The following is a 125,629-nucleotide window of genomic DNA, read 5'->3' as shown; positions in this document are numbered from 1 at the left end:
AGTCAAATAAAGAGGACAAAGAACAAAAAAGGCAAAACAACAAAATATTACTCTAACAAATAGTTGTGACCTTGTAATGTTACGGAGATGTATTACCTTCTCTACCCTTTTTCACCAATAAAAGCAAAATTATAAACGAATTAGCAATCTAAATATAATTCTCATGGAACATATATACCAAAAAAAACATTTTAGTTGCAAACATTAGTTCGAGGATCAGAATAAAATCCATGGATTTCAAATAGCATACCTTTGTTGGGGTGATTGTTAATCTTAGAAGCTATTTGATTGGTCAAATAACTCCTACAACATATAGAAAAGGATTACATGCATATTCACTCATTATTAGGCTTACTGATTCTTTTTCCAGTTCAAGAAAGAACAAACTTTGGCCGGGGCTTAAACTTCCAAGCTATAAACACTCGACGCTACTCTCATCTTCCAATAGAAAAGGCAAACGCAGATCAACATCTAAAATTGCAATTTTTAAACCAAAGAATTAACTGAAATTGAAAAATTATTGTACATGTGGTACACACCAAAGTCCTTTTTACTTTCATAAACATAAAATAGAATAAAATACAGGACAAAAGTTCATTGAATATTCAATGGTATGTTACTCAAACTATTGAAAGGCTCGAGACATTCCATAGTGTTTGGATCGACACACATGCACGATTTACGAGTATGAAATAGTAAAGAAATCAACACAGAGATATACGTGGTTCCCCAATACAGGATACGTCTACGGGAGCTAGAGCGGCTGATGTTCTTATTATCACAATACGGAATAGGATTTACAATATAGAGTATTTATACATACTCTACTCTAACCCTAACCTGGTCTTTGGCTTGTATTCCAAAAATACCCTTGTACGATACTGTACCATATCGTGGGGGCGTAGGCCCCCGCACCCGCCAAATTACAGAACGCCTGGGCCGAAGCCCAATCTACTTTCACTGGATCATCGATGATGGGCCAGCACCGCTACGCTCCACTCGTTCCGTTTCACTCCGATATCTGGCATTCTTTCTAGAACTCCTTAGTATCTCTTCATACTTAACATATGAGTCACAGTTCTAACACATAGTATTGTCAACAACTGTCAAGTATTGTATACAGACAAACCCTACCGTTCTAAATATCTTTCAACATACTTTTTCACAACACCACCATGAATCTATTGGTATAGTAGTGTACGATTAGAAACCTGCGTACAACAAGAAATTCAAGAGCAGGAAAATTTAAATGTGAGAGGGAGATTAAGGTGGTGTGAGATAATGAGATTAGTTGGTGTAGTGAGATTAAGGTGGTGTGAGGTCATTTACATATACTGTTAAATCATTCAAAATGCCGGAGATGATATTATGGGGATAAAGTAATTTTTTGAAATTTAAACTACAAATAACAATGTTTCAGATTCTCTTCCGAGTCTCTCTCTTTTAAATGTGGTTGTAGCGTGCGGGATTAAAGAACAATGTTTTGGATTCTTTCTTTTTAACTTTTTATTTTTTATTTTTACCTGCCGTTCGAATTGTTTTGCAAAAATGTGCTAAGATATTATATCAATTAGTAGCAATTACAAAATCAAACTCAGTACCAGCGAACAACCCATCTTCGTCCTCTACCCTATAAAAACACAGTCAATCGTAATAAATTTCAAACCCCAATTTATCATGACTTACAGTCGGATCCTCCTTCAGATTCTCACCCATTCTAACCCACTTCAACTCATTCGTATCCCTATCCACTTCTTACCATAATCAAATCATCTATTCTTATCTCACTCTAGAAATAGTAGGAGGACCTCATGTCTCGCAATATTTCTGCACAGAAACTGGAACCCATTGCATGTGATCCTTGTGCATCAGCCCACCTCAATCAACATATTTTCCCATAGCTCTCTCATGCAGTTTCTACCAACTGCGTGTGATCCTTGTGCAATGAATTAGTTACGTAAACTTTGTAATCCTACAAACTTACATAATGAAAAGAAGAAAAACAACTTTACATATAGAGTTTCTAAAAATAAGTTGAAATAGATACATTATGATTCAACACATCCTCAAATTTTCATTGTTATTTATGATAGTACTTCAACCTTCTTAGCAGTGCGAAAAATTCAAAAGTCACACAAAGAAATGAGTTTCTCTTTAACAAAGAACTCTTGGTACAAAATGGAGCAATTTATTGTTGTGTCCATGCTTTTGATGGATGAAAAGAGATGTAGATAGCTTTATATAGCAAATTTCAGATTTTTTTTATATATATACAAAAAGAATGACAGTAGGAGAAAATTAATCACAAATTAATTAAAATGACTAACTGCAAAGACTTTCTTTGTTGTCATTGGCATCTTGTCTGCGTCAATAAGAAAATTGGTCATGTCAAAGCAAATGAAGCATGTCAACTTAGAAGTATAAATTGAGATTGAAAGAGATCCTACCTACATTCCCAGAAAAAAGAGACCATATACCTAATTTTTCTCCACTTTGAGAGTCAATATTGATACCCATGACTTGCACCTTTAGCCCTTCTTGATCCACATAAAAACTTGCAAAAGAAAAAAAATAATTGTAAGACATAAAAACGCAATCTCAAGAGAAGAGATCATACAGCTAATCCATCAAAAGATACTAGAGACAATATTCTTGAATTATATTAATCTCATTGGACTCATAGTTCTTTGTTTGTCGTCGTTAAACTCTTATTAAGTTCAGCAACCAAACATGGTCTTATATTGTTGAAACCCGTTGAACTCTTGTCCAACCTATTTTGAAATGATTTCGTACTATGTATCAAATGATTTCGCACCGTGTATCAAAATTTGTTATAAAATTTTTGCCTTTTGTATCAAAAGACCATCCATTGAGGGCATGTCAAGAAAAAGGAAGCATGATCCCGTCCCTTTCTTAGAGCTTCAGGCCTCGTGTACCAAATTTTGGCCTTTTGCTTGATTGACTGAAATCATTTTGCCAACATCTTGATTTTGGGTTGCAAATTTGCTGAGGAGAAAAAACAAAAAACAAAAAGATGAGTAAAGAAAAGAAAGTAGGAACGAATGTACTCACTAAGACATAATTTATGTAGCATTATTTAAAAAATCCTAGGGTCTAGGTCATATACCCATGTTTCTCTTATGGCTGCTACATTGTCCTTTTTGTTGAGAGAATAGAGGAAAAATAGACATAGACCAATGGTCACAAAAATATTAGTGGGCAGAGAAGTTTCATGATCAAAGAGGATAGAAAATTATGCTTGCTGTTAGAGTGTAAGGATATTTAAATTGTGAATGTTTTAAGGTTTTCCTTTTTTCATTTCTATTTTGGCATTGTGAGAATGAGAATTTCCTTTTCAAAAACCTAAAACATTGATAAATCTTGACCATTTTGAATTTGAAAATCAATTAGCCATAACTCTATAGATGGGGCTGATTTTGTAGAACTTTAGTGCATTTTCTAGGTAACAGGAAAATTATTATTATTATTTTTTTGGAAAGGCTAACTACATGCATTTCCAACTATAGTAATAGGTCCGAACCAATCTAGACCATCCATTCATCTATTTTAATGTCAGTAACATAGTTAAAAATTAGGAAAGTCTATAATAAATACATCAATTACGTTAGGAATGTCTGTAAATATACCAACAGAAATGATCCGCACACCGCCCACCTATTGGGGCTCATTCCAGGCCCCACAAAATACAGAAAATACCTATAAATTTTAAAATAATTATTTATGGTGGGCTGTAAAAAATCAACTCTAACGAAAATCGGTAGGTATGTTTTCTGATTTCATAGGGGCAAAAGTGTATTTATGAGTATTTTTTTTGTATTTTTGTGAGGCCCGAGTGGACTCGACATGACGTGCGGTGGGCGTATCATTTTTAATATATCAATTACGTTCTATAATAAATTAGGAAAGTCTCTAAGAGCATCAGCAGTGGAATAAGCAAATGTAAATAATCAAAACATGTTACATTAGATTTTGATTATCCATTTAGAGGTTGCTAAAGTTAACAACGTCAAATCTCACATTGGTTATTTTTTGCCCATAATCAAAACCAGTGGGCCCTTCAAACTTTTTCCCTTCATTTCACACATATTTTTTGAAAAAACTGTTTTTGAAGGAAAAAAAACAGTTTATGTTAGAAACAATTCAAAAAAATAAATAGTTTTTTGAAACAAAAAACAGTTTTTCAAAAAACACACACTTTGTTCACTTAAAAACTATAAATACAATTTTGGGAAATTTTGAAAGAATTGTATTTACACAAATAATTTTGAAATTTTAAAAACTATAAATACAGTTTTTTTAAAACAGATTTGTGTAAAAAACAGTTTTCTATAAAAGAGTTTTGAAATTTCAAAAACAGTTTTTTGAAAAACACACTTTATTTGCTTAAAGTTTTTAAATTTTTGAAAAAATTATTTTTTGTAAAAAAAAAAGTTTCTGAAAAAAAAGACAGGAAAAAAAGGAATATTTAAATATCCATCCTTTTTTTTCATGCTATGTAAGAATTCATCCCCCCCTTTTTTCATGCTTATATTTTCATCATTGCAATATGTAAATTACGGCGATAAAAAAAAATGTAAATTACCTTTATTACCCTTTATTCTATTTTATATACATATATTAAATATACATACATTTACACATTTATAGGGGGGATAAAAACTATTTTCTAAATCTATGGAAAACAGATGGGTTGAATATGGAAGCATCTATGGAATTAGGTGAGATATAATAGGGGAAGAGATAAGGATTTTCAAAATTTCAAATTTCCAACAAAGAAAATCCCACTGATTTCTCGTTCCATTTATATTCCACAAACCAGATGGCCAAAGCCCTGTTCATCATGAATCGTTCTGGTGATTCCACCGTGCAACATGTATCGAATATGTACATAAACATTTCAGCATTACCAATCATTGCACAATATTGTTAACTATGTTACCTACATGGTAAGTTAACTACAAGTTTTGGTGGCATATTAACCATGAAACGTTGGCCAATACATGCCCAAATCTCAAATGCCCACAATCAAATTAATACATTTTGAATGCCAATCAAAATAGTTGTGAAACAACTACACAAAACCACATGCACATATTATATTATACCAATTGAAAAGTATCCATCCATAAGTTAATGGACACTCCAGTTAGGTACATGCAAAATATCAAAATAACATCCAGACTTGCCTGATACGTTGTCTCACATATTTCTCTTTTATTTTCATCTCGAGGTTTCCTCGAACGAGGATGTTTTGCCTTAACCCCTCGTGCTACACTCTCAGATCTTGTGTGTCTTTTGAAGGACCCTTCCACGTCAAGATTTTCTTGTGTTCTTGTACCTTTACTACTTCTCTAAACTATCTTCGAAGAAGGCATATCCTCAACTATTGCATTATCTAGAGCCACTTTTCTTTGTTCCAATATAGCTAGCTCCATTTTCCACATCACGAAAAAGCCACTTTTCTTTGTTTCATCCTAGCTCCATTTTCCACATTACGAGGCGTAACTCCTGCGATGATGTAAATAAACCATTATTTCAGAAGAAGCATGAAATATTCTGTGACTGATCATGACCATTTCATGACCTCTTAATACTGGATAATTTATAAAACATGAATAATTTACCATTAAAACTAGTATTAGCTATTGTTTCATGTTCAGTTGACAACATTTTGCACGATTTGAATAAGTTAAATTGTTCATGGAAGTATTCGGTTCATGTAAAATGATCAAATCAGAACCGTTCTTGCTGAAAACGCCTTATGATTTCATCAATTATTTTGCAACAAAAATGTTCTGCCAATATTTTATCAATAATTGATTACTTTGGCTAACCAGACATGATACGCTGACCATGATAAAATGACCATGTTTAAGTAAACACTAACAAATAATTATTGGCTAGTTTCAAATAGACAAGTCTTGGCTAATGGCAAATTTATCACCTACTAGCATCACTGGACAATGAATTCAGGTTGTCAAATTTACTTCACGGTTGACCATTATAACATGATAACTTGACCCCATATTTGCATGCCTTATTCATTACCAAGTTAGCCAACCAAATGACAAAAATTCATATTTCCCACTAATCTTGTTTCAACATACATGGCTGAATTACCATCAAAACAAGAAATAACATTACGTAATCAAACCGTTACATGGTTAAATACCATGGTATTACATGGTTAAATTACCATAACGATTACAACGTTACATTAACATTCCTAAAATAACTTCGATCTGATTTTAAAAACACATGGCATAAACAATTTTAGGATATATTACCGCTCCTAATCTAGCTTCGATCCGAGTTTTCTTCATTATTCAAATTGGCCAAACAGACAACAAAAAGTCATTTCTTCCATGTAGTTTGTTTCACGGAACATGGTTAAATTACCATAAAAAAAAACACATACTCAAACCTTTAAATGGTTAAATTACCACGACAATACATTGTAACATTACCATGCCGATTAGGACAATAGATTACTGTTAATAATGAAATCATGGAATGCAATACGCACACTAAAGGATAAAGAATATATCATAGTAGGTTGTTTTTTTTATATTGGCTTCAATCTTAATTAGGAACACGAAATCATGAAATTATGAATATCAGCTTCAAGCTTAATTAGGAACATGAAATCATGAATTGATGAATATTGGCTTCAATCTCACTGAACACAGCCAATTAGCCAACTGATTCATGCCTTATTGTGACAAACAACAACAAATTTAGCACAATAGGCATAAACAAATCAGTTCTATAAGCGTAACCTAGCTCCAACTAGGCAAACCAAACAAAACAACTGAAGAACAAAAGGGGATTTGAGGGATATACTTACGAAATCTGGTCATGTTGGTTTCGTCACCTTCTTCTCCGCCGGTTTCTTCAACCATGTACGACTTGATTGATTTTTTCCGTCGTGAATTTTTTCGGTTAAAACCCCGTTCGGAAAGGACGGGGGAGTTCATTCGCCGTTGGGACACCGCCGTTATTCAGAAAAAATGGAGGGCAGACGAGATTGGGTTCTCCGACTGGTTTGGATTTATACCGACTAGGGTTTTTCAAAAACTTGCAGCCCCAAATTTGAATGGATTGTTTTCGTTTAGGATGGATATTTCGATTGATATCAATCACGACAATCTCGGGACGAGGACGCGAGGATTTCGCAGAACTGCTTCCCAGAAGAAACGAAAATCTCGCGAGGACGAAAAGATTTAGGATCTCGTCCCCAAATTCAAGTCTCGCTATATATAATATATATATAATAGGTAAAACAACTAAAAAAGTGCAGAAGCGACATAATAACTAAGAGGAGGATGGAATCATAAATAGCTGTAAATGGGACGACGAAATCATAAATCTGTTAGGCTTCTAGGATGAATAATTAAGCCTCCCAAAAAAAAATCTGAAAGTTACAGTTTTTTAAAATTATGTTTTGAAAACATTGTTGTGTGTGTGAGAGAGAGAGAGAGAGAGAGAGAGAGAGAGAGAGAGAATGTTTTTGTGTAATGTTGGTGTACTTGATTGAGAGATAAAATTTGGTTATTGACAAAATATTGCTAGTTTTGATTATTGAAGAGCCAAAATTTGATGAGTTGTTAAGAGGTTGCTAGGTTTGGTTATTCCAATGTAAGCACTTTTTTGATCCAACATTGCTAACTTTAACAATTTTTTGTTTTGCTTATTCCATTGTGGATGCTCTAATATACTAAATGAGGTGGTAGTAATTGATTTCATCTTGATAATTGTGAGAGTTATTCGTTTGTAATCCGTGGTGTTATTCATGGAACTTTTCGTTCTATCCATGAAGTCGTTCGTGGAGTATTCATCCATGAGTTTATTCATGGAGTTTATCCGTATCATCTGTGGAGTATTCGCTAAGAGGTGGGTACTCGTTGAATCAAACAGAGTCTGTAATCAAGTGGAGATCTAGAGGTTTTTTTTTCCATAAAGATAAATACCTCTAGATCTTCACTTGATTACAAACTCTGTTTGATTCAACGAATACTCACCTGTTAGCGAATACTCCACAGATGAAATGGATAAACTCTGTGAATAAACCCAAGGATGAATACTCCGCGAACGACTTCATGGATTGAACAAAAAGTTTCGTGAATAACACCACGGATTACAAACAAATAACTCTTACTTAGCAATCCACTAAAGCATATTGCCTCCTTGGGTATTTCACCTTACTCTATCCATTATAACTGTCTCTCAAATATTCAAATAATTCTGATGTCCAACTATGAATATCATAACCACATATTTATAGATAACATTAGTTTTGGAGAGAACAGTGGTGGGAACCCTTAAGGTTCTCATTCAGTTAGTTGTGGGAAAAACTCATGACTTATCATAGACCACTTTCTCAGGGAACCACTTTCCCCTCTTCCTGATCAATCTGTTATATAGATATTTATCAAATTCACATATTACAATCATGTCCATCAACATATTGTAATTACATTGTAACTAAAGAGAATTATTAGTGAGGCCATTTCCTACGAATTTATTTATATCCTTCCATCATACTATATTCCACATGAATCACAACCTTATGTATCTATCTGAAAATCTTAATTTTCACTTTCTAATTGGACCCCAAAAGTTTTAGAAAATTTTTTAGTATATTATACTTCTATAATAATAAATAAACATTTTTTAAAAAAATGTCACCAGCCGGTTTTATTTTGGTTCAATGTTATTGTGAAAATTGCTCAAATATACTTTCTCTTAAATAGAGAATGGCGGATTCCATGTTGAGCACTAATATAATATACCTACTACCATATAACCCAACATGTCTGTATATAGCCTTTTACATCAGCATCACCGATTGACAATATTAAAGTTACACGAATAAGCAATTAATATTATACAAGCCTCTCTGGTCTAAGGACAACAAATAAACTATAGTAGAACTACCCTTCTAAATTTACAGTTATCATATACATATATAAGGTGTTCATTATCTAGATCATGTTCAATACATATGACAATCACATTATATCCACTTATTTGCTTAAGGTCACTACCTCAATGACGGAGTTAAACATTCTATCATATAGAAGCATAATAAGCGTAGGCCTTCGTAGTGTGATGCCTAATCACACTCATGACCTAGAACTATTTTGGGGTTTACAAGGTATCGAAAAATCATAACTCTCTGCTATTGATTCATTAATAATAACATGATTTTTCTACAATGTTGCCCGTTGGATTTTATGTTCACATCTCATGTAGCAACGAATAATAAAAGTTGTTACCCAATAAACACATATCTATGAATGAAAATAAAAGTGCTAAACAATTAACTTAACCAAAAGAAAAACAAGTTCAACAATTGGTTTTCAGGGCATTAAAATTAACATTCTCCCACTTGCACTTAAAACCAATCACATATGTACTTCACGCCCATTGACTCAAGATGCTTCTCAAACACCCTCTGAGGTAAAGCTTTTGTCAAATGATCTGCAACATTTTCCGCTGAAGCAATCTTTGTTATTGCCACATCGCCTCGGTTAATGATGTCACATATCTAGTGAAATTTACGCTCAATGTGCTTTGTCTTTTGATGAGCCCTGGGCTCTATAGCATGTGCAATTGCACTAGTGTTGTCACAAAAAAATGTTATAGGAGATTCAATTGTAAGAACAACACCCAGTTCTTGAGTGAATTTTCAAATCTAAACAGCTTCACTTACAGCTACATACTCTATTTCAGTAGTCGAGTCTGCGGTGGTATCTTGCTTGTAACTTCTCCAACTTACAACTCCCTTTCCAAGAGTGAACACAAAACCAGAGGTTGATTTTCTATCATCTCTATCAGATTGAAAATCTGAATCTGTATAACCTTCAACAACCAATGTGTCACTACCAAACACTAAATAATAGTGTTTTGTCCTCTTCAAATATTTGAAGATGTGTCACTACTATCCAGTGGTCCGAACCTAGATTGGATTGGTATCTACTCACAACGCTCACAGAATGATTGATAAGGGCAATTTCTCATTCTCTCTCTCTCTCCTTGTGTCTTTGGAGCCATACTTTTAGGGAGGTGGATTCCATCCCGAAAAGGTACAAAACCCTTTTTAGAATCTTGCATGCTAAATCTAGCCAAAATTTTCTCAATATAATTTATCTGCGAAAGACCTATTAATCTTTTCTTTCGGTCTCGAAACAATATGATCCCTAGTATATAATTGGCTTCACCAAGGTCTTTCATTTCAAAGTGATTAAACAACCATACTTTAACTGATGTCATTGCTCCCACATCATTTCCAATGAGTAGTATGTTGTCAACATAAAGAACCAAGAATAAAATGGCACTCCCACTAACCTTCTTGTAATGACAAGGTTCATCCATGTTTTGTGTTTTGTGAGAAATCAAACGATTTGATTGCCTCGTCAAAAAAAATTTTCCAGCTTCGAGATGCTTGTTTGAGCTCATAGATTGGCCTCATTAATTTGCACACTTGTTATTCTTGACCACAGGATGTAAAACCTTCAGGTTGATCCATATAAATTTCTTCTTGAATGTAACCATTCAAGAAAGCGGTTTTGATATCCATTTGCCATATCTCATAATCATAGTGTGCAGCAATAGACAAAAGAATTCTAATAGGTTTTATCATTGCTACTAGCGAAAAAGTTTCCTCGTAATCAATACCAACCTTTTGATTATACCCTTTTGCCACTAACCTTGTTTTATAGGTCTCTACCTTACTGGTAGCCCCTAATTTTCTTTTGTAAACCCGTTTACAACCTATGGGTTTGATACCCTCGGGTTTATCCACTAAGGTCCAAACCTCATTAGAATACATTGAGTCCATTTCTGACTCAATGGCCTTTTGCCAATGCCCAACATCTATATTATTAATAGCCTCTAAGTAAGAAATACGATCATCATTAGACAACTTTGACTCCATACGGTAAATCTCATTTAACCATGTTAACTTAACAGGTGCTCTAATGACCCTTTTACTTCGCCGAGGCTCTTGTATCGTAATATGTTCAGTGGGCCTTTCCACTTGTTCTTCATTGTTTGTGCTTGCACTTCCTCAAGAACAATTCTTGATCTATTTTCATTAAAAATAAAATCCTAGCCTCTTCAAGAAAAGTAGCATTTCTGCTTACAAAAACTTTTTGCTCCTTGGGATTATAAAAATAGTTACCAAACGACGTCTTGGGGTATCCAAGAAAAATGCATCTATCAGTTCTTGATTCCAATTTGTCAACATTTTGTTTCTTAACATGTGCTGGACAACCCCATATTTTAATATGCTTCAGACTATGCTTTAGTGGATTGCTAAGTGAGAGTTATTCATTTGTAATCCGTGGTGTTAATCACGGAATTTTTCGTTCTATCCGTGAAGTCGTTCGCGGAGTATTCATTCGTGGGTTTATTTGCGGAGTTTATCCGTTTCATCTGTGGAGTATTCGCTAAGAGGTGGGTATTTGTTGAATCAAACAAAGGCTGTAATCAAGTGGAGATCTAGAGGTATTTATCTTCTTCTTTTTTCCATAAAGTTTCTAACCAAATATATCGTTAGCTTTACTACCCGTAGATCTTAGCCATGAAACAAATATGTATTGATCTTAGGGTCCAAAATGTACGAATTTAAAAACAGCTCTCCCATATTATATAGAAGATATAGATAGATATAGATATAGATATGAGGAGATGACTTTCAAACTGCAATTCTACCCCACGTTTCAGTTAGTTGTTTGTTAAATAGGTCTCGTTGGCTTTGTAATCCCATTACCTTTTTCAAAGTGGTTAGAACCTATTTTTGGTCTTGTAAACCTTAAATCATGGGATAATTCCATTTTCTTACCCTCTACGAAATACTTGAGATCATCTTGATCTAGTATGATCTCTTTACAGATTATAGAATTATAATTTGGATGAGGCACTCTATTTGTCCTTAAATAAATTTTCAAAGCACAAATTTAAGACTTTAAAAAGATGCATTTTTTGTAAAAACTAAAAAGAATTAATTTTTTTTCACAAATCAGTAGATATCAATAAGTTTTGTTAGGTGGTGAATTTTTTTTGAATTTTTTAACAAAAAATGCTTCTTTTTAAAGCTTTAAATTTGAGCATCGGACATTTATTTAGGAACAAAGAGGGTAATAAATGACCATAAGTAAAATTGCTACTTTCCATTATCTATTCAAAGTTGCTTATGGTATTTAATTCATAGATAGGTTTGGATTTTATTTTTATTGAAAAACTAATAGTTGTATAACTTTGAAATAACCTTCAAATACTGTCCGGGCACGGTCGAGGACACCTTCCATGTCATTCGTGACTGTCCCAAAGCACAATCTATATGGGCTTCTTCCCTCCCTAACCTTTTAATTCCCAATTTTTTGGGTCCAATTTTGTTTGGTTGAGCTTTTAGAAAGTTATTTTTGAGAGTTGGAGTGGTAATGAGTTGAGAGAGATAGAGAAAAAAATTTATTGAAAACTGTGCCGAGAGTTGAAAGTTATATACTCTCAAAAAAGGCAACCAAACACAACTGAATCCTTCCTGGCTCAAGTCAAAATGTGGCTCTAATTTTCTACACTCTTCTGGTGTGCCTTGGTCCATCATTTTCCCTTTAGGTTGTTGGTGTATCTGGATCAATCGGAACAGACTTCACTTCGGTTCGAACTCTTCTATTAGTCCTCTCGATTCTAGATTTTTCACCCACCTGGATGTTTTGGTTCGGAGAACTGAATGGTACTTCACAGTATTCAACACCTTGCCGGTCAAGACCTCCTCGGAAATCTTGGTAGGTTGGAAGCCCCCCATGCGGGCTCAGTAAAAATCAACACCGACGGAGCTCTCGATTGTCATGGTAAAGTAGCCACTGGTGGCATTATTAGAGACGAACAAGGTAATTTGTTGGTGGGTTTTCAAATCCATATAGGCTCTTGTTCAGTTCTTGCAGCAGAACTTTGAGCTCCCTACAATGGGCTATCTTTAGCTTTACATCACAATTGGAACCGAGTCGAAGTTTATTTGGATGCAACTCAAATTCCAAAAATACTCGATAAGATTTTAGATTTTCACTCTTTGTGTAATTTAATCTGAGTACCTTTTGGAGAAGTTCACATATGTGAAGATTAGCCACGTCTATCAAGTGAAAAACACAAATGTGCGGATATTCTTACCAAGGAAACTCTCACCCATGCTTTAGGATTTACTTCTTTTTATGTTGCACTGCCTATGGTATTATTCCAATTGCAAGAAGACAATGTAAGAATTAAATACCCCAGACTTATCTTTTCTGTTTAATCTTATTTCACGCTTTCACTACCAAAAAGAAGAAGAAATGACCTTCAAATGGCCGAATTAAAATATTTGATCTTCCAGGTGTGCTGACTCCGAGCAAGTTTATCAGCTACTTCAAAGTAGCTTTATAGTTATTTTGGCTTACAAAAAGGGGAAAAATACCTCTGAAGCAGAGAAGGAAAACAAAGAGGTATTTTGCCTTCATCTACAGTTGTAAGCTAAAAATAACTTACAACTGTTCATAAGCAATTCATTTTTTTATTTGTTTTCTCTCCCTCTCTCACTTTCTCTCTCTCTTTATTAATATTATTTTAATAAAAAATAGGTAAAATAAATTGTATTGATATAATGTTAAAAAAATTTGTGTAAATAAAATGAAAAACATACATTGTTTAAGAATTTTTTTTAGCAAATGACCGATAAACTTGCTCTAATACTACAAAATGAAAGTTGATACCCAGGTGGTAAATTTAACGGGTTCTGGATTATACTCCTACTTTTGTATCCAAATGGGCCCCACAAATCTCTACTTTTGAGATTTCCCATCTTTTAAGATAAAATAATGAATTAATTAGCCCATCAATTGAGATTTGGCCACCGTGTCCCTACGACATGACTTTCCCCTTCCTTCGTCTTGTTCAGAAATTGCTTTGACTTTTTTTATCATTCTCTGGGTTGCTTTCGTATTTCACAATTGGGTTGGAAAGCAGTGTTTCACCAACTGGGTCGGCTTTGGAGTTCTGTAATTTTCAGGAAAGGGATTGATTTTGGCGTCTAGATCTGCGAAATCGGAGCATTTGCAACTGGGTTTTGGTTTTGGAGGGATAGTTTCGTGCAAGTTCTGAGTTTGTGTTGTTGCAGAGAGAAGATATGATGAAGAGGGGGAAAGATGATGAGAAGACTATGGAACCGATGTTCCCTAGGCTTCATGTCAACGATAAAGATAAAGGAGGACCAAGAGGGCCCCCAAGGAACAAGATGGCCCTTTATGAACAGTTCAGTATTCCATCCCAGAGGTCCATAAGCAAGGTTAGTTGGAATTTACATAGGTGTGCTGTTCTAAATTCACCAATTTGTTTTTGTGAATGAAGGAGGTAAGGTAATGATCTTAGAAATTGAATTGGTTCTCCACGCGTGTCCTCTCTGATGCCTTTCTACTTTGATTTGCATAGATGGTTTCATGGCACAACGTTCTTTGAGTTCTTCGAATTTTTAGGTCTAAGATAGCACTATCTTATTTTTAGTGTTTAAATTTGTTAATTTGTGCATATATTGTCGCAGGTTGGGTCCGTCTCCGGTCCTCCCCACCCATACCCCCATTGATTGAGGATCACATGGGTACTGTTATTGTTATTGTTATTGTATTTGATGCAGGCATCATCAATCATCATAGTTTAGTGCTGTTCTTTGCTGTTCCGTTTGAAATAATTTAACAATTGGTTCATGAATACATAGTTTGATGTGTGATTTCTTTTTTCTGTTTCTTTATTTTTTCAATGAGGAAACTGTTATAGCTAGCAGGATGTTTGCCTTTCACCTGGGCGATCGGTTGGTTGTAGGCAAGAGTTCTGTTAGTTTTAATAGTTGGTATAACAATCGATTGTTTGTTGCTTTGTTATTTACCGGTAGATTTCCGATTGTGATGGAATCATCTCTCGTGGAAAATTTAAAATACCCACTATCCTCTTAAGTCTTAGCAATAAAGAAGAACCCATTACTCAGCCCTAGGTCCCAGAAGGACAATGCTTGGGCTGGCAGTATTATGCTCCATGGGGTTTTGAAACATCAACTTCTTTAAAATAAGGTATCTATACGCCAATCTGTAAATATGGCTTTATTTAGCTTCTTCGGAAAACTCACTGTGATTGAACAATGAGTTTTAGTGTCTTTTTTTAGCGTTCTTTTTCGGTAAGGCAAATTCATTAAGAGCAAGGATCAAGGGGATTTGCCTTGAGAATCCACAGACAAAACCTCCTGTTAAGAACAGTCCAAACACAACTACACAAGCCCAAGCACTAAAATAACACAGAGCACAACCAACAAAGATAACTAACTAACAACACTACAAATTTCATCAAGAGTTGAAATATAGTCAGCAACGCTCCAAATCTTCAACTATCATTTTTAGTGTTGTTTTCATTCTTTTAATTCTACAGCAACGAAATATTGCTTCTTGAAGTTACCAACTCTCCTTGGGGTCTTCATTTTTCCCTTTCAAGTTTCCACTCATTATTGTGGTCGTATTTTTGTCATTCTTTCTTACATTTGAAACCTAAGCCTTTTTGCTATCTACACGCAGGAATTGGTTTTGTGCCTAATTGTTGGAATAACCTTTTGTTGCAGGGAGACGACCATCAAAAGAGTCCTGTGTATCCCCCACTTCACCTAAATCATTCCACACATCGAGCTGAAGAGTCGTATTCCGGCTATTCTAACTACAAGTCCTCATCAACTCAAGTTGAGCAAAAAAGGAAGTTGGTTGAAGAGGACTTTACTGTTCCTATCTTTTTTCAGTCAGAAATAGGTCAGGATCATCGGAAACATTCTAATGGCATGGATAGGGAAAAACTCTCTTCTTTCAGTCCAACTTATTCGAGTTCCATGAAAGTTCAAAATTCCAGCCATAGAGAGCCAAAACGAGCCAGGTCACCGTTACACAACAGTATGTGTGAGAACGATGTGTCAAATGAGCATGTAAGGGGTGTTGATAATGGACTTCAGTCCAACCCAGGAAAAGATTCTTTTCCAGAAGAGCTGGGAAGTCCTAATAGCTCCACTTCTGATAGTGTCAGTCATGAAGATGAGACATGTGGGTCATTGATTAGAGGAAATGGGGATAGAAGTGATGATGCTTCTGAGATTTCCATGGTGGATTCTATTACAGGCTTGGATATATGCCCTGATGATGTTGTGGGGGTTATAGGTCAGAAACATTTTTGGAAAGCGAGAAGAGAAATTGTCAAGTAAGTTCCTTTGCTCATGATGTTTCAGCATGTTATGTTTCACCTTCCATTGTAATTGATAATCTGGTATGGTGGTGAGTTACACAGTCATTGCAAGCCATTGACAACTAACAAGTTAGAAAGTTTCTCCTTTTGTTTTGGATAAGAAAAGCACCTTGTAATAAAAACAAGAGAAAATCTTAAGATATTTCGCTTCATTTATTCATTGTTTAGCATTGCGGGGAAGTGTACCTATGTAGAAGGCAGAGCTATATATCATGATCGCCTTAGGTAGCAACATTCTCTACATGGTCCACAAATATCATTAAGTACTGGTAGCTTAAGACTCATGGGCCCATGGCCAACCTGAGCATTAAATGGCTGAAAGTCAGGTTGATCATTACCATTTACCAATGAAGCACAGGTATGTACACGGTATTGGTGCGGCTACAGAATAAGATACAAACCAAAAAATTTAGGGTACGGGTACGGCTAGGGTACGCCAATGTTTTAATATTTCTAGCATGCCATAGAAAAATGTCGCCTTAGTTATTCATGGACTTCCCACCTCTACTCATTAACTTATACTTTCCATACTGAACTTTTTCTCTCTCTTGTGTGTGGGTACTTCATGTTAGTTCCTTTGCAAATAAGAAAGTATATTAAAGACAACTAGAAAATAAGAAACAAGAATGAGAGGGAAAATTAGTTATTAACGTTAACAATTAAGTATCTAGTACATGAAATCAAAAAAGAAAAGAAAAGAAATGAGAACATGAGTACCCATCCCGCAGTACCCATGGCATTCTAACGCCATACCCGGATACCAAAACGTACCCGACATGTTTTTGGCGTACTGGGTATGTAGTTTGCCGTACCCATACCCGGTACTCATACGGCAACATGGAGTACCCGTGCTTCATAGATCATTACCATTATCAAAGGACCAGGCTTGCATTCTACCATATTAACCTCATCACAGAGCTTCTTGGTTGGATACTTGAAAAATACTTGAACTTTTCCTCCCCATCTGGGTCATTTTTCCAATTTGTGGCTGTTTATGTGTGGACAATGTGCATATGTGTGTATGATAAACAATGAATCTACTGATATTTATAGTTTTAAGATCGTGCGAGTTTGAGTGCTTTTTCCGCTCAAGCAGATGAGTTCAACATAAGAAGTGACAGACGAGAACAAGATCTTGAAGAACGCCATTGGATAATCTTCTTGTCGATGAAATTGAATAGAATGGTGTAGAATTAATGTTTCCTGATTATCTTCTGAGCATTAGTGCTTTTTTCATGCGGTCTTCTGCGTCTCAGTTCATCTCTTTGCTGTCGAGTACTTAGAAAGGAGGAACTGCTTTAAGACTGTTTTTAGTAGTCTTGTACTTGCCGATTCTATGTCACTAGTAATAGTATTGGAAGATGACTGCAAATGATACTGGAGACTTTGGGTTATCTCAATTCATTTCTTGCAGATTTTCTTCTTTTTTCCCTTTTTGGAGAAGATTGGTGATCTTTGTATTGGGACATCGCGTAGTCATCTAATGTAGAATTTAGAAGCTGTGATTACTTTTATTTTCGGATTATCTCTTCTGCGTCTTCTAACAATTCAAAATTAATTTGATTGTTGAAGGCGATTTTGATATTAAAACTCTTGGGTGGGAATATTTTGTCCAATTTGAGCTAAAAGGTTGGAAGTAAGGCCTTAAGCGAGGGAAAGTCTCAGGTGCACGGTTTAGCTGTCCCTCCAAACTGGCACCTGTGTTCAGTGGCCGTCGAACGTATTTGGCGGTACATCATAGTATGTTCTGCAAGGTAAGTTCACTTATCTGGTAGTTCTGAGCTTGGAGTAAGAAGAGTTTTGGTGCTTAGATCTGGATAGAGAGGTATACAGTGACCAGCAATCTGGAACTTGTGAAGATGATGTTGAAGGATGTTATTTTCTTGTAGTATGTTGGTGTAAATGATATCCTTTTGCGGGTGTCAAATTTTCGTTCATGCCTTTTGTTCTCCCATTATTGCCTTTTGTTCTTTAACCATTCTTCACCCATTATGTGGATCATGATTTTATGTCCTGCAGTGTCTATTGTACTCATGCCATCATATAGATTAATTGTATGTTCTGTGCAGCTTATGGCAATCAATAAAGTGAGTTTCCTTTTAACCCCATGTATAAGAAAAATGATGCGTCTTTGTCTATGCTTTTCGTGTGTGACGTGCAACATTTCTTCTCTAGGAGAACATGTCTACGAATTTACTGTTTCATAAGTTTTTAATTACTCCACCTTTCATGGGTGTGTATTTTTTTTCTGAAAAATCTCTTTTTCAAAAAGATGGTTTTATCTAAACTGAAGACCAACTGACACCAGGTCTATACCTCGTGTCAGTTGCATCTTTGTAAAAGCCGAGCACCATCAAATAGTATAGCTGTGTTTATTGGATCTGATCCCTCTTCCCCTTTTCAGTCAACAAAGAGTGTTTGCAGTTCAAGTATTTGAGTTGCATAGATTGATAAAGGTATGCAGGACTTCTATGTTAACTAACTTGAGTGATAACTCGAACATGATGAACTATTTCCATTTAAGTTGATTTGAATTGTGTTCTTGATATTCAAACAGGTTCAGAGATCATTTGCTGGATCACCACATCTTTTGGTCGAAGATGGTGCTTATTTGGGAAAGCCCTCAAAAGGTTCCTTTGCAAAGAAACTTTCATTGGAGTTCATCATTAAACCATCGCCAAATACTGTGAAACATAAAGATGATTCTAATAAACCAAGTCATAATATGGAATGCTCCGCTGCAAATGCTGATGGAAAGACCCCTTTTTCTTCGGTCCAAAATGAATGTCAAGCTTCAAGTTACAAACCACTATCGACGCCGTTTGTTTCTGATGCCAAAACTAGTCCTTGGGGTTTCCATCAACCACCTGGCCGACAATGGCTAATTCCCGTAATGTCCCCATCCGAAGGACTAATATACAAGCCATATAATCCTGGACAGGGATTCATGAGCCCTCTTTGCGGAGGTTGTGGTCTTCCTCCGGGAACAAATCCGATGATGGGTAATTTTGTAAATCCTGCATATTGTGTCCCGTCTTCTCACCATCCTTATCAAGGTTTTGGGGTTCCTCCATATGGCATGCCTTTTGTCGACGGTGCAATTTCAAATGTTGTAAAGCCGCATGCAAATGTTGTAAAGCCGCATGCAACTAAAGAAAGAAGTGAGTTGCAAGGCATTAGCACGGCAAGTAGTCCTACTGTTGGAGGAAGAGGAATTACGGTGAGTCCCACCACAGGAGGAAGAAATGCGCTGCCTCATTTCCTTACTTCTCAAGCAGTTCATGTCCCTGCGGAAGCCCCTCAACTCCACGTTACTGATAAGCCGGCAAGAGTGATAAAAGTTGTGCCTCGCAATGCTATGTCTGCGACTGAATCAGTGGCTCGAATTTTTCAGTCTATACAAGAAGGAAGGAAACAGGGTGATTCTGTTTAGATCGGGTAAAGCAGAACCGTCCCCCAGGTGTTCACGAGATCATCCAAATTGGTGTGATGCTTCCTTTTTTTCCAAATAAACTTTTTTGGTGTAATGTTTTACAACTGCTTTCTGCTTACTGATTACTGATTACTGAACTTCTCATGTGATAATAGAGTCTATAATGTTTCAGGTCGTCTTGTTTTAGTTTAGCTATAGGCTTAGAGCCTTCTCAGCTTGTGGTTAGACTTCAGTTTGATTATCAGGCAAATGGTTACTTTAAGAGAGGTGGGGGGTGTTCAAAATACAGATTGTGGACGGTTGCAGTGTTTTAAAAAGTGCTCTTCGAAGCAAGGCGTGGGTGGCAAAGCGCTGGTGAGGTGCAAAAAGTGCCCGTCTTGGGACTAAGCCCAATGTGCATGAAGCGCACGCTTAACCAGTAACTCTAAGAAATCTTTGTCTTTAATCAGAGCCGTCCATTTTTTGAAGTCAATCTAAAGCTGAATAAGATCCGACACACCAGATTAGACACTTAAATGAGATCGAACTTTAATGAGATCGAAGGACCTGAGCACAACTCTAATAAACTGCCCTAAATCCTAATACGTTTTCCATTGTCGCTTCTTCTACAAAACTATGACACTACATATTAGACGCTATTAGCCTACTATTACTTCTCATCTTATTGCTAAACATTCAAATACTAGTTTTTGATGGATGCGTAGCATGTTCTTTTGCTGTCGTTTCATATAACGACATTTCAATGTTATGTATGATCATTGACGTTCAACCTTTTGGACTTAAGAATATGGTACTTGGCTTATTATGTAGCTTTCAATAACAGATGTCATATTTGATGTATTGGGTCATTTTACCACTTGGTAAGGTACCTTCTTTTTCACTATGCGCTTCACTTCATTAAGGCGTGCGCAATGTTTCGCGCCTTGGCGCTTCGATTTGCCTCGGGCTTTTTAGGACACTGGACGGTTGGTAACTAACAAGGATCCCCGCTAGTGAACGGTTGAATTTTAGTTCCAAAGAATTAGTTGAGATTCGGTTAAGCTAGCTGGACACGTGAGTTATGAAAAGAAAAAAAACCCAAATGGTATACAGTGTCCTTGCTATTGGAGTTATGTTTTGCTATATCAATTTGGTTTTTGGTTTTTTGCCTTCAATATACCTTTTGTTTATAGAAATTGGAAGACACTTTGGAGTTGGGACGTTTTTCACGTGAATGAACTTTTTTTTTCCGGTCATCTTTAAATATCAACGGGATATCAGCGGGATCTGGGAGAGTTAGTAGTTAGTATGTTAGTACAGAAGGGGTCTAGAGGCTATCTAGGACTTGGGGATGCAGCGGCTCTGCCAGCACTGCAGGAACTATAGGACGCCAAAACGACGTCGTTTTGGCGCCAAATGAGGATACTAAAGCCATCAAAACTACGTCGTTTTGAGCCAAGGAAATAAACCAGTTAAACTGTGCCCCAAAACTGAGAAAAAAAATTAAGTGTTTCAAATTTTAATCCGTTTGAATCCGTGAGAAAATTTTATTCTAAATGGAAATCGTGGGATGCTTACTTATATATGTATAATCCATATATATATATATATATATATATATTATGGATCCCATCCCGTCCCACGATTTCCGTTCAATCCCTAAAATTATGGATCCCAAAAATTCTGGTGGGATATATATATATTAGGGGCACTTTTGGTATAAAAAAACAGGAATGAAATCATAACTGTTCAAAAAATGAATGATGAATACTTAAGTTGGATGAGATTTGAAGATGGATAATTAAGCCTCCCTATAATTAGCTCAAGAAAGAATTAAACATATTAAAATTAATGGTCCGATTAAACTATAGGTAGAGTTCCCTTCTGAGTCCATTTGGACAATTAATAAAATAGTATCTCATCAGTTTGGCTAATCTACAAATTTATTTACAAATAAAAAGCTTTAATCAGCCAAATTGTTGAAAAACCGCCCGCCAATCACCTTAACTGACGTTAACGGGAAATGGGAGGAACCGCAAGTTATCCACGGTCTTGACGTACAGCAGGGCTGGTTCCAAGATTGGAGTTTAGCGGCGGTGACAGTATCGTATAGAGAATTTTTGTAACATAAAATTCGAAAGAAATCAAAGTTTTTTTTTTTTTTTTTGTATCATAGTTAGAAATTTTTTGGGACTGATTTGTGTTATTTATTGAGCTAAATTATCTAATTACTCACAAACGTACGTCAATTTTATTCATTTTGACTTCGTACTATTGATCCAATACAAACAATATACTAAAGAAAAACTAACATCCATCTCAGAAATTATAGAAAAAAATAGCACATTAGATAGCGAAAAAGAGACAACCCGGTGGCAAATAACCTTCTCTTGAAGTTTCTTTAAAAAATCATGACATAAACATAAGGTACAAGAATATAAAATCTATAAAACAGAGCGGTATTTTAAGGGAATATTCTAAAATTTATGTACACATACAAACAAAAGCACATTTTAAGCCGTTAGATTGAGTTTTCAATATATTACAGCCATTGGATCTTACAACATGACATTTTGGTAAATACATTACGTTTGAATAGCATTTTAGTGAGGGAGGGAGGAATCTTAAAACAAAATTCTCTCCCAAACCCCCCCCCCCCCCCCCCCCCCCCTTCTCTCTCTCTCTCTCTCTCTCGCCCTCCACGCGAGCAGTAGAAATGGGTTGAGTGTAATCCGACGAAGTAGACCACGGCCATGAAGTCACTGCAAAATCATTGATACTGCTCTGTTTAAACCAGTGGTTCCCATCTCTAGCTTCCTTCCTTCTCATGTACTCACTACCTTTTTTATGTAGCCAATAAGGTATTTGATAGAATGCCCAACACATGTTCGGTGAATCTGCAGTAGTGAATTGATTTTTATAGTAAGTAGATTACTTTTTATTCAATTGTATGTGTTTTGGAAAATCTCTGGAAGCAGGTAATGGCTATTGGCCATCCATTTAAGTTGGAAAATGTGTAAGCGTATGCAGTGTGTAAACAAATATTTCATGACTGAGTGTTTCATCATTTTTTTCTCAAGTATAAGGCTGCATAAATCTAAAACACCAAATTAGAAGGATGATAATTTTCGTCCCCTACTTTTATTGCTCTCTCATTTTTATAAATTAAACCAAAAGGCCAAAACCAGTACCAAAAAGAGTTTCCATTATTATTTTTCATCCCCTACTGATTTAGTTGATGTAGAGCATTGGTTGGTATGTTTAAATTTTAAAAAAACCAGTACCAAAAAGAGTTCTCATTATTATTTTTCATCCCCTACTGATTTAGTTGATGTAGAGCATTGGTTAGTATGTTTAAATTTTAAGATGTTAGTTCTTATAATCTTAGGGGCTGTTTGATAAAACTGAAAACTGAAACTGAAAGCTGAAAAATTAAGTACTGGAAACTGAATGCTGAAATTTTTAAGCTGAAAAGCTGTTTGATAAATATATTAAGTACTAAATTAAAAAAATGATGAATTAATTTTGTTCCAATTCTATCTTAATTTACTAACGGTCACAATATACTTTTGGTAATGGTAGTGTTGTGGTGGTGGGGGAGTGGTGGAGGTAGTAGGAGTGCTGGTAGTGGTGGTGGTGGAGTGGTGGTGGTGGTGTAGTGGTGGTCGTGGTGGTGGAGTGGCGGTGGTGGTGATGGTGGTGGAGTGGTGGTAGGAGCGGTGGTGGAGTGGTGGTAGGAGCGGTGGTGCAATGATGGTAGTGGTGGTGGTGGTGGTGATGTGGTGGTGGTGGAGTGGTGGAGCTGGTGGTGGTAGTGGAGGAAGTGGTGGTGGTGGTGGTGTAGTGATGGTAGTGGTGGGGGAGTGGCGGTGGTGGTGATGGTGGTGGAGTGGTGGAGCGGTGGTGGTGGTGGTAGGAGCGGTGGTGGTGGTGGTGTAGTGATGGTAGTGGTGGTGGTTGTGGTTGAGTTGTGGTGGTGGTGGAGTGGTGGTGGTGATGTGGTGGTGGTGGAGCTGGTGGTGGTGATGGTAGTGGAGGAAGTGGTGGTGGTGGAGTTGGTGGTGGTGATGTGGTGGTGGTGGTGGTAGTGGTAGTGGTGGTGGTTGTGGTTGAGTTGTGGTGGTGGTGGAGTGGTGGAGCTGGTGGTGGTGATGTGGTGGTGGTGGAGCTGGTGGTGGTGATGGTAGTGGAGGAAGTGGTGGTGGTGGAGTTGGTGGTGGTGATGTGGTGGTGGTGGTGGTAGTGGAGGGAGTGGTGGTGGTGGTGATGTGGTGGAGGAGTGGTGGTGATGTGGTGGAGGAGTGGTGGTAGTGGAGGTGGTGGTGGTAGTGGTGGTGGTGGAGTGGTGGAGGTGTTGGTGGAAGTGGTTGTGGTGGTGGTATGACGGTTGAATGTAAGTACACAAAAATTCAGCCAGAATTAAGTAGCTCAAAGCTACTTAATTTTTTCCAACTTTTTAGCCTATATTTTAAGTGGTACTTAATTTGTTAAGTAATATGAAATGTGGTTATCAAACCTACTGAATCACTTATTACTTAATTGATTCAGTATTAAGTGCTGAATTTAGGTTATCAAACAAGCCCTTACTCTTGGACAGGGATTGATATATTGGGTTCAATATCCAGTATTTATTTACAGTGTGCTGATCATGGAGTCGTGTCTTCATGCATGCACTAGCAACGTGCCTATAGATACGTTGTACCGTGCCTTCAGGCACGGACATACACTAATTATAATATGTAGCGTGAACTCTATCTAATTGGGCTCACATTCCCCGTACATGAATTGTAACAAGTATTTGTTGGTACTTGCAAGAGGGTGTTATTAAGGGTAAATTACACTCACCTCCCCTATTTTTTTTCATGGTCTTATATGATTTTTTTTTTTTCAACTTTGACCTCTGTTTTAATATATACTTCCCGTACTTCTTTCATCGAGCCGAAAAATAGGATGTAAAATAATTGACAAATCAATTTTGATGATTACCGGTCAACAATACCAAAAGATGGACATAATTAAAGATGTGGTGTCACTCCAATGAGGAAATCAATTTCTGGCTTGTTCGGTTTGGAATTTGAGAGGTTTTAAAGTGTAATGAGTGGATAGAGATAGATAGAGAAAATTTATTTGAAATCGTGCGCAGAAATTTTAAATATCCCAAGCGAACAAGCTCAGTATCCAATTACTTGAGCTGAGATGCACATAGTTGGTCAATAAGCTTGGTAAGGCTAAGATAAGATGAACCCCCTTTTTGTACTGCTTGCCTTGCAACTTCTCCTAAAGCTTGGGACTTTTCCCTTGCGATCCTTCCTTTGCGCCCTTCCATCAACTCCTTAACTCCTCTACAAATTGCCTCTCGTGATACACGAACAACTTCAGCTTCTGAGCTCTGCATTTTTTTCAATTCGACCCCGGCATGGAGCCCTTCCACCAAAAATTTAGCATTCAAAGTCTGCTCAGCAAGCATAGGCCAGGCCAAAATCGGCACACCAGCCGATAAACTCTCCAGCACTGAATTCCACCCACAGTGACTTAGAAACCCTCCTATTGTAGGGTGTTGTAGTATGGCCGGCTGGTCAACCCATTGTCTTGTGATTAATCCTTTCCCCTTCAACCTTTCCTCCATTCCATCAGGTAAAGACCAAGAGTTTGATCTCACCACCCACAAAAATGGCACCCCTGCCTCCTCCAAGCCATAGATCACCTGTTGAGAATATGGACAATATTCTGCTAATTAAATTTGTTTTACTACAAGCGACAAATACAAGCATTTGAATTACATTCAACGGGATATAAGTCCAAAATTACAGTAATCCCATCTGATAGCTCATTAAGGGTACGTATAACTAAACAAATAGCTCACATTTAATTGTTGCTTTTGGCAAAGAATAACCCCTTAATCTACCCTATGAAACCAACTGGGGTTAGCTTAGTTGGCCAGAACTCTTGCATCTCACAAGGAGGTCAGGAGTTTAAGTATTCTCACTTGCGTATGGGTGTTCTTTCATTTATATTTGTTGGGATTATTTTCTCCCCTTAATGGGGCTTATAGTTGAGTTGGGCTTATTTTGTTGGTTTAGTTGTTGGACTTGGTTATCTTATGAACTCTCATACAATAAATATAGTGTCCGTCATTTATACTTCGTACTTGGTAGATGATCTAATGATCTCTGTCCTAGCTACCGATTGGGAAAAACATATCTACCATATGAAAGTTTACAATGGTAGCCAATTAAGCTAATCACAATCACTTGTATTGATTAAGATATTATGCAAAAGAAATTTGAAACTTGAAATCGTACAAATAAGTAAACCAATAAGAAATCTAACTAACTGAATCATGATGCCAACCAATTTTTATATAATGATATGCTAAGGACTATATGTGGAAAGCTGATTTACCAACGAAAAAAAGAGAGAGACTATTTGGAAGGACAGATTATGTACCCAATCTATTATGAATTGTAACAATTTCATGAAGAAAATGATGAACAAAACATGACCAATTAACCAACCAACAAAATTATATGTTACAAATCAATTTTTAGTTGTTTATAGGCAAAAATTAATCCTATACGATAACAAAACATATTTTTCCAACATAGAAAATATAAATCCTTCATGTATGGTAAAAGCAACCTGGATCAAAATATGTTTAAACAAGGGGCTAAATTAATAGTTTTACAAAAATTCAATAAGAAAAGCCCAAAATGCAACTATGAACCATGTTTTGCATGGTAAAAGCAAAAGCCCTTCTTGGTTATGGGACCTTTTAACGAGTCGGTCAGAGGAAGATACACTCTCTGAATAATAAGGGGTGCGTTCTATTTTCCCCAATTTGAACAAGAAAAAGCCCAAACATCATCCTTCCTGAAAATAAAATCGAATCTTTGGTCACCACAACAAATTAGTTTTTTGAAAAATAATAGTCTGAAGTTGTACCTTTTCTTCTAGTCTCTTTTCCTATTTGATTTAATATGTTGTCCAGATAGAAAACCAACTTTTGTCGATTATAAAATATAATTGTATTCCTGTAAGTTTTTAGATAAAAAAAAAAGAAGAAGTTTCATCTGGGCAGAAAAGTTCTAGCTCCGCTCTATGCTTCCTTTGGAACACAATTGACCCTGTTCCGCTTAACTTTTAGCACTTTTTGAAGGTTTTGTCGTTATTCAAAAAAAATCGCGTTTTTTAGTTTTGCGCCAAACTTTTATGGATTATTGATTCGTCTCGACAAGAGGAATCAGAAAAGTAAAACTTTTGTACTTTTACCTATATATTTATGAAAATATCCAATATTAAGCAAAAAAACTACTAATTTTTTGACTTTTGTTTTGCTGAAAAGTGGTTATTTTTCAAAAATATATGAATAAAAGTCATGCCAATTTTTTATTTTTCTGATTTGTCTTGATGAGACGAATCGAAAAACCAAAAAATTAAGGTGCAAAACTAACAAACGCAAATTTTTTTTAAACAAGGACAAAACCAAAAAAAAGATCCTAAAAGTTCTTAGTGGAACAACACCTTGCTTTTTCTTTTACTAGTCAGACCTGCGGCAGGCTACATGAGGGATCAATTACTCATAGGCTTCCATCGAACAACCTAGGGCGGGTGAGTCGTTACAGCCATGCATGCTAAAAGGGTGGCAAGGTACAAGAGAGAGCTTCCTATATATGCATGCCTCGAAACCAATAATTAACCACCTCATGAACCCAAACATTAATTACCTGGTAAAACAAAACCTAATCTACAAAGTACTGCAACAAACCTCGTCAAGTTGTGCGGTGGAGATGTGGGATTGGGTGCCGAAGGAAACAAATATCACAGAGGCTGGCACACTATGCTTGGCCAACCAGTTCAGGAGGATCACCTCATGTTGGTGTTGATCGAGAGAGCTACGAAAACACTCCCCCGAGTTGTCATATAGACAGAGAGGACCTGCACACCAAACCTTAGCACCATTTTGATAAAAGGGTTCCAGGGAGGAAACGTAATTCCCTTCCAACTCGAGAAAAGAATTCACAACGCTGCCCCAGCTGTGGAACTCAGCCTCGGCTGCTTCCGACATAAACTCAGAATACGGGTCGTCATGATGCGGGATATTCACTCCCTCGGGCAAGTCCGCACAGGTCAAAACAAAGGGAATTTCGATCCCTGGCAAGTACGGGGTATCGGATTCGGAGTTGGAATACGTTTCACAATTTTCTGCCTGGACCCAAGCGATTTTTACGACAGCCATCGAGAAAACGCCCATTCCGTGGAAAACAAGCCTCGGGATTCCAAATGCTTTGCACGAGGCCAAAGTCCAGCCCAGGAAGAAATCCGAGATTACGCAAATGGGAAGGGAGTTGGATTCCGACATTTGGCGAAGGACTCGTTCGAAGGGCTCTTGGAGGTGTTTGGTCGCTAGGAGAAAGCTTAGGTAAAAATCCATGGAGGGGAGGTTGGCGGTGTTTTCGCAGCCGTCGGGGAGGCCGGGGATGGGAGGGAATGGGATTTGGACAAGGTTTATGAATGGGTAATTTAGTATGTACTTGGAAATGGAAATGGAGTTTGATGGGGTGGTGATTATGGTAACTTTTATGTGTCTTTGGGAAAGGGCTTTGGAGAGGTGTAGCAGTGGAAGGGTGTGGCCATGAGCCATGAAAGGGAAGATGACTACATGGGTTTTTTCCAATTGTGAAGCCATAGCAAGAGAGCAGGGGATAAACTAGAGGACAACAAGATACAATGGCTCTTTTTCTTGTTCTTCTCAGTAATCAGAGAAGATTAGATACAAATGAGATTTTTAAGAGAAGAATAACACACAAGATACCCTTGCCCATGATATGTTATGATTCCTTGTTTTTCAATTTTTGAGTAGTTTTTGTTTGCCTGTGGAAGGGGAAGTTGGCAGGAGATGAAAAAGCCACAACCAATGGGGAAAATTTCCAATGCCGGGTGGGTGGGTACCACGTGGTGCCCACTCGGCGCATTCAAATCATTTATTGTATTTTTTGACGGCTCGAATTTGTAGAGAGAAAAAGGAGAGAGAAAGTGTTGAGGTGAAAAGAAATAGATGGTTTCAATCCGAGTCATCTAAAATTATATTGAACAACTCGGATATACCGAGCGGGTACTACGTGGGATATATCCACCTAGCACCGAAAAATTTCTCCAACCAATGAGAGAAAAAGTCAACTACACCCCAGTGGTTGAACTCTGAATACCCAACCTGTCATGTGGATTCCTTTTATAAAAATATTTAAAAAAAAAAAAAAAAACAACATGTCATATGATTGATATGAATCGATGTGGGACGGACAGCCAACATTTCCTTCATCGGATTAATTAAATAAAAAATTAGTTTTTTTTTATTAATATTTTTATCTCCTAAACTATGTTCTGTTTGTCTATTTTATCCTTAATCTACAAAAATCACATATTTTATCCCTCAACGTTAATAGATTCCTTTTTTTGGACCTAAAAGTTAATGGATTCCCCAATTTAGTCTAAATATTTCATCCGTAAACTATGCTCCATTTGTCTACTTTGTTCCTAAATTATGCTCCGTTTGTCTATTTTATCCTTAATCTACAAAAATCACATATTTTATCCCTCAACGTTAATGGATTCCCTTTTTTGGACCTAAAAGTTAATTGATTCCCCAATTTAGTCTAAATATTTCATCCGTAAGCTATACTCCATTTGTCTACTTTGTCCTTAAACTATGCTCCGTTTGTGTATTCCGTCAATGGTTCCAATAAGGAAGTTGAGGGATGACATAGGTGTTTTTGTAGTTTGAGGACGAAGTAGAAAAACGGAGTATAGTTTAAGGGATAAAAACATTAAAAAAAAACTCTAAATAAATTATTGGGCACATAAGCTTACATTGTGGTCACTTGGATAGATTATGTTTTCATCTTTTTTTACTTGTGAAATACATTGTCTACCCTTTTATGATGATATACATACACGTAAATATCTTTGCATCATCCTACCCTTTTATTATGATACGTAAATCTATTTGTATCCTAACTTAATGGGATTGTATTAATCATGATGACCAACAATTATAGATTTTTTGAAATAGTGCATGAGAGAATTCAAAGGCGGGACGGAGAGTTAGTTTCCTTATATATATAACGGCTATCATCTTAAATTCAAATGACATTTCACATCACGAAATTGTATTCAACCCCACCTACTCATTGTAATATCCCGTATTTTCCTTAATATTAATTTTACTTTAGACAAAATTAAAAAAAAAGAGTAAAAGAAGGCATTCGGTTGTGGTGAGAGCAGCTTGGTGTGAGTGTCATACACGTGGTGATTGTATAGAATCCATGGACAGGTGGCACACCTTTGTGGCTTTATATGTTTATATGTGCATAATTTATAAGGTGAAGAATCTTTGTCCTCTTAGATAGTAAATTGATTTTTTCCCATTTTCACATAGAGTTCTTTTGTACACATGCAATGCGTGAGTTATCCATCATTTGGAGCAAGAAAATCATTGGTGATTTGGTGATTTGAGGTCCAGTAGTCGTACAACTTATGGAGTCGATTCTTGAGGTGGTGTTCATATATCATACGACACTCATTTTGAGGTACCGGGTAGTGTGCAATACATTCCTAGCTAAATCTCTTTACAAAGAGTATTTTTTGATTCTCTCATATTTGTACTCATTTGATGTCTAAGCTTGTTGATTCAGTTATTGTCACTTCTTGTTTCGTGACACAGAAAGTATTTGGCTGAAAGCCATGGAACAGATTGGTACATGTTCATAGAGTTATGAAAGATGTATGATGGACTGCCCCACGGGGAGTCCAGTATGTTTATGGGGCCCATGTGCCCAATACAGAGTTTTGACCTGGGTGGTGCTTGGCATGTTATCGAGATGAGCCGGGTATGAGGCTACAAATGAAAAACGTTCAGAACAATCCAACTTGACTTACTATCCTCGTTTATTGAGCATATTCTTAATGCTAGCCATGTTTATTGTCCTCGTATTGCATAAACTACCCGGGCGTTTTATATTTTTCAGGTGCAAAAAAAAGTTAATGGGGACCTAAGTTGGAGTATTTGAGGATTAAGTTTTATAGAGATTGTTTAGAAAATCTGTATTATTTTGGAGGTTTTTAGGCCCACCATGTATATTTATCTTGAAGACTTGTAATTATTAGATATGTACTTATTTTGAGGCAATGTAAAAATTCGGGTCGTTACACTCATCCTCTTCAGCCTTCTCCAAATTTTTTCTGATTTCCCACCTTCTCCATTTTGGGAGATGGATGTGATCGCTCCATCATTTTCACACAACACAGTACATGATTGTATTCGTTGTTATCAGTGTGTCCTATATATGTTAATGATTTGATCCTTGTACTCGTCCCCCTTAGCTGTGGTTATTCAATTGTGGTAGATATCCACCACGATTGTTTAATACTTTTAGCATTATACATGTAGGAATGCCGACAAACCACAAAATAGCATTGGGGTCTAAATTAATTTTGTCAATCTTATTTGTTAGGTTAATTTTCAAAGTTTTTCTGTTAAATAATTTCTTTTTCTTTTTTTTTTTATTCTGGGCAATATGGTGAATCATGATTTATGAACTCGCGAATTTATTCATCTTAAGTCTGTGCACACAAATTTGTCCCGTGCAATGTGCATGCATAGCGCGGATTTTTCGCTAGTAATACCAGTAAGCAAAAGCACCAACCATTCACAAATAAGCTTTCATTGTGTATCAGTGGCGAAACCTAATTAATTATTTTAAATAATAATTCCAATGCCTAACAAGTAACTATATATTCTCCAATTAATAAAACAGCATAAGGATAATATACGTTCAACTAATGTCATTAGTTGAATATATGATTGCCACCTATACAAATGATCGGAAAACCCCCACATTGATTTCCATCAAAGAATCCCGAATAAGCATTCATGGCGAAACCTAATTAATTAGTAGTATTTTAAAGAATAATTCAAATGCCTAACTATTCTACAGTTTAAAGGATATTTATGTCAATGAATATTATATCACAAACGGGTGAAATACGGATTTAAAACTTTACTCCTTCCATCCCAAATTTTTGCTCTCAGGTAACACTTTTTAGTGTCCTAAAAAGATTGTCCCAAATGAAAAGTAATGGGCAAAAAGTGATAAATTTACTCTTTTACCCCTACTTTTTGAAAATAAGTACTCCATATGCAATAATGATGTTTTGAAGGATAAAAAGAAAAAAAAAAAAAAACAAGTGCAATGATTATATTTTTTTAATAGATTTGAATCCCTAAAAGCGACCAATAAATTAGAACGCAGAGAGAATGCAGTAACAATACCTACCCGGTTAAATACCACCAAAAGCTTCAAACTAACTGAAATGCAATCAATTTTGTATTCAATAGGATTAAAACTATTCTATATAAACCCATCACAACTCCTATTTCTTTCTTTTATGAGTATTTATTCTCCGGTTCATTATTTCTATTTTGAAAATCCATTAGGTCCTCCCAACTATTTTCAAAAATATTTACTCCACCTTGACAAAAATACCCTTACTTCTATCTACACCCTCCCTCCAACACTCCTGGTGACCATCTCCGGTGATCGGTCACCAGAGCCGAAAAACCGATCACTGTACATGACAGGGCCAAAAAGTATGCCGGAAAGTTGGTCTTCTCCGAAAAGTTTGCTGGAAAAGTCGCCGTTGTCCTAATTTGTTCGGAGTTCCCCTGTCGTGCTTCTTCTGCATGTAGGAGAAATCATTTTACATTTTCAGGTTCCATTCTACAGCTTTTGTATTTTGGAATTTTGTTTGGTTTCTCTGCTTCATTTTAAGGTGATATTTCCAGTAGCAAATAAGTTGTGAGAAATTTTTTGTAGCAATCAAAATTGTTAGGTGTTTCCTGTAGTGAATAAGTTGTTGAGAAATGTTAAGTAGTTATAATGAATAAATTGTAGATGAATTTGTGAATAGAGTTACTGTACCAAAATTTTTTTTTTTTTGACAAGTTGTTAGTTATCGTAAACGAAATAATAAAATGCCAAAACTTGTTGATATACATGAACGACATACTAAAAATACCTACGGTTTTTCCGCAAATTACCACTGGAAACATAGCCGACACATAATTTAGAGAAAATGACGGCTAAGGATGTGTTTTGATAATTAATACCTGCCAAGGATATTTTCAGCATTAACAAATGTTCTTAACTTGTCCTTAACGGGTATTAATTATCAAAACACCTCATGGACCGTCATTTTCCCCATAATTTATGCTTGTGTATCTGACTTGGATGTGGGGATAAAGCCTCTGACTTCAATGTGGCCCTATATATCTAGTCCAGTAGGGGTCCTGATGCAATATTAAATCCTTCTATGTGCCCTTTTTCTTTAGTCAATGTTGCAAGTCTAGATCATGTGGCCCAATCCTCAAAGCATAAATTATGGGGAAAATGACCGTGTTTGGGAGGTCCAAAAAGTCAATCCATTATTAAATATATTTTTTTAATTTTTTTTCCCTAACTTATTAGAGGAATTGAAAGATTAACAGAAGTACGTGGAAGAGTTCACAAAGATACATCCGCTGATGTGTGCCTTAAGAGCATCCCCAATGAGGATGTATTTTAGAAGGGGATGGATAGTTATTTTAGATGTAAAAAGAGGTTAAAAGTTAGTTGGATGTAAAATAAAACTTTCTTCTATCCAATGGTGAGATGTAAAAAAAGAATGGATAATTAACTAATTTTCTCTTCTCCTTAATTTTTCTCAACTTTCTTATCCCTAATTCAAGTACTACTTTCGTTGAAAAATAATTTTGGTATCCGCTTAATCGAGGACCTTATAAAAAAATTATTCCGCAAAAAAAAAATTACTTCCATCCCATTTTTTTTTTTTTTATACTTCTCATCCACTTCAATTACACCATTTACTTCATTCATTTACTCCCATCCATTTATTCCGATTTTTTTTTTTTTGTGTAAAATCCTATTTGAAACACACATTTATAGGCATGAACAAAAAAATTTGCAAAAAAAATTACTGTTGCAAATTTTTTTCATCAAAACAACGGTCGGATCCTAATAACAAAAAAATAAAAAAACCAATGGTCGGATGAATGGGCTGGGATAAACCCAACCCAACTTTACCTTTCATCTATTCTCTCTCTCTCCTTCTACGAACACAACCAGACCCACCCCCGCCCCTCCTGAACCAGACGACCTCCCTCCCTCTCCCTCTCTCTCTCTCTCTCCGAAGATTGGTTCTCTCTCTCTCCAAAGATTGGGGTAATCTTGGCTGGGGAAATCAACGAGGGTTTCTGAAGGAGCACAGCAGGTGGAGATGGTGATCTCCGGACCTGCATCGTCCATGGATCGTCAAGAATCGGGGTCATCGGGGTCGGAGACGGTGATCTCCAGACCTGGAATCAGTTTTCGAGCTTCCAGCGTGTTCTTACAAATTCCGACTGACTTTCCGACGAGATTAGGTAACTCCGGCTCTCTAAAAATCTGGTACAATCAGTTGGTGATGACATGTCCATTTATAGCTGCAGCCAAAAGGGGATGCAAATATACATCTCCCTTTCCATTTGTGCTATTTTATATCCGAAATTTTTATTTTACATCTCCATTGGAGCAATTTTTTATACATCTGAGTGCTATTATAACTATAGCACCTAGTTTTACATCCCAATGGGGATGCTCTAATAACATATATACACCCTCTCCCGTATGAGAATTGACTCTAAATCCAACGTGATTTCTATGTATATATATTTCACCGATACCCGGTCAACAATTGTTGATCATGATAGAATAAGCCAAAGTATAATATATTGATAGATTCAATTGGCGGGAATTCCAATCTGATTCAGCATTCTTGCAACAAATTCCAAAAGCAAGCTCGAGAGAGCCCAACCCCCGATGGGCCTTCAAGTCCCATGCTCGCAAGCAAGGATGGGATCGGGGGGGTTTAGTGGCGGCGGTCGCCACGACAAAAATTTTAGAAAATGCAATTATTATATGTAAAAAAAAAATTTATCCCCAACTTATATAGTCTCGCTACTGCTAGATTTTTTTTCTTATTTTTTATTATATACTAGTCATAAATCTTCTATTTTTTTTCAAGAAAGAAGATCCAAAAAGGTATTCTAAACTAAATTCAATGGGCCAATAACTATTAATATTATAATGCATCTTTTTATTTTTTTAACATACATTTCGCCACTGCTAGGGTAAAATCCTGGTTCCGTCCTTGCTTGCAAGGAATTCGAATTCATCGATAGTAGGGCATAATTCCTCCAAGCCAAACCGGAAGACATGATGTGTAGCATCCCAAAATCGTTCTTGTTCATCCTTGTTTTCCCTTCCTTCGAGGAGAGAACGAATTACAGTATAAAAAAAAACAACAATAACAAGCTCTCAATTTTTTATTTATGACTTGAAAGTACAAATTTGTTACAGTATAGTCATCAATAAATTTTGGCAAGCAATAATGCCACGACTATAAATTTTAGTACCACAAACCTTGTTGGTAGTCTCCCAATTATACCCTTTCTCTCTCTCTTCCCCACTTCAACAGTTCGACTTCTCTGCATTTTTCTCTCTCTAAACCCAGTTCACTCCCCTCTCATTTGCTCCACATTTTTATTCTCACTTAAATTTGCCCCATCCCTGGACATCATCGAGGAGAACGGTACTAGAGTTCTCAGATTGAAACCCAGCAAATGTGATGTGTTTGCATGAATGATTGTTAGTTCAAAGAGGAAATTTTCTACATGGGTTATCACTGAGAGAAGAATTGCATGAGATTTGGTGGGGTTGGAAGAGGGAGAGAAAGGAGATGGATCTGAGAGGCAAGGTTTTTTCTTCTTCTTGTTAATGGATATGATGATTGATTGCAAGAAGGAGAGAGAGAGAGAGAGAGAGAGAGAGAGAGCGGGGGGGGGGGGGGGATATGGGTTGCTCTGGATCTGACGGAAAAATTAATTTGGATTTTGATTTGTTTGGTGTGGAAGAGTAGAGTGGTCAGTCACATTAAAACATCGTCGCCCTAACAAAACTGTTCGTGGCATTATCGTCAGCCTAAATTTTATTCTTTTTTTTTTTTTTATCAATACAGCTTCTCCAATGAGTAAAAAAGAGTCACTTCAAAATAAACTAAGGGAGAGCTCATAGTTTTTTATTTCTTTTTGCTGTCAAAAAAAGGTCATTTTTTAGATATAAGCCACTTTTTGCTCATTCCATCACATGTTTGGACAGACAATTGTCAATTAGGGGTGTCGGTGCCAAGCCGATCAAAAAAAAATTTGCGGGTGTCGGTGATATGCACATAGAAATTACTAGGGTTTATTGTTATTTCTCATACGTGCAAGAGGTATCTTTCATTAAAGCAAAACTGGGGGGTGTCTTGTGAAAAGTATTTTTTTTGACGAAATGGTAAAAAAAAAAAATAACGAAACACATAGCAGCAGTTCATCAAAAGCCGGTTTTCTAGCTAGGACCCAAACAAAACCTTTTCTACACATTTTTTTTCCTTTTTTATGATTGAGAAAAGTACCTCTTCAAATTAAATGGCCATGGTTAAGAAAAAACGACATTGTGGCCGGGATTAGCATTAACCAACAACAAACTTGGTTGCTCTAAAAAAAATATTTCAAGAGTAGTAGTAAAAATGGGAGAATTTTTTTCAGGTCCACTATACCACTTTCCAAACCCATTAAGTCCATTTCTAAATTCTATAACCCCCTAAGTCCACTAACCTATTAGTAAAGATATAATAACCCCTGGTTAGTCTAATATACCCCTGCTTTCAAAAAATCTTTTATCCCATTTTTTCCTCCATTCCCGTTTTTTTCTCCCTTTTTTCCTTCATTCCCGTTTTTTCCTCCCTTTTTTCCTCCATTTACGTTTTTTTCTCAGACTCATCCATTATAAAACCCATCCTCCCTCCCCCCCCGCCCCCCTTTTTCCAGAAACTCCTTTTATCCAGAAGAAGAAAACTCGGCAGAAACCCAGACGAACGAACTTTTTTGTCGTCACTTCTTAGTAGTCGCCAATCTTCGTCCTCGTCGGGCTTCTTCGGCGTCAGCCCTTCTTCGTCGTCGGCCTTCTCCCACGTACGTCTCTGTTCACCCACATTCGTCTCCGTCGCCTTTGATTCGCCCTCGCTTCAGTCGGAAGCCGTCGCCGTTGCCGTTCTTCGCCTTCGTTTCTCCATTGCTTTCGTCAGATCCTACATCGCAATCGAAGGGAAAGAAGTTACGAGATCTCCTCTTTTTTTTCTTTTTTTTTTTTGAGTTAGAAAGGACAGAATCTCAAGTATAAAGTTATAAGGTTATATGTTTATTTTTTGTCACACGTATTACGTTTTTTTGTGTGTATTTATTTATGTGGCAAAGTAATCGAAACACATATAAGGTTCTTTGTTTGTTTTTTCATTGTAAACATATATAAGATTATTTATATGTTCTTGCATTGTAATAAAAAAGATTTCAGAAGCTCATACATATACGGTTATCAGAAGCAAATCAATGAGGCCGCTGCGCGGACCAATTCAATAAAGTATATAACGTTATACATGTACAATGACGTTATATTGACATTATATAAGGTTAAACCTAAACAACCAAAATCATTTTAGGTTTGCATCCTTAATATCGTTATATGTGGTCTTCTGTCATGAGTGAATGAGTATATAACGTTAAATGCGAGCTGATAAATGAGTATATAACATAAAATGTAAGTATTTCACATTAAATGTGAACCGATGAACGAGTATATAACGTTATATACAGTGTATCAGAAAAAGAGAATCTTCTGTCGCTCTATTGAGGCCGCTGCGCGGACTAATTCAATAAATTATATAACGTTATATATGTACAATGACGTTATATTGACATTATATAAGGTTATATCAAACTCTAGTCATTATATGTTCTACTTTATTGAATTGGACCGCGCAGCGGCCTTACTGACTTATTATTTGTGCAGTAAAAAGATTTCAAAAACTCATATAACGTTAAATGCGAGCCGATGAATGAGTATATAACGTAAAATGTAAGTATCGCACGTTAAATGAGAACTGATGAACGAGTATATAACGTTATATATGTACAATTACGTTATATACAGTGTATCATAAAAGGAGAATATATAACGTTATATACAGTGTATCAGAAAAGGAGAATCTTTTGTCGCTTTATTCCAACGTAACTGCTGGGATTTCAAACGTAGAACGGATAATGAGCTAAAAATATGAGATTTGAATGGAAAAGGTAATCTTCTCTCTCTCTCTCTCTCTCTCTCTCTCTCTCTCTCGTTTGGACTCTGTTTCCCTTCTGGATATGGGAACAACGTGAATATAGGAGATTTTATAGGAGTGGGATATGGGAGATTTTATAGGAGTGAGATATAGCAGATTAACAGTTTTTAAAGGTAAGGGTATTTTAGTCTTAAACTAATTCCTTTTTTAATTGAATTGGATTTAAGGCCTCACCAAAACCTAATTAGTGGACTAGAGGGGTTATGAAATTTAGAAGTGGATTTAGTGGGTTACAAATATGCTATAGTGGACTTCCCAACAATTTTTTATAAAAATTATGGCCTCATCATAATAGTCCAACCTTTTGGATGTCAATAATAAATATACTAATATCCGATCGAATAGACAATAGAATAAGAAAAAATAGATAATAGAACAAGGTACTCAAATTTTTAGAACTCATCGTGAACCTGTTGGAAAATTGTGGAACACAGATACAGGTCCCATAAAAATATTGAAAATTTCAAACTTTCTATAATTTAGATCAGTATCCAACTACTTGAGCTAAGATGCACATAGTTGGTCAATAAGTTTTCTGAGGCTAAGATAAGATGAACCCGCTTCTTTTACTGCTTGCCTGGCGACTTCTCCCAAAGTCTGCGACTCATCCCGTGCAATCCTTCCTTGGCATCCTTCCATCAACTCCTTCACTCCTCTACAAATCGCCTCTCGTGACACACCAATGACTTTAGCGTCCGCGCCCTGCATTTTTTCGATTCCCACCCCGACATGGAGCCCTTCCACCACAAGTCTAGCATTCAAAGCCTGCTCAGCTATCATTGGCCAGGCCAAAATTGGCACACCAACAGATAAACTCTCCAGTATTGAATTCCATCCGCAATGACTAAAAAACCCTCCTATTGCAGAGTGTTTTAGTATGGCAGGTTGGTCAACCCACTCCCTTATGATTAAGCCTTTCCCTTTCACTCTCTCCTCCATTCCATCAGGTAAAGACCATATGTCGGATCTTACCACCCATAAAAATGGCACCTTTGCATCCTCCAAGCCATAGGCCACCTATTGGGAATTTAGGCAATTGATCTACTAATTAAGATAACATAAGCAAAAGCAATGTGAAACTTGAAAATTGTACAAAACATTAAACAAATACGGTTATTCTAACGGGTGCCATGATGCGACTGGACAAAGACCGAACAAAAATTCTAACAACAGAGATGATTTGCAGAGAACTTTCGCCCCTACGAATCCAAAAGTAATACTTACCGGTATCTACTAGAGTTGCTTTTTTACAGGGCCTCATAAAATAATATTCAAAAATTTATGAATATTTTTCTAGATTTTTTCGGGACCCGAAATGGGGCCAAACGCGTTTTTCTCTGCGTGGTTCTCTGCAAATCGTCTCTACGGATAGCAGGGTTCTTAGAATAACCGAACAAATAAAAAAAAGGTAGTAAATGATTTTCACACCATCTTTTATATATATATATATATATATATATATATATATATATATATATGGGGCCGGTTCTAGGGACAATACATTTGACAACACTTTTGACAACACATTTTTCAAAATTCCACGTGGGACCTTCATACAATTGATCGGAGCCATTCAATATATTTAAAACATGTTTTTAAGGGGTTCCATAAAAAATCAACTCATTTGGATATCGGTAAGGGCTTGATCGGCTCATTTAATTGATTTTTATCAAATTTGACAGGATAAAATTGAATAAGCCGATCAAGCCCTTGTCGATATCTAAATGAGTTGATTTTTTATAAGAACCTTTAAAAACATGTTTTAAACAAATTGAATGGCTCCGATTATTCACGTGGAGCTCTGAAAAATGTGTTGTCAAAAGTGTTGTCAAATGTATTGTCCCTAAAACCGGCCCCTATATATATATATATATATATATATATATATATATATAAATGTAGCAATATATATTTAGTGTTTTTCCTTTTCGTGCATGATATGTAAAAACAAATTTAGAATCTCCTTAAAAAAAAAAATTAAATCTTCGATTAAGTGCTAAATTTCTAGAGAAGATGTTGCCTAAAGTTGTAGCTCCAGTTCTAGTTTTCCGGCTTTGACTTTATTTTTTTTTTGGGCCAAACTTACTATTTCTAGAATAGTTATAGAGTTCGGATCCCCTGTCCGACCCATCTGTTCCATCCCTCTCGACCGTTGATCTCGCAAATCAACGGTTGAGATGGGCCGAGCACTTTTTTCTCAGTCGATAGTTATATTAGCACTTTAGAAGAGTTGACTTCGTTACCCCTAGGACCTACGTGCAACACTTGATGCCGTCGGACCAAAGGCCTCGTGGCAGGCTTTGACTTAATATGTTGCCCCGTTTGAAAATCAACTTTCTTATAATGTAAACGTTTTTTGTGCAAGTTTTTAGATAAAATCCTGGTTCCGCTCCAAAATTCCTATCCTTCAGAACACAACAAGCATCACCCATTTTGGGAAACAAAACACAAACTGAAAGCTGCAACCAAACCTCGTCGAGTTGTGCGGGGGGGATGTGGGCTTGGGTGCCAAAACAAACAAATATCACAGAGGCTGGCAAGGTATGCTCATCCAGCCATTTCATGATCACTTCGTGTTGATGTCGATCGAGAGAGCCATGAAAGCACTCCTCCGAGTCGTCGTACAGGCAGAGAGGACCCAGACACCAAGCCTTGGCGCCATTTTGGTAAAACGATTCAAGAGGGGAAACAAAGTTCCCTTCCAACTCCAGAAAAGAATTCACGACGACGCCCCAGCTATTGATCTCGGCCTTGGCCGCTTCCGCCAGGAACTGCGAATATGGGTCATCGTGATGCGGGGTGTTTATTCCCTCGGGCAGGTCTGCACCGGTCAAAACAAAGGGGATTTCGATCCCCGGCAAGTACATAGGATCGGATTCGGTGATCGAATTCGTTTCGTGACTTTCAGCTTGGACCCAGGCAGTTTTCGCAACGGCCATCGAGAAAACGCCCATGCCGTGGAAAACAAGCCTCGGGATTCCGAGTGCTTTGCACGGCGCCAATGTCCAGCCCAGGAAGAAATCCGAGATGACGCAAATGGGAAGGGTATTGGATTCGGACATTTGGCGAAGGACTTGTTCAAAGGGCTTTTGGAGGTGTTTGGTTGCTTGGAGAAAGGTTAGGAAAAACTCCATGGAAGGGAGTTGGGTGGTGTTTTCGCAGCCTTTGGGGAGGCCCGGGATGGAAGGGAATGGGATTTGGGCAAGACTTATGGAGGGGTAATTTGGTATGTAGTTGGAAATGGAGATGGAGTTTGATGGGGTGGTGATTATGGTTACTTTGATGTGTCTTTGGGAGAGGGCTTTCGAGAGGTCTAGTAATGGAAGGGTGTGACCCTGAGCCATGAAAGGGAAGATGACTACGTGGGGTTCTTTCAATTTTGAAGCCATGGCAAAAGAGCAGGGGGACAAGGGGATAAACTTAACTCGCTCTCTATTTTCCTTGGTCTAATTTCCAATTAAGGGAAGGTTTAGATATATATTGAGATGGTAACCCCGGCCCAAGGGCTGGCCCATCGGTCAAGGCTTGCGACTAAGGAGTTTATTTCTTCCTAAGATTTCATGTTCGAAACCTCTCAGATGCTGTCAACTTTTTGGAACCCTGCAAGTGGGCGGTGAAAATGGTCTTTCAAAATTATTCAAGTGCACGTAAGCCAACCTAGTCAACTAAGATAGTATGTAAGAGAACCATGTCATTTTGCCATTGTCATTCTCATTTTTTTAGCAATGAATAGTATTATTTTGTCAAAAAATGATACAGGTGTTGCATCTATGCGTTTCATTTTGCCATTGCCATTCTCCTCTCTCTCTCTCTCTCTCTCTCTCTCTCTCAAATGGAAACTTTGCCATAAATTTTCACATATATAGCAAAGATTTTTTTTTTTTTTTTGTCACTCGAGAGATGTCTAGCCTACTCCTAAGAAGTTAGGAAAAGAGTCAGGGGTGGATTCAGCTAAGGTACATGAGGGTCACGTGACCCTCTTGAAATGTGACTCCTCTTTCCGAAATTTCTGGATCCACCACTGGAAGGGGTACCATTAAGCGACAAACCCCAAAGAGTCACCATCACACCAAACATTTGTATTCCTGACGAGAATTAAACCCTCACCTTCCATGTGGAAGAAGAGAGGAAGTGACATTGGGCTACAAGCATACTAGCTATAACAAAGGAATTCACGTTAGTCAAATTTGAGAGAGGCAATGTAGGTGTGGCATTCAATTTGCCATTTTTACGAAATGGCATGGAAGTTTGCCAACAATATTTAGCGGTGCGGATGAGTGTGATATAAGACAAAGGAGGCACATGTTCCCCGTTTACCATACTAGTATAATATTTGTTCGGGGTGCCTTATATTTTGCACGGGGATGGGGAAAGTGACAGGAAGAGACGCCTTCTAAAGTAGACAAATTCAACACCACCTATGTATTGAATTTGTCAACCACTTGAATTCCCATCCAACTTCTTGTTATGATCTGGATAAAAAATAATAATCGAATGTTTGGGTCAGTTTGCGCGCGCCTCGACTAATTTTAAAATCCTGGATTGAATTTGTCAATCGGTTGAATCTCCATCCAACTTCTTGTCATGCATGATCCGGATCAAAAATAAAAATCAGATATCCGGACTAACTTGCGTACGTCAATTAACTCCAGAGTCCTAGATTGAATTTGTCAACCAGTTGAATTCCCATCCAACTTGTTGTCATGATCCGGATCAAAAATAAAATAAAAAGTTTCTTGTCATGATCCAGGCTTATATGGGACTACTAGCCAACGGGTTTTTTCCATTGGTTTCTTTGAATGGGGAAAAATATGTTGAAAAAATATGTTTACTATTTGTGACGAAAATCAATAATATGAGTGCAATAAAGGCGGAATTCAAAACTTGGAAATCGATGGGAACAAATTGGTGATCAAGACGAGTGAGTGTGAATAACACTTTGTAATTAAGACATATTCGTCCCTGCTACAGTGCTTACGGTTTGCATGAACGTCTATCTCCCAGCACTACTAGATCGGTGATAAGCACCTAATAATGCATATTCTTAGTACTTAAGTCCTTAGTTTTATTGTATTTATGTTTATAAAGTTAGTATTTTATGCGATATTGCACGTAAGGTAGTTTTTTGTTTGTTTCAGGTAATTCGTATAAATAAGGCGCGTTTAAACACCAATGAATGCTCCGGGTGCAACCAAGTACTCAAGGCCACATGCTTAGACACTAAAAGATTGTCTTTTTTTGTTTTTTCCGAACTTTTTTCGGTTTTGATGAACTCTTTTGAACCTTGGTATGTATTTTTATACTTTTACAGCTTCTCTCGTCAAGACAAACGATTGATCACAAAAAATTGACCTGAATGTAGTAAAAATTTAGAGAAAGCTACTCAAAATACTCGATCAAAAAGACTAAAAATTTAGTCTAAAGAGTCCCTTTGCATATGTATATATAAATAAATAGTGAAGTGGAGTGTTAAGTTTTCGTTTATACATATAGATTTTTAATTCATTTTCCAGCGCCCAAGCGAAGACTGAAGGTTTATATATACAGATTTTTAATTCATTTTCCAGCGCCCAAGCGAAGACTGAAGTGGGCAATTAGCGTGCACTTCTCATGCAAGAAACAGGACCGTTTGGGTTTGATTGTGATGCTTTTGGTTGGTGTCTTGTCTTTCGTTTGAGTTTGGTTCTCGGGTAGCGTTGTGCTCATATGTCCGTGATTTGTTAAGTCTTTATAATATTTTTCAAAAAATTTATAAAATCTTTTTTACTGATAAAAGAGAGAGAGAGAGAGAGAGAGAGAGAGAGAGAGAGAGAGAGGGGAGGGGGGGCGGGGGGGGGAGACCGTTTCAAGTCACAGCCCACCATGCTAGCCGCCGGGTCCTAAGGGGCAGCAAGCTAGTCTATAAGGTGGTGATGAGGGTATGGGACTGTGGGCGTACCCTAAAAATTGTGTCTATAGCTTTAAGCAATTTAAACAAGTTGTTTCCGTTAGAATAAACAATTAATATCAGTATAGGAAAAGAGTGACCCGTCTCAAATTTTCTATTTATGTGGGCTTTTAACAAATACGAATTTTTTTCGAATAAGGATGAAATAAAAAAAAAATTGTAGTCCACAACTTTTAATTAGTTCAGTGGAACAATAATTATAGAACTACATACACTCACACAAACACTTTACACATACACTAAAGCCTGAAGGTGTAGTGTGTATAGATCCAATGTGAATGCGAGTGAATTTGTGTAAACGGATGCGGGGGCTCTGCTGTGCCTCATGGCACAGCACCCCCTACCCACACCCAATAACGGTTACCCACACCAAAAAACGGGGCCGTTTTGCAGGAAAATTTTTTTAACCTTCCTATTTTCAATCTTATAGAGCAGAAACGTGATTATAAGAGCTTTAGAGATAAAATTTAATTATGTCTCTTTAAAATAATATAATCATAATAATAAGATCTTCACACTGATTCAAATAGATTGAAAATTGGAGCAGATAATTTTTTAACTGTATTTTTAATATATAAACAGCCTACAAAAATTAAGTGGTCCAATTTTTAATCCATTTGAACAAGTGTGAATATCTTATTATTCTAAACATATTATTCTAAAAAGACATAATTAACTTTTGTCTTTAAGGCTCTAATAATCATGTTTCTACTCCACAAGATCTTAAATAAAGAGCAGATACTTAATTATGAGAGTTTTAGATACAAAAGTTAATTATGATCCTTTACAATAATATGTTCAGAATAATAAGATATTTGCACTTGTTCAAACGGATTAAAATTGAAGCACTTAAGTTTTGTAGGCTGTTTATATATTAAAAATACAATTAAAAAATTATCTGCTTCAATTTTCAATCTGTTTGAACCAATGTGAAGATCTTATTATTCTGATCATGTTATTCTAAAGAGACATAATTAAATTTTATCTCTAAAGCTCTTATAATTACGTTTCTGCTCCATAGAATTGCAAATAGGAAGATTAAAAAAAAAATCCTGCAAAACGACCCCCTTTTTTGGTGTGGGTAGGGGGTGCTGTACGTGCCTTGACATGAGGCACAGCAGAGCCCCCGCGTCCTGTGTAAACGTTTGTGGTTGTAGAATGATTGTTAGTGGAAACACCATTGAATGCATCTTGTGTATGTGTTTGTGTAATTATTTGTGGTGCTAACATTTTTTTTTTTCACTTTTGAGTTCTTTTTTAACAATCTAAGAAAGAAATAGAAGATGAAAAGAACAGGTGGTGAACCAAAATCTCTGGCCACTCCTTCGAGAGAAGTACTGTTGTGAATTTTACATACGAAAGTTTTTTCAAAAGTAATGACAAATATAACGTAAATTGCAATTATAGGAGCTTTCTTTGGCTCGAAGTGAGGACAAGAGACAATTCATATCCATAAATAAGACATCGTGAAATTCTATGGAGACCCCCTCATCTATACATGTTTTCCACGAAGACTCTCTAATGGTTAAAGACGCCCAAATTAACCCCCTCGTCTACTTCTGTTACCCAAGTTGTCACGCCCTCGATTTTCAACGTAAATAAATAATCATTTTCAACAAAAGATCATCACATAACATATACAATACCCAAAAAAGTTCTCACCTGTTTAACTTTACAAACGAATCTCCAAGTTTAAGGAATTACAATATTGACACACTGGCCCCAAAATAAACTTAAATGCGATTACGAACAAGTTATTAAGTTACAAACGATTTAGTCAAAGGAATTTCTAGAATAATTAATTACAAACACATCTTTGTCAAAAGAAAGCTATTACAAGATGTTTAAGAAACTAAATGAAGTTAACTTTCAAAATATCTTCACATCCCAACACACGAGGCATGCAAGCTATTGTCCGGCATTGGAACCTGAAAAGAATGATAGGTTGAGCTACACTAACCCAGTTAGAAAGTCTTTACCAATCATATATGCAAATATGATAATAAGTGCAGAGAGAAGAAGACATGAAGGTATAGTTCAATCGATGGATAGCAATCAACTCAAAGAGATGCCAATCATTCACAACAATCGTTCTAAGACATGCCACGTACTATCTCCAATTAGCCACATTGTTCATAAGGCACAAGCAACTCTACAGTTTTGACGCGACTCACTATCACTAGTCTCACCGTCTGTATTTTCACCCATTGTGTTACAATATAACACCGCAAGGGTTACCGTATTGCCACCCCTTGCATTACGAAGAACCCTAACCCCTTGGATCGCCATATTACCACTCTTTGCGTTACGAGACTCATTTAAGTCCCTGTATTACCACCCCCTATGTTACGAGACTCCCTATACCAACTTCCAAACCAAACAACTACTTTCTTACTCAATATGCAAACTAGGACTTTCTCATGATCACAATCATACATGAAACATCATACGTTATGCCAACAATGTCACCAACATGCCACAAATGCTCTCAAGTAGTCAAGCAATCAATAAATTTCATTTTAACGCGGTTTTAATCAAGTGAATCATATTCGTTCCTTACTAACGGAAGGCCAACAGATCAATGATAAAATCAATGAATCATCGGAAGTCAATTGAACACGCTTGAGATAGGTTGGGAAGTGTCGAAAACGGTTTAGAAGCGATCGGGAGTCGATACGATCGAGGGAGTACAAAACATGATCAAAACTATCCAGAGAGGGGAGGGATCGATCTCTCCTCTCATGGGGATTGATCCCCAAGGCAAAAGAATCCAGATTTAAAAATGAGGGATCGATCTCTCATACTTGAGGATCGATCCCAGGGCGATTTCGGGTGTTTTCTGCACTTTTTTGACAACTTTCGAAACAAAGGGGGACGATCAAGATTCGATTTTCACATCAAATCAACATATAAACATATAAAAGAGGTAAAGAAGTCCCTACCTCGTGACGAAAATCAAGATCTAAGCGATTTGAACAACCTCTAGACTCCACGAACTTCAAAGCTTCGTTCCAAGCTTGACCCAAGGATTTTCGAGCTCAAAAATGCGATTGGAAGGTTGAAGGGAGGTCAATTCTTGAGGTTCTTGAGAGATTGAGTGAAGTTTTGAGTAGAAGAGCAAGAGAGAAAGATGTATATGGTAGAAAGAAGGAGAGCACGGTGGAGAGAGAGAGAGAGAGAGAGAGAGAGAGAGAGAGAGAGAGAGAGATACAAGGGGATATTTATCTCTTACCACTCAAATCCACTATATATACCCACATATCTCTAAATCACACACACACTCCCTCTAGTTTCCATTTTACCACTTCAATCATCAATCTAATTAACCACCAAATAAGCCATGTTTTCTCAATTAGACAATTAATAAGCATTTCAATAATTAAAATTATCTGGGTTTCTACACAAGTGACACCCTTTCATTTCAAAACTGTTTGTTGCAAGGGCACATGTCACTAATTTGGGCATTTTTAGACAAAATTGCCCCTTAAAACTACTATATACATCCTTATTCCCTCTCATCAAACCTCTCTCTCTCTCTCTCTCTCTCTCTCTCTCTCTCTCTCTCTCTCTCTCTCTCTCTCTCTCTCCTACAACAGCTATGGAAGCTAGCAACAACAACAATAACCACCACCATATATGGGTTAAAACGCCATGCCTCTTCTCTTCTTTCCTTTCACTATCGACCACAGTTGCACAATGGCCTATCTCACACAACTTAGAACTATAACTAAAGTGAATCTAATTCAACTCCATCGAGAAAAAGGCTGTAGTGATGCCTGTGGTGTTTTGACTTCACATTCTCACAATCAAAATAGTCCAATAAGTTGAGCGCAACCAGCGAAAGAGCAATGCTAATCAAGAGAAATGCAATCCCCCTAAGCTCAAGGGCGAGGTTTTGTTAAAACCTAGAAAAGAGAGAAACAATTCTAGCTTTTGAAGGTTTTTGCCGAGGTAGGGATCGCAATCTTCTTCGAGGTTTTCTTGGTTTTCTAATTGGGATTGGTCTGTGGTGTTTAGAAGAGGGGTTTGGGTTTGGTTTAAGTTTTGAACTTGGGGTTTGATGGTTGTGTGAGTAGGTGATGAAGATGGACTATTGATGAAGGGGTTCAAGTTCAGGCATTCAAAATTGATGAGAAATGATGGTCAATTAAAGTGAATCAATTCAACTCTGTTAAAGAAAAACTCACAACAACAACACATGTAGTCCTCAATCATTGGAGGTATGGGCAGGGGAGAATTGGAAACAAGGCTAACCTTTGGCAACTGATTTTGATTTGGGTGATGAATGTTGTTTTCCAACGACAAGAGAAGAAAAGCAGTGGGGACCACTAGCGAGGAAATTGCCTAATTCACCTTGGCTTCCATTGTGTGATTGTGGTCGATGGCGAGAAGAAACTAGACATAAGTGCCCATCGTCGGCAAGAGGAAGGAAGAGAAAAGATGTGGTGTTTTGACTAGTTTTTGCCAATTAGAAGGTAAAAGGGGGAGAGAGCATATGAAAAGACAAAAGAAGTGTATTGTGCATGATTTTTATAAATGAGGGAGTCAGTGTGGGTAATTTTTAAGAGGTAGAATCGTCATTTCTTTCATTCCGTTTACGGAGTTACTCATTTTTTCATTTCAAATAGGTGAGGGGTCTATTTGGGTGGTTTTAAACACTATGGGGTCTCCATGAAAAATAGGCATAGATGAGGGGATCTTTGTCGAATTTCACCATAAAACATTTTGAGATTGTTTTGCAATTTTTTGTCAACGTAATCCAAGATGTATGTACAGTAAGATTCCATTAAACTAAGACTCATTCTACTTTCTTAAATAAGTACTTAAAAAATTAAGATTTATTTTCAAGTTTAAAAATAATGAATTTACGAAAATAATTTTTTAACTTTTTTTGCAAGGTTTGAAACAAGATTCATATTGCATATTTTTTTATTTCAGTAAGTCTATTATTTTTACGCTTAAAAATTGTAAATAAGTATTTATTTTTTAAGGGGATAAACTGGAACACTACCTAAGCAGTAGTAATTTTCTTTCGTTATCATTAAACTTTCTACCTCTTTTTGTTTTGTTTTGTGTTTTTTTTTTTTTGAAGAGGCTACTCAAACAAACGGCCTACCCAGTATGAACTGAAAAATAAGGTCAACTCTGCGGCCATTTTCAATTTCTAAGAGGTCAACTTCATTTGCCTCCTGACTCATAAGCTGACCCGGCATTTGCGTTATATAAAATAAAATTAAAAAAAAAACCCTAACGAATATACAATAGATGTCATCAAATAATTAATGTGAAGGAACCAGTACGTGGATTGGTTATGTTCAATGGAAGAATACTTTAAACCGAAATTGAACCGACAAACTAATTTATTTAGTATTTCAAAACTAAACAGATGGGCACTAAATTAAAAAAAAAAGTCCGAAAACTCATGCCCCTGGAATTAACAATGTTCAAGTATATAAACGCGAACGAAAAGAGAATATATTAGACTAATTGGTACGGTTTGTGAAAATAACTATAACTGTCAGCGAACAAAAGTAATCTGAAATTATTAATTTAAAGTAAGGCGAAAAAAGTGAAATATCAAACCAGAATTATAAAATAGAATCGGGATAAAAAAAACAGAGGCTCGCGTATCTCACAGTAGCATCATTAAAAAAAATCACTGCCTCACCAAGATGTACAAGGTTTTTGTCAGCGACCGTCTCCCAAGATAAAATGTTAGTGGCACCGCATTGAAACTGTATGGCCAAACTAAGTTGTGTTTGTTATCCCTCTTGAACAACGGAACTCTACGAAGAATTCAGAATGAGAAAACAAACGAGGAGGAAGATGGGCATGCAGGGCTTTGTAGGAGATGAAGAGAAGATTGTTCTTGGTGTGTCTAAACATGAAGCTAGGAAGATTAATTTTTTTATACTACAAAATTTAGTGGACGACACTACCTATGTGGGAGATGCATTATATATGCAAACACCAACTCGAAGCTAGTGAAAAATGGTTGAGAAAAAGATTTCTTGTGGTTGCTGAAAAAACCGCCTTATGAAGAAGCTGTTATAATCTGTAAGCTCTATAGGTCGAGTTTTGCCGTAATGGTTAGCAATTCCATATCAAAATACACATTCATTTGTATCCTCATTATTATCAAGTCGTACTTTCTTTTTGTTATTCTTTAGAGCGTCGTATAAGTTTTGTGAAATGGAATCAATATATTTTGTAATGAGCGTGTGAGAGTTAGGTGTTGGCCAAGAAATTCAACAAGCAAAGGCAAGCGTGCAAGTTTTCAGATAGTGGCTCAAGCCAGTGTCTGGCTCAAGTCCAGCCCACGGTTCTGATCAGCAAGTGGCTCGAAAATCCCTATTTATATAGCTTTTAGGTCAGAACGGTGACGACACTAGGAGAGCAGCCGCATAAGCTTTGTTTGATGCAAGGAGACATTTGAGAAGGGCTTTTACTTTGTTTCTTGGAGTACCCATGAGATCGAAGGATCTTTGAGCAACAAATCCAACTCCAGAAAGTTCCTACAAACATTGATTTAACTTAGTTTGAATCACTTCCGGTGGATTTTTGGAAGAGTATTGAAAGACTTGAGGATTCAAGGCAGTAGCAGTTAAACACTTGGTGTGGTGAGCGATGAGTCGACGAATAGGTCTCGAGTCAATTAGTGAGGATTCACTATTGTATTTTATAGGTCGATCTTTTGGAATCACACAACGTTTATTTTTATTGTTTGATTCATTCCTACGGTTTTTACCCATTCAGAGATTTCCTGCGTATATCTGGTGTTTATCGTGTTTTGTTGATTTCCTACTTATTATTCCTTGGTGATTGGTAAAGTAGGAACTAGGGCATTTCATAATCAAAAGCTGCAGCTGCTCTCCACTTGTATATTGCAACCATAATTGGTACTGAGGTTACAAGCCAGACTCTCTAGGCAGCCCAAACCTGTCGAGCCCAAGCTTAACAAATACAGTACAATAGACTTGAACCAAGTCTTCTTAAGTCCAAGCCCAAGAGTTATGTGGAGAAAAAAAAGATTAAGAGTTCTAGGCCCAAACTTAGGGCCTATCCAATCCATGGGGCCACGACACCAGCCCGGGCAGTAGCGGTGCGCGTGTGGTAGATGGGTTAACAACTACATATCCCAAGTCCTCGCCCTTAGAAAATTTGGGTGCCCTCGAGGGGTCAATTGGTCTATCGTGTCCTTAGGACAGAACGAAATTCGGACTTGGTTGCTCAGTTTCCGCTCTTCAATTCTCCTTCCATTCTTTTGTAGGCTCATCTCATTTATACACGCTTGGGAATTATAAACACAGTAAAGACAAATTCATGACAACATCATTGTAGCTCGCAAAGTGTTCCATTTCTTAAAACACAAAAAGAGTGGAATGAAGAGGAATGTGGCGGTCAAGCTAGATCTCAACAAAGCCTATGACCGGATTTGCTGGGACTTTCTTATTAAAGTGGTGGAGAAGATGGGCTTTAGCCCTATTTGAATTGGATGGATCAAAGAATGTGTGTGCTCTGTTAAATACTCCATTACAGCAAATGGGGAGCAAGTGTGCAGTGTTGATCCTAACAGAGGCCTCCGTCAAGGTGATCCTCTATCCCCATACCTCTTCCTTATAGCTTCAAATGTCCTGTCCGTCCTCATCAACAAAGCCATTCTTAAGAAATCTTTGGTGGGAGTTCGTATGAGGAAAAAATGCCCTGTGGTTTCTCATCTTTTGTTTGCGGATGATTCTTTGATTTTCCTGGAAGCAAATTCAAGGTGCTGCAACAATTTCAAAGATCTGGTGTTGGGCTTCAGTGAGGCTTATGGTTTGACAATCAATCTCCAAAAATCCAGTCTCTTTTTCTCCTCAAATACAACAATGGAAATGAGAGCTAAAATCAAGAATATCTTTGGGATGGAAGAGATGACAGAGGGAGCAAGGTATTTAGGTCTTCCTATATTTTGGGGGAGATCTAAAAAGGAAGCGATGGCCTTTATCAAAAACAAAATTATGGGAAAGATCCAAGGTTGGAACAGAAAGGTACTACCTCAAGCTAGCAAGGAAGTATTGATCAAATCGGTAGTGCAGGGCACTCCAATGTATCCTATGATGTGCTTCAAACTGCCTACATCCCTTTGCGCCTCTCTTAATTCTGTTAATGGAAAGTTTTGGTGGGAAAATGGTGATGGAAGGGGTAAAATTCAATGGGATTCCTGGGATAAACTAACTGAGGCAAAAGGAAACGGAGGAATGGGGTTCCGTGATTTTGAAGCTTTTAACGATGCTCTGTTAGCTAAACAATGTTGGAGAATGATTTCTAACCCCGATGCTTTCTGAGTTCAAGTTCTGAAGGGTCTCTACTTCCTAAATAATTCTCTAATGGAGGTTGGGAGAGGGGCCTCCCCATCGTGGTTATGGAGTAGCCTTTTAGTGGGAAGAGACCTTCTTGGTCAAGGACTTAGGTGGAATGTGGGTAATGGAGACAGCATTAATTTTTGGGGGGATAAGTGGATTCCGAACTGGAATGATGGAAAACCAAGTGCAACTCCTCCTACAGACTGCCTCTGGTCAAAAGTTTCAGATTTTATAGAGCAAACGACTAAAGCCTGGGATGTGGGGAAGCTAATGAGTTGTGTGCCTGAAGATGATGTCAAAACCATTGTAAAGATTCCAGTTAGCATCACAGAGGGAGGAGATAAGATTATATGGGAACATACAAAGAATGGGTCTTACACCGTCAAGTTTGGGTACATGCAAGCCTTTTATGCCAAGATGAAGGCAAAGATTCAACGCCCATCATCTTCTCACCGTGCCCCCAATAAATTCTGGAAAAAGATATGGGCTACGCCAACAATTCCTAAGGTACGTCAATTTATCTGGAAGGTTATTCGAAATTGGGTGGCATGCAAAGATAATTTATGGAAGAAAAAGTGTGCCAGTTCACCACTGTGTCCTATCTGTGAAGGGGAGCAAGAAACCATTGAACACATTTTATTTCGGTGCCCATGGACAGTGGCAGTATGGTCTGGTTGTGACCTATCCTTCTGGGTTCAGGAGAAACCAATTGTTGCAGCCGACAAATGGTTCGAGGATTTGCTTTGTGGGGAGTTAGCCAAAGAAGCGAGTCCAGAAAGAGTGGGCTACATTTTCCAAGTATGTTGGGCAATTTGGAAGGCCAGAAATGATTGTGTTTTCAATGGTGTCATGCCCATTCCTGGAAAAGTTATAGAAAGAGCAAAGAATGCTAACACCGATTTACAAGCTGTCTTTTCGGGGGCCAAAGACCATAAAGTAACAACAAGAGGATTGATGAAGTGGATCCCCCCGCCCCCTTCATTTCTCAAATTCAACTGTGATGGAGCGTTTTCCTCCTCCCGCAGCTTAGCTGCCTTCGGCTGTTTAGCCCGAGATAGCGGTGGAGTGATGCAATACTATAGAGCAGGCAGAATTGTAGCATCTTCAGCATTGGTGACAGAAGCTTGGGCCTTACGCATAGCATGTGGGATGGCTAAGGATTTGGGAATTGATAAAGCTGTGTTCGAATCGGATTGTCGAGTAGTGATGGACTGTCTTAATAGCAAGGTGGAGCATTGTCAGTGGGAGATAGCAGCTATAGCAGAGGACATCAAGACCTGGGCTTCTCAGTTGAATTGGGTTTTTGTTTGGGTTCCTAGGGGGCAAAATAGTGTAGCTCATTTGTTAGCTTCCTCCTGTATAGAGAGAAATTATAGTGTTAATCCAGGTTGTATTCCGCCTGGACTCGATTCCCTTCTTCTGAAGGATAAACTTGGTTGATCTCCTGTAATTAATTTTGACTTGTAAAAAAAAAAAAAAAAAACTTTCTTTTCCCAGGAAATTTGGGCATAACTTATCGACTGCAATGTGTAAAACACAGAAAATCCATCCGCTAAATATATGAACTGACACGACGTTACCAATTTATTAGTGCGTCACTTCTTAAAAAGTCATGTGCGCTTATATATTTTTCTTGATCAACAATTCCTACTGTTCAACTATCATATGGCAAAGCCAAAACACAATGACACCACCCCGCCCCCCCGAACGCTGAATTGTTAAGCATGGAGCCAAAACAATGTTTTGGCGATGGTTCTATTGTTTTTACATATATTGTATCTACATACTTTCCCAAATAAATTGCATACTCTAATGGCATTGATTCTTCTACATATTATACTTTCATACTTTGAATAAGTCAACGGATATGGAATGTTTAAATGTGTAAGAAAGATTTTTATATCCAAAAAAAAAAAGATTTATGGAATGATTCGATGTCATATGATTATGTTACATAGCTTACTTTATAATTTTCATCACAATCCAATAAATTCTTGCCACTTGTCGAATCCACATCACTTCTCACGAAAAGTCATCCTGCAATACTGTATCGTATAAATAGAAAATATTTTCAAACTTCCAATCTGTGACATAGCATAATCTTTACTGTTTCATCGAAAAGAGATTTTTTTTCGGGAGGATAGCTCCAAGAGCGCCAAATGGCAATATATTGAATTTCTAGAATTTTAAAGTTCTTGTTAAAATAAGCTTCAAGTGGCGAATTTAAGTGCCCATATATAGTTTAATAATAATGTTGAATCAGTTCGTTTTTATATCTTCCCTCTCACAATCTTTTCACGAAACTCGAAAGGATTTGACCAATCCTTTATTCTTTTCACAAATATAAAGATAACAATAGAGCCCAATTAATTATATAACTTACACTTAACTTTCTCATTTATTTTTTCTTTCCCAGTATAAATAAATATATTTTTATTAAACTGTGTCACTTCCATTTCTAAATCCTGACTCCACCGCCGGAGTTACCTATGAACAAATGCATAATTACTACAATAATCTTGCAATGACAATGTAAACGAGGTGACAACTTACATTTCCATTTTTTGAAAAAAGTGGGTTACGGACATTATTTTTTGACATGTTAACATTTGTAAAAAATCAAACTGACGGGTAGTCAGGGCCAACCCTAGAGTAAGGCCCGAGAGGCCGCCACCTAGGCCTTGAAATTTTGGCAAAAAAAGGGGTCACGTTAGAAATAGGTACAAGTAGTAGTTCGCATGAATGTATTAATCTTTGTTGGTTGAGAGGTAAGATACACGCTCCATGGTCAAGTTCGAGACCTACCCTACGCCTTTCTTTTTGGTGTTTATTTTTCAAAAAAGGATTCCATGTGAAAATTTGCAGTTGCTGTATTTCAAACTTGCATAAGAGAACCCAACAAAACACCAAAGCCAGTAGAATCGACGTGTGTTCTATGTACATTGTGGACTAAAATTGTCATAAGATAAACTTATTCACGGAGGAGCCATGAATAAATTTTACGGCGCTCAATCTCGGCCGTCCAAAAGTGTTTTGAAAAATCCGGATTAAAAATGTTCTATTAACGGTAATGGATTGTTTTTAATCCAGATTGTCCATTGCACAAGCGGCTCTGCCGTGAGTGTTTCACTTTATCAAAATAAGTACTTCTTTGGGAATAATTACATATTTTTTGAATTAAACATGATATGTTGCGATAGAATAATTTGTCTTATAAAGTGAAATAAGTACTTATGTTTTACTCCGTAAGAAGGGAAGCTGGAACGGGGCAGCTTCTTTCAATTGTCATGTATACAAATTATTTTTTATTGGTGTTTAAAAAAAAAAAGGGCCCAGCTTAACCATTCGGCGGTTTGGGCCGGCCGTGCCGGTAGTTGATCAAAAAGAAAAGAAACCTAACAGTTCAAAACCTTGTCGGAAGTCGCTGGAATAGTCAGATCCGGATGGACCGGATCCACCCACACTCCACCAGCTCTTGCCTGCACCGTAACAGCGTGACTCTGCACTGCATAAGCAAATATTCTTTTGATTCTGTATTTGACTTCTCCTCAGATCAAACCCTTAAGGTATGAAAAAAAATCAAACCCTTATGGCTGTTGACTTCAAGATCCTACTGGGGAAGAGTTTCAAATTTGGAGAAGCTTTTCTTTTCCAATCCTTATGTACTATAGGGTTGCAAATTTTGAGCTTGAGAAAGGGGTGTAATTTGTTTTGAACAAGTAGAATCCAAGGTACCCAGAAGGCATTTTTGACATTTTTCTGTGGGAGATAGATGCAACCAAGTGTAGTGTCAATGGTGGAAAGCCAGGAACCTACTGTTACAACTAGACCAAACCAATATAGGGTTTTCCCACAGAGGCTGCTTCGGTTACTTGTACCTATCCTGCTCTTGTGTGTTGCCATTTCATTCATTAGCATATATCTGATTAGGTACTTTGGATTTCAAACCACACTGCCCAAGGCACTAGAGAGTTTCCAAACCTGTGGAAACGCGGGGGAGCGTAATAATTTAGAACACTGGATTACGCCTCCGACCGATTTGCTTCACAACATGACTGACACAGAGCTGTTCTGGAGGGTGTCATGTGTTCCGCAGATAAAGGAGTATCCATTTGCGAGGGTTCCGAAGATTGCTTTCTTGTTCTTGACTAGGGGGCCATTGCCATTGGCACCGCTTTGGGAGAGGTTTTTTGAGGGGCACGAGGGGCTATATTCAATTTATATTCATGCATTGCCATCATACCAACTTAATTTTTCGTCATCATCAGTTTTCTACCAAAGGCAGATTCCGAGCCAGGTATGTTTCAAACCAACGTGAAATGAAAATTTGTGCGGTCATGTTATGTTTGTGTTGATTGTTCGCCCTTCTTTTCTTCTAAGCATATACATTTCCTCTTCTCCCTAAAATGCTGAACTACTCGCTCAAAAATTTCTGCCATAGGATGATTGCGGATTAATAACTCCGTTGTTAAAGATTGCCGCTGTTGGGGTGTGATTTCTGTTAAGTATAGTTCAGTTGAAGATTTAAGCTTTCCAAGTCTGTTGAATTTCAATGACTGCCAGCTTCTTTTTCTACCAGCATGAACCAATCAAAAACTACTTTGCACCTTCTTTTTCTCTTTGTTCTTCTGTTGCTAACTAGAACTTGGGTTTTGGTTGGAACGGGGAATGTAATGAGGATAACAGATCTGACTGAGGAAAATACGATAACTTCAATGATTAGTGCGGGTCTTTCCATTGGATTTAGAGTTGATTAAGCGGAAGCAGACCACAATATTCCACACTCAATCTCAATGCCACAACTCTTACATTTGGGGCGGTGGAATGGGGAAAAGAGACCTGATGGATATGCAGTAGCTGATGTTCACTTGATTTTGATAGGAAGAAATATCACAGTAGATTGGGAGAGAACGTAAGATTATTGTTCTCATGTCTTCTGAATATAGAGTAGTGAATAGTTTTGGTGCTGCTCATGGTCCTTTGCCAAAGTAGTTCAAAATACGTCTTTTTCTGGTTGGAAATAAGATCTAATCAATGACAACAGGGGAAGACTGTACGATAGAGGTAGTCTTCTTTGTACTATTCTACAATGTACTTTCAAACGATAATCATTAAATAAAACACCTTAGTTTCTTAACTGTTCATGTAAAGCACCCTTGTAGGAGTATTTTGACCCATTCTCTTATATTTTGTCTTGCAAAGCTATACTCTATCTAGATATCGATTGAAAGATATAGAAAAACTTTGGGATTACTTCGAATTGCTAAATTCATTGTCTTAGAATGGTATTGTGCCATGTTTGGAATGTGTACTCTAATACGTAAATCACTAGGGTATTAGCATTTTCTGGTTACATGGTGAATCCTCATGGATGAAGCTTACAAAACAATATTGCACAATCTCAACTACAATACCAAAATCCTTGCATAGGCCAAAGCTGGGGGACCCAAATGCACAAAAAATAGGATTATGTGTTAAATAGCATGAGTAATACAGTATCTTGTCTAACAGACAAACAATAGTTCCTTCTATACGCAAGAACCTAATGGATGGGTTTATGTACGTGTGCGTGTCTAAATAGGCGATAAGCAGAAAACGTGATTATACACAACAAGACAACATAAGCACCTATCTCAAGTGGTATCACAGTTATCCTGTCTCATATGGCATTATGTGGGGATATTGTTTTGCTCCATCAACTAATGTTAATATTTTTGCTCGATCCTAATTGAAGAAAAGCGTGAAACCGAGTGATTTAACTAGAAACATTTTTGAAGTGTAGTGTGTCACAGTTCTTATCCTGCCTGATATGGCATTATGTGGGGATATTGTTTTGCTCCATTAACTAATGTTAAGACGTTCTTACCACATCCACTTGTCTCTTATCATTGCTCTCTCTCTGTGTCTCTTGGATTGCCTTGGGTTCTATCCTCCTTCGCCTTCGGCACCCCTAGTCTTTGAGGACTAGTTGATCTCCCCGGATCACCTTGGGGGCTCCCAACACAAAAAGACAATCTGACAATCTTGTGTTCACATCCATTAGCTTGTCATTAGCATATGAGGCCTGCAGTCAAAAGGCAATTGCAGTTTCGTGATTTTTCGTTCTTGTCATGCTAACAAGTAGGAAGCAGAAACAAATGAATCGTGGCAATTCCAGTTCAATCACTGGTAGTGTGGATTCTGTGAATTCTTCTTGTTATCTTGTTTCAACCATAGGAATACAATATCTTACATTTTGAATGATCTATTCTTGCATTTGAGATGCCAAAATATACACCTGGACCATTAATATCTTTCAATGATTTCAAATGTTATGCAATGAACTCTCTGTCCAAAATTTTAAGGTTGCATCCATAAGTAATTACTTGCTTTCATCTGATTCATTTTTGTATGCCTGTTTTTACTTGATTCGTTGAGTGTCGTACTGTCATTTAAAACTAGTTCATGCAAAGTTTGTGTATGGTTGACGAGTCCTGTTCTTTATGGACAGCTCACAGAATGGGGGATGATGAGTATGTGTGATGCGGAGAGAAGACTTCTTGCTAACGCATTGCTCGATATCACCAACGAGCGGTTCGTGCTCGTCTCTGAATCGTGCATTCCTATCTACAACTTCAGTTTTGTCTACCCGTACATAACAAAATCCAAACACAGCTTCATGGGCGCATTCGACGACCCGGGCCCGTACGGGAGGGGACGCTATGACCACAACATGTTGCCGGAGGTCACCGTGGCCAACTGGCGTAAAGGTGCCCAATGGTTCGAAGTCAACCGGAAAGTTGCAATCTATATCACGAAAGACACCAAATTTTATCCAAAGTTTTTGAATTTTTGTAGACCTCATGCCTGTTACACGGACGAGCATTACTTTCCGACCATGTTGACGATTCTAGCGCCAGATCTCTTGGCGAATAGGAGCCTCACCTGGACGGACTGGTCGAGAGGTGGGCCCCACCCCGCTACGTTCGGAGAGGCAGATATCACGGTTGTGTTCTTGAGGGGACTACTTGAAGGTCAGAGCTGCCTTTATAATGACCAGACAACTTCGGTGTGCTTGCTTTTTGCAAGGAAATTCGCTCCTAGTGCATTGGAACCTCTGCTCCTCCTAGCACGAAAGTATTTTGGCTATTGACATTCGACGGGCAACGGAGTTTGTCAGTGGTACTAAAAGTTATGCTTATGCTTTGGTTGGACTACAGAATTGTGCAGGAATTTACTGAGAGAGAAAGGGATTTTGAGAAAGAACGAAGTCTTCCGGAGAACTTGGCAACGTGTCTGCACGCGTGAAAGGATTCTTTCGTCGTGATTTTTTCTGTTGTATACTACCAGCACTCGCTCATTTGCGGTGAGAGAAATTTAGAGATGTAGAGAAATCTAGCAGTTGATTCTTGTATGGTAGATGTATTCTTGTACTATTGGTTTCCGGGGAATATTTTCATTGTCATGTCAGCGTCTTTTTTCTACCTAGTGTTGTTGCAGTTGCAGAAAGAGTGCAAGTGTGCCATGGTTCCTTCCTTCCAGGCTGTGTAGTGTGTACAGTGTACCCATTGCTTTTCTAGGTAAATCCCACAAATTCAATATACAAACACAGTTTTAATCTCTGCCTTCGTCTCCTTATCTTCTCTCTCTCTCTCCTCTTATATCTTTGGAGCTGTGTCGAGCTTTTATTGGAGCATCTCTAATGGTTTGAGCCATTTTTTCAAGCCAAAGTTATTTTTTGGTTTGCTACGGTAGAATTTCAGTAAAATTTGGCGCAGTTTGTCCGGTGGTTCCAAAGCTTTTTTTTTTTACCTTAAGTCATCACAACCTTGGATCGCTTAATCATTCCATAGAGATTTGAACCCGAAAGCTAGCAACACACAAATGAGAAATGGAATTTTTTTTTTACCCGCTTATGGTCATTTTGGCCTAAATTTGTTAGAACTCGCAGTATTATCTGACCTGAAGTAACATATAGTAATTCCATTTTTTCAGATCCGTCAATTTGTAAAACCGGCTCTGATGATCTCATCGAAAATTCAACAAGCTTAATTTAATGATCTTTATCAAAAATTATGCCGAAATGATTACGGGTGTGGCCGAGCCAAAAGGAAAATCCCGTATTATTGATGTTTGGTCGTGAACGAAAGAATTGCCAAAAATAAAGTATTTAGTGCAATAGTGATTTCCATCCTACGCGGCAAAGACAAATTCAAAGGAGGGTCAGGAGCATCTGTCACCTCAACTTTTGAAAATTCCATTGTACTTGTAGAGAAACTTTTAGGTATACCGGGGATACCAAGCCCCATGGTATTTCCTCCGGTTCATTTCTAATTTTTCGGCCATTTTCCAATTGCGCTTGGATAATCGATTTCGTTCATTCTGTAGAGTTCGGCAAGAACCATAATCATGTCAGAAATTGTATTCATCGGACTTTATTTGATACATGATCGGCACACGTGAAAATTGATGAAAACCCAAACTTAGTCAAAAAAACACACTGAATCAAAACCCATTTTTGGTTTTTTTGCAATTTTCATGTGTGCCGATCATATATCAAATAAAGTCCGATAAACACAATTTTTGGCATGATTAAAGTTCTCGCCGAACTCTACAAAATGAACAAAATCGATTATTCAAATGTGATCGAAAAATGGCCGAAAAATGAGAAACGAACCGGAGGGGATACCATGGGGCTTGGTATCCCCGGTATACCTAAAAGTTTCTCGTACTTGTAATAGTAGTAGGCTCCGGTCCGAAACAAAAAAAATTCTTATTTTTTAATAAAGTAATTTTAAGCTCAAATATTATGGGTTTATTAAAATTTAAAAATATACAATATGAATCTTTTTTGGAAGATCTCGATGAGATCTTTTATACGATGCAAAAAAAATTGAAAAATTATTTTTCATTTACTTTATTTTTTAATTTGAAAATATGAAATAAGCTGCTTATTTTTTAAGAAAATTTCTGGAACGAGCCGTAATAATTTTTAGCGAAGTTGAATATTTCTGTAAGCTCATCTTTCAAAGAAAAATTCAGACAATTAATGCTACTTTTCTAAATGGGTCCTGCTATTGTCTGCCTAATAGGCAAAGCTATGTATTCCGTTCTCGTAATATTTTACTAATTATTTTTTAGTTGTGTCAGGAACTTTACTATTATTTCTGTCTCAATTTAATTACTATTTTTGAAAGTTCGTGCCACTTTTCAATTGATTATATCTTGTAATTTATAATGTTTTAAGTGATTTTGAAAATATTGTATTATAGAACAAATCGAGATTTATCAAACAAGATCTATATTAGATATAAAATTTATTACCAATTTAAAGATATAACTAGTTTTTTTATTTAGTTAGAATAAAACTGAGACAAGTAAATTGGGACGGAGGGAGTACTATGCTTTAGTTGTGTCAGGAAAGCTACTGCTGGAACAGTTCTTTGTACTGTATTTACAATAATAAATGTCGTCCTATATCTTCTCGCTCCTACATGACAATTCTGTCATTTCACCATTTTGTTCTCTCTTTTTACATTTAGGGGTGTTTCATCTAACAAAAATCACAAAAAAAAAAAAAAAATGTATTTTATTATTCGTTTTCACTACTAAAAATCGCTAAAAATTAACGTATTTTACCAACTGGTTTTCACTAACAAAAAAGTTTTTATCAACTCAATAACTTCACACACATATCCAGCAAAATCTTTTTCATTACCAACTTAACGCATTTTATCATCTCGTTTTCACTTATAAAAAAGTTTCAGTATTTTACCATCTTATTTCTACTAACAAAAAAGTTGTCTAACAAAAACTTTTTTTTTGCTACAGTAACTCTACTCACAAATCCATCAACTTATTCACTATTAGAAATACCTAACAACTTCTCAACCACAAATAAAAATCTACAAATTTTTCACTATCGGAAACACCATCTTATTCACTACCGAAAACACCTTACAACTTTTCAACCACAAATAAAATTCTACACAAATTTTTTACTACCGAAAACACCCCTAAAAAGCAGACCCATAAAATTCCGTTCCGGCAATACTTTTTTTCAATCAGAACTGTTTTTGGTTTTTGGATCCGAAGCTGAACTGATTCATCAACAACTTTCAACCAGTTGGTGATTATCTACTTCTTTTATTTTTATTTTACTTTTGTACTAAAATAGTAGAAAAAAATATTGAGGGCTTTTGTTTGGTTTTGGTTTTGGTTTTGGTTTTGATTTTTTGGAAATATCCAAGATAAAGTTCAAAATTTTCAAAAAGCCAACTTTATTTTAGATATTTTTAAAAATATTTAGGTAAAAGTCATAAATTTTTTATTTTTCCAATACTACAAAAGTTAGGCTAACGAAAAAATTTAAATAAAGAAAAAAATTCTAAAAATCTAAGCAGCGCCTATTAGGAGGTGTTTCCAGTAGTAAAAAATTTGTAAATTTTTATTTGAGGTTTGAAAAGTTGTTAGGTATTTTTGGTAATAAATAAATTGTTAAGAAATGTCAAGTTATTTCCGGTAGTAAAAATTTTTTTGCTGGGTATGTGAGTGAAAAATTTATTGAGTAGGTAAAAACTCTTTTGTTAGTGGAAATCACTTGGTAAAATACGTTAAATTTTTAGTATTTTTTTTAATGAAAATGAAATAATAAAATACATTAAATTTTTTTGTGATTTTTGTCAGTGAAAACGGGGTGTGGACTCCACAATTAGTTTTGAAATTTTCTACTCATGAATTGTCTTACCTCTGTTTAGATGTGTCCCTGACTCCTGAGGTGAAGTGGAGCCGTGGACCCATGACGGTAATTCTTGAGATTCTCAATTCAGAGGTAAATGGTTAGTTTTGTAATTTGATCCACATGTCAATTGAAAAGGCAGGATTCTCAATAGCTGTAAAGCAATTTATTGCGCGTGTCCTACACTTTCAGACACAGCATAGGAACTGGCGCTTTATTGATGCGCGTGTCGTACACCATCATCTGCCTTCTGGGCGGATATTAGCATTAGCGTTAGTAGGAGTAATAAATAGAGAGAGATAGAGAGAGAAATATTGAAAGTAAGGAGAATCTAAGGAAAATTTTTGAAAAATTCTTTTTGAAATTATGAAGAGAACAAAGCGTGGTCCGTTCCTACTAGGAGTATGTGATGTCAACGCGATTGAGACTTGGGGAGAAGCTACTGTACTGGTCTCCATTTAACCCTTAAGATTACGTACTGAGTCATGCACAACACACATAACTCTAACCTTACAAAAGAAAGACAATTGTAAATGAGGTGACAACTTATATTCTCCATTTTTTCTTACAAGACAAGAAATGGGTGACCCTAAACAAACAAACAAGTTTCCCTTCGCTTTTTACTTTCATCTTCCTATTTTGTTCTCTCGGAATCTCAAAACCTTTCTCATTTCCGGTATGCACAGATTTTCATAAGTTTTTCTTCACTTATGACTATCATTTATTTCTTTCTTTCTTTCTGCTCATTACCCATTACCTGAAAAATAAATAAATAAAAACCACCCTTAAGACCCGCATCAAACAAGTCTAGTAGTTCTGTAGTTGACCAGTTTTCTTCCATCTTGTTTATTTCATAGAGCCCGTCGAGTTTTTCAAACACAAAAAAATTCAAGTTTAATGGATACCAATCGATGGCTAAACAAGACATATTTATCTTGGAATAAATGGGTCCGCTTCAGTGTGCACAGTACATTTACATTTGTTTCATGATAAATTTATTCCAATAAGTTATAAATCGGTATTATTGACTTTCAATTTTTTTCATGGTTTCAGAAATCAACGAACTCTGAAAATGAACGATTTCAATCACGAGAATAAACGATTTCGATCATTATGTGAGTCCTGAATAAGCACAAAAAAATCCAAAAATAAACGAATGGAAGAAAACTGACTGGACTCGAGTCCCTGTAGTTAACTTTGTGGTTTCACTTTTGACCATTATATGCATATAAATATGATACAGTTACCAGCTCTTGTCTGGACCGTCTAGCGGGATTCAAGCACTGGAATATGATGGAGACTGGCTCGAGACTGATGAAAGCAAATATTCTAAAGTTTCTGTATTTGACTTCTCCTTATATCATATTATTATGGTTATGCAACCGACGGCATCCTCTTCCAATCTCACCTTTCAGTCTCTCTGCTTTCTCCAAATCAAGCAAACCCTTCTTGTTATTTTCGAAGATTGACCTTTCAATCTCACTCCCACACCCTTCGGTAAGAATCAAAACCTTATGGTCGTTTACTTTAAGATCCTATTGGAGAAAAGTTTCAAATTTTGAGTAGTTTTTCTTTGCCAATGTGTACGTGGGAAGCGTATGATTTTTGCATCTTATGGCTAGATTTTGATGTTCCATTGTTTGGATTGCTCTAAGATGATACTGGGGAATACTGGGCATGCTATATTTAGTTGCAAATTTTTGAGTTTAGGAGTTTTCGGATTCGAATCTTTATGTGAAAGTGGGGTGTAGTTTGTGTCGAATTAGTGGAAATAAAAATACCCAGGAGGTATTTTTGACATTTTTTTGTGGGATAGATGCAACTGAGCTCATTGCCAATGGAAGAAGGCAACGAACCTACTGTTAAGACCAGACCAACCCAATCTAGGGTTGCCCGACAGAGGCTGCTTCGGTTACTTGTACCTTTCCTGGTGTTATGTGTTGCCATTTCATTCATTAGCCTATATATGATTAGGTACTTTGGAGTTCAACCCACACTGCCCACGGCACTAGCGAGTTTCCAAACGTGTGTAAACGTGGAGGAGCGGAATAAATTAGATTTAGAACACTGGATCAGGCCTCCATCCAATTTGCTTCACAACATGACTGACACAGAGCTGTTATGGAGGGCGTCATTTGTTCCGCAAATAAAGGAGTATCCATTTGCAAGGGTTCCAAAGATTGCTTTCATGTTCTTGACCAAGGGGCCATTGCCATTGGCACCTCTTTGGGAGAGGTTTTTTAAAGGGCACAAGGGGCTATATTCCATCTATATTCATGCATTGCCATCGTTCCAAGCTGATTTCCCATCCTCGTCAGTTTTCTACCGGAGGCAGATACCGAGCCAGGTATGTTTCACGCCAACATGAAATGAAAATTTGTGCAGTCACTTTATGTTCTCATCCTTGTGTTGATTGTCCTCTCTTCTTTTGTTCTAAGCATATGGTTACTAATGGTTGCAAAAAGTATATTTTATTTGTATAATGTGGGTAATATGTGTTACATTTCCTCTTCTCCCCACCATGCTGACCCCGAAAACCTAAGGGTTCCTCTGCAAGGTTCATCCACGGAGGATGAGTCAGGGCCTAAGATCAGACATGACATGATAGAAATGAGAGGACTGGATGGTAAGCAGGAGCATAACATTGCCGATCGCCTTACTCGCTCAGAAATTTCTGTCGTAGGATGACTGCTGATTTGTAGCTTGGCTATTAAGGGATGCCGCTGTTGGGGTTCGAACTTCGATTTATAAAAAGTACAGTTCAGTTTAGGATTTAAGCTTTCGAAGTCTGTTGAATTTCAATGACACCCCTCGGTCACACAATATTAGAAGCGTATAAAGTTTATTTGCTGATTTTGGTTTTGTGATTCGCTTAGACGCAGTGTGTTATCGGTGCTAGCTTCTTTTTCTACCAGCATGAAGCAATCTAAAACTACTTTGCAGCTTCTTTTTCTATTTTTTCTTCTGTTGCTAACCAGAACTTGCCAGCTTGGTTTTTGGTTGGAGTGGACATGTAATGAGGAAAACAGATCTTACATATAGGAGCATATGATAACTTCCATGATTATTGCCGGAGTTTACATGGGATTTAGAGTTGATTAAGCGCAAGCAGACCACAATATTCCACACTCAATGCCAAGCCACAAGGCCCACAACCCTTACATATGCCAGCGGTGGAATGGGGAAAAGAGAAACCTGATGGATAGGTAGATAGCCGATGTTCACTTGATTTTGCTAGGAAGAAATGTCAACGTAGATTGGGAGATAGCATAAGATCATTGTTCTCATGTGTTCTAAATAGTGAATAGCTTAGGTGCAGCACATGGTCCTTTCCCAATGTAGTTCAAAGTACGTCTTTTTCCGGTTGGACATAAGATCTTACCAATGATGCACATATGGTCCTTTCCTAATGTAGATCAAAATACGTCTTTTTGTGGTTGGACATAAGATCTTACCAATGACAACAAGGGAAGACTGTACACTACTGGTAGTCGTCTATGTATACTATTATAAATTGTACTCCTTGCAAACAATAAACATTAAATAAAACACCTTATTTTCTTAACAAAATCATTTTCCTTATCACAATTTCTCTTTCCCATTCATACAACAAATCTCAATTCCTACTTGGTCGTGTTCTTGAGAACATGTCATCGAAATTCCAAGCTACCATTTCATCAAGCAGGGTGGAAAATGTTGGAGCTTGTCCCATATTGGTTAAATATAACCTCCAAACCTAGTATATGAGCCTGGGTGGCCTCTCCACTCATTGTCAATTGATTTTGAGTTGGATGATGCTTTAACATGGTATCAGAGCTAGGTTTTCGGAGACTTTTGGACAAGACTCTACATCGTTAATGGTTGATTCCCCCTTTGTTTGTCGTTAATAGTTGCTTGTTGTCATATGTGTTGAATCGTCTGTTTACCTCACCACATGCGAGTCAGGGGTTGCACATGCGGGGGAGTGTTGGAGCTTGTCCCACATTAGTTAAATATAACCTCCAAACCTAGTATATGAGCCTGGGTGGCCTCTCCACTCATTGCCGATTGATTTTGAGTTAGATGCTTTAACAGAAATGAGATGGCGCAGGGCTTTCACCACGCTTAAGTGCCTTCTCGTTCCTCTTGGAAAAACACAAAAAGTTTTCCCCTGTTTCATCAAACAAAGTGAAAAAGAGATGGCGCAGTGCATTCAAAGCCATCTACTGCTTAAGGGCCTTCCCCTCCCTCTTGGAAAAACCCAAAGAGATTTCCCCCATTTCCTCTAACGTGAAAAAGAATCCCTCTTGGAAAAACCCAAAGAGATTTCCCCCATTTCCTCTAACAACGTGAAAAAGAAATGGCGCAGGACATTCACTGTCATTTATTGCTCAAGGGCCTTCTCATCCCTCTCGGAAAAACTCAAAACAATTTCTCCTGTTCCATCAAATAGCATTGTTATCAATATTTTTGAAACCCACCCCTATTTTCCAGAAATTGTTCCATCAGTTCTCACCCAAATAAAGTAGAAAAATCTTGACCAACTCAGGGAATATGGTGGAGTTGAGGGATTGGCTTCTGGTCTCAAAACAGATTTGAACCATGGGATTAATGGAGATGATGAGGATATTTCACGACGAAAGGAAGCATTTGGATCAAATACTTGCCGAAGGCCACCTGGGAAAAAATTGTTCGATTTTGTGCTTGAGGCTTTAAGAGAACCTACCAGTTTGATCGTTCTAGCATGTTCAACAGTTTAACTTGGATTGGAAATCAAGCAACATGGCCTGAAAGAAGGATGGTGGTACGTATTAATCATTCTCATTAATCATAGATGAGCACATTATCCAAACGAAAAGTTACCGTACTTGTCTCTCTCGTCAGTCCCTCGTGTTGTCTTTCTCTTTTTTTTTCAAGGATTATGATTTATGTCGTCCACTTGATGAATGATAACTAATTCATTTGTTACTTTATTGGTACGATGTTCCTTTGTGACTCAATTTTACAATCTAGCTATCTAAATCCAAACAGGTGCGACGAAGGAAGCATCTCTATGGCAGTCTTTGTAGTGATAGCAATCTTGGCAGTAATCAAATTCAGGCAAAACAGACAGTTCGTCAAGTTATCCAAAGTGAGCAACAACATCTAAGCTGATGTCGTGAGAAAGGGAGAGGAGCAAAAAGTTTATACTTTGAGACACCGGCCACATTCAAATAGCTATTTACAATAGATTGGTCTAAAAACATAAAAAGTTTATAGTCTGACTTTCCAAAATGAAGTACATTTCGAATGTCTCAAAATAGAATAGATGACCAACAATTTGACAATGAGGGGAGTGCTACCTACAATCAAACACTTTATATTCAAATAACTTATACTAAAATAAGAAAGAAATCAAAATCCTATAAGCAAATAAGTGGACCTTCACCTTGGTGCCAGAGAACAAGAACAGGTTATGATTATGGCTGAGATCAACTTCAACAGGGTCACTTTCCGCAATCTCTATTAGCAAAGAGTGTTCGTCTATAAACAACCCATCAGCTGGAACTTGGTCACCACTCTTCAAGCCCACAACATCTCCCACAACGATTTCGGAACAAGAAACTTTTGCTACAAAAAGCAAAGCTTCGTAGACTCGACAATTCGCTTATAGAATGCCGACTACTAAGTGAAGACCTTCCACTTAATAAGGGAAGGGGGGAGGGAAGCGTCTCCCCTCCCTTTCTCACGACATCAGCTTGGCTGTTATTGCTCACTTTGGATAACTTGACGAACTGTCTGTTTTGCCTGAATTTGATTACTACCGAGATTGCTGTCACTACAAAGACCACCACAAAGATGCTTCCTCCGTCGTACATGTTTGGATTTAGATAGCTAGATTGTAAAACTGAGTCACACAGGAACATCATACCAATAAAGTAACAAATGAATTAGTTATCATTCATCAGGCGGATGACATAAATCATAATCCTGAAAAAAAAAAATAAGAGAAAGATAGCACAAGGGACTGATGAGAGAGACAAGTACGGTAAGTTTTCGTTCAAATAATGTGCTCATCTATGAGAATGATTAATACGTATCATCCTTCTTTCAGGCCATGTTGCTTGACTAGAACGATCAAACTGGTAGGCTCTCTTAAAGCCTCCAGCACAAAATCAAACATTTTTTTCCCAGACAGCCTTTGGCAAGTATTTGATCGAAATGCTTCCTTTCATCGTGAAATATCCTCATTGTCTCCATTAATCCCATGGTTCAAATCTGTTTTGAGACCAGAAGCCAGTCCCTCAACTCCACCATATTCCCTGAGTTGGTTAAGATTTTTCTGCTTCACAATTTGGGTAAGAACTGATGGAACAATTTTTGGAAAATAGGGGTCGGTTTCAAAAATATTGATAACAACGTTGTCTGACAGGGAAAATCATTTTGGGTTTTTCCAAGAGGGATAAGAAGGCCCTTGAGCAATAGATGGCAGTGAATACCCTGTGCCATCTCTTTTTCACGTTGTTAGAGGAAACAGGGGAAATCTCTTTGGATTTTTCCAAGAGGGAGGAGAAGACCCTTGAGCAATAGATGGCTGTGAATGCACTGCGCCATCTTTTTTCATTTTGTTTGATGAAACAGGGGAAAGCTTTTTGTGTTTTCCAAGAGGGAGGAGAAGGCACTTGAGCAATAGATGGTGGTGAAAGCCCTGTGCCATCTCTTTTCCACCCTGCTAGATGAAATGGTAGCTTGGAATTTCGATGACATGTTCTCAAGAACACGACTAAGTAGGAATTGAGATTTGTTGAATGAATGGGAAAGAGAAAATGTGATAAGGAAAATGATTTTGGGAAGAAGCAAGCTCTCTTAGTTCATTGTCTTAGACGATGTTCTGCCATGTTCGAACATGTATTCAAATAGGTAAATCACTAGGGTGTAAGCATTTTCTAGTTACATAGTGGTGAATCCTCATGGATGAAGCTTACAAAACAATATTGCCCAATCTTAACTACAATACCAAATCCCTTGCATAGGCCAGTCAAGGGACCACAGGCACAAAAAAATAGGAGTGTGTAAAATAGCATGAGTAATATCTTGTTACATATATGAACAAGAGTTCCTTCTATGTGCTATGTTAAGGAAAGATAGTCCCACATTGTTTGGGAATGAAATGGTTGATCACTTAATTACATTTGGATCTTTTCTAGTCATTGCCAATTGGCTTTGAGTTTGATATAAAGTTTCCATGGTATCAGAGCAAGGCCATTCCGCCCCATATTTTGGAAATTTACAATCCACACCCCACGATGACAAACCATCAAAAAGGCTGCATGATGATAGATCCAAAAAAAGGCTCCACGTGACAGTTCTCAAATGCAGCTGCACAGAGAGGGATGTTAAGGAAATATAACCCCACATTACTTGGGAGTGGAATGGGTGATCAATTAATAACATTTTGGATCTCTCTAGTCATTGCCAATTGGCTTTGAGTTGCATGTAGCGTTTCCACATGCATGAACCTAACAGATGGGGTTTTGTATGTGTGCATGTGTAAATGGGTGCGAAGCAGAAAATATCATTATAAACAAGAAGATAACACAAGCACCTAGCTCAAGTGGTGTCACAGTTGCTATCCTGCCTGATATGGCATTATGTGGGAATATTGTTGTGGTCCGATAACTAATATGGATATTTTTTGCAGGAACCATAAGGGAAGAAAAGCGTGAAATTGAATAATTTACATAGAAACATCTATGAAGAGCAGTGTGTCACGATACACATGCTCACATAGTTGTGTCTGCAATGTGCACTTTTGCACCTGTGTGCATCTGTGCCACGGCATCTTGTGTGTTTTCACCTTGTGTGAAGGAAGTATTTAAAGATTGGCTTCTAGGAGAGAATCATGTAGGGTAAAGGGGCTGAAAATGCAGGAAATGCCAAGTAATATGTCGACAGAGTATTGGTTCTCTCTCTGACATGTTGGTCCATGTTGGGGAGGATATGAACTTTTATTTGTATTGTTGGAAGAGTACATGGGCTGTCTTCACCGAGGAGTTCTTCGAGTACCTAATAGTGGCCAGGCCTGACTGTTCATTGAAGCTAGATGAAATATGGTCGAGAAAGTAGTGTTGGTACTTAAGTCGGGAGCGTTTGGGTTAATATGGAAGTGATGGAGGAGGTAGTACATTGGAAAAGTAGTTTCGTCTGATGAGCATTGGCATCACTTTGCAAGTGATGGGAGGCAGCCCTTGTGGCCGATCTGGACCTCTGGTCGCTTGCCCGGTATGGAGAAGTTCACTGAAGTTGTTATCTGGCCCTCTTTCTTTGTATTACTTGTAAAAATGTTGTGCGTGGGTACGAATAAGAATGCTCAATAATCAGAGATAGCATGTGTCGAAGTCCTACTTTGAGGCATTGAAAGGGTATGTCAAGGATAAACTGGAAATACCTGTGTAGGATCTTTTTTCAGATGCTGAAGGGGGTGAGGTGTCTTTTCTTTTGTGGCTATGCTGGTACTGGCGTGCAGTTTCCAGCTTCCCTAGTGTGGGGTGCCTATGTACATGTAGATTTGGCATTTTATCTTTTCAGACCAATTTAACCGGAAATACTACGTCAATGTGCTATGCACATAATAGCTATTAATTTAGGAATATGCCTTATGAGTCCATTCTGAGCGTTAAAGAGAGGGAGCATAGCATCTTTGTTTTTTCACCATTAAGTGGAATAACAGTTTTGAGAGTCCTCATCATTTTCAGTTTCCATTAAGATACAGCTGTGGGATTTTCTGAACTTTCTGGAAACGATAGATACTTTGCAGTTAGAAGTGACTGACCACGGTGGCGGCTCAGAAATTGTATGGCCACAAAAATAATTATCTGTGCTCTGATACTCAACGGATCGTCCCTGTGCATGTGGGTTCAGGGGGTTTCTTGCTTGAAGTGACCCAGTAATACCGCGGCAAATACTCAGAAATGAAATACCACTTTATTCTAATAACGCAACTCCAGAGCATCTGTTGCGTGATCATGCTTTATTATCATGTACTTTATTGTACGGCATGCGTGATAACAGACATATTACTGTCTTTATTTCGTAGCTTCCTAGAAGTTGATACAATTGTGCGCTTTTGGCTGTGCTCAAAGCATAGGATGGGTAAGGCTTTTTTCAGATTGATGTACTTGTGTATCTTTTCTAAGCCTAAACTTTAGCCACTTCTTCACCAGGATTCAAAGTCAATCTTGTATTCTCATCTTTTGTTTTGGCAGTTAAAATCTACTATCATTTGAGGTCTGCAGTCAAAAGGAAATTGTAGTTCCGAAAGGAAGCATCAACAAATGAAACTGGGCAATTCCATTTCAATCACTGTTGGAGTGGAATCCTGTTTGTTATCTTGTTTTGACCATAGGAATACCATATGTTATGTTTTGAGTTATCTGTTCTTCATTTGAAATGCCAATTATACACCTGGACCATTTAATATCTTTCAATGGTTTCAAATGTTATGCAATGAATGCTTTGTCCAAAATTTTAAGGTTGCATTGCATCCATAAGTAGTTACTTGCTTTCATTTGATTCGTTTTTGTATACCTATTTTTACTTGATTCGTTGAGCGTTATTTAAAACTAGTTCATGCAAAGTTTGTGTATGGTTGACAAATCCTGTTCTTTGTGGACAGCTGACAGAATGGGGGACGATGAGTATGTGTGATGCAGAGAGAAGACTTCTGGCTAACGCATTGCTCGATATCTCCAACGACCGGTTTGTGCTCGTCTCTGAATCATGCATCCCCATCTACAACTTCAATATCGTCTACCCCTACCTAACGAAATCCAACCACAGCTTCATGGGCGTATTCGACGACCCGGGCCCGTTCGGGAGGGGTCGCTATAGCTATAACATGGCACCTGAGGTCAACATCGCAGAGTGGCGTAAAGGTTCCCAATGGTTCGAAATCAACCGAAAAGTCGCAATCTACATCACGGAAGACACCAAATTTTATCCGAAGTTTTTGGAGTTCTGTAGACCCGCCTGTTACGTGGACGAGCATTACTTTCCGACCATGTTGACGATTCAAGCGGGGGATCTCTTGGCCAACAGGAGCATCACCTGGGTGGATTGGTCGAGGGGTGGGCCCCACCCGGGCACGTTTGGAAAGGCGGATATCACAGAGGAGTTCTTGAAGAGACTACTTGAAGGTGAGACCTGCCTTTATAACAACCAGACGTCTTCAGTGTGCTTCCTTTTTGCAAGGAAATTCGCTCCGAGTGCGTTGGAGCCTCTGCTCCTCGTTGCACCCAAGTATTTTGGTTATTGACATTCGACAGGGAATGGATACTGTCAGTGGTGCTAGGAATTTGTGGTTGGACTATGGATTTGTGGAAAGATAGGAATTTTGAGAAAGATCGAAGTCTTCCGGAGAACTTGGCGCATGTCTGCGCACGTGAAAGGATTCTTTCGTCGTGATTTTCTCTGTTTGTATGATTTATCTGTTGTATACTACCAGCAGTCGAGGCGGTATCATTTGCGATGAGAGAAATTTTCAGATGTTGAGAAATCTAGCAGTTGATTCTTGTATGGTATTAGTTGTATTCTTTTACTATTGGTTTCTGGGAATTATTACTACCTTCATTCTCATGTCAGCTTCTTTTTCTACCGAGCCTTCTTGGCTTCTTGCAGTTACAGAAATTGTTCAAGTTTATGTAACACTTCGGGCTCGTTTGGAAGGAGCATTTTGAAGGGGTATTCTCCTATACCGCCTATAAGCATGTGGGGCCAGCCTTTTGCCCTGGTTTGGCAATGCTTTTTGGGAGGGTTTCCCGTTATCCCCTCTTGTGTAAGATCCGCCAATACCCTCTGCAAGGGTATTATTTATTGGTGAGTTTTGGGGTGTTATTAGGTAATATTCACATATAAGACCAAAATAATACCCTCTCCTCCTCTATTTCAACTAAAAAATAACTTTATCTCTCATTTTTTATTCCTCATCCAAACCAAATACTATTTTATTCCACCATTTTTAATACATCATCCAAACCAATTACTACTATTTAATCCTTCCCTTTATAAATATCACATTAATGTGGGTCATCTCCTATTAACCAATACCTCATACTATTTTATCTCCCTTCAAAAATAATACCCCAAATTCTTATCTCACATCCAAACGACCCCTTCAATTGGTGTGTCATGGTCACTTTCAGGCTTTTTTTTTTTACGAACAAGATCAACCCGAATATATTAATACGAAACAAAATGCAACAAAGACAATGCAACTAAAAAGAGGCTTTGTTCCCATTGCTTTCCAAGGTAAATCCTACAAATTCAAGATCCAAACAGAGTTTTAATCTCTGCCTTTCATCTCCTTATCATCTCTCCATCTCTCTCCCTTTTATATATCTTTGAACCTGTTTCCAGCTTTGTTAGAAAACTCACTTTTTTTACGCTAACGCAGGCAGCCGTATTATATGAGTAAGGTCTTGATGACAAGGGGGTATAAAAAAAAAGAAAAAAAGAGAGAGAGTTTAGATTCTCTCATGCGACCAAAAAATGAGATTCACCATAGTCGGACGTGATAATACAAGACGTCTCACCCCTTTGTAGGCCTTAGACTTGGAGTGTTCATTCTCCACGCGAAAATCCATTTGATATCCGATCAACTTATTTATTTGCATGTGTAATAAACTTATTTAGTTTTTTACGAATAAACGGGTTGGAATTGGAATATTATTTATCAAGTTCGGCCGTAACTAGTTTTACATGAGATCAAGGATATGACGTGAGAAAGATAGTACTACTAATTGATTGGGTTATTTCCAGCTCTCCAATTCCTCGTGGACGACACAAAACGCGTACACAAACAAATGCGAAGCTTCTGGAAACGGAAACGGAAACCGAAACGGAGACGGGCAGCCCGGGCAGGGACTGCTTAAATAAATAAAAAGACAAAAGACAAAAGAAATGCCAGCCACGTGCCGTTCCGTGCCGCATCAATTCCATTCCCCGTGATTTTGACGCTTGTTCTTCCACCACTACACAGTACACAGCTGTCACTACCCCCATTCTTTTTTCCCCAGGAGAAAATTTTTGAGTGCCGAGCGGGGCACCCGTCAGCCGATTCCAATCGTCCAAACGCATTTTGGATGATACAAATTTATTCCTTCTTTTTTTCGGATTCAGGGAGCGTACTGCACAGCTACGTGCTGTGCAGCGTGCTGTGCAGCCTCCGGAGCTGCCTTGCCGCATCGGCCCGACGATCGGAGACGTCCACTGCGTAGAGCTCGTCGAGTACTACAAGTGTACCAAAAATCAACCCAATCAAATATCGTTAAGTGTCTCATCAGGACACATATAATTCGAAAGAATGGATTCAGTGGTTTTGATCCAGTGTTTCATATCCATTAGGATTCATTTTTTTCCAAATTATATGTATTCCGATGAAGTAGTTAACGATATTTTATCGGGTTGATTTTTGGTATGCTTGTAGTACTCGACGAGATCTACGCAGTGGACGTCTCTGATCATCGGGCCGATGCCGGCAAGACGGCTCTGGAGGCCGTGCAGCACGCTGCACAGCACGTAGCTGTGCAGCACGCTCCCTGAATCCCTTTTTTTCTTCATCTCACCACTCTCTCTCCTCCTTTTCTATTCTTTATTCTTTAGACTATAATAAAAAATAAATAATAAAAAAGTAGAATAAATCCTTACAATTCAAAATTTTTTAGAGACTTAAAGCGATCGCAACACTTGCTTTAGCTCTGGATCAGCTCCAACTACTAAGAGCTCAGGATCGCCGACGGGGTACAACACGTGAGGTACCCACCCGGCATCCAAACACTTCTCATTTGAGAGAAGGGAAAAAAAAAGAAAGGTAAATTTCACTGATCTCCCCTGAAGTTTCTGACAAATGCAAGGACCTTCCCTGAGGCTTTGAAATTACTCTGCCATCCATATCTCTTTCTTTTGCTAACAATATACGTATGGACTCCGTGCTGCTCAGAATGTAGCCGCGTGTGGGGATCCTTCCCCCGTTCCCCTATGAGCATTTTCAATCTCAAACCACCTAAAAGGTTATATTTTATGATCAACTTTTTAGGTGGTCCTATTTGTTTCATCTTCATCCACAAATCTCTTTTTTGGTAGTCATTTTTAAAAAACTCTTCTTCTCGTTTTATTTTAATATAAAGTTAACTTGTTTTGTTTGAAAATATTATGAGATTTAATATTTAAAGGTGTTTATAAAATCTTTCTAATACTGCCAATTTTATGAGAATTATCACATGTTTATAGTGAAAATTGGGTTTCGGTTTATTAATCTCTATAATGGAGATGTAGAACTTTGTCGGATATGCTCTCTCCGAACTCTTGAGAGTTGAGATTAAGCCTTTTCTACAATATTTGGCACGACCTCAAAAATCCAAACTTAAAAGTAATTTTATTACACTACTATTTAGTAAAAGAGTCAATTAAAAGACTACTCTTATCACTTGTTTAACTTTAAGGCTGAGTTTGCCCAAAAAAGCCAAGTTTTTTTTTGTTTTTATTCAAATTTTTCACGTTTATTAATTTTGCATCAAATATTTTTCGATTATTGATTCGTATCAACTAAAGGAATCGAAAAAGCAAAAAATTGCGACCGAAAGTCAATTTTTTTTTAAAAAATCCAATAGAAGGCAAAAGGACGACTTGTCCTTTTCTTGGTTTTTTTTTATAAAAAAAATTGGGGATCGGTCATAAGTTTTACCTTTTGAATTTCTCTCATCAAAACGAATTAATAATTCACAAAATTTTGATAAAAAATAAATAAACACGAAAAAATTGAATAAGGTAAAAAGAAGTTGGCCTATTTAGGTAAACTCAGCCTAAATCCGAATAGTTAGTGATATTTTACACAAAAGAATCCATGCCTTTGAAAACTAATCATCCATAGAATTTTTCATAATTTAGCAATTTCAAGCAGATTGGGAAAGTTTAAAATAGGGATGGCAATTTGAACCGAACCGATGGGTACCCGAACCGATAACCGAAATTTTCCCCGAATCATAACCGAAATTTTCCCCGTGGATACGGGTATGGTTGGCACACAGAATAACCGAACGGGTTTCGGTTCGGTTCTGGTTCAGCTGATACCCGAACCGATACCCGAACCGAACCGAACCGAACTGAACCGAAATAGTAAATTACAAAATTACCCCTGCCTATATATATACACATATGTTTAGGGTTTTCCAGTCTCAACTTCATTTCTCATTTCTCAGTAAGGGTCCTGAAGGAGAGGCGGCGATTTTTTGATCCTCCTCCTCCTGACCTTTCTCTCTCTCTCTCTCTCTCTCTCTCTCTCTCTCTCTCTCTCAGAGCCGTAAGTCTCTCACTCTCTCATCTTCGGCGAAACAGCAACCCCCGCCTCTTCTCCGTTCAACATCTATCTCTCTCATCTCCGGCGACGAGGTGCTCTCTCTCATCTCCGGCTCTCTCTCATCTCCGGCTCTCTTCTCAATCCCCAAGTCGTCGATCTTTGCGATGTCGTTTTGAAGTGAAGAACAACCGTTTCGAAGATGAATCGGTTTATTTGATTATTTTTCCCTTGATTACTGATCGTTAGTTGTTTTATTCAATCAGATTTGTTACTAGTTTATTACTCCTATATATTCAATCAGATCGTTAGTGGTTTTTGGTTTATATTCAGATCTGTTTTTGTACTTCAATATGCCTGCTATGAAGGTCTGCAATTTACCATTTGATTTTTCGTAAATGGTTCGATCAAAAATTGAGTGATATTCATCGATTTTGACTTAAATTTTTTTTTTGTTTGGATTAGAATACTGATCGGGTATCCGTTCGGTTCGGGGATTACCCGAAAACCGAATGGCTCGGAAATGGTTTCATTCTTCCCTCCCCGTTCGGGGATCGGGGCGGATATGGGCCGAACTTCGGGTTCGGGGATCGGGGACGGAAAACCCAATTTCCGCCCCGAATGCCATCCCTAGTTTAAAACACATACTCTCTCTCTCTTGGGAAAGGTTAAAACACTCACACACACACACTCTTTCTCTCTCTCTCTCTCTCTCAGTGATAAGGCTAACTGGAAACAATTATTCTAGGACCACACCAAAACACACACCCAAATTCACACCCATACATACAAGTGTGTGGGCCCCACACACACTGCACACTCTAGTATGTGTGGGGCCCACACACTTGTGTGTGGGTGTGTATATGGTTGTGTGTTTTTGGTGTGGAGGTAGAATTAAATGTTGAGGCACGTGCCAGCATTTTTCCAGCAAGCTAAATTTATTAAATTGATTAAATTTAACTTTTAACGAATTTTTAAACAAATCATTCTCTTCACATATACTTATCAACAAAAATACTCCCTTCGTCCCAATTTAATAGTTCTTCGTTCGATTTTAATAGGATAAAAAAATTAGTTATTGTGGGCACGCGCCCCCGGAAATTTTGCTTGTGAAAATGGGGTGCGGCCCTTTTTGTTTGGAGGAGCGCGGCGAAACGCTTCGATTCAGAGTCGCCACTCGGGTTTTAGCGGTGAGAGCACCCCAGGAACCGAACTCGAAAAAACGTTTGCCACGTTTGTTTGATTTTGAAAAGGCATAGACCGGTCCGTCGTCACCTTCGATATCTGAGGTTCGGGAGCCATGTTACGAGAGGGGAAGGGTTTTATGGAACCCCTCTCGCCCAATCCGGAGATCGGTCTCTACTCGGGCATTTTATAAAACATTTGCATTTCTCTCTCATTTGATCATTTTTTTAGCCAGTTAGGGCAGGGGAACAGTTAATGGGGATTAAAGCACTGTAACAAGTTGTGATTTATGACAACAATGCTCATGAATGGCTTGATCGCAATGCTACAATATAGATTGAGAACAAGCACTGAGCAAACTGGACAAAATGCAGTACGCTGCCCCGCAGGGGCGTGAGCAAGTTCTACCAGCATGCACTGGCCGAGCCACTGCATGTTGATATGACTTGCGCACGCCACAAGGAGACCGGCGTACTCCACTCATCTGGTTTCACAGTCCTTGTTTGCAACCCTCTGGGCTCTGGAAAAGGACCAGCGCACACCCAGGACAAACCATGCAGTTAAATAAGCAGGATATATATATTTACAGACAGCTGGGATGGCTTGAAGCCATGAACATAGACAAGAAACCCCCTAAACAGAGTGGGGACAGAAAAGAGGCCAAGACTAAACTAAGATGCAAGGGCCAGCCACTGGATCCTAGCTTTAACTGCCGTACGCCAGTCATTGACTGCCGTACGCACGTTTGACCCTAATCCAGTGCTTGGCTTTTACATCATCTGGGCTAACATGACCAGAAGGATCCCAGAGGCCTTCCAAACAGAAAAAGAATAGGCAATAACCTTTGTATCTCAACAGTTCTAAACATACAGAAAGCAATAAACTGGTTATTTAGCATGCAAGGGTGATCGGCATAAAGATAGAACAAAAGGAATGACGATCCATGATCCCCACGCCAGTTGTGCTCGTACTGCCAAAACTGGCGTACGGCATAGTGTTACTGGCGTGCGCCATGTTCGATCTGATACGATCGTCGAATTTTACCAGTTTGAGGCCAGGACTAGTATTACTTACTAGCCTGGGCCTCACTGGTTCCCCTCAGGGGCCAAGAACAGAAAGGGACACAAAGGTGGTATACCTTTTTGTTTGAGGATTGAAGGTGGTATTGAACTTTAAAGCTTGGAGATGGAAGCTTAGATGGTGACTGGATGTCAGCAGGGTGTGTGGAAGTGTATGACCTTTTCTTCTCTTTCAATGGATGAAAGGAGATAGAAAGCTTGGAGAAAGGAGAAGAAGAGAGATGGCACCTTCTTAATGTGGCTAACCCCTTGCAAATGAATGCAAGGGGGGGTATTTAAAGAGGGAAATGGACTGAGATCAGTTTGGTCTAGGGCCTTGTTTGGCTGGTTGGAGGAGGAAGGGAGCCTCTCATGCATTAAATGCATGGGACTTGCCTTGATGGGGGTTGTAGGAGAGAGAGGGAACGGGCCTGGACGATATAATCATCAAGGGCTACTGTGGCCGACGTCAGGGTGGCACAAAAGTCCCGCCCAAGTGGCTGAATAAAGTTGATTTGACTGGAATTGACTGGCGTGCGCCACATATGAACCTGCGTGCGCCGATTATAACTGGGTCAACGGTCGATGACTGACACGTGGCAGCTAACTGGCGTACGCGTCCAATACACTGGCGTGTGCCAGTTGGGTTTTGCTGGGGCTGTTTGGCTCTGGTTTGAAAGGTTTGAAAAGGGGTTTGGGACGCTCAAAGCTCAAACACACCATTATCCTCAAACTGTTCTCGACCAAAATCATCATCGGGGAAATAAAAGATCGACAAATAACGTTATCTGGACAGTCCAGAATGGGGTGTCTACAGAAGCCCCCCTTTGACGGCACTTGAAGCACCATTGACTGGAGACAAGTAACGTCAAAGGTTTTCTAGACACCCTCTTCGAGGCTATTCAAAATACGTGAACTTTAAAGGACCTGTTTGATTTGAAGTTGGGGCGGACAGACCGCTGCTTTGTTGTCTTTGACGGATAGATCACACAATGTGGACTCTCCTGGGGAACAATCTTTTTTTGCAACAGCATCGACTCTGTTGGGGAAAAAGACTATGGGACGGATAGATCGTCGTTGATTTGAAATTGGACGGGTGGACCGTCGTTGATCTGAATTTGGACGAGTGGATCGTCGTTGATTTGAATTTGGACGGGTGGATCGTCGTTGATTTGAATTTGGACGGATGGACCGTCGTTGATTTGGATTTGGACGAGTGGATCGTCGTTGATTTGAATTTAGACGGGTGGACCGTCGTTGATTTGAAGTTGGACGGGCAAACCGTCGCTCGTTTGATTTGAAAGTGGACGGGTGAACCGTCGTTGAGTTGAGAGTTGGACGGGCAGACCGTCGTTGATTTGACTCTGCTTGGGGAAATGGTTTAATCGCGGAACGATGAACGTTGTTGGGGACCAAACCTTATCCGGCACACAAAGAACTCCAACAATCACGGGTAGGTCGCGTCAGGGAGGTTAAATTCCATCTGTTGGGAATCAAAGCCAATCTCCTTATCAAGGACCATCCGAGACAGAGCAATAGGACTGCTGGAAAATGTGCTCTAAGCGGGACTGAAGTAGAGGTAGTCATTCAGAATGGACGGACCATCGTTGAACATGGATGATGGATCATCGTTGAGTATGACTCGGGAACCATCGTTGATTTGAGACGGTGGGTCATCACTGAAGGACGACTCGTTGAACCATCGTTGATTTGAGACGGTGAGTCATCGTTGAAGGACGACTCGTTGAACCATCGTTGATTTGAGACGGTGGGTCATCCCTGAAGGACGACTCGTTGAACCATCGTTGATTTGAGACGGCGGGTCATCGCTGAAGGACGACTCGTTGAACCATCGTTGATTTGAGACGGTAGGTCATCACTGAAGGATGACTCATTGAACCATCGTTGATTGGAGACGGTGGGTCATCGCTGAAGGACGACTCGTTGAACCATCGTTCATTTGAGACAGTGGGTCATCACTGAAGGACGACTCGTTGAACCATCGTTGATTTGAGACGGTGGGTCGTCGTTGAAGGACGACTCGTTGAACCATCGTTCATTTGAGACAGTGGGTCATCACTGAAGGACGACTCGTTGAACCATCGTTGATTCGAGATAGTGGGTCATCGTTGAGGATGACTCGGGAACCATCGTTGATTTGAGACGGTGGGTCATCACTGAAGGACGACTCGTTGAACCATCGTTGATTTGAAATTAGACGGATAGATCGTCGTTGATTTGAAATTGGACGGGTGGACCGTCGTTGATCTGAATTTGGACGAGTGGATCGTCGTTGATTTGAATTTGGACGAGTGGATCGTCGTTGATTTGAGATTGGACGGATAGATCGTCGTTGATTTGAAATTGGACGGATAGATCGTCGTTGATTTGAAATTGGACGGGCGAACCGTCGTTGAGGGGATCAAGCTATCCTTGGCACACATAATTTCCAACAAACACGGGTAGGTCGTGTCAGGTAGGTTAAATTCCATCTTTTGGGAATCAGAGCCAATCTCCTTATCAAAGACCATCCGAGACAGAGCAATAAGGCTGCTGGAAGAAGTGTTTGAAGCTAGATTGAAGGAGAGGTATTCATTCGGGGCAAGCCGAGGTGGACTCTCGTGGGGAACAATTAGTTGCAGACGGATAGACCGTGGGACAACATTATGATCGTCATTGATCTGATTGAGAAGGACGACATGGCTGATCGTCGTTGATTTGATTTGAGTAGGACGACATGGCTGATCGTCGTTGATTTGATATGAGAAGGGACGACATGGCTGATCGTCGTTGATTTGATTTGAGGAGGACGACATGGCTGATCGTCGTTGATTTGATTTGAGAAGGACGACATGGCTGATCGTCGTTGATTTGATTTGATTTGAAGGACGACATGGCTGATCGTCGTTGATTTGATTTGATTTGAAGGACGACATGGCTGATCGTCGTTGATTTGATTTGAGAAGGACGACATGGCTGATCATCGTTGATTTGATTTGAGAAGGGACGACATGGCTGATCGTCGTTGATTTGATTTGAGGAGGACGACATGGCTGATCGTCGTTGATTTGATTTGAGAAGGACGACATGGCTGATCGTCGTTGATTTGATTTGAGGAGGACGACATGGCTGATCGTCGTTGATTTGATTTGAGAAGGACGACATGGCTAATCGTCGTTGATTTGATTTGATTTGAAGGACGACATGGCTGATCGTCGTTGATTTGATTTGATTTGAAGGACGACATGGCTGATCGTCGTTGATTTGATTTGAGAAGGACGACATGGCTGATCGTCGTTGATTTGGACAGAACCAGAGGATCATTCTTCAGGATGAACGTGCCGTCGATGAACTTGGATTTGAGTTGCACATGCCATTGCTGCTTTGAATTGTATTCTGATTCCCAAAGTGTGCTCCAAGTGCTAGCAGAGTGGGCTGTATGCTTGACATTTGTCATGGAGAAATGGATAGGGAGAACAACATGTGGCACCCCCCTTACAATTGCACTTTCCCAGAGCAGCTGCTCCGGCTCCAGTTCCAGTAGTGACTAGATCCCAGGTATGAACCCCCGAAATCCTGATTACTTGCTGCTTTCGATATTGGACGGGCATGTTTTGGCACTTGATTGGCTTTTCCTGTTTTCAATAGTTGATATACAGTATGCAATGATATGTACTAAATTGAATGCATAAATTGAAAATGCAAGGGCAGACTAGGGCGGCTTCTAGAGGATGATAGCCTAGGATGGCCACATAAACAAGAGTTTCACAAAGCGATATTTTCACCTTAGCCCCAGCTCAGAGATACGCGAGCAATAGATAACCAGCGGCTAGAGGTGTGCAGTTGAAAGAAAGGCCCATAGAAAGGGTGGCTCGCGCCAAAGAGTTTTCAGAGGTTCAGAGAGAGTAGTCTAAGAGATTAAGAGAGAGTGAGAGAGAAAAAGTCCATCAGCGAAAGCCTCCTCAGAAGAGGCGGATGGGATAGGAGCACCAGGTACTCAAGGAGATCAAGAGTGACGACAACGACGAGAACGAGGCTGAGCTCTACCACTGAGGACTACCATTGAGCCTCTTTACTTTACTGTCCTTTGCTTCTGAGATGTGTCCTTAGATAGATAGACGTTGAGCGGACTGGCCTGCCCCAGTTGACATTTAGGAGTGGCATTGGGTCGACGTGCCCTTTTCCTTTGATGCTTGGGCGAATGAGCCCCATAGATAAGCTTTGCTTGGCCCTGAGCCGACATGCCCCCGCTGCTCACAAGATTCCACTACTTGCGGATTACAAATGGTAGAGTAGCAATGTAAATTGCATTTTTCAGTTTATTTGACTCTCTTTTGAGAATGTCTAAAAGAATGCAGAAACCAACCGCTAATATCTAATTTGCATCGACAAGTGAACTGAATCGACAAACATACACATATGTACAGACTCGCCTAGCTCAAATGAGAAAGGAAGAAGAGCCCCGGATATGTCACGGACTCCTAAACATATGGAAAACAATGAAATTTTGGGCATTAATGTGCCAAAATTCACAGTATCCCTTAGACAGGTGAAACTGACACTTGCATAAGGTCCAATAAATGTACATTGACTTGTACAAATTGGTAAAACTAGGAAAAGCATCCCGACATGACAATGGATTGAAGAACTAGAAACGTGTCGCAAAGATGGACAAAAGACGCAAATGATGACTCATATAGGCCCAGACTGAAACCGACACCCCTGTGCAGCCACGTTAGGACCATATGACCTGCACAGCATGACAAAACTTGGCAAAAGCCCCTTGAACGAGATTTGAGGTGCTTTGAATTTGAAATGTACCCCCATGGGTCTAAAAATCTCTTTTAGGCGTGGTGGTTGCCTACCGCTGTCTGATACAGGGATTGAAGAAGCGCGCGCAGGCTTGAGACCAACGCGCATCACTTTTGTACGAGTGCGTGTGAACCTCAAACTAGCGCGCGAAATTGCAAAGCTGCTGCAGCCGCTTAAAATAAACGTTGCTGAACCTAGAATAAACCGTGAGCCGTTAGGCCTCATAAGCATTTCGTTCTGTTTTTTATGCTTCAAAATATTTTAAGGCTTTTGCTCAGCTTTAAAATTGAAATAGCAGTTTGCATTAAACTTGAAAGACGAATGGCTTCCCCCTTCTGATTCTCCAATGAATCAATAGACTTCAGCCTACCAGTCAGTACTTCGGCTTGTCTTGTTCTCAACCTTTCTTGACCCTTGATGTGCACCAAAACGTCAACCTTGGATCCAATTGATAAAGTATGACCGAGCCTCGAAGAGAGACTGCCTACGTATCCCTTTCTGGGAATCAGGTCAAAACGTAGTTCAGGCAAAGGTTCACTCGTGTGTTCTACCTCTCCTTTTATGCTCTAACTTTTGCCTAGTACCGCCTTTTCAGGTTTTCGGTCTAGCGAGCTTTCGACTTTTTGCCAACTTTTGCCTAGACCGCCTTCATAGGTTTTCGGTCTAGCAGGCTGCTCTAACTTTTGCTTGGAACTGCCCACCCTTGGGGTTTTCAGTCCAACGAGCTTCTCTCAGGAAAAAGCAACACTTGTGTTGATCCATGTTGACTGAGGTATTGATGTGCTACCGCCGAGGTCGATGATCTTTGATTGTAGCCCCAGATAGAACGGCTTTGATAGTGAAAGGGTCCTGACTGCTATAATTGGAAATGCCTCGCTCCAGGCCATTTTTGCACCCTTATAATGTGCGCTTGATGGAACGCTGCTGTTACTGTTTTGCGTATGGTACGAGGCCTGGAGCCTTCTGAGCTGCTGCTTTCTGGCTTGGCATCCGGTAGCCGGGAATTTGATATTTCTTTATCCCATGATCAACGCCAAGCATGTCTTTGTGAGACCATGCCAAGGTATTGTTGAATTCTTTGAACAAGTCTGAACGGGCGCAATACTCTTATGGGGATAGCGTTGAACCAATTTGAACCATCCGGGGGTCTGCCCCATCTTTCAAGTTTATTTGAAATTACTTCTTCTTTTTAGAGGCTAAGCATGCCTTTCGTCTTCCCTTTCGGCGAGGGAACACATTTCCTTGAGGATGATCCCATCGAAATCTATCCCTTCGTCGTCGGGGTCGACACGGTTTATTCAAAAGCCAGCAAACTACTTAAAAGCAGGATAATGCATATCATAAGAACCCTCGGGGTTGCCAAGTACAGCAAAAAAGACTCAAATTGAGAATAGAAGGGACGACATGGAGGGCCAAGAGGCACGAGCTCCGACTCAGAGCTAGACTTAGACGACTTAACAGACACTGCGTCAGACTCAGACTCGAAAATGTCAATGCAAAAGAGACGCGATTTGAAAATGCAACTTTTATAGTTACCCTTGACTTCCTCGCAGAGAGGTGGGAGCTAGAGGACAACAGGCTCAAGCAATAGCACTTCGGCTTCTTCAGCTTCTTCGTCCAAACCCACTTGAGAGAACTCCTTGAACAACAGCCCCAAATTCTCATGATTGAAGGATCCAAGCCAGTCCGTTTTCTCCTTTGATTGATTAAGCTTCCTCTTGAGTTCCTCCTTTGTAGACTGCTCATCACTATCAACCCAGGTATCGGCGGTAAGGACCTCGATTGCACCTATGGCCATCAGGTTAACCTCGGGTTCGGATGAGAGAGACAAAATTGGCTTGGTTTGATTTTCTGGGCTAATGAAAAGGGTTGGGTTGAATATGGTGGAGCTAGGTTTGATTTGAGTGGAGCTTGAGTTGATTTGAGTAGAGTTGATGGATATCTGGTTAACACATGGGTTTGAACCGTGTTGGAGCATGAAGTTGGATATGACATTGGGCTTTGATGGGAGTGGAGCTTGAATGGTGCCACTATCAATGAGATTTTGAATTTCATGTCGAAGGCGGAAGCAAGCATCGGTGAGATGGCCTGGCATTTGATGGAAAGCACAATAGGCGTTTGGGTTGTAGGATGCCGGGAATGTTCGAGGCGAAGGAGTTGGAAGGAGTGGCTTGAGGAAGCCAGCTTCGAGGAGCTTCTCATAAACCGAGGACAAAGGCGTGGAGAAACGGGAGAAGGTCCTTGGTGGGTTTCGGCGATTGGATTGGGGGTTCAAGGTGGAGCCTTTGCTTGCTTTGTAGTTGCACAACATTGCACCATCAACAGGGTGCACTCTTTTGCCTTTGGGATTGATTTCTTTGTCGCACATATCCTCCCTTTCGGCGTTGGCTTTGAACAAGGATTCAACATTCTCTTCCGGGTGAGTCCTGGCTTTATGAAACTCAACCAGGTCTTTGAACACGTCTTTCGAGCACAGCTTGGTTCCAACCGCAGGAGTGTGGCGGGCCTGAAGAGGTTCTTTGACTAGCCCCAGATCTGTCTTTGAAATGACAGAGGCAAAAAGGTCAACCAGTCCCTGGACCATAACCATTTGTTTGTCCATTTTCTGGTTCATTTCTTGAACAACCCTCTTTAGCTCAGCCAGCTCTGTTTGTGCTGCCATTTTGGATTAATGGTTGAGGAGGGTGATATGGCTTTGGAAGTGATAGTGAAATGGCCCTGGCAGACCCTCCCGAGTAGGCTTGGCTCTTTCTTTCGGTGAAACGGCCTAGAGCTTCTGACAGCAAAGTAAATGAGAACCCAGTGGTGTTCCTGCAGCAAGCTTTTGAAAGAATTTTGAAGGAATGCAACGCGCATGTCATCGTCGTCGGTGTCCTCCTAGACTCTAGAGCTAGAGAGAGTCTGCCCTACGATACTCGGACAGTTGCCTAATTTCCTCGGATTTTCTTTTCGACGGTGTATTCTTGATTGAATCGAATGTTACTAAGAGATGCCAAAACAGCCTGAGCCTTTGACTTTTCCCTTCTCGAAGTTTCAAAGTTTTGAGCTCGGAATGACTCAGTGTAGATGGCGTGATACTGTAACCAAAGTGGCATAAGCAGCACTGTGCTGGAGCCTGAGCGGTGTAAGCATCACGACATCCTCTCCGTTGTTCCTAGCTTTTCAGTTTGAAACCTCGATCGGGCGTTAGATAAAGACTTAGAAAGTATTGATTTCCCGAAGTCTCATTGATTAAGGACTTGAAAATTTTTGATAACGTGCAACATCGAGATGCACGACTCGTCATCGGTCCAAGGCAATGCCGAACGGGTGCAAGACAGACTCGACAAAAGACATCCTAAAAGCCGCCCTAGCATGCTCCTACGCAAAAACGGTCATGAATGTATGTACAAGCATGCGATAGGAAAAGCAGTAACACATAAACAGGATATGGGGTTAGAAACAAGTAATCCTACCCTGCGGGTTCCTGTCTTATGTTGAAAGGTTCTAATGCTTTGTACACGCTGTAGAGGCCGGTTTTGGCTTAAAGGGGTTCCTCTGACTAGAGCCGCGATATACCTCCCATTGCAACGCGTAGAGCAAAGCAATGGTCGAACGGTAGTACGACTCATCATCGTCCAAGGTTGTTGGGCGTTCGAAGACCCCGGGCTCCAGTAAACTGTGCCGGTTACCCAAAACACCTCAACGGGGCTGACCAACCATCGATACGAACGGAGAATGCCGAAAAATGATCAAATGAGAGAGAAATGCAACGCTTTTGAAAACAAATGCCTTTTGAAGCTTGGCTCACTTTTGTTAATTGATACTTGTAGAAAACTACACAAGAGAACAATAGTAAAAGCCCCAGTTCGGATTGGTCGGATGCTGAGATCCTGTTACGTTACCATTCCATTCTTCAGTAGCGCGAAGCGTACTGTTTTGACAAGCTTTTGAAAATTGTTCAATTATGTATTAATCACCAAATATCAATCAACGCAATGTTCCCCAGCGGAGTCGCCACTGTGGGCACGCGCCCCCGGAAATTTTGCTTGTGAAAATGGGGTGCGGCCCTTTTTGTTTGGAGGAGCGCGGCGAAACGCTTCGATTCAGAGTCGCCACTCGGGTTTTAGCGGTGAGAGCACCCCAGGAACCGAACTCGAAAAAACGTTTGCCACGTTTGTTTGATTTTGAAAAGGCATAGACCGGTCCGTCGTCACCTTCGATATCTGAGGTTCGGGAGCCATGTTACGAGAGGGGAAGGGTTTTATGGCACCCCTCTCGCCCAATCCGGAGATCGGTCTCTACTCGGGCATTTTATAAAACATTTGCATTTCTCTCTCATTTGATCATTTTTTTAGCCAGTTAGGGCGGGGAACAGTTAATGGGGATTAAAGCACTGTAACAAGTTGTGATTTATGACAACAATGCTCATGAATGGCTTGATCGCAATGCTACAATATAGATTGAGAACAAGCACTGAGCAAACTGGACAAAATGCAGTACGCTGCCCCGCAGGGGCGTGAGCAAGTTCTACCAGCATGCACTGGCCGAGCCACTGCATGTTGATATGACTTGCGCACGCCACAAGGAGACCGGCGTACTCCACTCATCTGGTTTCACAATCCTTGTTTGCAACCCTCTGGGCTCTGGAAAAGGACCAGCGCACACCCAGGACAAACCATGCAGTTAAATAAGCAGGATATATATATTTACAGACAGCTGGGATGGCTTGAAGCCATGAACATAGACAAGAAACCCCCTAAACAGAGTGGGGACAGAAAAGAGGCCAAGACTAAACTAAGATGCAAGGGCCAGCCACTGGATCCTAGCTTTAACTGCCGTACGCCAGTCATTGACTGCCGTACGCACGTTTGACCCTAATCCAGTGCTTGGCTTTTACATCATCTGGGCTCTGGAACATGACCAGAAGGATCCCAGAGGCCTTCCAAACAGAAAAAGAATAGGCAATAACCTTTGTATCTCAACAGTTCTAAACATACAGAAAGCAATAAACTGGTTATTTAGCATGCAAGGGTGATCGACATAAAGATAGAACAAAAGGAATGACGATCCATGATCCCCACGCCAGTTGTGCTCGTACTGCCAAAACTGGCGTACGGCATAGTGTTACTGGCGTGCGCCATGTTCGATCTGATACGATCGTCGAATTTTACCAGTTTGAGGCCAGGACTAGTATTACTTACTAGCCTGGGCCTCACTGGTTCCCCTCAGGGGCCAAGAACAGAAAGGGACACAAAGGTGGTATACCTTTTTGTTTGAGGATTGAAGGTAGTATTGAACTTTAAAGCTTGGAGATGGAAGCTTAGATGGTGACTGGATGTCAGCAGGGTGTGTGGAAGTGTATGACCTTTTCTTCTCTTTCAATGGATGAAAGGAGATAGAAAGCTTGGAGAAAGGAGAAGAAGAGAGATGGCACCTTCTTAATGTGGCTAACCCCTTGCAAATGAATGCAAGGGGGGGTATTTAAAGAGGGAAATGGACTGAGATCAGTTTGGTCTAGGGCCTTGTTTGGCTGGTTGGAGGAGGAAGGGAGCCTCTCATGCATTAAATGCATGGGACTTGCCTTGATGGGGGTTGTAGGAGAGAGAGGGAACGGGCCTGGACGATATAATCATCAAGGGCTACTGTGGCCGACGTCAGGGTGGCACAAAAGTCCCGCCCAAGTGGCTGAATAAAGTTGATTTGACTGGAATTGACTGGCGTGCGCCACATATGAACCTGCGTGCGCCGATTATAACTGGGTCAACGGTCGATGACTGACACGTGGCAGCTAACTGGCGTACGCGTCCAATACACTGGCGTGTGCCAGTTGGGTTTTGCTGGGGCTGTTTGGCTCTGGTTTGAAAGGTTTGAAAAGGGGTTTGGGACGCTCAAAGCTCAAACACACCATTATCCTCAAACTGTTCTCGACCAAAATCATCATCGGGGAAATAAAAGATCGACAAATAACGTTATCTGGACAGTCCAGAATGGGGTGTCTACAGTTATATTTTTAAATTGGTAATGAATATTATGCTCAATATGAATCTTATTTGATAGATCTCAATTAATTCTATAATATAATATTTTTCAAAATCTCATAGAATATTATAAACTACAAGATATAATCAATTGAAAAGTAATACAAACTCTAAAAAAAACTATTATAAATTGGGATGGAGGAAGTATCATTTAGTAGAAATAATTTAACGGTTGTCATTAACCTTAGGAAAAAAAAATACAGTGAAAACCAACCATAAATAGTGTTTGATTAGGGTCCCACTCCGCAATACTAACAGAACAGGCATCTTAAGGCAATTGTAACGACATAAATCGCATGAAATTCCAACCCCAATTGCGGTGGCTGTGGCACTAATCATCCTCTATCAATTCATTTGGGTCCATTTACCTCGAATTGCGGTGGCACTAATCATCCTTCATCAATGATTTAACTTTATGCAAGAAGAAAAGCCTTAATTTATTTTTTCTAGTAAAAAATAGGGCGGAAGGAAATGGAGTTCGAACCATCACTAGATGAAACTCAATTTGCCCGATCAACTATAGTGTGATGCAATTTTAGATTTCAAAAGAAAACGATTGGCAAACCGATTCCACGGCAATCTCCATGCCGTCACCTGTATATATAGAATCCTACTGCTTCTTCGCTTTTTCGTATAGGGATGACGAACAAGTTGAACGAATCGAGCATATGATTTTTCAAGTCCGAATTAAAATTTTAACAAGTCTAGGAATTGTATTCAAGTTTATGTTTTCTACAAGTCGACCAGGCCAATCTCTTTAAAAACTTTAGTTAGTTCGATCATGAAATAATCTCGAGCAAATTTGAAATTTTTTTATTCATTAGTGGTATCTTTTTTTTTTAAAAATATTGTCAATTGATAGAAGAGCTCATTTTACATCAGATATAAAGTACAAAATATAAGCCCGGGATACTACATCAATTGTGAGAGCCCACGAGATAATCAAACCCAACAACTCAATCAATTATTATAGGGTAGAAAAAAAGAAAAAAAGAAAAGTTCTCTAAGGAAAGAACACTCACACGTAAGTGGGGAGACTCAAACTCTTGACCTCCTAGTGAGATGCAAGAGTTCTGGCCAGCTGAATTAGCCCCAGTTGATTAGCTTATTCAAGCTTAAATTCAAATTAACAAATTTCTAAAAGATGTTAGGATTCAATAATTTAGGCGATAAACTAAATTTGAACTAGCTTTCTATCGAAGCAGATGCGAATACAAACTCAAACTCGAATGAGTTCATTTTGTTTGATACTTCTTCGTGACGAACACAAACTCAAATTCAAGTGAGTTTTATTTCGTCAATACTTCTTCGTAACGACCTATTTTTCATTTCATTGCATAAAATTTCGCCTTAAACATTCCAATGTTCTCAGAAAAGATTAAATAAAGTTTAGAGTTTAGAGAGACGTTGGAAAAACCGCCCATACGCCTGCAAGTCTGTAACGCGTCTTTGTTTATGGATTAATTTTTATGTTTTCTAATTAAAAAAGAGATTAAATAAAACTTCGCCTTAAGAAATGGTTTAAATAAAACTTCGTCTCACAGCTGCCTCTCCATCATTCGCCAGCCTGTAAAATCCGGGCAGCTGCCCGGGCTCATTTGCACGCAACAGAATTCCTCTCTCTCTCTCTCTCCTCTGTCCCTCTATATATTCTCACTCCAACCCTACCAAAAACTCTGCTCCGCACTACTCTCTCTCTCTCTCTCTCTCTCTCATCAGTTCTCGAGCAATTCCCTCTCTCTCTCTGTCTCTCTCTCTCTGTCTCTCTCATTCCAAATGGCGGTTTCAAACACCTCTCTGGTTGCTCTGATGGCGGTGGCCCTAACCGTCGTCTCTCTCCTCGGTAGCTCTCTCGCGGCCGAAGCACCGGCGCCGAGCCCCGTCTCCGCGGCCGGCACCGTCTCGCCTTCGTTCGCCCTCAGTTGCCTCGTCGCCGTCTCGGCCTTCCTCTTCGGATCTGCGCTCAAGTTCTGAAGAAGATCTCTCGCTGTTTGACGAGAGTCGAGATGATCTTATCGTAGTATATAGTATAGTCGTATATGATGGCTAGGGTTTATGGATTGGTTTCATAGTAGCGAGGATTTTGTTTCGGTGTTTTAGATCTACATCTACTTCATTGCTTTTGTAGTAGTACTGCTTCACCTTTTGGTTATGTTGCGATTCTACTTTTTCTAGTGGTTTGATGATGGCGGGTTTGTGACGATTATATTATATTATACTCTGTTTTGATTCGTAGATCTGTGGTACTGGTTGTCATTTTGTTCGCTTAAAATTGTGATCTGGGGTCAATCGTGTGTTGCTGGTTTTTGATTGATCTGTTTGGTTGGTTGCCGTGGAAATGTAGGAGAATCGTTTCGTGGTTGCGTAGCTTCTTTTTCGTTTTCCTCTGTTTCTAGGCTTAACCAAAAAGAATAATTAAGAGATAAACCCTCCCTCCAGTGGAGGTGGAGGTGAGGTTCGAACTCCACAGAAGGCAAATTTAGGATAAGGGCTTAATTGAGATTTGAACAGGTCCTTATTTCGGTGTCCCTTGTTCAAAGTCGCGTAATGCGCGTGCAGGTGTGGTTTTGATTCGTGTTCACTCTTGTCCCAGGAGCATGGAGTAATTTCTCGCATGCCTTTATTCTAGTACTTCAAAAGGCAGTCCGTATGATTACGGTGAATGGAGATATTTTGATTTTCGTCACGTCATAACCTTTCCATTCTGAATGGGGAAAGGGTGTAGTTCTGTAATCGAACAACGGAATTTATGTTTTGATCTCTTTTGTAACTCAAAAAGAATTTTTTTAATTTTTTTTATTACTTTCAACATTTTTTTTTCTATTTCTCTTCATTTATTATTTCTATTATTTTTTAAAAAAAATTTTAAATGTCAATCCAAACATAGCATTAATTTTCACAATATTGAATTTGTGTGGCGCTCAAGTTTTATAACTAGGGTCCCTATTAGACGACTGAAATAGAACCCAAACACAAGCGACTTTTCCATTGGACTTGGAGTATAATTCCCGTCAGCCCCAATGGAATCAGAAATGATATTGGTACCGACCTCCCGGTACCGAAATCGTACCGCCGGCCGCCGGTGGGCCGTCTCCGGCCACCGGACGGCCGATCCGAGCCGTCCAAAAATTTAAAAAAAAAAAAACGAGGGGGCCTACGCGGGAATCAACGGCATCCGAGGTGTGTAAGGTGCTTGATCCGAGCACCCTTTTTTCGTGTATATATGTATATTCCCGCGAATATACATATATACACGAAAAAAGGGTGCTCGGATCAAGAACCTTACACACCTCGGATGCCGTTGATTCTCGCGTAGGCCCCCTCGTTTTTTTTTTTTTAAATTTTTGGACGGCTCGGATCGGCCGTCCGGTGGCCGGAGACGGCCCACCGGCGGCCGGCGGTACGATTTCGGTACCGGGGAGGTCGGTACATGTAGCACTCCAATGGAATATGGCCTCAAATTAAGCCCACTGTGTACGGGACGCCAAGTCCCTGCCGTGAGTAACACTCGCTGCAATCAGCAGCCACAAATAAAACGACTAGTATTTTGTCAAGTCAAGACTCACTTTTGTTAATTCAAGACTCCGAGGGTATACGTGGTTGTACGGGGCCCACCTAAGGATCCTGCACAAATAATTTGAACCATCCAATAATTTTAATATAATTATTGCATTCATTTTGAAAAAATTTAGCCCAATTGGATGTTTGTAAACAATTGATCTAATTCGTTAAATTTTTCATTTAGAATTCAGGACCATAAATTCTAAAAGAATCTTGAAAAATTTTTTAGACAACTGAATCTTCAATGTCCCCTTATCTAAACCGTAGAAATCGTGGGGCTTGTTGAGAAGAGAATTTACTAAAAAAATTATCATCATCAGACATCGATAGGTATCAAAACAGGTCATATTTTTGGTATAATCTTTGTATTTTGATACCTATCGATGTCTGATCAAGATAATTTTTCTACTGAATGCTCTTCTCAACAAGCCCTACGATTTCTACGGTTCAAATCAAGAGGATGCTGAACATACATTTGTCTTACTATTTTTCGAGATTCTTTTGGAGTTTAGGGTTTTGAATTCTGAATGAAAAATTGAACGAATTAGATCGATTATTTACAAACATCCAATTGGGCTAAATTTTTTCAAGATGAGTCGAATAATTATTTTAAAATTGTTGAATGATTCAAATTGTTTGTGCGGGACCCCTAAATGGGCCCCATATAGCCTTGAAGTCTTGGATTACAAAGTGAGCCTTGACTTGCCAAAAAACTATGTCGTTTTTGTGGGGGCTATTGATTGCAGTGAGTAACCCTCACTACAAGGACTCGGCGTCCCTGTGTACCCCATAATAATTGGGAGCATTCTCAATGCACTCTCTACAAATAGCTTCTAAAAATTGAAGGGAAAATGACAACCAATGACATATTTTAATAATTAATACCCGTCAATGACATTTTCAGTATTAATAAATGTTCTCAGCATGTCCTTGGCGGGTATTAATTATCAAAACACGTCCTGAACTGTCATTTTTTCCAAAATTGTATTCTAAAGCGTACGCATAAGCACAAGTGGGATCCAATTTTTACTCCTAAGAGCTTGTTAATGTAGGGAGTATACGTGCACCTAATGGACTAGCATGAGCATTCTTTATTTTGTGAACAAGACCTTTATCTTTTGGGGAAAAAAAAAATTAACAAACATGTTAGGAGGCATGCCTAGGAGCCATCCTTGGGAGCTTGCTTGGGGAGCCCATTGAAAGACACAATTAAACAAATGGTTTGCTTAATATTAGGAGCCTTACTTAAAGCATTCATGGTGGAATAACCAAAATTAAAAGATTGCTAAAGTTAACAATGTTTGCTCAAAAAAGTACTCACATTGGAATAACCAATCTTAGCAACCTCTTAGCAACTCATCAAATTTTGGCCTTTGAATAATTAAAACTAACAACCTTTTGCCAATAACTAAATTTAGTGATTCTCATATTTTCTCAATCAAGTACACTCATTATTACACAAAAATTGTCGTCTCTCTCTTTCTCTCTCTCAACAATGTTTTCAAAAAATAATTTTAAGAAACTATTTTTTTCAGAAACTTTTTTAAAAACTGTTTTTTTATGATTTTCTTTTATAAAATCTGTTTTTTTCACACAATTTTTTTTTCATAACCTATTTTTTTATACATCTGTTTCTAACTTAAACTGTTTTTTCCCCTTCTATCCCCTTGTCTTTCTCCCCCTCTTTTCCTCAATGTACCCATTATCGAGTTTCTCATTAATAATAGTTTTGCCGTTTCAAAAAAAAAAACATAAATTATATTTTCAAAAACTAGTTTTTCAAAAAAATATACGTGAAATGAAGGGGAAAACTTTGGAGGAAACTCAAGGAAGGAACCAATGGGCCCATTGGTTTTGATTATGAGCAAAAAATAACCAGTGTAGGACTTGACATTGCTAACTTTAGCAATATCTAAATGGATAATCAAAATCTGATGTGGCATATTTTGATTATTCACTTTTGTTTATTCCACTGTAGATGCTCTTAGAAGCCATTTTAAGAGTGCATTGAGGATGCTTAGTTCTGAAGTTTTTATCTATATCCGGAGACCCTCCCCTGCACTACAGGTGCATACAGAACCGGCTCATAAGTTTTGGAGGCCGGAAGCGAACCTCTTGAATGATGCCACCCTATATTTTTCATACAAAAGTGGTCTACAAAGAGTCATAAAAAAAAAAAAAAAACCAATACAAAAGATTCATTACAAAATAGAAACATATAATTATCCCCAAAAAAATGCAACTATTACAATACCTCAAAATTCATCATTTGAAAATTATTATTCTCGCACTTTTTGTTGCAAACGCACTGATTAAGTCTCTATAGTCAAGCTGCTTCACCAACTCAACATAGCCAATCCATTTAATCTTTCTTGAGATATGGTTGACCGAAGATAATTTGTGATCAATTTCAACTTTGAAAAGCTTCTTTCTCCCGATGCAACTGTAACTGGTATAGTCAACAATATTCTATATGCAATCCATGCATTTGGGAAGCAGCCATCCAATGTCTTCAAGTAATTCAACACATCAATTGGCTTTCTTTTATCTTTTGGCAAGACATTCTTCAAAACTTTTAATTCTGAAAATAAATCCCTCCCATCAATGTAATACCCAAACTTTGAATACCGGGATTATTTATTCAAATAGTGGGTTTCTGATGGTTCTTTAAATCCAATTACTTGTAATAAAGGAAATGGTAGGTACAAGTGGAAATTGGGGAATAGAATATCTTAAAACAAGTGTCAATTGTGTGGGTTATATGTGTAAAGGATAAGTTTGTAGTATGAAACCAAAAATAAAAATGGAAATTAAATAGAGCCATGTGTCACCTATTGAGACAAACATCTCATGAGCAACCATGCATTGTAAAAACAAAAGGAAGAAGAAACGAGAGAAGAAAGGAACCGGAAAAGCTAATGGACATGTGTCCACTTTAGACAACTTTGAGAGGTGACTCACCAATTTTTTTTATATAAAGGAGGAAAGAAGGGTATTTTGAAGGGGGAGAGGAGGAGAGCCGAGGGGTTCTCTTAGGCAGTAGGGTCATGGGTTGGAAACGATATGTAACAAGGTGGATATGCAAATTTATGTTAATTATTAAGAAAGTGGGAGAAAAGCCTTTCTTGATTTGAATTACTGGCGTAACTCTTTCGATTTGTTTGTTTGGGTTCATTAGACAAGTAGAGGTGTTTGAGAGTTTGGGTTGTTACAATCAATATAAGAAAACTCATCACTTTTCAAGAGATCCTCAAGATTGGCACAAGAGGACGTCAACGCTTCATCCTTGACAGAATCCAAACGGTTCAAATCAAACAAAAATCCAAAAGCTTTCTCATATACTTGAAATTGTTCAAATCTGTTCTTGAGTGAAGGAAGTGCTTGATCTACAATATATAGGAAGTAATTGACTCGAAAGGATTCCTCAGCTGAATGTGTCACCTCTTCACTAATGAATAATTTCACAATTTGGGCCTATTTTGTGGCTCCTAAATTTCAATTGGACCTATTTTGTGTAATAGAGGCTAGTGCAATTTTTTTTTGACCATATATATATATATATATATAGAGAGAGAGAGAGAGAGAGGAATTTTCAAGTGAAGGATCCCTCATTTTAACAAAATGAGGGACTTTCATTTCCCGATCAAATTTTGAAAATCCAAACCGTTCAATGTGTGCAGAACGTAATTTTAAGGGTTCACGCAAGAAATCAACAAAAAAATGACCTGGAAGGGCGTCATTCGAGCAGTTTTTTTTGAACCCTTCAATGAAAACTGCTCGGATGAAGCTCTTCCCGGTCATTTTTTTTGCTGATTTCTCACGGGGACCCTTAAAATCACGTTCTGATAACTTTGAGCGGCTCGGATCATCGAAATTCAATCGGGACGGAGAGTCCCGCATTTTAATAAAATGAGGGATCCCTCACCGGAACCTAACTCTCTCTCTATATATATATATATATATATATATAGGAATCCTACAAAATTTGGAGGCCCTCGTTTTTAATTTTTTTCAAGGGCCCGAAGCGCTCGCTTCCCTCGCCTTGGCTATAAGCCGGCTCTGGGTGCATATTTTATATCGTCCCTTTTGGCTCAAGAGTATATTTGGCCGTTTGGAGTTTGACCAATAGTAAATTCGAGTATCTCTAATTGCTTAGGCTATATGACATACACGTTCAGTAAGGGTGGGTTCTCCCTAACTTTTTTGGCTTTGCTCTCTGTGAGAATGTGTGGTGGAAAAAGGTATTAGGAGCACCACGTGGCGGTGCTCCAAAACTATTAAATAATTACTTATATGATAATGGCCCCTTATTCAGCAATTCCATGTCCACATTAGCTAAAGTTTTCAAACTCAATTTTTCAAATTTCAACCTACCATCTAGAGTCTAGACTAAACTGTTAGATGGGTTACTTACTTGAGAAGTTTAATCATTTGGACGGTATATTTGTGTTTATTCAAACTTGAACTGAAAAAATGGTAGTGACAAAGTGATATTATGTGCCAACCTAATATATCTACTGATCGATTGATTTAGGAATCAGAGAGAGGTATTGATTGGTACCATACTGATGTTCATAATTTTTACTTGCAGGCCATAATTAAGAAGATTGAGGCGCTTATAGCCGCTTAATTAGTAAAGTTTACTTATTTGAGAAGATAAATCATTTGGACGGTACATGTTTTTTCAACTTTAAAATGACCAAGTGGGATAAATTAAACTGAAAATTTGGGTTAAGTCCTCGAATGTGGAAATTAAGGTAGAAGCTGAAAAGTTTCATTACAGGTGGTATAGGGCCTACACCGACCGAATTATTGTGATTTTGGTCTGTCACTTTCCTTTGAAGATTGTTGGTCCCATCCATGTTTGGTCCCATCCATGTTTCATTTGTAGGTTGAATAATTGGATGGAACGGAAGGGTCCAGTTAACTATAAATTGCATCAAACCAAATGCATTTCCCACTCTAGTTGACTTATGGTATGAGATTAAGGCTCCGTTCCAGAAACCTTCTTAAAAAATGAGCAGTTTATTTCACATTTTCAAACTAAAAAATAATGTAAATGAAAAATAATTTTTTAATTTTTTTTGCATCGTATAAAAGATCTCATCTAGATCTTTGAAACAAGATCCACAATGTATATTTTTAGATTTTAATAAACCCATAATTTTTGAGCTTAAAATTGTCTTTTTAAAAAATATGGGCTTAAAACCCATTCTGGAACGGGACCTTAGGGCATGTTTGGAACTTAAAGAAAAGAAAGGAAAGGAAAGGTAAATGGGGGGGAAAATTCTTCTTTGTTTTATTATTTTCCTTTTCGTTTCCTCTCAAACCAAAATTCTTCTTTCGTTTTATTATTCTTCTTTGTTTTATTATTTTTCCTTCTTTCCCTTTCTTTTCCATAGGATCCAAACAAAGCCTAATGGCTACACTTTATTACCCCAACTGGGTTTAAGTTTACCTGAGGATTTGTTTTTGGGCTACCAATTCTTTTCTTCTCTGTTGTTGACAAATAATGCAAATTAAAGCAATTGCATTTCAGAGACGTTGAAAAAGTCAAAAGGCATCATCATACATTGTTCTGCCTAAAAGAGGTTTTTTGAAAAAAAAGCTTTTCTCACATCGAGGATGCCAAATGCTGATCAGATGCCATTTGAGAGAGAGAGAGAGAGAGAGAGAGAGAGAGAGAGTCTAGTGTTTTTTGTATGCTTGGTTCCATCTTAACCCTTTAAAAGTAAACTACACATTCGGACAGCATGTGCAAATGATATTATGCAGAGAAGAAAATCTTGAGATTAATCTGTAATGAGATTTCAAAAAAAAAAAAGGAGAAGAAATTGATATTAGCATGTGAGAGGCGGTTGGGTCTCTCCGCGGGAGTTTGATCCGGGCACCCTTTTGGTTTTTCCTGCTCCTCTCTCTCTCCATATATTTCCAACAGATTTGCAATTTTCTCTCCTTTATTGGAGGCGAACGTGAAAACCCATTTAGACATTAAGTTTTTTCCCACAAGTTTAGTATTTTTACTAAGTGTTGTTTTACGGATTATGGTAGGGGTTACTAGACAGATAAAACGAATTCACAAGAATGTCGATTTGCATACTTATACAAGTATGAATAAGTTACAGATTACTCCTCATTCTTCGACACTGAGGGTGAAAGAGGGATGCCCCATTGCCTAGCATTCCCATAAATTTGTCATTTTGTTGTGGTGCTTATCAGGGGAGAAAGCGGAATGTGGCGGCTTCACCTATTAGAGCTATTTGTCAATTCGATTTTGCAACGGGGCTCACCAAGAGACAAAGCGGGATGCAGCAGGTCCCCCTCTTAGTGGCTTGAATTTTGCCATCTGTCAAGATAGAAAGAGAGATGTAGCAATTTTCGTGAATCCAATTAGTGCTACCCCGTAGCTAAATCATGTTCAATGGCCAAAACAAAAAGGGAAATGATTTTGGCACTCTAAAATTTGTCTTTTACTGATCATGTTATGTGTGTTTTTAACGCCTAAAAACAAATATTGGAGTGTGATTATCAAAAAGTAGAGTGCCAAAATCGTATACCAAACAAAACTGATGGAATGAGAAATAAGTAGGCATATTGAGAGGAGAGGCCTCTAATTGGCTCACTTTGAGTCAAACTTTGATTTCCTCTACCTCACAATGAAAGTTTGATGGAATTATTGTACTATAACAAGCCTTCTCATTCATTTATGAAGAAGTCTTCCAACTGGAGAAGATAACTTATCACAGTGGAATTAGAGGAGACTCCATAAAGCAAGTTGAAAGCTTGACAGCTGGTAGGCCCCCCAAGTTTCCTTTTCAAATGGGAAAATAATATGCAACTAATTTTGGATGAGATTAAATATTACTAATATTGTATGCAAGGAAACTGTTGTTCAAAACCTGTTATATGTTTCATCGCTTCAGCTGTCCAGCACAATGCAGAAAAGAAGACGGAGCAATGCTGGATCCGGGGGCTCTGCTGCCCCTGTGGGGGCAGTATCCCCTACCCAGACCCTTAAACGGCGTCGTTTACTTTAAAAAAAAAATTCTAACCGCCAATTTGCAATCCTATTGAGCAGAAACGTAATTATGAAAGCCCTAGAGACAAAATTTGATTATGTCTCTTTAGAATAATATGATCAGAATAATAAGATCTTCACACCCGTTCAAACGGATTAAAAATTGAAGCACTTAATTTTTTTAGATCATTTATATATTAAAAAATATAGTAAAAAAATTAAGTGCTTCAATTTTTAATCCGTTTGAACGGGTGTGAAGATCTTATTATTCTGATCATATTATTCTAAAGAGACATAATCAAATTTTGTCTCTAGGGCTCTCATAATCACGTTTCTGCTCAATAGGATTGCAAATGGGCGGGTAGAATTTTTTTTTTAAAGTAAACGACGCCGTTTAAGGGTCTGGGTAGGGGATACTGCCCCCACAGGGGCAGCAGAGCCCCCGGATCCGAGCAATGCTATGTACCCCGACGTCTGTACGCATATGTTGATGCACTTTTTTTTCTCTCCCAATTTTGTATATAATAATTACATGTTTGTGCCTTGGAAGTTGACGATTGTGTAAACTTGTAACGACGCCGCTGAAAGTTGAATCAGTCTTTAATTTTCGTCCTTTTTTTTTTTTTTTCCTATTAAGCTTCTCATCCGACGGATGCAGTACTGTTGATGACATTGCAAATAAATATTTCTACCAGTGACGAAACAAATGTTTTTTCTAACTTTGAGCCATAATATATTAATTAAAATGGCTGAACTATTTCTCTGATTCATCTTCTCTCGAGATGAAAGGTGACGATACAAGCAATCAGCACTTAGTAAAATAATAATATAATAATAATACTACCACATCTCACACAGTTAAAGAACACATGCAGCCAGGCAGAATTTCATCATCTTCCTCGTGTGATCACCTTTCTCTCTCTTCCGACAAAACTTCCATTGTTGTCCCACTCATACTTCATTTCATCTATTCCGAATCCGACTCCATATTACCCATCGCCTTTAGCCCTCTTGGTCTCTGCACGGCACCAAAATACATGAGAAAAAAGCAAAAAAAGATCACGGGAGACGATTTCGTGCGTTTGGTTGTTGTAATCTTGAAAATCATGGTAGCAGCGACTAGGGAAGTGACCGTTGCGGTCCCATAGTAGTGATAATTGGGAAAACGTTTTTCAGCTTTAAAAGTGAAAACAATTTCATGAAAACCAAAGCATTTTTGTTGACCACGCCAAATATTTTGGATTGACTCCAACATTCGGCCGTGCCAAAACACACGAAAGAGATATGTAAAACATTGGCCGGAAAACATTTTCGCAAAAAACAAAGCGTAAAACAAAAATCCCGTGTAAAGGTACCTTCTTCGAGATCTTTTTCTCCCGGACCTCGTACCGCTCTAGGGTCAGATCACATAGCCACGCCCCAGGGCATACCAACTGTATCAAACATGGGGAAAAAAAAAAAAAAAATTTACTAGAAGTTCAAAAACAAAAATAACACATAAATTATCAGGTTCTTCAGGCTCTCCAATCACAGAAAATTTCCTACAATAATAAAAATTCAAATGAAACGAAATAATTTTATTGGTTCAATTATTTCTTTAATATAGCAAGTACCGTACTCAAACCAGTCTAGGCTGCAAAAGTCGGACCAATTCAATAACATCAGATGGACATAAAACAATCCAAACCCTTCAAGTGTTAGGCGATCCTTTGTCCTTTAGTGATTTGTCAATATCCAAAGTAGAGTCATATTTTTTATGGGCATTATGTGCATCACAAGTTACGGATATTCCAATTACCCATAGCCGCCCACCAGAGAAGGAAACCTAAGGGTTCCGATTTTCTCTAGTCTAAGTTTTGGAATGGACGGGATATTTCAATTCTGCACCATACGTTGACGTAATGACATTATTGATTGCAGAAACAGACGATGCAGCTTCGGACTGTCCGTCGAATCCAAATTATTAATAAGGATAGAAAAAGATCCCATTGTTTTTACATAAACCGTATACCTGGGTTTAGACTTTAGTGAACACCGTCTATTTTAATCTTGATTATTTTAATCTTGATACGTCACCTAATAAGAATGGGGTTCGTCAACGTAGTTTTTTTGAACCGTTTATTTCTGCCAATAGAATAAGATAATCGGACAACTATAGGCAACCGCAATATGTTGAGCCCGTCAAAATTCTATTCCAGAAGTGCTGCTACGAATCGCCGCGCCCATTCCACCGCTTCATGTGGAGCCCACTCCGGGTTTCACCCCCATGAATCCCGGAAACATACCTAACTGATATGCGATTAAGCTGGTTAAAGCCCTATTAAAATTAAATTTATGGGTTTCTCTGTATATTTTTGAGGCCCGGAGTAAGCCCCATACTGAGCGGTAGAATAAGTGCGGTGATCCTAGACTTAATGAATTCTATAACTCTATTTTACCATTCTAGTAGTATATAATTTATCTAGCAATTGTTAATGTGCGATTAACCGGATTTTTTAAACCGAGTTAACCTTATTCATATCATTAAAAAGAATTTAACCTTATTCAGCGGACGTCAACAAAACGCGAGTCACATGATCAAAAGTAGATGGCGATGAAGAAGATTAGATTATAGATCAGAGCATGAACTGACACGTGTACGTTCGCATCCCACTGAACTTGTCTTTTAGTACACGCCTCCGCGGGCTTACCAATGGGCCGAAATAAAAGTTGAACAAAAACCCGCACGCCAATAAATATATATCACAAAGCCCCACCAATAATTATTATGCAATAACTAAACCAAACCCACCCCAAATAAAAAGTACTGGAATCAAATCTTGTGCATTTAAGGTGAACAACACTTTGTCACGAGAAATTCGTTCTCTAACCTAATATTCGGCCCTGCACCTTTTTCCGTACTTCGACTGATCGTGGGGAACCAATTTTGGATTTCCGGTGGTACTGTTAAATGCACCTTGTTTTGTTTCTTTTCTAAATCTTAACCTTTCACTAGCTAAATAAAAGCAACACGAAAATCGCCGTTTTTCCATACTAACGCATAAACACCCCGACTAATTTTGTAGCGACTAATCTAACAATCTACTACTGGAGGTACTTTTGAAATGGGGATAAAGTCCCGCATGAACCTACTTCAACGAGTTGAAAGTACTTGGACGGTTTTGAACCTCAAATTGAAATAGAGCAAATTCATAGGTGACCTTAAACCCAAGCCAATTCTTCGGAGTTGAATATCGCAATTTTAGTCTAAGTTCCAAAAAAATAAAAATAAAAATTATTCAATCGCCTAAAGTTCAATAATAAACATGAAAAAGTAAATCCACTAATTAACGAGTAGTAATATATACTAACGGTAAATTGTACAGTTATGACTATAAGTTGGAGTCATTTACTTCACAAAAAATACTGATCATGAGAATGACTTTTGATTATAAAAATATTGCTGCCAAATTTTACGCTACTTATAATTAATTTCTTTACTTTTTCCTTTCTACAAAATCAATTTTCACTTTTGGAATGACGAAATTAATATAGAAAATGTTTCTTTGACTGCGTTTTTTCAAATTTCAATTAAAAAAAAAAAAGCATGAAAATCTAGAGAGAGAGAGAGAGAGGGGGGTTTACATTGACGGTGCGTTGAATGAACTTGGCTCTCTTCTTGGGTCTCTGAGGCAATTTGGAGCCTTTGAAGGCGATGAAATCCTCCTCCTTCTCCTTATTCGTCAACGCGATCACGAATTTCGGCGGCCACACCGCCGGGATCGCATCACTCCCAGACGAAGACCCTCCCTTCTTGCTATCCTGCGCCGCCGTCTCCGATGACCCCGACCCACCACCACCACCACCATTATTAACATCGTTATTATTATTATTATTCGTATGACTACTAATATGGTTGTGGTGATGATGATTATTAATGGTAGTAGTGGTGGCGGTGGTGTTATGGTGCGCACTGCCTCTCTTATCCTGCGCACCCACCCTGTCCGGAGATGATATCCCCCTCATGACCCCGTTGCTGTGCCCCTTCATCCCACTCGGATTTTCAGAATTCCTACACACAAAAATAACACAAACAAACAAACAAATAATACAATCAGCACAGACACATAAGTGTATAACACAGGAATATCACCATATCCAAACACTTGAAAGTAAAACAAAAAGGAACAAGTAAAGGTGAAATTACTGATATAGCCTTGGGGTGGTGATCCAGATCGGTGCAGGTGGAAGGAAGCTTTTTAATTTGGAAGAATCTTGTTGGTGGGTTTTTCTTTGTGTTTTTGCGTGGAGAATGCTGGAGGGTTGTTTTGGGGAAGTTATGTCGGTGTTTTTGTTTCTGGGTCTCGGCTTTAATATGTGGGGTTTTCCATTTTCTTCCTTTTCCTAATCTAATAAAAGTCTTCTGTATACAGAACCGAAGATATTCGGGACAAGCGTACGAGTCAATCTAACGTTTTGCACAGCTGAGGAATACGAGGGGAGAGAGAAAAAAAAAAGAAAGAGGAGAGAAGGTCCGGTTCCTTTCAAGATCTCAGCCGTCGGATTAGGTCCCCTCCGGAATTTATTCGAGGGTACGGGTCGGAATCGCGGAGGAACAGTGATGGGGTGTGTGTGGGCCAGGGTTACTAATCCAAAGCCGGATCGGACGGTCTGGATTGGAATCTCGGGTTTGTTTTTGGGCTGCACGTGGCAGGAGAGCTATCCAGTTTTAAAAGGACCAATCTCGAGTTTCCTGTGGGAACTGGGATCAAGTGTTGTCGACACGAATAACGCCCGTTCCAGAACAGTAAATAAGTACTTATTTTTTAACAAGACAACACAAAAATAATCTGTTTACACAAATAATTTTTTTACCAATATGAATCTTGTTTTATTTGTTTAATAAATCTTATTAAGATCTTTTATATGGGGCAAAAAAAAAAATTTATTTTTCATTTATATTATTTTTGAGTTTAAAAATATAAAATAAGCTGCTTATTTTTTAAAAAAATTTCTAAAATGGAGCCTAAGATTTCTCCCTAGGTGATAGGTGATAGGAGCAATGCTAGGTACCCGAAAATAGAGAAATCAATATGGTCTAGCTTCACTTTGAAATGAATCTGAACTATTGATTTCTTATTTATGTGTATTTTTGGGGTACATAGAAGTATTGCACAAAAAATAAATGATGTGGTAATAGTGTTTTTTTTTTTTGGGTGGGGGGAAGTGATAATGGGGGTGGCGCCAACTAATAATTAGGCATGTCATTATTGAATAATTCAACCCCGTGGCCCCACGTAACACTTATTGAGAGACAAACTATAACGTACCTACGTAAGGGCACTTAAATGAAAAAGAAAATATACGAATTTTGAAATAAAGTACTCCAATTACGACAGTAATGGTTAAGATATTCATCAAATCCTGTTCATAAAAGGACTTCGTGCTTCCCCTTTCCAAAAAAATAAATAAAGGGCTTCAAGTTTTTCATCAAATTCTATTCGTAAAAGGATTTCGGGTGTAGTCCACCAACCAATGCCTTATCGTTTCTTCCGCTCTCATCTGAGTAACCCACGCTCCCTCCTCTGCCTAAAATATGTACTTATTTTTTAAATAAATAGTTATTTTTTGAATTAAAAATAATGTATTGTCTCGTAAAGTGAAAAATAAGCACTCAAAAAATAAAAAACCTTAGCAAAACGGGACTGCTTCCCTTAAAAAAAAAGAAAAAAAGAAGAGGACTTTCGTGCTTATAAACACAGGACCCACACGACAAATAAAAATTAAAGTAATGGGACTAATCGGAGATCAAGTCCGCTCCACCAATTTTTTGGTGTATCGGTCTGCAAGTCTTTTTCAGCCGCAAGATCGTGTTTAGAGATTCTGTTGAAGAATCATGGTCCTACGATTGAAAAATACAAGGTAGTATCAAGATGAAATTGGATCGCCGAAAGTCTCAAAAAATAAAATAAAATAAAAATATACTACTCCGTATGTGATAGCCACTTGTGGTCTACGATCAAATAAAAGTGCAACTCGAGAGTATCCCCACTGGTTCATTATTTTTTTTTACGGACCTTTCACCTATGTTATGTAGTACTTTTCACCTGTTTGGTAGACGTTATTTGCTTATTGAACTTCATTTCTTATTTTCTGTCCGAATACAGAAGTAAAATAGTAAAAATTTGAAAAACAAAATAAAAAATAAGTAAATAAAGGGTACCTTAATCTTTTTTTTTTTTTTTGAGATGCGTTAAAATGCAAACCCACGTCATCCTACGTGTCAGTGAACCGGTGGTGAGGACTGAGGACCAAAATAAAGCTCTACTTTCACAAACATTGAATCATTTCTCTTCTTTATGTTTCTTTGAATCGTTTCTTCAAGAACCCATTAGGTAAGTAGGGAAGATGTCCCTTCAAAAAAATATAATTAAAGTACGGAAAATGACACACGGTTTCAAAACAGCTGTGTGACTTGCACGGATTTTTGTACACATTATAGGTCTCACAAGATAATCTGAACCCGCTCATTTTTGTTAAGATATTATTTTGTGGGTGCATATAAAAATTCAGCTTTAACAGATATTGATTAGAGTTTTTTCAAAAATCATAGCCCTTATTCAAATCCGTTGGAGCTGATTTTTTATAGGCACCTTCAAAAAAAATATTTTAAAAAATATAAGCAGCTTGGATAAATTTTGTAGGGCTTGAAATGAGCTCCACAAAAATGTATGTGCATGATCTGTGTGAAAGGATATGTGTTCGGATCATTACTGGTTTCAAAATTGGTCAAGGTCGGGAACCGAAATGCTATTAGCAATGATCCATTTGATGGCCCACACAATGTACATGATAACAAGATGACCCACTCGGTGTTTGTACTAATTGGACTATCTTGTTGTCACATGTGTATTGTGTGGGTCATCATTGCATAGATTATTGTTAATACTACTAGTATTTTAGGCCTAGGACAACATTGGTTCATCTTTAGGCCTTGTTCAAGGAAATAAATACTTTTTGAATTAAAAGTGATGTATTGTGAGAAAATGATCTGTCTCATAAAACGAGAAATAAATACTTAAAAAACCCTTAACGGAACAAGTTCTAAGTTCTCATGTCCAAAACCTCTCAATTGATTTCAACAACTTAGGATTTAGTCCATACCGAATTTTCCTCAAGTGTGGTGGTGTGATCGGTCCCAGAAATTACTTGAGGTGAACTTAAAAGGGCCCGAACATCTAGTAATAAAAAATGTTCTGTACAGTAATGTTACAAGCACGTGAGGCCAACACCACCGAAATCCCGGTACCGATTTCAAAAACCATTGCCAAGCACAATTTCCAGGCCCATGGACCACGAAAAGTTAACCAGTGCTCCACCACATATTGGCGAAACATCAGATCTATCGCCAATTATATTAAGTATTATCTTAAAATAATGCGTGGTGGGAAGAGATTATGACATGCACCCTTTATTTGGTTGTCTTCTTATTAAAAAAAACTGCTTATTAACGTCATTTTAAATATTTTTGTTTTCACTTGCCAGTTCTCTCCCTGTCGCTTTGATTCGCCTAAAAAAGGGGAATTGGAAATCGTGCACCCTGGAGAACAAATTTGGATCGTCCATATCATCAATCAATGGTTCAAATATATTTGTTATCTTTTATCGGTAATAATTAACTTTGACCGGTAAAAAATAACAAACATTTTTGAACCATTGATTGCTAAATGAACAGTCCAGATCTGTCCCGTAAGATGCACCACAAGACAGTGAACTACGGGATGTACAGGAGTACTCCACAGATGCTCATAACGTTGGCTTATAAGTTTTAGGTTATATTTCCTGTGAACTTCAACAAAAATTAGATTCAATATTTTTTTCTTTATTAGTTTCTCATGCCGTGACAAATGATTTATAAAATAGAAACGGTTTTAAATGGCCCTACTCAATTTTTACTCAATAAAGAATTAATCATAGTTTATAAATTACAAATAGCTTTGATATGCCATATGAATCTCAATTAATTTATAAAATATTTTCTTAAAAAAACATACTTATTCTACTATTAATTGTTAAAATAATCTTAAAACAACACCAAACCCAATACCAAAAACCACAATTGGAACGGATGGGGCAAGTCCCAACCCAACTTAGAGCCCGTGTTTATTTTTTTCACTACAACTTTTTGAGTTTAGTTAAGTTGTTCTCACTAAATTATACAAGTAATTTTTTGTCAAAAGTTAAATTATTTTCATTAAACTAAACTATTCAACACATTTTTTTATAACTTTTAGGTGTTGCGCTAAAGTTTCTATTTTTTAAGTACATATTTTTTATTTTACGAGACAAATCATTCTCTCACAATACATCACATTTAATTTAAAAAATAATTACTTATTTAAAAAATAAATAAATACTTAGTTTTATTTAATAAAACGCACACTAATTTAGTAAAAATGGAGTAACGTTAAACACGTGCTTTTGGCACTTCAATTTTTTATGATGACACTTTAAAATTTGTCTTTTAGTGTAAAAATTATACATAACAAGCACACCAAAAAGACAAATTTTAGAGTGTCATCGTCAAAAATTAGAGTGCCAAAATCATTTTCTGTAGCTTTATTTAAAAAAAAAAAATAGCTAACCCACAACTTCGAGGAAACGACGCTCGATAATCTCTCCAAAGCTAACCGATGTACAACTACTTATAAAGCGCGTGGGCAAGCCACCTTCGCAGAAACTTAAGCGTACCGTAACCATAACCAAGTCCATTAAAGGTTTCATTTACGCAACCACCAATTCCACCCACGCGCCACTCAACAAACCCACATAAACAATCCTTTAAAACGTCTTATGCTCTCGCTGTCGTTCTCAATTTTCGAGTTCGCAAATTGCAATTATTCGAAATGTGATGATATTTTTTGGGTAATGATTTTGCCACACTTTTTTTTGATAATGCCACCCCCTCCAAGTGTATTTTTAGGTGTAAAAATACACTTGGAGGGGGTGGCATTATCAAAAAAAAGTGTGGCAAAATCATTTTTCTATTTTTTCACATTATCACACGCGAATTATGTGACCGAGCACCCACCCAACCAAAAAGACAAAAAGCCGAATCATCAGATTGTAGCAAATAGTATAACCAGATCGTGAATCAGACGCGCCGCCAAGTGAGATCGCGTACCTGAGAATGCGATGGGACGGCGAAGACGGACGTTGCCTGAGATTCAGATAGCCGTTTCCATTGGCCGTGCCGTTGGGGTGATGATGTAAAGCACTACCGTCCTTGTTGTTCGTATCGGATCTGATGACGCGCCGATCGACCCGAGCCGTGGTCCGATGAACTGGGTCGGAGCCGTTGTTGTTGTGGTCCTTGTTGACCTGGCTCTTCATGCACCGGAGCCGCTTCCGATTGCCCCACTGCAGGAACGAGTCGGACGACGTCGTGGCGACCACCGACGACGAGGATCGGGTCTCCGGCGGGTGAGTGGCTGTCCGGAGCAATCCGCTGTCACTGCTGCCGAGTACTCCTCCCGGTCTTTCTCGATTGTGGTTGCTGGTGCTGTTATTATTGGTATTGGTAGTAGTATTATTCTTCTCCATCATCTCTCCTTTTTCTTTGGGCACACCTGTCACGTTAACCCTGGTTAGTTTCTTCCTAATCTAACCACGGTTAATCAACACCCACCCCACAATTTCAACACTGATAACAAAAACAAAAAACAAAGAAAAATGTGAATGTATCTACTCTCTCTCTCTCTCTCTCCCCCTCTCCCCCCTAGCTCTCTCTCTCTCTCTCTCTCTCTCTCTCCAGCTTTCATGAGCGATGATGATGACTGAATTCGAATATTTTGCCGAAATTAGCAGATCTTTGCTTCCAGAATGAAAACTGTTAACAGGGTTCTCAAAATGGTCTGCTTGCAGAAGATCTAGCAACGCGGGGAGTAAACGGAAATTCTATCTTCGGCGCTGTTAATTTTCGGTAAATTTGGAAGGGAAAAAAAAAAAGTGAGCGAGAAAATGGGCGGAAGGAAGAGAGGATCCAAAATTATTAGTATTCTCAAGACAAAATTCAAAATTTCGATCTTCTTATCTTCAGCTCACGCATTCTCGGCGGTCAATCAAAGTTGCTGTTGACAGACGAGATTTGAGAAACTTCGAACCTCCTTTAAAGATAGTAGGACTTCAAGGGGAAAAGAACGCAACAATTCTCATCTTAACATTGACGTTTCGATGCCTTTGCTTTAGCTTACATTTTCACGGCGGCCAATCGTAGGATTCGATAATTGAGAATCAACGAACTGCTAAAGATTTGGATTGTTTTGTTATAAGTCAGGTGTCCGGACCGGCTTAAAAAAAAAAACCCACAGTAATTTCGGAAGAATTCAAGACAGAGAAAGAGGCAAGAGAGGTGCAGAATCGATGACGAATCTCCACCAACAAGCCCAAAAAGAGGTGAAAACCCTAAAATCAAAAGATTAAAAACAAAACAGATACAGAGTTAGCAGCAAACCACCAAATTAGTCCAAGACTCCCAAGAACCTCGAATAAAGGATGGATCAAATTGTAACACCCACACACACACACAAGAGAGAGAGAGTGGCTGCCGAAACTGAAGATTTTTTAACAGGTAGAGGAGAAACAGGGCAGAACAATAATGCATATGTAGGATGTATGAGTCTACCCTGCGTGTTTGAAAACCGACCCCGGCGATAAACAACGAGAAGAATGATGGATCGGAAGCAGCTGGAGGATCAACCTCGCATTACCTGAAATCTTCAACTTTGCTCCACTTTGCCCCAGACAAATACTGTTTCTTTCCTCGACCAAATCGGCTAATCGGAACCGCAACCGATTCTCCTAGACCGCTGCAAAAGGAAAAATCAATCAGGTCAGCTTCAACCCAAATGGCTCAATTGATTTGCCCGAAACAGTCCGCGAAAACTGCAATGGCAAAGATCAACAACCATTCTTTCCATTTCGATCTGTTTCGAGATGAAGATGTTGATTCCGTACCTCTCTGCACTTCGATTGTGAACAAAACAATATTTCTCCTCAGTACTTGGACTTGGCTAATCTGATTTGCGACGAAAACACGGATTAGTGTCGCCGTTGGAGTCTTGAGATTGTGAAATTGGTAGTCTAATTCTGTCTGATTTGTAACCACCAGTACTGATCTCTCTGTAGTCGGGATATACGGAGATTATTCGTCTGAAAACTGCCTCAAAAATCTCCCGGAAATGTACCTGCACGATAAAGATTCATCCACAAACGAAGTTAATTACACGGATTGATGATAAAAAAAATGGGTGGAAATGAAACAGTCTGCCCGATTACAAACCTCTCAACAATAGTTAACTCTCTAATCCCAAACAAATCTTCACGAAAAGCTAGGTAAACCGTTATCAAATCCACTTCAAATACTTTCAAAAGCCTCTTCAAATGTATCTGTCGGAATTCATGAACGTACAAAAATCAGTCTCTGTATTTTCTGTATTACAAAAAAGAAACAAAAAATACAACTACATCTTCAATCACATACTCTTTTCTCTCCCTAAAACTCTTCGCTTTCTAACTTTCTCCGTGTAGCAATATCCAAACGAAATCAGACCAATCCTTGTAAACCCTCTTCAAATGTACCTGCCAAGAACAAGAAACTGAATTCAGATTACTAATCACACGTAAACACAACAGAAAACCCGAAATCGCTTCTCAATTACAAACCTCGAGGCTCAAATACCTCCCTCTCTCTAATCCAAATCGTCACCAGCTCCAGATCTTCAACATTACACCGCGCGAAACCCGTTGAAATTTTCCAGGAAAATCTCTCTGCCTTGCTCAATTTTCCAGAAAACTGTGAAGAAAAGAAAAGAAAAAAAAAACAGAGACGAGAGGAGAGGAAAGAAAAGAAAGAGAGAGCCTTGTTCTGATACAGAAACGAGAAATGATCTCTCTCCCTCTCGACTCTGTTTTTTATACCCTCCCGTTTCCATCTGCCCATCGCCCACCGTTGATCACGAATCGGACGGGTCAGATCTCTTCGGTTTCTGACAGTGAGGGCCATTTCCTGGACGCCGTGGATGTGCCCCCACACGAACACTGCACTCTACTTCACGACGTTACCCTACTTGACGGAATCTTGTGAACGCCGTTTGTTTGCCGTCACTTTGATTTATTGTCCTCTTTTTTTTTTTAAATAACGGGGGAGTATTTTATTAATTACTTATGTAGACCTTTCTTTCTCGCTGGTGTGGCGCTTAGCTTGGTTTAACTTAACCAGGGGTAATGAACGGACCGCGGTTGAGTTATTTTACTCCACCAATCGGTGTGTCGACTCGTGTACTACTGTTTCTCGTGCACAAGTTGCTCATATCATGTGGCATTAGGCTTCCTTTCACTGCGGTTTTTTTTTTTACGTACTTATTTTTTATTTTACGAGATACGCTATTATCTTATAATGTATTATTTTTAAATTAAAAATAATAAATAAATATTTATTTTAGTTAGTGAAACACATTCTAAGCACTAAAATATATGTAGGACCGGTTTAGTTAATACTAGGGCTGCTCAAAAAATCCGGTGAACCGTGAAACCGGTCCGAACCGAATTGATCCGTACCTTTTGAATTTTTTCCGTGAATTAATGGTCCAGAACGGATTGAAAAATTAGAAAACCTTGACTCACGGTTCGTTCCACGGATTTTTATTACGAAACCGTAGATTAACCGAACCGGACCGTGAGATAGTTATTTTATATAAATAATATATATGTGTGTATTTATATAATAAATTGTTAGTAATGTTAACACTTTTTTCCACCAATTTTAGTATTTTATCTTAATAATAGGATATAGTGTAGATGTATATAAAATATATGGAGTAAATCGTAGTTTTTTCGTATAAATTACGGGTAACCTTAGTTGAGTTTCAGTAGTTCATTTATTTTTCAGTTCTTTTATGTTATGTAATGTACTATAATGATACAATCCTACTAGTGTTTTAGATTATTTTGAATTTGATTTCTGAAGTAAGCCTTTGGTAATTTATGTAACAAGTACTTTCTGGTGGTATTAAACTTAATTCTGAATGTAACATTCTTTTCGTTTATTGTGGAATATATGTTTGAGCTTTATTTTTGCTAAAATCCGTGAACAAAATCGTAACCGATCCGCGAGTGACGGATCGGATTGGAACCGGACCATAGGACTTTTGGTCCGGACACGGATTTCATTTTTGTAAAAACCGTGACTAGCGGTTCGGTCCTTGGATTCCTAGAAATCCGAACGGAACCGGACCGCTAGCAGCCGTAGTTAATACATATTTTGACACAGAAAATGACATTCAACTTGTATAAAATTCATTTTACAGTCTCATACAAATGCTCGGAACCATTAAATTTATTTAAGACTTTTTTTTTTAGAGTTTCTGTAAAAATATCAACTCATTTGAATATTGATAAGCATTCGATTGAGATTTGTCCATAAATTTGACAGGATAAAAACTAAATAAATCAAAATTTGACAGGTTATAAACTAAATGAATCGATCAAGTCTTTACCAATATCCGAATGAGTTGATTTTTTATGAGAACTCTTAAAAACATGTTTTAGACAAATTAAACGGACTTCAATTATTCGCGAAGGGCTCAGTTTTTTTTTGTGTGTGCATGTATCCCCAAAACCGATATATATTATAATGTAGAGTATCCAAGAGTTAACTTGTGCGCTATGCGGGGGTTTTTTTTTTCTCACGGGCGCTATTCGAGATTATAATACTATCTACAACCCTCACCAACCATTGAGACATTTCTATAACCCTCACCAAACCTTTGAGACATTCTTATGGAAGCTTGTAGGTGGCCTTAGCGAGACTGGAAATGGGGATTGGGGAGCAAACTCCTTAGGTTCATTAAGCACTAAATTTATACTATATACAATAAGAATGTAGTTACTTAAAATAAAATGAAACTCTCTCCTTTAACTATTTCTCTCTTTCTCTGACATGAAATTTTCTCATTTTTTTCATCTTTGTATTCACCATTCTACACTTTTTACAAAATGTAAAACATATACTATACTTTATTTTGCTTGAAAAGGAAATTAAAGTTCAATCAATAACATAACAAACACTCTTTGAAACCTATCTCTTTTCTTCATTTATTTATTTTTTATTGTTGTGAAATTTTCTTAATTATTTTGCAAGAAAAATGCAATAAATTCCAAGAGTCATGAGCGTCAATTCATTGATATACGACAATATGAAAAAATTCTAACTGATGTTTTTTTCCAGCTCTGTGTGTCGAATGGGCAAGACGCTAGTTAAACACTAATACGCAGCGATTTTTGTCATTCGTTAATCATAATCTACTCCTTGGGTTCATTAAGCACTAAATCTATATACTCCTACTATACTAAAAGAATATAGTTACCTAAAATAAAATGAAGCTCTCTCTTTAACACATTCTCCTACATAGTTTTTTTGATTTTTTTAATCTTTTTATTTATTATCCTACACTTTTTACAAAATGTAAAACATATATTCCTACTTTATTTTGCTTAAAAAAAAACCTAAGTTCAATCAATTACATTGAGTAACAAATACTCCTTGAAACCTATACGTGTCAATCTATTGATATGCGACAATAGGAAAAAAAGTTCTCATTGATGTTTTTTTTCTGTCTCCGTGCATCGAACGAACAAGACACTATCTATTGATATGCGACAATAGGAAAAAAAGTTCTCATTGATGTTTTTTTTTTGTCTCCGTCCATCGAACGAACAAGACACTAGTTAAACACTAATACGCAGTGATTTTTTTAATGTCTGGCGAAATTACAATTAAATACAAAGTTCAAATGAGTGAGTTGTACAAAATTTATCCGAGATCTCCAATAACTACAGTGAGGCTCAAATGAAAAAAGCTCAAGAATAAACTACAGCCGTGTTCTTCCTAAATTATTGTTTTTTTTATTTTTCGTATTTTTCTGAATTTGCAATCGTCTCGACGAGAGAACTTTAACTACTAAAAAATTACAATCCAAAGGCCAAAAAAAAACACTACAGACAAGAAAAATCTGGAACATTCGCCCTTCTTTTTTTTTTTAACCTTTAATATTGTATCGGTCTTGCTATTGTCAGCCCACTGGGCTGACGATAAACACGCTAGAAGACAAGAAAAACACGTATTTCTGTGCATTTTTTACACCCTTTAATATACATTCACACACTTACTATTGTCAGCCCATTGGGCTGATTTTAGAATTTTCCATATTGTATTAGCTGAACTATTTTTCCATATTTGAATCATTTGTTTATATATTTTTCAATTCCTCCTGTTGATTGGAATGATTGTTACTAATGACAAAAAATAAATTTAGCCCAAACGACCCCTAATAATATTATATGCAGGAAAATTGGAAGTCAATCATTGCCTTCAAAAACATTTTTGATTCCTTCATACCTGTGGCCCACAGAATAGCCGTAACAATAAATCAGGCCACGTACATTTTTACACAAATCTTGCACATATATTTTCATGAGACCCACCTCGGGTCCCACCAATATAATCCAAACCATTCATTATTTTTAAAATAATTTTTTAAGAGTTTCTATGAAAAATCAACTCGATAGGATATCGGTAAGGGCTTTTTCAGAAATAGTAGGATGAAACAGCCTGATTCGCCCTACTATTTCTGATAAAGTCCTTACCGATATCTTATCGAGTTGATTTTTTACAGATACTCTTAAAAAATTATTTTAAAAATAATGAGCGGTTCAAATCATATTGGTGGGACTCGAGATTGGCCCCATAAAAATGTATGTGCAAATTTTGTGTAATATTGTGCAAGTAGCACGGCCGTAGCCCTAAATGGTTTATTGAAGAACAGTCTAATTTTCCACAAAAGAATTGTTTTTATATATTTATTGCTTTTTGTTAAGCCAAAAAGTTATATGGAGACGACTAGGGCAGCCAACGAGCTAAGTCGATCCGAGTTTCAGAGTGCTCAAGCTCGGCTCGCCAAAAATCAGGTTGGCTCGAGCTCGGCTTGAGCTCGTGACGAGCTGCAAGACGCGAGCTCGGCTTGAGCTCGTGACGAGCTGCAAAACGCGAGCTCGAGCTCGGCTCGCTTAGGCCCGAAAAATGCGTTCGAGTTCAGTGCTCAAGGGAAATGAGTTAAAGCTCTCAAGTTATAAAGCATTCCGTGGTGTTTTTTCCTTTTGAAGTAGCGATGTGGGACTGAAGGAAAAACAAAAGAAGAAGGAAGGGGTTTCATGGACTTGTCCCACATCGAAAAAATACAAGTTGAAGAGCAACTCTGTACCCTACAAAGCTTTCCGATGGATCTTATATTTCCACGTGTTGTCACTCCTCAATGACTCATGGACAACCTTTGGTGTTGGCAATCAAAGAGAAGTTACTATGATGATATATATTCAATATGTATATATAAATATAAATATCTAAAAATAAAAATAATTGGACTCGCGAGAACGAGCCTAATATTTCAACTCGAGCTTGTTCGTTTGTGTCTCGAACCGAGCCGATCCACTCGAGCCGAGCTTCGAGCCACTCACGAGCGACTCGGATCGTTTACAGCCTAGAGATGACCAACAATCCAGCACCTGACATCCCTCCGTGGGTGACTTTAGCCACATAATCCTTGACTACGGTTCTTGGCTTTCATTCTCTCTCGTTCTACGCTCGCGCTTTTACTTTTTCCACTCACAAATTTTAAGAGTAATTTGTGATATTCGTGAAAGGCGTTTTCACATTTATTCTTGCGCACCCGCAAATGCATATGCACACGGAATGTGTGATCCAGGCCTTAAGCTGCTAGTTATTGGAGAGGAGAGGCCTATTGGGGCCGGCAATGCATGGGGACAACACGGAGAAATTCGAAGGCATACCACAAGAGTAAGGGCGGAACAAAGAATATAATCTGTTCTGGGTTAAAATAAGTTGATGAGTGAAAAGAGTCGGATTAAAATTATTTGGGCTATAATGGGGTTCTTACTGGCCGGCCCCTTTTTGACTTCACATACCCATTCAACGCCATTCCATGTCAAACCCTTTCCCCACAAACTTTGTTTTAAGTGATGTACCCAAAATATCCCTCACCCGTCTGTTCCATCTAGGATTTTCCAAAAAATGGAGAAAAAACAGGTCTTCTTCTCCACTCTAAAAGACGAGGTGGTTCGAGGCCTGTCCCAGGCGAGGTCTTGTGCCAAGAGCCTCGCTCGGAGCAAGTCGCCGATGTTGTGGCGGAGCAGCAAGCAGCGGCAGAGTCACGTGGCGAGCGTCAATTTGTCGTCGATCGGGAGGTGAGGGATCGTCGGCGAGCTCGATGTAATGCAAATCGAGGAGGGCGACCAAGATCGAGTTGGAGTTGACTGGCGTCGAGTTGTTCGTCCACTACAAGAAAAATGAAAATTGGTGACGAAAAAGTGACGATGAAATTTAATTTCATCACTAAATGAGTATATTTGGTGACGAAAAAATAAATTCGTCACTGTTTTAACAACTTTTGTGACAAAATAATTTCGTCACCAATTATACTTGTTTAGCGACAAAAAAAATATTTTCGTCACAAAAAGGTACCCATTTGGTGACGAAATACATTTTTTGTCACTGAAAGCTTAAAAAATGTGACGAAATTATTTTTCGTCACCAATGATAATTATTTAGTGACAAAATATATATTTTGTCGCCAAATGAGACCAATTTAGTAACGAAATATTTTTTTTGTCACCAAATGTTTAACTTTGGTAACGAAAAATAATTTCGTCACCATTTTAACGCTTTCAGTGACGAAAAATATATTTCGTCGTTAAATAGGTACCTTTCTTGACGGAATTTATGAATTGCGTTTTGTCAATAAATATATTTTGTACATTACTCTTTACTAAAAACTCCGATTGAGACAATTCAAATTGGGTTTGAACAATAACTCAATTGCCTACAACTTTCATGTTTATCAAAATTGCTAATTTTAATGTTTAAAGGTTCAAAATTACATTCGAAATATATTTCATGTTAAACATATATGTTATATATTACATATTTCAAATATTTACTGAAAAGTGTGTGTGGTGCAGTTGGTCGGGGCTTATGCGATAAACTCAAGGGACTCGGGTTCGAAACACAGTAGGAGCAAGAAAGAAGGATTTTTTTTCCACATGAAAATGTCTTTTGCAACGAAAAATTTCGTCACCGATTTCTTATATTGGTGACGAAAATTTTCGTCACCGATGTGACCCATCAGTGACGAATTTTTTCATCGTCAAACAGCACAATAAGCGAGGAAAAAATTTTCGTCACAAATTATTCACTTTTTGGTGACGAAATATTTCGTCATCAAAAGGCACTATAGGTGACGAAAAATAGATTTCGTCACCAGGTAGGAATCCTCGACAACCTTTAGTCGACAAATATTTTTTCGTCACCTATATTATTTGTGACGAAAAACATGCAATTTGTGACGATTTTCATTCGTCACCCAATGCAATTTTTCTTGTAGTGGTCGGTGGCTACGAAGACGACGATGTCTTGTGCTTCCGAGTCGGGTGGTGGTTGGAGGACAATGTTGCGGCGGCAGCGGCGGAGGAAGTGAACAGGAGTATTGTAGCGGACCGAACGTAACCACCAGCAGCCGGCTACCACTATCTTGTCTAAACTAGGGTCGACTATTGTTCGAGACTCATCCGTGGAGAAGATTCTTCAGGGAACTCTTGCACCGTACGTAATTCAAGCTCGGCCACCATCGGTGGCGCACTTGTCAACGTGTTCTGCGCACATGCCGCCCATCGGGCTCGCCCGTATACCAGGTTCGGCCGGGAACGGGGTTCGGTTACATGCAAGGCTCGGCCACCCGCCGTGCCACATGGCCCTTCACATGACAAAAGCGGTTATGCTAGGGGATAATGATGAGCGCACATGAAAGGTGCCAGCTCACGCCAAAACGGTTATCAGATCTATTCTGTGAGGTCATGATGACATCATCTGGCTCATGCAAGGCACATGACGATGCTTGGAGAGCAAGTCAGGAAGACTCTATAAAATATTGGAGGATGATTACTTTGGAAGGTACACACTTTACACTACCTAAAAACCCTAGCTTCTCACTTGACTCTCTGCATATTCTCATCCTCTCGCTGGAGGGCCTTGCCGGGCAACCCTGGCCAGGTCTTAGTCGTGCGTTCACTGTGTAGGACTAGAGGGGAAGAGAGGAAATCCACGAGCCAACGGAGGAGGGTTGCAGATCAACGAATCACGGGCCACACAAGTATGAAAAGGAAGAGGCCATAGATCTGCGAATCCATCTCTCTCTCTCTCTCTCTCCCTCCCCTCTTGGAAGAAAGGGGACGAAACTTGTTCGCGGTTCAAATGAGATGCATTGAGGTTTGGGAGTTTACTTTTTCTCTTTCTAGAGCTGTTTTCCCCCCTCTTTGCTTTTGGGATTCTCTCTCTGTTTCTTTTTTTAATCTTGAGTAGTGGGGAGTAGTGAGGGAGGAAGGATGAAATAGGAGTAGAGAAAAAAGAGGGTGTGAATTCACCCCTCTATGATAACGTTTTTTTTTAAATCCTTATTAAATGCTTGTTTGTTTGTGAATTATTTTAGAGATGTGTGAATTCTAGATATAAGGTTGTAAATTATGTAATTTGAGTGTGTGTGAATTTTGTAGAAGGATGTGAATTTTATAGGTGTGAATTTGAAAATGAGTGTGAATTTTGCAAAGGGGAGTGAATTTTGTAGGTAGGAGTGAATTTTGAAAAGGAGTGCATGAAAAAAATGTGTGAATTCTGGGGTGTGAATTCTTAGGCGAATAAATTATGCAAAATGGCAAAATTGTAAGAGCATCTTTCAAAAGGCCCTGGATTTTAAGGATGTGAATTCTTAGAGTTGTTCTTCGTCGCGGACGTTGGCATCAACGAGGGCAGAGGAGGAGGAGGGAGGGTGCGGGTGGGGCCAGCGGTCGACGAAGTCGGCGTCGATGGGGACGAGGTCCATGGAGAGCTCTCTTGTTAGTCTTGTTTCAGGTATAATGGTAGTCCAGATCTCAAAAAATAGAAAAGAAAAGGTGTAATGGTAGTCTTGTTCCTATCTGTATGTGCGGTGGAGTTTCTCCCTTTGGCAAAATGTGACAACTATTACAGTTGGTCATTAAAATACTCGAATATGTAGCAAATGTGTGGGAAATTTTTGAGCTGTGAATTTTGAAAAGGGATGTGAATTCTGTAAGGGGCTTTTTGCAGTTCCAAGATTTCACATCCGCCAGAATTCACATTGTGTAAAGGACTCGTAGGTGTGAATTATGTCTTTTTTGAATTGGGAATTCAGAAATTTGGAGATGTGAATTCTGCAAATCTGGTATGAATTGTGTAATTAGGTGGGTGTGAATTGTGCAGATGAGTTGCGAATTCTACATTTTGGTGTGAATTCAGGAAAATGAGTGTGAATTCTTGAAAGGTATGTGAATTCTGGAGGTATGAATAGTGCAGATAAGACGTAAATTCTGCACACAAAAAAAAATTGTAAATTTTAGGGATGTGAATTCCGCGAAGGTGTGAATTTTACAAATGAGTGTGAATTCTTGAGGTGTGAATTCTTTAGGGTGTGAATTCTCAGAGGTGTGAATTCTGGGGTATGAAAAGTAATAGGAGTAAAATAGTAAAAGCATTTTTAAAAAGGGTCTAGATGGAATAGGACTTTAAAAAAGGATTTGCATGGAATCTCCCATATAAAATTTGGGACCGGCCAAAAATTTCCCGTATAATTTTTTTATTTTTTTTCAAAGCTGAACTGGTCTAGAACCCACCTTTCTATACTCATAGTTCTGCCCTTGACAAGACGAGATTTGAGTCAACTTAATCCTAACCCAACTTATGGTATAAATAATCACAAGAAATGGATGAGTTAAGATTAATATTAACGATGCCAGCGGGGCTTTGTCCAAGCGGCATGAGAGGTCGGCTTAAAGTGTCCAGGTGAGAGGACATACGTAGATGGAGCTACGCTCAACCTGCATTACAATTTAACTATTAATCACTAATCGACTAAAACGCTGTCGCTATCTATCTATGATAAACAAAAAGAAATACAGTAATATGAACGATTATAGTTCTACTTCTACGGGAAGAGAATCGAACATATTGACCCTGTTTGTTTAAGGGTTGTGATTTAAATTATTAATATCTTATTTTTCTTCAATTATTACTTTTATTTTTCTCTCTATATCTTTCCAATTTTCAATCGTTACTGTATTATTCTTTACGCTCATTACCTACAAATTCAATCCAAAATACAAGGAGGTCATTGTTTTCTCCAAACTATACTTGAAAGTTGAAAGTACACAATTCAACAATATTACACCATCTTAGGTGGTTGTTAAGACAGAAGTGTACGACGAGCAACATGAATCGAAACATTATCCCAATGGATAGAGCTTGGAATTTCTACATGGTATCTGTGAACGCAGAATACTAATTATTTCATGTCCTAGGGGCATCACGTGACGGTGCTCCAAACTCTTTCTTCATCACAAATTTGTAAGGTCTCTACAACTCTTCTTTATCACACATTTGTGTTGACTCTAAACATTTTGTAGCAAAGGCTATACAAATTTGTGGTGGAGAAAGAGTTTGGGGCACCACGTGACGATGTTCCGAGAGCATTAAATAATTTTCCGGGAACACGGGATGGACAAATGAAAATTTTACATTTTCTCGCATTTTAGCTTATTACTCATAGCCCATTTATAGGGTGTTAATATGGTGTTTTTTTTTTTGTCTTTGTGAAAAAAAAAAAAAATCACCTTTGTAACTTTTAGGTTAATTTTTTGTGGGTTATTAGTTCATGTTGATGGGTAGGGATAGCTATACTAGTAAAGCGAACCCTTTGGGTTCACAAAATGCACTAGATATTTTTTTTTGTATCTTTTGTTGTGCAAATAGGTTTTTTTGTACTATTGTCGGCGGGTCATTTGTGTGTAGCGAAAGTAAATGAAATTCAGATAAGTTTGTAAATAAGTAGATATCATAACTCAACAAAACAAAAAAAATTAGGTCCAATAAATTGATGAGCAAATATGTTTTTTAGAGTTTTGTGTTAGCAAAATTTTACATACGATTTTACACCGTTGAACTGATATCCTAGAACCGCAATGTTGGCACAAGGAATATAAAATATAAAAAGTCATGATCTAAACATTAAGAAAGTTGACTAAATTAAGGGGAAAAAATCCAAAACATACAAATTTGTTTTTGTCTTTATTCACAAAATTTTGAATTCGGTTTATATTTTTTACGTTTATGATTCCTTTCGTTGAGACAACCAATGATCTCAAAAATTCAAACGCATCACTAAAAAAGCAAAAGAAAAAAAGATGAAGACAAAAAAGTAATTCAAAAAATTATTAAGCCAAAACACCCAAAGTACTTAGGTTAAGTAATTCCCGATTGCCTGTAAAATAGTGGTGGAGTTAGGACTCATTACTATTAGTCTATTGGGGTCAAGTATTTAGAACCATGCACGTATATACTTTTACAGAGATGCACGGGTCCACTGCACGTCTATGTGGGGTCCACTCCGAGTCCCACAAAATATATAAAAACTCATAAATTTTAAAATATTATTTTGTGGGGCTCTATAAAAAATCAGCTCAATTAAATATCAGTAGATATGTTTTCTGAATTCGTAAGGACAAATTGAGCTGATTTTTTATAAGACTCTATGTAGACGTGCGGTGAAATCGTGCAGTGAGCATAGATTTAATGATATTTTAAGTGTCAAGCAATAACGAAAATTTCCAGGAGGAACTTTGAAACACTATCTAATATCAGTACCTCTTCCTAGTAGGAAAAATTTGACCTAGTTTGGACTAAATTAATTTAGCCACCCTCTAGAAATAAATAAAATAGACTCTTTTGGACAAAATTAATTTAGGTGGTTGGATTATTCCCTTTTGACCAAACAATATTTTCCCTTGAGATTGGATTCACCCAAAATTACCCATATGACCTTGTTCTTAATGGTAATGAAGCTATTGTTCAAATTCTGATGGGTACTTTCCGTCATTATACATGTGGGCTGAACCATGGCCCACTGGCAGGAATTCAAAAACCCATCTTCCCTATCATTTGCGTCAGTTCATAGCATTGGGTTCGATAATTTTGTTGGCCAATAATTCAAACAAAAAACTAAGCCAAACCAGGTCTTACCGTCCCGTTGAAGGGAGGGGTTTCATAAGAAAAGAAAGAAAATGGTTATAGTTTCTTGTAAAATTCCTCATTTGGATTGAACATTTTCGTGAAAAATGAAGAGAAAAGTACAAAAAAAAAAAAACTCCGAAATGTTTTGATTGACCATTCCCTTTTATTATCTCTCTCAGGCACGTGAGGGGTAAACTAAAGGGCACGTGCTAACACTGCTCCTCTTGTTGATTGGACTTTGGTTTGGAAAATTCATCCGCCTGTCATTTTCTCTATTTGGTTTGCTCTATAAGACCGGAACTCTACCAAGCGTTTCTTTGCGATTCGGAATATTTTTGATGACGATCTTTGTCCAGCGGGTTATATTGTTTAAGTGTCTATTTCCCATGTACTTCGTGATTGTGGATTTGCTCAACAATTGTGGGATGGTATTGGGGTCCCATCATCTACTAATAATTCTCTCTCTTTCTCTCTCCATTTTCGAGTTATGGATTCACTTTAACTGCGTGTCTACAGTTTCGCGCCCTTGTGGAGTCCCTTGATGTGTTTTATTCCCTTTTGCTCTTAGGTCGACCTAGCTCTACAGAAGCCGTCGCATATTTGATAGCCCCAGTGCTCCTCCAGTCCTCCTACCAATTCCAATAGACTCCTAAACACTTGTTTGATAACCCAAATAGATCCGGACTAATAATCCCTTGGGATGAGGAGTGTGGCCTTTAGAGCATCCACAATGTAATAATCAAAACTAAAAGGTTGCTAAAGTTAGCAATGTTTGCTCAAAAAAGTGCTCACATTGTAATAACCAAACTTAGCAACCTCTTAGCAACTCATCAAATTTTGACATTTGAATAACCAAACTTAACAACTTTTACCAATAACCAAAACTCAATAACCAAACCCAATAACCAAATTCAAAACTAAAAAATTAAAAAACACCCCACATTAGAATCGTCTCATCGAGACGAATAATTTGGTGTGGTCGGGTGCGTGATTGGAACTCGTTTGCAATTGGACATAGATGCATTGCGTATTGTAGGGGGTTTTTTTATAGGGATATAAAAATAACCAATGTGGAGATCAAGTTTGTTAGGTTTGATTATGAACTAAATAGATAATCAAATACTGACGTGACACATTTTGGTTATCGATTTTGATTATTCCCATTGCGGATGCTCGGGGGGATTCATAATATCCCTTGGGACTTGGTATTGGTAATCCAATCCCAAGTAAGTTGATGCGAAAATACAAAATTACCCTTGGACTAGTAATGGAAGCTACTTTGCATAAGGGCAAAAAATGGAAATATTTATATTATAAAATTGAGTGGTTTTCTTTAAAAATGTCTATCCATACAAACATATATGCATCTGCAGTCGTTCGATCGTACTTAGAGCATCCGCAATGGGTGTGTTATATTTGTGTATCA

General features: G+C 38.3%; 6 protein-coding genes across 10 annotated transcripts; 3 read left to right on the top strand and 3 right to left on the bottom strand.

Annotated features, from left to right (window-relative positions):
• The first annotated feature begins 13,865 nt into the window (after nucleotides 1-13,865).
• LOC131307456 (ELF3-like protein 2) lies at nucleotides 13,866-19,930 on the top strand. The gene is made up of 4 exons (XM_058333958.1): nucleotides 13,866-14,344; nucleotides 15,659-16,278; nucleotides 18,728-18,779; nucleotides 18,881-19,930. The coding sequence occupies exons 1-4, from the start codon at nucleotides 14,186-14,188 to the stop codon at nucleotides 19,754-19,756; spliced, it is 1,707 nt and encodes a 568-aa protein (XP_058189941.1). The 5' UTR covers nucleotides 13,866-14,185; the 3' UTR covers nucleotides 19,757-19,930.
• A 4,914-nt stretch (nucleotides 19,931-24,844) lies between these two features.
• On the bottom strand, nucleotides 24,845-28,604 carry LOC131307803 (UDP-glycosyltransferase 90A1-like). The gene is made up of 2 exons (XM_058334493.1): nucleotides 27,501-28,604; nucleotides 24,845-25,439 (listed from the first exon to the last, which is right to left on the bottom strand). The coding sequence occupies exons 1-2, from the start codon at nucleotides 28,419-28,421 to the stop codon at nucleotides 24,918-24,920; spliced, it is 1,443 nt and encodes a 480-aa protein (XP_058190476.1). The 5' UTR covers nucleotides 28,422-28,604; the 3' UTR covers nucleotides 24,845-24,917.
• A 9,732-nt stretch (nucleotides 28,605-38,336) lies between these two features.
• Nucleotides 38,337-41,602, bottom strand: LOC131307745 (UDP-glycosyltransferase 90A1-like). The gene is made up of 2 exons (XM_058334406.1): nucleotides 40,519-41,602; nucleotides 38,337-39,064 (listed from the first exon to the last, which is right to left on the bottom strand). The coding sequence occupies exons 1-2, from the start codon at nucleotides 41,434-41,436 to the stop codon at nucleotides 38,552-38,554; spliced, it is 1,431 nt and encodes a 476-aa protein (XP_058190389.1). The 5' UTR covers nucleotides 41,437-41,602; the 3' UTR covers nucleotides 38,337-38,551.
• Nucleotides 41,603-55,675: 14,073 nt separating this feature from the next.
• On the top strand, nucleotides 55,676-59,941 carry LOC131308456 (glycosyltransferase BC10-like). The gene is made up of 2 exons (XM_058335392.1): nucleotides 55,676-56,636; nucleotides 58,830-59,941. The coding sequence occupies exons 1-2, from the start codon at nucleotides 56,112-56,114 to the stop codon at nucleotides 59,469-59,471; spliced, it is 1,167 nt and encodes a 388-aa protein (XP_058191375.1). The 5' UTR covers nucleotides 55,676-56,111; the 3' UTR covers nucleotides 59,472-59,941.
• A 4,365-nt stretch (nucleotides 59,942-64,306) lies between these two features.
• Nucleotides 64,307-73,663, top strand: LOC131308247 (glycosyltransferase BC10-like). Its single transcript, XM_058335115.1, has 2 exons — nucleotides 64,307-65,403; nucleotides 72,691-73,663. The coding sequence occupies exons 1-2, from the start codon at nucleotides 64,873-64,875 to the stop codon at nucleotides 73,327-73,329; spliced, it is 1,170 nt and encodes a 389-aa protein (XP_058191098.1). The 5' UTR covers nucleotides 64,307-64,872; the 3' UTR covers nucleotides 73,330-73,663.
• Nucleotides 73,664-101,908: 28,245 nt separating this feature from the next.
• On the bottom strand, nucleotides 101,909-112,947 carry LOC131306746 (uncharacterized). 5 transcript variants are annotated; one of them, XM_058333163.1, is made up of 9 exons: nucleotides 112,722-112,947; nucleotides 112,540-112,637; nucleotides 112,339-112,445; nucleotides 112,014-112,243; nucleotides 111,767-111,865; nucleotides 110,182-110,626; nucleotides 104,643-105,069; nucleotides 102,374-102,451; nucleotides 101,909-102,036 (listed from the first exon to the last, which is right to left on the bottom strand). In XM_058333163.1, the coding sequence occupies exons 6-9, from the start codon at nucleotides 110,601-110,603 to the stop codon at nucleotides 101,986-101,988; spliced, it is 978 nt and encodes a 325-aa protein (XP_058189146.1). In that variant the 5' UTR covers nucleotides 110,604-110,626; nucleotides 111,767-111,865; nucleotides 112,014-112,243; nucleotides 112,339-112,445; nucleotides 112,540-112,637; nucleotides 112,722-112,947; the 3' UTR covers nucleotides 101,909-101,985. The 5 variants fall into 5 exon arrangements, with proteins under 5 accessions (XP_058189146.1, XP_058189145.1, XP_058189147.1 ...); XM_058333162.1 differs by having other exon boundaries at nucleotides 110,182-110,640; nucleotides 111,791-111,865; XM_058333164.1 differs by having other exon boundaries at nucleotides 111,682-111,865; nucleotides 112,738-112,947.
• Nucleotides 112,948-125,629: the final 12,682 nt, after the last annotated feature.

Source organism: Rhododendron vialii, chromosome 11a, assembly GCF_030253575.1.
Source record: "Rhododendron vialii isolate Sample 1 chromosome 11a, ASM3025357v1".
In the NCBI taxonomy this organism is placed as follows: Eukaryota; Viridiplantae; Streptophyta; class Magnoliopsida; order Ericales; family Ericaceae; genus Rhododendron; species Rhododendron vialii.
Note: the sequence above shows the minus strand (reverse complement) of the source record. Positions and strands in the feature narration are given on the sequence as shown.

Coding starts and splice junctions, on each gene's coding strand:
- LOC131307456 (XM_058333958.1), top strand. CDS start 14,186: ATGATGAAGAGGGGGAAAGATGATGAGAAGACTATGGAACCGATGTTC. Junction 16,279..18,727: donor GCGAGAAGAGAAATTGTCAA/GTAAGTTCCTTT, acceptor TCCCCTTTTCAG/TCAACAAAGAGTGTTTGCAG. Junction 18,780..18,880: donor AGTTGCATAGATTGATAAAG/GTATGCAGGACT, acceptor ATATTCAAACAG/GTTCAGAGATCATTTGCTGG.
- LOC131307803 (XM_058334493.1), bottom strand. CDS start 28,421: ATGGCTTCACAATTGGAAAAAACCCATGTAGTCATCTTCCCTTTCATG. Junction 25,440..27,500: donor CCACCGCACAACTTGACGAG/GTTTGTTGCAGT, acceptor TATTCTCAACAG/GTGATCTATGGCTTGGAGGA.
- LOC131307745 (XM_058334406.1), bottom strand. CDS start 41,436: ATGGCTTCAAAATTGAAAGAACCCCACGTAGTCATCTTCCCTTTCATG. Junction 39,065..40,518: donor CCCCCGCACAACTCGACGAG/GTTTGGTTGCAG, acceptor AATTCCCAATAG/GTGGCCTATGGCTTGGAGGA.
- LOC131308456 (XM_058335392.1), top strand. CDS start 56,112: ATGCAACCAAGTGTAGTGTCAATGGTGGAAAGCCAGGAACCTACTGTT. Junction 56,637..58,829: donor AAAGGCAGATTCCGAGCCAG/GTATGTTTCAAA, acceptor CTTTATGGACAG/CTCACAGAATGGGGGATGAT.
- LOC131308247 (XM_058335115.1), top strand. CDS start 64,873: ATGCAACTGAGCTCATTGCCAATGGAAGAAGGCAACGAACCTACTGTT. Junction 65,404..72,690: donor GGAGGCAGATACCGAGCCAG/GTATGTTTCACG, acceptor CTTTGTGGACAG/CTGACAGAATGGGGGACGAT.
- LOC131306746 (XM_058333163.1), bottom strand. CDS start 110,603: ATGATGGAGAAGAATAATACTACTACCAATACCAATAATAACAGCACC. Junction 102,452..104,642: donor TCATTCAACGCACCGTCAAT/GTAAACCCCCCT, acceptor TGTTTGATACAG/TTGGTATGCCCTGGGGCGTG. Junction 102,037..102,373: donor AGAAAAAGATCTCGAAGAAG/GTACCTTTACAC, acceptor GGTGCCGTGCAG/AGACCAAGAGGGCTAAAGGC.